Source organism: Sander vitreus, chromosome 12 (genome assembly GCF_031162955.1).
Source record: "Sander vitreus isolate 19-12246 chromosome 12, sanVit1, whole genome shotgun sequence".
Taxonomy (NCBI): Eukaryota; Metazoa; Chordata; class Actinopteri; order Perciformes; family Percidae; genus Sander; species Sander vitreus.
Window position 1 is genome coordinate 4,709,336 of NC_135866.1, and position 144,179 is coordinate 4,853,514.

The window sequence follows — 144,179 nt, forward strand, 5'->3', positions numbered from 1 at the left end:
TCAAAGGTCTCCTGTTTGCTGCCAATAACAGAGCCAGCCTTCCTGATCAGTTTGTTCAGTCTGTTTGTGTCGCTGGCTCCGATACTGCTGCCCCAGCAGATGGCGGAGGAGAAGAAGCTCTGGCCACAACAGACTGGTAGAACATCTCCAACATTCTGCTGCACAAGTCGAAGGATCTCTGCTTCCAGAGTCTGCTCATCCTCTTCTTGTAAACAGCAGTGCTGTTGCTTTTCCAGTTCAGCCTGTTGTCAGTGTTGACACCCAGGTATCTGTACTCCTCAACCATGTCCACATCTCCACTCAGAATGCACAGGGGCTGCGGAGCTGTCCCCTTCCTCCTGAAGTAAAAAAAAACATCCACATTCAGCAGCAGGTGATTCTTACCAGCCCACTCCACAAAGTTGTCCACCAACACTCTGTACTTTCCCTACTGTCCATCGCTTATACACCCAATTAGCTAAGTATTGTTAGGATTCACATTAGTGGCTGTTTGTGTTTCAGCTTTATCCTCAGAATGTCCAGAAAGTGATTGTTGGTGAAGATCATCAGCAGGAGTGGAGCTCCAGTGTGGACCAGGAGGACCCAGAGCACCCACACATTAAAGGGGAACAGGAAGAACTCTGGATCAGTCAGGAGGGAGAACACATTCAAGGGCTGGAGGAGGCTGATATCACCAAGTTCCCATTTACTCTTGTCTCTGTGAAGAGTGAAGATGATGACAAGAAACCTCAGTTCTCACAGCTTCATCAAAAACAATCTGAACAGATGGAAACAGAATCTGATAGAGAGGACAGTGGAGGACCAGAACCAGCCATGAAATTGGATCCAGATACACATTTACAACCAGATACTGATGACAAGACTGGAGACTCTTCTGAACCTGAGACTGATGACAGTGCTGATTGGAAGGAGACCAGAGAAATACAATCAGGTTTAAACTCTCTGAATAAAGATGAAGGTCCTGTCAGTGATTCAAGATGTAGTACTGGTGAGAAACCATTTAGTTGCTCTGAGAGTGGTAAAGGATTTGGCACCAATGGACAACTGAAGAGACACATGATCATACAGAAGAGAAACCATTTAGCTGCTCCGTCTGTACAAAAGCCTTTACAGTGTTTATAGTAGTTTGAGGACTTCATAGCATAGCACAGAGACAGTTGGTTAGGTCGTTTTTTTACCAGTGCCGTCTCTGTGCTATGATGCTTTCTAAATCCTGACTGAAAGTCCTCAAACTATTGCTATGTAGAAAAATCACATAACTGATTAGCGACTACCTTCTCAAGGATCTTGGAGAGAAAGGGAAGGTTAGATATAGGTCTATAGTTGGCTAAGACTTCAGGATCGAGGGTGGGTTTTTCAGAAGAGGTTTTTATCACAGCTACTTTAAATGACTGTGGTACATAACCTGTTAATAAGGACATATTGATCATATCTAGTACTAAAGCGTTAACCACGGGTAATGCTTCTTTAAGTAGCCTCGTTGGGATGGGGTCTAAGAGACAGGTAGATGGCTTAGCTGAAGAGACTTAACATTAATTGTTGACGGTCTATAGGATAAAAGCAGTCCAAGTATATGTCAGGTCTTGTTGTTCTTTCTAGTAGTCCTGCGTTTAAAGGTGAACCGTTAAAAGTTGAGGGCAAAATGTGATGAAATCTAATTGTTTTAATTTTATCATTAAAGAAACTCATGAAGTCGTCACTACTCAGAGCTATAGGAATAGATGGCTCAATAGAGATGTGACTGTCAGCCTGGCTACAGTGCTGAAATGAAACCTTGGGTTGTTCTTATTTTTGTTACACGGAAGGACAGAATGGACCCAAATGCAAAGTTCAAACAACAAAAAGGTTTATTAAACAAAGTGGGGAAGTGTTATTGACGCCAGGAACGGAGACATGTGGTCTAGGGAAGGTTGGCGAGGGATGAGAGGGCAGAGGTAGGATGGCGAGGGATAAGAGGGCAGAGGTAGGATGGCGAGGGATAAGAGGGCAGAGGTAGGATGGCGAGGGATAAGAGGGCAGAGGTAGGATGGCGAGGGATAAGAGGGCAGAGGTAGGATGGCGAGGGATAAGAGGGCAGAGGTAGGATGGCGAGGGATAAGAGGGCAGAGGTAGGATGGCGAGGGATAAGAGGGCAGAGGTAGGATGGTGAGGGAACTGGGAGCAAGGGTAGGATGGCGAAGGCAGTCAATGGCAAGTGTAATCAGGGGATCCGTAACCGGGGAGCCGAGGGAGAGACACTGGGGCTGGGGAAGCGAGGAGAGGCAGGATACTCTGGGGAGCCGTAGCCGAGGGAGACACACTGGGGATAGAGAGCAGAGGAAGTGAAGAGGGGAAGACTGGAGCGGAGGCAAGGTGGAGCAGGGAGCCAGGAGAGGGGAACCGAATGGTGAAGCCAGCTGACTGGAGGCGGGAGCTGATGACTGCGGGGAGAAACAAGGAGAGGTAAGGACAGGTAAGTCTACAACTATTTGAAGAGAGCGCTTGTAACGAATGTCACCAGTATGACGAAGACAACGATCCAGCGACGATAGTGAGTGGAGCCGGGGTTGAAATATTGAGCTTGATTGTAGATGACAGGCAGGTGTGCGTGGCAGGAGAGTGGTGATGTTGGAATGACGAACAGGTGTGCGTAGTCAGCTGGCAGTAGCAGGCAGGAGGAGGGGAAAAACACAGGAGGCACAGAGGCAGGTCCAACAGAAACACACAAAATAACTATAGAGAACTGGAAACAAAAACCCAAAACCACCACAATTTTCTTCTATTAATGATGAGTAATAGTCTGATCTGGCATTTCTGAGGGCCTTCCTATAGGTTTTCAGACTGACTTTAATTTGCAAGTTTTCTTTGCTTCATCATCTTCTTTTTGAGAGGAGCAACAGAGTCTAAAGTCGTCCGTAGGCAGGCCATAGCACCGTCTACAAATGTATCAGTTTGGGAGGGACTAAAGTTAACATAAAAGGTCCTCTGTTATATTAAGGCATGACATTGAGTTAAATGTTGTTGGAATATCTTCCTTAAATTTAGCTATAGTACTGTCAGGCATCTAGTACAGAAGCTTTTGTTCTAATTTCGTATAGTCGGGTAGTAAGAATTCGAAAGTTATTAAAAAATGGTCTGATAATACAGGATTCTGCGGAAATATTATTAAATCCTCAATTTCAATGCCATATGCCAGCACAAGGTCGAGGGTGTGGTTGAAACAGTGCGTGGCCTTATGCACACTGACTGAAACCAATTGAATCTAATAATGAGTTGAAAGCAGTACTAAGGCTATGCTGTCAACGTCCACATGGATATTAAAATCACCTACAATAAGTACTTGTCTGATTTAAGGACTACACATGATAAAAACTCTTAGAATTCAGATAAAAATTCAGAATACGGACCTGGAGCTCGGTAAATAACGAATATAATTGGCTGTAATGTTTTCCGTGTTGGATGTTGAAGATTACGAACAAGGCTTGTAAAACGAGTTATAATTTAGTTTAGGTTTAGGATTAATTAACAGGCTTTAGTCAAATATGGCTGCAACTCCCCCTCCTCGGCCTGAGCCTCTAGGAATTTGAGTATTATGACTGGGAGGAGTGGCTTCATTTAGACTAACATATTCTTCATGGCCCAGCCAGGTTTCGGTAAGACAGAATAGATCAATTTGATTATCTGATATCAAATCATTTACCAATATTGTTTTAGAAGACAGATCTAATATTTAATAGTCCACATCTAATTTTCCTATTCTGTTCTATCATTGCAGTGGTTGTCTTAATTCCAATTAGGTAAACAAAAGAGGGGCTATAATTACAACCTTTCATTTAACCGATCTGAGTCAGGGGACAGACACCGTGGTTATTAGACTATGAGTGGGCAACTGCTCCAACGAAAGCACTGAGGAGCGCATTTCACTGCACCTCTGGTTACTAATATCAAACTTGGGTTGTCATGGTTTATGACTGACAATAGACTCCGAATGAATGAATGCTGTCTCTCTTAATCAGATCAGGCTTTCCCCAGAACGCCCTCCAGTTATTCACATAGCCCACATCATGAGCTGGGCACCATTCCGACAACCAGCGGTTGAAGGATGACATGCGGCTGTACATTTCATCACTGATAAGGTTTGGCAGGGGTCCAGAGAAAACTACTGAGTCCGACATTGTCTTTGCATATGCACAAAGTGACTTAACATTAATTTTTAGTGATCTTCGATTTACGTAATCGGGTATCATTACCACCTACAGTGGGGCAAAAAAGTATTTAGTCAGCCACCAACTGTGCAAGTTCTCCCACTTAAAAAGATGAGAGGCCTGTAATTTTCATCATAGGTACACTTCAACTATGAGAGACAAAATAATAAAAAATAAATAAATAAATAAATAAAAAAAATCCAGAAAATCACATTGTTGGATTTTTAATGAATTTATTTGCAAATTCCTCGGGAAAATAAGTATTTGGTCACCTACAAACAAGCAAGATTTCTGGCTCTCACAGACCTGTAACTTCTTCTTTAAGAGGCTCCTCTGTCCTCCACTCGTTACCTGTATTAATGGCACCTGTTTGAACTTGTTATTAGTATAAAAGACACCTGTCCACAACCTCAAACAGTCACACTCAAAACTCCACTATGGCCAAGACCAAAGAGCTGTCAAAGGACACCAGAAACAAAATTGTAGACCTGCACCAGGCTGGGAAGACTGAATCTTCAATAGTAAGCAGCTCGGTGTGAAGAAATCAACTGTGGGAACAATTATAAGAAAATGGAAGACATACAAGACCACTAATAATCTCCCTCGATCCGGGGCTCCACACAAGATCTCACCCCGTGGGGTCAAAATCATCAGAAGAACGGTGAGCAAAAATCCCAGAACCACACGGGGGGGACCTAGTGAATGACCTGCAGAGAGCTGGGACCAATGTAACAAAGGCTACCATCAGTAACACACTACACCGCCAGGGACTCAAATCCTGTAGTGTCAGACGTGTCCCCCTGCTTAAGCCAGTACATTTTGCCAGCATTTGGATGATCCAGAAGAGGATTGGAAAAATGTCATATGAAACCAAAATAGAACTTTTGGTAAAAACTCAACTCGTCGTGTTTGGAGGGGAAAGAATGCAGAGTTGCATCCAAAGAACACCATACCTACTGTGAAGCATGGGGATGGAAACATCATGCTTTGGGGCTGTTTTTCTGCAAAGGGACCAGGACGACTGATCCGTGTAAAGGAAAGAATGAATGGGGCCATGTATCGTGAGATTTTGAGTGAAAACCTCCTTCCATCAGCAAGGGCATTGAAGATTAAACGTGGCTGGGTCTTTCAGCATGACAATGATCCCAAACACACCGCCCGGGCAACGAAGGAGTGGCTTCGTGAGAAGCATTTCAAGGTCCTGGAGTGGCCTAGCCAGTCTCCAGATCTCAACCCCATAGAAAATCTGTGGAGGGAGTTGAAAGTCCGTGTTGCCCAGCGACAGCCCCAAAACATCACTGCTCTAGAGGAGATCTGCATGGAGGAATGGGCCAAAATACCAGCAACAGTGTGTGAAAACCTTGTGAAGACTTACAGAAAATTTTTGACCTCTGTCATTGCTAACAAAGGGTATATAACAAAGTATTGAGATTAACTTTTGTTATTGACCAAATACTTATTTTCCACCATAATTTGCAAATAAATTCATTAAAAAATCCTACAATGTGATTTTCTGGATTTTATTTTCTCATTTTGTCTATCATACAACTATGATAGACAAAATGAGAAAAAAGAATCCAGAAAATTTGGTTATTGGGAGCTCTATACTACGATATGTGAGGCTGGCGGCTCCAGCAGCTGCAGTCGTGTGCGTCCCTGGGGCCAGAGTGGGCGATATAGAATCCCATCTAAAGCTGCTGGCTAAAAATAACCGTAAATACAGTAAGATCATACTTAAGTATATCACTGAGTAGGGAGAAACTGTTAGAAAGGCGAAGATGCTCCGGTTTAGAGCGACTGCAGCCATGTGCACTCCCTGGTTTAGAACTAAAGCTACGCTTCCCTCGGATAGTCACCCACTTGCCCGGCTGCTTGGGGTCTGCCAGGGGACTGCTAACAGAAGCTACAGTATGTTACAGTATGTTGGCTCGCACCAGCTATGGGGCACTTTTAATGCAATTAAAAGTGCCCCATTTTAATGCAGTTGTTATCTGCATGAATAAACACTTCATAAATAAAACTTATGGTTAGGCAGATTATAAAACGTTTTTCTCAAACATGTCATGTCCTTTTGTCAACGATCCCGTTGATGAAGAAGCTGTATTACTTCACAGAGAGTTTGTCGGGAGATGATATTGAGTCCCGACTAAATGTATTTTCATTTCCACATTTTTTCCACAGTCCATCAGATATGTAGATACCTTATCCGTCCTCATATCACTAACATCCACCATTTAACCTTTAACATCCAAGCAGATTCTTTGTGTCGTATTACGTGTTTTGCAAACAGCAGTTTTCTTATTGGTGATGCAGATCATACTGTAATAGTAAAGCCACTGTAGCCGTCAGAAAAGTGTGACTCGCTCTGAAACGTTTTTTTAAACGTTTTTTGTAGTGTTCCCTGGACACAAACCAGTGAGAGCCATTAAAAAGAAATAAATTATAATTCTGTTATTGATCATGGTGCTGCAGCCTCAGAAGGGGATATAGTAGTAGCTTACTTTTTCGCCCGCAGGATTGCACCTAAATGAAAGTATAGGTGTAATACAATTCCAGTTTTCACCAGTAATATCAGTTAACTGTGATTAAATATGAAATACACTGTTAATGCATTGACTCGAGCAGCAATGTTCTCCCACACCAATTCTCTCTCTGTTGCAGCAGCAACCGCTGTCTTGCTTTTTTAACGAAATACATGTTCAAACTCGTTTGTGCGCATGAGTATTTCCGCCGACCTGTTTGTTTGTGGTTGTTACCATGGTGAATCGTAGTATCATGGCTCCATTCATGCTGCCTTTTTATTGTGGCGGTGCACACGCGTGAACCTACTCTGAGTTGATTGAACCAACTCATATCAGCTGTTCTGGAACCGAAAACTCAGTTTCCATCTCAGGGTAAATCAACTCAGACATCAGGGTCAGACTCAGAATTTGTTAAACCTCCTTCCTAAACGGACCCCAGGAGAGAAATTAGTTATTGCTAATGGCTAAGCTAAAGTATCTAACAGTGTTTTAACAATTGTGAGATCAGCGAGGCAGTCGCTGAAAGAGAAGAGAAGTATAAGTGCTTGAGTATAACTAGTGTAATTTAAATGCAATCCAGGCAAATAGCCGCTAATTTAAACAATAAAGCAGAGTTGAGTAAGTTTTGCTGGAGCAACAAACTAGCGTCTGTAACACGGGAAGTGACAGTATGCTTACCGTAAACGTCAGCACATGAATCAGCATCAGTATTACTACTCCACTGTTTGTTCATTTATTCACAAAGTTTACGAGGATCTCGAGGAAAGCTTGCAGAGTGTTTCACCAGGATGACTGGAGCAACGATCAAGCAAATATGGTCTTTTGAGCCGGTGTTGACATACTGATTTAGATTGTAGATGGAAGGCAGGTGTGCGCGGCAGAAGAAGGTGATGGTGGAATGATAACCAGGTGTGCTCAATCAGCTGGCAGCAGTAGACCAGATGGGAGGAGGAGAACACAGAGGAGGCACAGAGAGAGGCAAGGCCAACAGAAAAAACAGAGAGAAGGCAGGACCAACCAAGAAACTGACAGTGAAAAAAACAAATAGAAAATAGCCACAGCAATGCAAGCTCTTAGCGACCAGGTGAGGTTCGGAGCAGAGGCTGGTTTGAGGCCTAACCTCCTGCAGGCCTCAAACCCAGATCCAATGGCGCTGATACAGGCTGGGGCAGACAAGGAGGATCTGATGCTGGCTGTCCATCTGAGAGGTAGAACTCGAAACAAAAACCTGCAAGGTTGAGCTTATGCATCTCCTCAAGGGCTTTAGAGCTAGACAGACCTCTGCATCAGGCTGCATCCACACCGGTGAGTATGCGCCTTTCCACCACATCCTCTGACTAGTTAGATGTGAGCAGGCATAATGCCTTAGTTCCACCTTTTTAGAGACAGTGAGGTTGATTCATATTTCAATGCATTTGAACACATCACTGTACCATTAAAATGGCCCAGAGATGTGGAGTTTGTTGCTACACTGTAAGCTGGTGGCAAAAGCACAACAAGTTTGTACAAGCTTATCCATTGATGAAAGTTTACATTATAATACTGTGAAAGACATTGTTCTGCATGTTTTTAGTTGGTTCCTGAAGCATACTGCCAGAAATTTCGTACTACATGTAAATGATCTGCCAACCAAACATAAGTTTGCAAGAGATAAAACTATCCTATTAGATAAATACAGCATGTCATGTGACAAATTTTGCTGTTATTGTTTGAGGAATTAAATAAAAATTGCCTTCCCGAGAAGATTGTTTACTTAAATTAGCAAAAGGTTGATTCAGTGTCCAAAGCTGTTGCTCGCAAATTAAGCTTTTCCCTCTGTGTTACGTGAAAATATCCCACCTGTTAGTGTTGGTAAAAGTGAGAAGAGCATTATCCGAGTTTCAGAAGACCTAAAAGTGTGAGTCTTATTTTGTTCATTCCTGTTCCATGTCCTGTCAGCCCAGACAAATCTGAAATAGATGAGGTAGACAAATGTTGTAGTTAAGATCTCTAAAAAATGTATCTTATTTTGCCACCTGCTTTCCTCAACCACCTCACTATACAACTGATTCATTTTCCCTTCCATCCTGTCACCCCTAATTACCTGATTGAGTTCACCTGGTCACTCCTTTAAGACTGCATTCACTCTGTCACTCTCTTTTCTGGTAAGATGAGTTTTTTGCACGTTACTTCTTAGTAACTTCTTAGTTATTTATATAGCTTTATTTATCCTTATTTGTTGAAGACGTGAGAATATTGACTTTGTTGAGTTGTAATTTCTATTTGTTTCTTTCAGATTCTCTGATCCCTGTGTGTCTGTTTTGTTATCATCTGCATTGCCCTTTTGTCAAATAAACTTTGTGCAGATCACGATTCTGCCTGATACCGGATCCACCCAGTCCCTAATGCTGGGGTGTGTTTTTACTTTTTCGAACTGTTCATTCTGCGGTTGTGATGCTCTTGTGTTGGAAGTGAACATGAATACATTAAGAGGAACATTTCATACAGTTTTTCTGTGCTTGTCTCTTATCTCGGGCCCTGTGAACATTGAAGTACACTTTCCCAGTTCAACCCTGGACAAAACTTGACCTGCTTAAAGGATACTGGCAAGTCTTGTTAACCCCTCGCGCCTCTGACATTTCCGTCATGCCCTTAGGCCACCCCTGCCTTGCATCGCTCTTGGCTAGTATAAAGCAATCGCTATGCAGTCAATAATTTGAGGTATTAAGTCAATAATTTGAGAAAGTAAGTAGATATTTTGTGGCCGGGTTAGCTCAGTTGGTAGAGCAGGCGCACATATATAGAGGTTTACTCCTCAACGCAGCAGCCGCAGGTTCACTCTGACCTGTGGCCCTTTGCTGCATGTCATTTCCCCCTCGCACTCCCCTCTCATGTCTTCATCTGTCCTGTGGAAATAAAGGCCTAAAAATGCCCCAAAAAAAAATCTCTTAAAAAAACAATGAAAGTAAGTAGATATTTTGAGATACTAAGTCAATTTTTTGAGATCGTAAGTTATTATTGTGAGATACTTTGTTTTTATTTTGGGATACCAAGTCAATATTTTGAGATACTAATGTAATATTTTGAGATACTAAGTCAATATTTTGAGATGCTAAGTCAATCTTTTCACATGTCAATATTTTCATATACTAACTCATTATTTTGAGATACTAATTCATTATTCTGAGATACTAAGTCAATATTTTGAGATACCAAGTCAATATTTTAAGATACTTTATTATTTTGAGATATTAAGTGGATATTTTGGAATAGTTAGTCCATATTTTGAGGTACTAAGTCAATATTTTTAGATACTTTGTCATTATGTTGAGATATTAAAGGAGAATTCCGGTCGATTTCAACACGTAGCTACACTTCAGACTATGTTGCGGCATGTTTATGTATAAAACCACACACTGCACTGTACATACTTTACATTGATTGTGTCTAGATTGTGATATTCTAATTTCCTTATTGTTGACACAAAGTAAAGACACAAAAGCACAAATGGAATGTGTACTGTTATAAAATCACTGATAAGACAGGTATTTGCAATATATTATAGTACTGTACAATTTACTTATTCTTACAATTTATTTATTCAACTTGTACAATATACATATTCTTAGTATTTTCTAATAGAACTGTGCAATTGCCTTCCTTATTCCAGTAATGACAAAACCACTGATAACAGACAGGTGTTTGCAATATATTATAGAACTGTACAATCAGAATCAGATTTATTGGACAAGGAATTTGACTTTGGTAGGTATTAACTCTATGCATTTAACAAATAGACACGTAGTAGTAACATACTGTACAATAGAGACAACGATATACATATAAGCACATAACATAATATACAAATATACAAATAAGACATATCAAGACAAGAACACATGGAGTGGAATGTAAAGTGCAAAAAGTAATAGTGAAAAGTAGTGTGCAAGATGCATATTCTTACAATTTACTTATTCAACTTGTACAATATACATATTCTTACTTTTTCCTAATAGAACTGTGCAATTTTTTTTTTTTTTTTATTCCTAGTAATGACAATACGAAGTATTACTAGAAATCATATTATTAGACTCAGAAAATGTTCTCTGTCTCTTTGAAGCCTGTGTAACTTCCAGTGGGGGAGGGGTACTATTGTCTGATCATGAATCATGAATGCTGTGTTTGAGCTATGTTACTGGTTTGTTGTTCGACTGGTCATGACTGTTATCCAAAATGGCGGCCGCATGTAAACATTAATGCTACTGTCTTTATAATCTCTCTTTGTAATCAACTGTCTGTACACTTACAAAGTTCTCAATGGTTCGGTTTGCGTGTAGGGACCCTCATTATGCTACTGTTTAAGTGTGGTGCTATTTCGAGCCTTGTTAGTGGTATCAAAAAGTGATTTACCCTGTGCCCCGAAAGCTAGCGTTAGCAGCTAACCCCCGGTTTGCGGTAGCTTGTTTCAAGCTAGCGACACATTCTATTAGCATGAAAACAGATCCCAGAGAACGTTCGACTCGGTACACATGTTATTAACCCCTAGGTTCATTTTGCGCCAGAATTGTCCTTTAAATTAACTCACTTCTCAAGTCTTTTTCCTTCCCCTACTTTACTTTTGTACATTCTGTCTTTGAAACGATGGATGTTACTTTACTGTAGTACACAGCTGCCTCCAATAATGTCACATAAATAATTTGCAATATCATTATATCACTGATGCAATTTTGTGTGAACAAACTGAAGGTTTACATGATGAACATGAACAAAGTATGTTTTCTTGTCTTACATATACATCATACAAAGTTGATAGAGAAAATGTTAAACTGATATGAGAGTATAACTGAGGAACTTTTCCTCCTGAATCACCACAAAGTACAGTGTTCATGTTTAGAGTCAGTCAGTCTCTGTCCTTTCAACTTTCCTCACTAAAACAGCTTTGTCACAGAGAAAGGAGCAGTTTTCACTGGGATTGATTTATATCAACATCAAAAGTAAAGTTACTCTACCTTTTCCAGTACAGAAGAACTTTAGGAGTCATTTTACATCCTGATAATATCCGTATGAAATGCTGCATTCAGTAAATCAGAATCAACATCAGAAGGACCCGACGTCTGAAAGCAGCAGCATGTTCAGTCTCAGTTGAAATCATTATGGTTGCTGGAGATATGAGCTGTAGTCTGTAGTCAGGTCCAGTCTGGAAATCAGGAAATGGATATATGTGAATCTTGAAATGCTGCTTTGGATCACGATGATATTCTGAAAGTGACATTTTTTGTCACAAATGCTTCAAAAGAGATCATTGAAAGTGGGGAAATTTAAGATATGGTAAGATTTACCTTATTGATCCCACACTGGGGAAATCGCCTTGTAACAACAGCTCAAATGTAATACAACAGATAAGAAAATACACATAAATTAGAAAAAGAATAGAAAAATATATGAGAATAGAAAAAAATTAAAAAATAAGTGTAATAATAATAATATATACACTTTAAACACATCTTTTAGATACAGATGAATAGGAAACGGCATATTGCACAGGAGTGCAATATGCCGTTTCCTATTCATCTGTCAGTAAAAGGCGACAGAGTAATACATAAATAAGTATACATAGTGCAGAATACTGTGTAGGTGTTGGCTCATGTTGCAGAACAGCTAGCAGTGCTACATTATGATGTTGTGGTGAAGAGTCTGACGTTGCTGGAATAAAGCAGCTGTGGTAGCACTCCTGCACTGAGGGTGCAGCAGTCAGCTGCTGAAGGAGCTGCTCAGGGAACTCAAGTGAAATGCAAAAACTGATGCACAACACAAGAGGGCGCCATCATCCTGCTAACCAGGGATGTAGCGCAGGTTCAAACACATCAACTCACTTTGTCTGCAGTTTTAGTTAAGAATATGTTTTTAGGCAGATACAATTACATTTATAATGATAACACAAGGTGTAAAAGGTGTGAAACTGCTGCAAGGTATTAAGTAAAGTAATGATTGCTTTTCTCTTGTTTAGTTTTTTTAGGTTTTTTTTGGAAATGTATACTAAGACACTAATTGATTTATGTAGTTTGTGTTTGTTTATTTAGGCTGTTCAGACTGCAGGCAAAAGTTGCCCAAATCAGATTTTTTTGGGGTCAAGTGACCAGGTCAGACTTCAGAAGTAGTGTGAACACTCAAATCTTGCCCAGATCAGATTTTTTTCAAAATCAGATTTAGACCACTTCCATATGTGGTCCTGAATCAGACCGAGGTCTGATTTTTTTTTTTTTCAATGCGGCCGCAACCAAGGCGGATTTGATGCAACTTTTACGTCAATCTACATCAACATAATAACCACATAATTGTATCACAAAGCAGCATTATTTAACTATTAATTTTATAAACCTAAATCAGACTTTTCACTCAAAAAGTAAAGTAAAGAAATTACAGGAGAGATTATTTCATAATTGTAGCAGGCTTACCAGAACTGATGATCTACAACTCCCTGCAGAAGGACCGAATGCCATCCTTTGCGATTGAAGTAGTCAACGTGATGTTCTTCTGGGCCAATGATGGGGATATGACTCCCATCAATTGCTCCAGCGCACTGTAGAAAACCACACCTCATTTGGAAGCCTTGTAGGACCTTCCAGAGGGCATCTCCTTAGGGAAGATTTATGAACTCGGGCATGAGGACTTGGTGCACGGCCTTGCAAAATTTGTGCGCACACAGAGGACTTGGCAATGCCAAACAGGTTAGCCAGCGTGCGGTAACCTACCCCCGTTGCCAGCCAATACAGCCCAACTTTGACGCGTTTCTGCACGGAGATGGGTTGCCTAAATCGAGTGTGCTGCCGTAGGAGTCTTGAGGAGAGGCGCTGACAGAGATAATCAAAAGTTGCCCTCGACATCCAAAAGTTTTGGGACATCTGTGAAGCTATTCACAACGCAGTCCCACCACTCCTGGCTTCGTCTCTGCGTCCACACAGACCTCTATAGTGAATTTGCAGCCATAACCCTGCAAAAGGCCAAAATAACTAATTTGGCTCTCTTTCTCTTCATTCTTCTCAGCACCTGCTCATTAATGTTACGGCTGCCATCACACAAACATTTTGAAATAAAAGTGAAAATGCTTACTTCCTCCACAACCAACCTAAATTTAGTGCAACAGCATGCTGCGTTTGATGTCATTGTTATTGTTCTTTTGGGCATGCGGGTCAGTTCAAAACCGCAAACAGTTCACACTGGAATCTGATATAGCCAAACAAAATATCGGCTCTGAGCAAAAAATCTGAATTAAGCATCAAGATTTGCGGTGTGAACGTAGCCTAGTCTGTATTCAGCCCTTATTATGAGGCTAGTCATCTCCAGTGTTTGACTTTTTTAAATACTGTTTTAAGTCTTCATTAACTTCTTGAGCCTTTACCGGTGTGATGAGAACAGAACTGCTCAACTTGGTAAAGTTGAATCATTGTGACAAAACTGAAAAGATATGTATAATAAATGTTCCATGATTCATTCAGTCTTTACCCAACTATCCAACATTAAAATGCATCTTTTACTCTGAAGTCTGTTCTGGATTTGAACTTCTTTATTAAAAAAATACTTGAAGAAGTTCATCAAATAAGATAAAACTATTTTAGGATTCCCTTACTTTTACAGCAGTGATTTATGTCTCTGGAATGAAACAAAGCTTAATAACCCCTCCTCCTCCTCCTGCTCTCAAACACAGCAAGCTCCGGTCTCTCCATATATGTCCTTGTTCCCTCCCCTTTAGCACATGTTTTGATCAGAGCTCACATTACTTTCAGTTCTGAGGAAGTGAAACTCAGACAGCCGTCACTGAGAGGTGAAATGGCGCAAAAAGGAGTTCAGCTGGACCAGGAAACCTTCTCTTGTTCCATCTGTCTGGATCTACTGAAGGATCCGGTGACTACGGCCTGTGGACACAGCTACTGCATGAACTGTATTAAAAACTTCTGGGATAAAGAGGATGAAAAGAAAATCTACAGCTGCCCTCAGTGCAGGCAGAGCTTCACACCGAGGCCTGTCCTGCTGAAAAACACTGTGTTAGCAGTTGTACTGGAGGAAGTGAAGAAGACTAGACTCCAAGCTGCTCCTGCTGATCACTGCTCTGCTGGACCTGAAGATGTGGCCTGTGATGTCTGCACTGGGAAAAAACTGAAAGCCCTCAAGTCCTGTCTTGTCTGTCTGGCCTCTTATTGTGAGAAACACATTCAGCCTCATTTTGAATTACCTGTATTTGGAAAACACAAGCTGGTGGAGCCCTCCAAGAAGCTCGAGGAGAACGTCTGCTTTCGTCACGTTGAGGTGATGAAGATGTTCTGCCGTACTGATCAGCAGTCTGTCTGTTATCTCTGCTCTGTGGATGAACATGAAGGCCACGACACAGTCTCAGCTGCAGCAGAGAGAGCTGAGAGGCAGAGAGAGCTTGAGGGGAGTCGACTACACATCCAGCAGAGAATCCAGGACAGAGAGAAAGATGTGAAGCTGCTTCAACAGGAGGTGGAGGCTATCAATGGTTCTGCTGATAAAGCAGTGCAGGACAGTGAGAAGATCTTCACTGAGCTGATCCGTCTCATGGAGAAAAGAAGCTTTGATGTGAAGCAGCATGTCAGATCCCAGCAGAAAAGTGAAGAGAGTCGAGTCAAAGAGCTTCAGGACAAGCTGGAGAAGGAGATCACTCAGCTGAAGAGGAAAGACGCTGAGCTGAAGAAGCTCTCACACACAGAGGATCACAACCAGTTTCTACACAACTACCCCTCATTTTCAGCACTCAGTCAATCTATAGTCTCATCCAGCATCAATATCCATCCTTTGCGTTACTTTGAGGATGTGACAGCGGCTGTGTCAGAAGTCCGAGATAAACTACAGGACGTTCTGAGAGAAAGGTGGACAAACGTCTCACTGACTGTGACTGAAGTGGATGTTTTACCGCCAAATTCACAACCAGAGCCCACGACCAGAGCTGAATTCTTGAAATATTCCTGTGAACTCACACTGGATCCAAACACAGCATACACAGGTTTGTTATTATCAGAGGGGAACAGAAAAGCAACAGTAATGACAAAACAACAGTCTCATTCTAGTCACCCAGAAAGATTCACTGGATGGTGGCAGGTCCTGAGTAGAGAGAGTATGTGTGGACGTTGTTACTGGGAGGTGGAGTGGAGCGGGACAGGAGTTTATGTAGCAGTCGCATACAAGAACATCAGCAGAGCAGGGGGCTCAAATAAATGTGGGTTTGGACTTAATGAAAAATCTTGGGCGTTAAATTGTGACAAAAACAGTTATAACTTTTCGGACAACAATATCAACACTCCCGTTTCAGGTCCTCAATCCTCCAGAGTAGGAGTGTACTTGGATCATAGTGCAGGTATTCTGTCCTTCTATAGCGTCTCTGAAACCATGACTCTCCTTCACAGATTTCAGACCACATTCACTCAGCCTCTCTATGCTGGACTTTTGCTATATTATTCTTCTGGAAACACTGCAGAGTTCTGTAAACTCAAATAGACAGAAGTTATTTAAAAGTTCAATATGTAATACTGACAGCTAGCGTGTAAAATCGTTACTGCAGTCCGAATTCAAAAGTTCACGGGGGTTGCCAGGTTGAGAATGCTGAACTCAATGTCCCACAATGTTGATGTTAACTACATGCAAGTCTCGCATTGCCAGACATTACTCCACATAGTAGCTAGATGCTGGCTATGTTGACAATCATAAAATGCTGTGCTCTCACAATGCTCTGTACCAGGTGACACCTTTGTTAGCTAAACGTTACTGCAACAACCGCTTAAAAGACTGCGACCTCACGGTGCTCTGTACCTGACTGACAGCGACCCCTTTCTTGGCTAAATGTTATTGCATCAACCGCTTAAAAGAACGCAACCTCACGGCCATCTGTAACCAGGTCACAGTCATCATTTGTCGGTTAAATGTTACTGCAACAACTCCTGGCTGCAGGTCAGTTATTAACAAAGTGGTAATCATCTTACTGTCCAACATTTCATAACCGTGAAGCTTATATATTCCAATACGTACCATACATTGCAGAGCAGTGGCGGTTCTACATTGAATGGCGCCCTGGGCGAGACCCCCTCCAAAAAAAATTAACTATTGCAATTACAACAGGAAACACACTTTTTAAGGTGCACAATCTCCACCTCCAACATTGCCAAAAGACAATGAACACAATTCTGCACAAAATATGACAGTATAGGTTATGAGAACTTAAAATAAATATACAGTATATACATAAATGTGCCAAAAATATATACAATCATAAAAAATTTAACAAGAGCAGAGAGCAACAATAATATAAAATATTAGGAATAATATACAAATCAAATATAGAAATATTCTAAATAGCACAAATCCTTCATAACACAAATGTGAAGACACACTAAAGAAAATCTAATTATTACACTATAGCACTAAGAACAGAAAACACAAACTAAAACTAAAACCTGACCTCTCTGGCCTTCCTTGACGCAAAATCATCAATGATGTCATCGACAGGGACTGACTGTCTGGGACCAAAAATCGGACCTGGCATTTTGGCCCAGACCGGCCCACCGCATAAGATCACAAATACCACCCGTCCTTGTGCTCCCCTGAATATGTATAGCAACTCCTACTCCTTAAAACTACTAACGCCATGTAATGAGTAAGCAAGAATCAGTGAGAGTTGACACATTAAATACTTCAAAAAGTGCCACTTATTAATACAATAAAACGGTATACTCCTCATGAATCATAAAACAAGCTATATGTATATATATATTAAAGCACAGGACCTTTTGAAATATATATATATTTCAAAAGGTCCTGTGCTTTAATTTGAAGAGGTCTATTATGAGTTTGTCTGCCAATGCTGATAGAAAAGCTACAATTCTCGTTAAGAACGTTTGCATGATGTGCAACGTTTATATAGGCTACTAATGCAATCATACAGTAAAGCATGCCTACGTCTTTTATTGTTGTAGTGTTATCATCAACAGTTTGTCCACCACTCAGTTTTTGGCTCAGTTTTATCAAGGGGCTAAGTGTTTTAAGGGGCGTTGTGCTTACCGCAGGTTGTACCCTCACTCCCTCATCTCTGTCCCCCTCTCCTCCTGCCGCCGACACCACCACCACTATCACCAGCCACGGGAGCTGGTGAAGGTCCTGCTACTGCCGAAAACATGTCTTTTCGCTTTTTTCTTTTATTTGAGCCGCTTGGGTAACTTTGTTTCATTTTCGCGTTTAGACCATTGCCATAAAAGAAAGATTTAGACTCGTCTTGCTCCGTCTCTGTGTACTGCCAGTTCTCCTGTGTGTTTATCTTTCGCGCCCGCCCCACACCGCTACGGACTAGTCCATTTCCTTGTGAAAGTAAGGGGTGCCAGCAGGGCGCCTGCAGCTGCAGGCAGGGGGGGGTGGGGGGCGCTGATTTGCCAATTCCCCACACAGTGAAACAATAGATAACAGAAAACCGCTTTGCGGCGCAGAGGACTTTTTTATTTATTTTTTTTAAGTTCTCGTACCGCCCTACATGTGATATGAAAAAATACCGCCCCGGGCGGCTGCCCGGTTCGCCCGTGCAAAAACCGCCCCTGTTGCAGAGCGACCTGTAGAGAACGTAAGCTCTCCACAGGCCAATTCAATTTAGGCTACACGGTTGTTTTGCCAAAGTTAAAATGCATGTTTCCATATATGAGATAGTCAAACATGCTGTTTCTGTCATACGTCTGTCACAGTGGTTGTGCCGAGATAGTAGCCTGGCCTGGCCAACTCCTTCGGTAATGTTAGTTGGCATGTGTCCACTAAAGATACGTGCCAGGTCTACTTTTACGCGAGCCGCAGGGCGTTCGGACAGCCGGGCAGGAAGTGAAACAGCAAGAGCATCCTGTCAATTTAGCAAAAGACACCTCCCAATATCGTATATGTTTCTTTTACAACACCATAGACAACGAGATATTCATCTTGGAGGTGGAAAAACATAATAGACATTACAGATCTTTTTTATCAGGAGAACGCCAGAAAAGAGAAGGCATGGAGTTAAATTACATGAGGGCTTGGAGTGGAAGGTAGATACTAGCTTAATAAACACGGGATTGTTCTGTTAAGTACTTGTAGAGACAATACAGTATATTCTGCGAGTTGGGCAGCAAGACATTCCGCTTCTGAGACGCTCCCGGTGTGGTATGGCGGAGGACGGAACAAAACCGGAACACAGCCGGACGCCCGCAGTGGAAAATGGGGGTTAGTGTAAGACCAAAATAGTCACTGTGGTACTTATGGATGGAATTATAGTGAGAAGTTTAGTGAAACAATTGCTTGGGATCCCTTGGAACACCCTCAAAGAACCCTGGGGGTCCACAGAGCCTACTTTGGGAACAACTGATTTAAAGGACAGTGTTAAACTTATTTTGTGTCCATTGTTGCTAAGAGCTGATTTTCTTGTAATGTCTTCACTGCACAAAGATCAGCTGCCAATCAAACATTATGGGTGGTAGTTTGAGAACTTGTCATTAGTTGTGTAAATGTTTGACTTTCTTTAGGTGGTGCTCCTTCCTGTGTCTACTTCACTACTCATGATGATGTTTGTTCACTTAAACTGACAGTTCTCTGCATGAAAATAAACTTATCTGTGCTCCAAATGATTATAGTATTGATGCATTTGTATGTTGTTGTTTTTCTTCCACTGCATGAGTCTTAAAGTGCTCTTATTATGCTTTTTGGCTTTTCCCTTTCCTTTATAGTGTTATATATCTTTTTTGTGCATGTTATATGTTTACAAAGTGAAAAAGCCCAAAGTCCACCCCAAAGGGACTTACCATCTCCAACAGAAAATACTGTTCACAAACTGCTCCAAATAGCTCTATTGTAGTCTCTGACCTAGAGATTGGCATGGTTTTATTTCAGTTAGCCTAATAGCTGGTTTGATTTGCATTGAGAGATGATTTTATGGAAAGTACCCCATGCCAATCTCTAGGTGAAGGGTATGTGATGATGTGGGGCTATTTTAATTCCAAAGGCCAAGGGAACTTTATCAGGATGCATAGTATCCTGGATCCATGAAATAACTGGCCTTTAAAAATAAGAATCTACCAGTGTCTTTGGGAATTTAACATAGGGGTGTACTTACTTATGCCCTCTGTATTTTAAGGAAGAACATTTATTTATTTACGATACATTATTCATTCACAAACAAAATTGGTGTCCTTAAAGATTGGATTTTTCCTAATGTTTTTAATTGAGGCATTATGATCAATTTGCAAAAGATGATTTTTTTATTCCTCTTTTTAGTCAACTTTAGCATGGGTGTCCTCATTTTTTGTACTGTAGCTGAGATTCTGGTCAAACAAATTGATTGGGTGGATGGAGTGAATCTGTATATGAACTCATTGAACAAGAGTCATTAACAACAAACTAAAGCTTTACATGATGAAATGATGAAACATGAACAAAGTATTTTGTTGTTGTTCTTATTTCCAGGGTATCATACAAATCACAATATCAATATTCTTCAGGGTCTTTTCTCAATAACATATAATAAGATAATTCTGAAGCACCAAGATAGATCAAAATTATTGTAGAAACTCTAGTATGAGTGCTACAAAACAACAAGCCAAAATGTAAATGACTGTTCCCCACAAACAATAAAATGTGACAGCACTCTGATGAATGAATGATGAATGAGTTGTGTCTTTCCATAACACTGAACTCATTTCAGCCTCTGTCAGCATCAGTGTTGCTAATCAGAGGCCAGTGGCCAGGTTGTGCTTTGATTGACAGGTGTGATGTGATTCTGAGCAACTAATATTGACAAATAGCTCCGTGTGTGCAGCATCATGAAGTGCAGCGGTGCGAAATGAGCTTTAATAACTGCCAGTTATTACAGCACTCAGCACTCAGAAGACACATTAATAATCATGGCTCATAATTCAATACTTTATAATTAGCACTGATTTCTGCTTTCTTAATGCATTGTGTTTTGCAGATTTCAGTTCGTCCTGGTATTGTAAAGGTGTGTTGGGTGGTCTTCTAGCACCACCCGTGGTAAATCTTTATTTTGCTTTAGATGCAAAACATGTCAACAATCAGTATGAACTCTCTTTCTCAGTTCGTGGTTGTCTGAAGTTTTCTGCTCAGCAAAACCTGATTCCACTTTATGTATTTTCATGTCTGAGCAATATACCTTTGTGTACAAAACTATCATTATTATAACATTTATTTAATAACGTAGTCTCAATGAGATCGAGATCTCCTTTGCAAGCAGGACCAGCAGGATACACAGAACACAGATAAGACACAGACAGAAAAAATCACACTTATGTCTAATAGGTCCAAAATTAAGTTTAAATTAATCCAATGGGATGAGATTTTTGAGCTTTAATGTCCATTGCGGTTTGTTCCATTTATATGGTGCAAATTACAGGATGGTAGTCTCTCCAAGATCATGATTTTGTGGGGTATCAAGAGTTAGCAAGTCCTGGGATTTCAACAGTAGTTTTAAAGGGGCGCTATGCAGTTTTGGCCATTTCTTCGCTGTTTTCTCGCTTTTTGCTCGCTTTTTGCTCGCAAGTTTCTCTTTAGAGCTCCCCCTACAGCTTCGGAATTGATATTTGGCAGCTCCTATTACTTGTGTCTGACTCCTCACTCGGTCAGTCTGCCGTTTTACTTTTTCTCTGTTCCTCCGACAATGCTTTCCTAGCTTTCTGCTTCTTTTTTGCCTGCTCAGCCATGACGAAAAACTCCATCGCTACCTTGTTAGCTGGTTCCTGAATGGGCGTATGTGTGGAAGGGGGTAAGTCTCTCTCCACAACGCGTACCTCCTATGGCACCATTTTGAGGCTAACAAGTCATCACCCGCCGTTAACATTCCATTGACTGCCATTCATTTTGATGTCACTTTGACAGCAAATAACTTTACATCTGAAGCGTTTAAAGACTTTATTTGTCCATTGTTTATTTCTAAAGAAACACGACAATGTATAAACGGATCCATTACCTTGTATCTCACATTATGGCTCTGTAGCAGACATTTTTGTAAAAATAGGCTAACGAGTGTGTCATAACCACGCGACTTACTGTTGCATAGTAGAGGAATTACCGTATAGTACAGGAGAAGCTCGCAGGCATTTCGACTTACATTAGCTGTTGAAGTTTAATTACTAATGTTAACCAGCATTTTAGTCAGCAATAATTAGCCTGTGCCTATGTTATCTCCTTACATATACCTATGCTCTCCGTCTCTTGACTGATTGAGATTTCTCTTGGCACAGCGACCAGAAGACTTTCAACTTTCAGACAGGTTGATCATGTCACATCTACGTCTTCAAGCTCAGTTGGAGGCTGCGTAGTAACGCTCAGCCATCACCGGAAAAGTGCTTCTAATAGCCTTCACTGGTCTTCGTCCAGAGCAACGGGATCTGTTGGTCCATTTATTGTATTGTCTATGTATGTGTGCAGTGCCGTGAAGCAATTCGTTACATCGCAATACCTGATATCACGTGTTACTTCATGACCCTTAGGGACCGTTCAGTATTTATGGAATGGACCACTGGAGGAAAATAGGGGAGGGTCATGTCTTTTTATTCTTTGTTGAGGGGAGGGTCATCCAAATTTTTTTAGTCTAGGGGGGAGGGTCACCCAACTTTTGTATTCGTGAGAACAGCAACATTTCAAAGTGGCTTGTTTGGTGCATATTTATCCATGTAGCTCAATGTAGCTCTCTCAGTCCCGGCCCCTATCGCTAGCAGATGGGTCCCTTCCTATTTAGTCAGCCAGACAATTTGAACTGTAGCTTAGAGACCGTGGGATTTCCCAAACTGAATAAATCCCGCTCGCAAAACTAAACACAAAACTGCTTTGCTAGCTCCATCCTGTTGTAACTAAGACATCTGATAAAAAAATAATTGTATTCATTAGCATGATTGCCGTACTGTTTAGTTCAAAAACATCCAAAACACCGTACGAAAACATAACGGACCAGACGCAAGCTTTTATTTTGAAAAGTCAAAGCTTGCAGACTGCACCAAGCCGGGATGGCATGAGACAGGAGGTCTCCAGGCTGCAGCCATACCCAAATCAAAACGACAGCCTTTTCAAGGCATTTGAGAAGGAAGGAGTGGTAGCATGCAAGCTCCCAAATTGACGCTCGTCTTAGAAATGGAGTTTTGGATAATGTTCCGCTTTGGCAGCTTTACCTATATGCTAAAATATACAATGACTGAGGAAGCCTAGTGACGAGTCCATAGCCCAGTGTTGAATTATCCAGTGTCCTTTGCTGAATGGTCTCAATGTTTTATTGTTTCATTTCATGTGAATACTAGTTTACTAGATGAGTAACTTAGTATTTGAAGTAATGCAGTAATGCAGGAAGTGTGATGTGATGTGTAAGATGAGAATGCAGAGGTTTAGTCACTTATGTCATGGACGTAAAAAAAACAATGTCTATCTGTATGTCTATGCCAAGCGCAAACCAGTACAGAAGGCATCAATAACTTGTTGGGGAGGGTCATCCCTTTTTTCCATATCATTTTGGAGGGTCATCCAAAATGTATTGCTGATGAAGGTCTATTTTGACTGAAGGTCCCAAAACTCCTCTGGTGGCCCCTGAAAAAAATAACGAACAGTCCCTTAGGCCGGCGGCTCGCCGGCTGAATGTTGCAAGGGTGGTCTTTCCGCTCACAGGCGCTAAGGGGGAGCGAGACGACCACCATTCAACTCGAAAAAAGTCATATAACCATTCCAATGGCTCCGAAGCTGTTCAGTTAAGTAAATTAAGCAAAAAAAACTGCATAGTTCCCCTTTAAATTTGATAAGCGATGTGATGTACCGATAGCATGTTCTCTTCTTGTTGCTAGTGAGGACAATCCTACTTTCTTATAATGAATATGACTTTCTCTGTTGTATAAAGCAGTTCAGAAGACAAACAGCTGAAACTGAGCAGCATCCAGCCTGTGGTTCACCCTCAGTTCCTTTTGCTTTGAACAGAGCTAACTTATGGTCTTTAATCAAGTCCAAGTCAAGTCTGATCTTCATATGGAAATTGCAAGTGATTACTCCTTCGTCTCTGAATGGTGACCATTCTTTCAATGCATTGGCATTGAATTATGAAATAAACTATGCAAGGCCTGACTTTCACTCTCTTTTTTTATTTCTCCAGGATGTAACTAGGTCAAATACTAGGATGTTTTTGCTTTCAAGTCTTGGTAAATTATCCACCCCCAGTTCTGCTCAGCTCTCTAATATAGGCAAAATGCTCAAAATTAAAAAAGTAAGTCAAAATTAAGTCATATCCAAGTGACTCTGGCTTAGATTTCTAAGTGACTAAATGTCATACTATCCTTACATAAAACATGCAGTCTTTTTCTTATACACAATATTTTTTTTATCCCAGTAGATAGTAATAGTGATAAAGTAGGAGGCTAAGTAGAAGTAAAACAAGCAACTCACAAATGCTTTCTTATATTTTATTGTGATGGGGAGTCATAAAAATGGAGCAAAACTAAAATAAAAACAATACAAAAAGACAGTGGATTTACAAAGGGTGAGGACAGAACAATGTGATATGCAACCTTCGACAGTACAATGGAAGTTGGCACAGAACAGAAAACAGGGTGGCGGGACCATCGGAATTTGGCTTCGAAATAAAAAGGGATCCTTCATTAAAACGCGACGACTCATGCTTTGAAAATCACAGAGTTTTAGAATTCAGTAGCTTCATAACGACGCAAAGAGCGGATGCACATGTAACAAGTTTCTATTTCTCACTTCATTCCTGTCTTTTTTCTTCTTTTTTTAGCTTAAAACAGAAGTCATGTTTACAGAATACATGTTTTATCTTTTTATGTTTTTTTTTTTGTTAAAACAAACTTCAGCTCCCAGAACCACATGTTGGGGTTTTTTGTTCGTCTTGAGGTTATTTTTCATACTAAAATATATTATTGTATCAATTCAAACTACAGTAATGTACGTTACAATGTGTAATAAATAACCATAAAAGAAAATATAAAAATAAGACACATAAATATAAAAAAGTCTTCTAAAAACTAAACAGGTACATTTTTTTTTAATCTGTGAAAAGGGTTCTAATACTGCCATTGTCAAAAAATTATACAGAGGACACACATAAAAAAAAAAAAAAAGAAAACAGACTAATATTATAAACACTGTTCGGTAAAACCAACTGAAAACACATCGACAGAGACCACATTCACTAACGTTTGAAGTGCGGGACAGCTTTTTCTTTTCTTTTTTACTATCCGAAACAAGTGCACAAGTTGGGCTGAATTATTTACTTCAAATTCATCTTGGTTTTGTTAATTTTTTGTATTTCTTTCCGAGCCAACCAGGTGGAGCAGAGTGTCTTAAACTTCAAATATTTCAATCTGCAGAAAATGGAACACTTTCTGTTTTTAAACACTTTTTTTAAACTGACTTGTGACATGCAGTCCAACATATTAAATCACTTCTTCTAAAAACTTTTACCATCAGCAGGAAATGAGTTTACAAGGCATTTCATATCCACAGCTAAGCTCAGTCCGGACTGTATTTCTCAACGGTTCCCACACCTTCCTCTGCTTCAAAAAGTCTTTACTTTTCAACTACAATTTAAATACTTTGGACAACATTGTGTAGCTAGGATTCTCAGTTTATCATTGTAAATTGAATATATTTGGGTTTTAAATTTGTGTTCAGACACAGTAAGACATTTAAAGGCACCATCTTGGCCCCTTTTACACTATTTATTGTTGACTTAACAATTACTCGATTAATCAAAAAAAAAAAAAAAAGAAAAATCAATGACCAAAATCGATAGTTGAAGCCCTAATACTGTGAAGCCCTAACAAGTGGTCCAAATACTTTTATAGGCCTTGCAAATATTTAAATTCATTTCACAGGATGCATCTTTCAGCTATTGTGACAAATTAGCTGTTCTGTGCAAGTCGACAAACATTAGTCAATATGGGTCTCGTGTAGGTAACAGAGGGACATAATACTGGCTACATGTGTAAAGAAGAAATGATAACACTGTTCAATGGCACTTTTAACAGCACACAGGTCTTGCATAAGGCTGGAGGCATTGGGGTGGAGCAGGGAACAGCCCTGGTCCTTCACGTACAGTATGACTTCATTTATAAGATAATAACACTGAAACTTTAAAGTCAACCAAAATAAGGAGAAGCTCGGTAAGAATGGGCGCGTGCGTTTCCCGAACCACAGCGGAGCCAGGTGAGGTGGAGTCTGCATTTCAATCTTCACCTGGAGACTCCACCCGTGTAGGCTACGCAGGGTTGCGAAAACACAGACCCCTGATGCTGGCTTTAAGGTTGTGACTCCACCTTCCCTGATAGGGCAAGTTTGGTTATGGCGTACAGAAGCCGACATCTTATCCCGGACTCCCCATCCCGCCCACAATCCTCCCCAAGAATGCTTTGTTTTCCTTAAGGCTAACAGTCAAACTGAAAACTAAAGTAATGCTAACTAGCCAACACTAACACAAACAACATCTTGCTAGCTAGTGTACGTATATAACACTGAAGGGCATACGATGCATGAGGCATGTATCCGTAGGTAAACCAGGAATACTGTAGTGCAGAGGTTTTTGTTCGTAGAACTCAATAAAATACTGATTTAGGAAACTTCATTGGCAATAAAAAGGTATAGAAATCTCTCATCTTTACAGGTTAAAATGTTTTCAAACAAGATTAGTAACACTGACCAAATGAAAACAGACAAACAAAAACAACCTGGTATGTCTCAGTAACAAGTCTAACACATTGATGGGTGAATTCTGCTTTAAAATCTGGACTTCTATAAACAATTTTAACACTGATATTTCATTTCCACAAGAAAAAAAAGTCATTTTTTTTTTTCCAAGTTCAGGCACACCTGGGTTTTTGTACACAGTAGTGGACCGTTAAGATCAGGCAACCGCTGTGACTTTCTCGACTTTTCTGCGGCTTTGTCTGAATTAACTCGAAATGTCATAACCGAGGCATTTTGAGCTGTCCCGAAGAGATTTTCCATCATTTTATTTTGGCGTTTGTCACCACTTCCTCTGTGGATTCAGCACTGTCTGAGCCCTCCCTGATGCTTTTGTCCGTATTTGCTTCACAGTCTGCCACTTCCTCTGTATCCGTGCTTTCCGCTTCCTCCTTCTCTTCAGTCGTTTCCTCCGTCTCTTTGTCCTCCACGTGACCGTCCTCAAGCTCGACCTCCACCACGTCACAAACAAACTCGTTGTCCACCTTGTCTCCGTCTGCCTCTTCCTCTTCGGCCGTGTCTTCCTCCGCCATCTCCTCGCCGTCCTCGTCCTCCTCAAAGTTGCCCTCGTAGATCTCGCACTCGCCGTCGTCCACCTGCACCACCCGGATGTCGTCCATGCACATGGCCTCGTCGTCCTCGTCCTCGCTCTCCCTCTCGTCTGAGTCCATTTGGGAGGGAGGGGTCGTGGTCCGGCTGTCCGACTGCGGCCCGGCGCCGAGGGGGCTGCCGAGCTCCGACTGAGCCTCGCGTGGCCCGGAGCCGGAGCTCGGCCCGTCCTTCTTGCAGTAGGAGTAGCGGTGGTTCATGTGCTGGGAGTATGAGCCCGAGTGGGAGAAACGCTTGCCGCACTTATCGCACTGGTAGGGTTTCTCACCGGAGTGCAGCCGCGAGTGCTCAATCAGGTGGTGTTTGTGTTTGAAGGCCTTCTTGCAGATGCTGCACTCGTGGGGCCGCTTTCCTGCAGATGACAGAACAGTCAGACAGAAGAAGAACTCAAACAGTCCGATTAAAGTAGTAGAGGAACAGTATTATCAAAGAAATACACAAAGTGAAAAAAACAAAAGTGTGTACTTCACACAAAAGTGAAGTACAAAGTGAAGTGCCAGTACCTAAGTAGTAGTGTTTGTTAGATGTCTTGGAGTGGTTTATGGATTATTATAAGGATCCAGCCCCCTACAAGGTGTCACAAAAACATCTAACGGTGGTTGTGAGTTGTGTTGGGCAAGTTACTTTAAAAAAATAATTAGTTACAGTTACTAGTTAGTTCTTCCAAAAAGTAACTAAATTAGTTATTCAGTTACAAATTATGAAAGTAACTAGTTACTTCAGAAAGTAACTATTGTATTACTTTCAAGTAAATGTTTAAAGGCTCAAATGTGACCACACCTCCACCTACCCGTCTTTAACGGGACTTAAAATACATGTGCATGTTCAATTATTTATGATAAATCTGAATATTATAATGAAATGGACACTTAATACAATACAGTACATTAACAGAAACAATGTACACAAATCTAAACTATTTTAATGTGGCTGTGGGACAAAGTGAGACTAGCCTCCAATCAAATGCCATGTATGTAGATATTATGTTTATATAGTGGATCGATACAAATAACACAACACCTCAACAGGCCACAACTGGGCAAAATTAAATTATGCTTGTTAAGCACTATACCAAAAATAAATAACAAATATATACACTATGTAGTGCAAATAACGTAAGTGGCCTGATGTTTATAGCTGTGCGCTGGTGTGTGCGTCGAGCCAGCATGTGTTTGTGTGTGTGTGGGGAGTAGGTGATAGAGCGAGGGAAAAGTGAGAGAGTGACGACGATTAGCGACTCTAGAGTCATATAGTAAGAGAAACAAAGTGTCTCCCCTGTTCTTTCTGACCACGGTGGAAAATCTGTAGCAGGAAAAGTTAACCCTCTCCTTGATTTCATAACGCCATACCTGACTCGCTTGCTCGCTTGTGTTGTTCGTTGTGTGTCCGACTATGCGTGCTTTCAAACACCCGCCCAACTCTACCTCTGATTGGCTTACCATGAAATTTTACTCAACTTCAGCCAATCGTCAGCATGTATGCGCTTGCGTTGTGCACTGCCCACTAACCAAGGAAGAACAGTAAAAAAAAGTATTTACCTCTCGGCTCAGAGATCTAGTTGGTCTGATGAAAAAAACAGCTTCAAATATAGTAACGCGCTGCATTTTTTTGGCAGTAACGATAACAGCGTTATTAAGATGGAAAGAGTAATCAATTAGATTACTCGTTACTGAAAAAGAGTAACGCCATCATTTATAACGCCGTTATTCCCATCACTGGTTGTGAGATGATTTAATAGGATAAGCTAAAACTGTCTTTATTAAGACTTTCCTCTAGTCTCTCTCCCCCCCCCAAGACATTTTTCAACATCTTCAAAGCTGAAACAATTAGTTGATAAATCGATCAGTTGATTGATTGGAATCAATCAAATTCATTTTTCAAAAACAAAGGTCAAACATTGCCTAGGTCCAGCTTCTAAATTATGAGGAGTTGCTGCTTTTCTTTGTTTAATGTAATAATAAAGTGAAGTCTTTAGGTTTTGGGATGTATGAAAAAATAAACAATTTGATATCATCATCTTAGGTTTTGGAAAACTGAGATTGAGCTTTTTTTTTTTCACTTTTAAGCTCAAACGATTAATTGATCAATCCTGATATTAAGCGTATAAATATGCAGATGACAAAAGGTCAAACGCTTTAAGAGTTCACAGGCCAAAAAGGGTAGGAGCCACTGCTTTAAGGTAAAAAAAAAGCGAGTATGGTCTAGACCAGGGGTCACCAACCTTTTTGAAACTGAGAGCTACTTCATGGGTACTGAGTCATACGAAGGGCTACCAGTTTGATACACTCTTCTGAAATAACAAATTTGCTCAGTTTGCCTTTAGTTATATATGATTATTAATGATTAATGATCTATGTGAAGACACTGATCACGTTAATGATTTGTCATTATCAATAATTATCAACAATGACTTAACAAGGTGGGAAACATGTTGCCGGTTAGCATGTCGTGAGTAAAAGTGAGCCAAAAAAAAATAAAAAAACAACCTAATTACTTCTTGTGGCCTGCGTATTCACAATGAGTACAAATAGCAATGCAGATTAAGACTAGACAATTTCCTAGGCAGATATTGATTTGGGACTATATTGGGTGGAAGCACAGCCGAAGCACTGCTACTTTGGCGCAGAGATATCACGCAACAACTCTGTGTGAGTACGGGTCTAATATGGGTTGATCTATCCCGTAAAATACAATAATAACTTACTCTGTGGACAGCTGTTTTTTTGGGTCCATTTGGCGTTTTTCCCAGTTGACTTTATTGCACCTTAAAAAAAGTCGAGGACTGCAGGATGGATCAACGCCGAGAAATCCTCGGTAGCTGTGACACACCTGCGGGCACGCTCATCTTGATCTGACACGTTGAGCCTGGTCATCAATAACAGTACCTTGTCTCACTCGTCACAGCACAGACACTCTATTTCAGCCGGCATAGGTTGGCATATTCCCCCACACTCACACCACCAGTTCATGTCAGCTCTCATCCTCACGTCCTCAGGCTGTTGAGCGATCGCAACCTACTCCTCCTGTCGTTCTATTTCCAAAGCACACAGCTCCTCTTCTGAAAACTCTGGTTCGTAGAGGTATGGTTCTGGATCTTGACTGTCTTCGTCTCTCACAAAATCCGCCATGTTCATCGCCATTCACTGTCTACTGTAGGCAAAATAGCCAGCTAATATTCACGCCGGTGTGTTGACGGAAGTTGGGGGTTTTCAGGTGCTGCATGATATCTCTAAGTAGCAGTGCTTCGCCTGTGCTTCCACCCAATATAGTCCCAGATCAATATCTGCCACTGCATGAAAAGTGGGATTTTCGTCAGTAAGCAGCACTGTAGATTGTCGTGGAAGTTCAGGTTTACGACTGTAAACGGCAATTTACAGGCAACACCGAAAACTGCCGTTAATTGTCGGAAATTGATGTGGGCCTTGCTTGGCAGTTGTCCCCCCATGACCCCCCCTCCCCTTAATTCTAGGGGAGGAGTTAACATGTAAATGAAAATGCTGTGAGCTATACAAATGCAAATCAGGGTAGCAGCAAGGGGAGTTTTACCCCAGGTGACATTTTTCTAAAAGGTATTAACTTAATTTTAAGAAAATCTCTGGTATAAATAGATCAGGCTCAGTACAGCCTAATTGTAGACTCTTAAATTTTTAGCTTGAATTGATTTATTTAATGAAAGTATGCTAGATTAATTACTGTGTATGTCATTAGCAATGGCCAATGTTATGTAAAAAAGATACACAAAACAATTTATTTCAACAATTAGTTTTTAACAGGCTTTGCCATAAAGGTAAAATGTGCATTCCATGCAAACAACATCATAGTCTCCCAGAGCTCATCCACTGTGTATAGTGGCATGACTACAGTGACCTTTCTTTGGTCTTGCTTAGGCCTGCACGATATTGGAAAAAACTTACATTGCGGTACAAGAGGACATAAATAGCCCTATTTAGAAATACTAAATAATTCTCAACTACTGGGGTGATTTTGTAGGGGAGTACATCTACAAAGAAAATAAAAATGAAAAAGGAAATTTTCTTATGTCTTTGTTGAACAAAAACCAAAGCAAGTAAGCGCTTCTCTGAAGTGATTTTGGAAAGGGAAATTAGGAAGAAATACACTGGTTGACTGACATGACACCATTGTATTCATATAATATCAATCCAGGCTAAAGTGAATGATATTAATAATGCATGCATGTTGCTTCCTCTAAATTTCAGATTGTGGTCGACTAGCGGGGCCTGCTTTGGTTGTTTGATAAATTGATTAAAATTGATCATGACTGTTGGTCTGCTGTGCATGCAGAGCCTGCATGTCACCAAAGAATTTCTAATAAGGGAAGAAGTTCCACTCTCTCGTTACTTCCGGCTTCTGAACTGGTTGCAGTTCCACCAGAGTTCCATATAGGGGGCGCTCACAGGCCAGTGCAGAATGAATGGGACTCTATGGAGCTATACCCCTCAAAATCCACTTTTCTCAGGATATAATTTTTTGTCTAGTAATTTGAATGTTGCATTCGAAAGGGGAGGCTAAGAAAATACACACTGCTGGGTGTTAGATTTTTGTGGCTTTTTTGTTCTAAAAAGCCTTTTAAAATGTCAATGACGTCATACACATATACGGCCAGAGATACTGCTTTACGGCAAGCTCTGAGTCGCTTCCTTTGTTCTCTCGAAGCATCGACAACACAGCTGACAGGTTATGCTCTCCCTGTTAATACACGTGCTAGAAAGAGGTTTGCTAATGTTTTAAAGACCACGCCAAAATATTCACTCAGACATTCTGGTTCTGCTTCGGATGCCGTCAAGCGGGATCTTCGATCGTAATCAGTCCTTCACTGACCAATCAGCATTCATTAGCAGAATGCTAGCGTGTTATGGGCAACAACGACTCAACATGTAAGAAATTGAAAGGACACAAGTCCATTCAACTTTTGACCTATAATCCATGTTGAACTTGCAAAAACTACAATCAAATCTGAGATTCCTCAACGACAATCAGGCGAAAGAGACACATTTAGCCGTCTAGCTCCATAGAGTCCCATTCATTTAGCACTGGACCGCGATCACCCCCAGTGGAACTCTGGTGGAACTGCAACCAAATTCGGTACAATGGGGCTGAATAGGGAGTGGAACGGCTTTCCGTAGACCGGCTTTGATGTCACACTCTTGCAACAAACTGTGTATCCAAGAGCACTTAAATCAGTGTAAATTACGTTATATCAGAAACAGACTGCTGTTGTAGATTAGTGTTATGTTTCCAGCGTCGCTGCTCCGAACCATAACGTTAGTTGGGACAGACGCCTTGTTTCTTTAGGCTAACTATGTTAGCTTTAGCCTGGCTGGTAAAATGGCCGGGATATGTCGTGATTAGGTGATTTAGTCTTTGCAGCGAACATAAAACACTGACTACTGTAGCTTCAATACCCATGGAAAAGCACATGCATCACTGTGTCAGCGGCAGCTGTCGCTTACCGTACTTTTCTACACACGGGAGAGCCTCACTTCCCATAACAACCCCCCCCGTCGGACTAACGTTACGTCACATGACCACCTGTCTTAAAGGGGAAGGGTCGGTAGCAATCATGGAAAAGCACATGCATCACTGTGTCAGCGGCAGCTGCCGCTTACCGTACTTTTCTAGACACGGGAGAGCCTCACTTCCCATAACGACCCCCCCCTGTCGGACAAACGTTACGTCACATGACCACCTGTCTTAAAGGGGAAGGGTCGGTCGGTAACAATCATGTAAAAGGAGAACGGTGAAAGTTTACTTTTTTATCAAGCAGCAAAGAAGTTGTAGCGTCAACATCGCAACGTCCTGCGATGTGACTATCGCGCATGCACACATCGCGATGTAGACGATGAAACAAAATATCGTGCAGCCCTAGTCTTGCTCATCCAAGATTGTCTGGTGGAATGGAGACAGAGGCACCACTGTACAGTTTTCTAAGAGAAGTCTTTCTGCTGACACCAAAACACTAACTCCTCTGAGAGTTAGAGCAAAAGCTTCCAAAGTATGGGAGTATTTCAGGCCAACTGGTAAAAGAATTGTCTGTACAGTCTGTCAAACTTCACTTGCTTATCAAGGAATTACAACCACGCACCTAAAAAGGAAACACACAGGAGTTGTTCAAGATGTGCGGAGCGTTTTAATTTTTTTCCTCCATGTCACCTCGGGGCTCCGTAAAGATGCGCCCACAGGAAACGTAAGTATATGATTATTAATGAAACGGTGAGCTAGTCTGTATTGTTTATTAACTCTTGACAAGTACAATGACTGTCTTTTGATGTTAAACAGGCTACTTAGACTTTGGCAGTAATGTTTTAAACCCCGCCATGCACGCAAGTTTAAACGCAAGCAGCACAGAGCTGTGTGGCTGCTTTCAGTGCGATTCATTATTAAGCAGAGCTAATAAGCGGGACCAGTGTAAGTTGCTTTATAAAAGTGTATTTTTTTGGTCTTGTAACTTACAGGAAGCAGTACGCCGTCTTCACAACTCGGAGACAAATTGTAGGCGCTACGAACCGGAGCAAGGGTAAGATTTAAAGAATATGCTTTCATTCTGCTGTATAAGGAAATAAGATACGTTAATAGACCGATCTTAACCGTACATTTTGTTTTCACAGACTAACCTCGCCTCATAACGAGGCAGTGACCTATTTGCTCGGAGCAAGTCCAAATTTACATGATGTTGACAATGACGGCATTGTGTGTAAGTAACATTTCCTGTTTTCTCATTCCTTGTTTAATTTTACTGTGTCTTATGTTTTTTATTTTTATTCATACCACTCTCATTTAATTGTTTTCCAGCTGCCTGTAATTACGAGACAGTAAGCAGGAGCTTCAGGTAGAAACAACCAGATCTTGCATCGCAGGCGGAAGCTGTGAAGAGTTCAGCTCGGAGTCCAGTGAGAAGAAAGAGGGTACAATTAGATCCGTTTTGGTCAATGTGACTATTTTTAATTAATTAATAGATATGTTGTGTCCATACGCAGTGCATCGCGCAGTACTGATTGCCTTTATTGATTGTTTTTACAGCTGCTGAAAGCGAGACAGAGTGTGCTGGATTGTGTGTCCTTTTCGCACCACAGACGAAAAAACAGACGTGCAAAACGGACCGAATTAAGACAGAATGCTGCCAGTTCCATTTTTTTTTTTTACCAGTTTACAATTTGTTGTGTAGGCTGTGTTTGTTGTGTGCTAATAAAGCTCTCTTTTTGAATAAACATCACGTTCCTGGCCAATTTTCCTTTCCTCAATAAATTCACGTCCATACCGGTGTGTTCATATTTGTGCCTAAGCAGGGAGCTGCCCTTCTGGAAGACTTTGGAGCAAAGGTCACACGGGTAGACGCCGTTTTCCAGCCGCCGCTTTTTCATCAGCACGGCTGAGTCCAAGTCGTTCTGCTCCTCCACCATGGAGACGGCATCAGAGCTGCTCTCCAGCCTCTTCCCCTGCTGTAAACGGAAGAAAATTCACCGTTGTTGCTGTGGTCAAATACTGTAATGGCATGTGTCGGGTGAGGACAATAATCCTAAAAGTAAAGAAAAAGAGCTCAGTGATGGTCACGGTTTCAATCTAGGGCTTCACAATACTGAATACTGAAAGCAACACAACTGAGTACACTTTAATATCTGCTTATATATCGCAAATAATATCGCTATCGCGATGTTAAACAACGTTATCGCATATTTTCCTCATTCTTTGTCTTTGTGAGCTACCTAGATGTTAGCTCTAAACCCATGTGTTATGTAGTTTTATATAGTGTAATGTTATTTTGTTTTTTGAATGACTTTTTCTTGGGTTTTTATGGTTCTTTTCCTTGTTATTTTGTTTATACGTGTTAGTTTATGTTTCCTTTCTCTTCCTATATGTGTCATGAAAAGTTCTAATATTGTCTGATTTCATGTTTTTTTGGACCCCAGGAAGACTAGCTGGTTGTCTAGGCGTCAGCAAATGGGGATCCTTAATACGTAATTCAAATTAATTGCCCACAGAGGAAATGTTGTTTTGTAGAAATAATAATGTTTAATACTACCAACCGTGTGGCCGTTCAGTACGACAGTCTTTGTTCCGGTTGCGCTGCCGGCTGTAGTGGCGTAGGTGTAGGTGAGCTGGGGGATGAGGATGGTGCGTTTGGTCGTGGTGTTGATGGCGCTGAGACAGCCCACCGTGCCCTGACCAGCGATGGCCACTAACGTGGGCAGCTGTGTGGTAGTGACGATGTTGACGGGCCCTCCGGTCTTGTTGACGTAGAAGGTTCGCCCGTCCAGCTGCTCCTTCCTCAGGCAGGTCAGGTTCAGGGGGTGCTCCTGCTGCTTGGCGGGGGGCTGGGCCGTCTCCAATGCTGCTGCGATGTGTTTAGGGAGGGAGAGGTCGAGCGGCTCGGCCTGGGAGTCCGGGGTGTCCGGGTCTTCTGGCTCACTCTTAACGATGACGAGGTCCCCGGCGTTGAGGCTTAGTGGTGAGGAGTCTGACGGAGATGCGCTGCCAGATTCGGATGGGGCTTTGTTGGAGGTTTCTTGGGAGCTGTCCTCCTGTGCCTCACCGTTATGATTCGAGGCGTCCTCCGAGCTGAGACTCGTGGTTTCAGTCTTTTTGGAAACCGCTGTAGCGCCACTGTGATATTTGCCCACATTTTTCCCAGAGTTCATCTTGGCAAACCACTTTCTGACCACATCCACGGGAATCCTGACAGACTCCGAGATCTTTGACAGCTCCTTCTCGCTGGGTTTGGCATTGGAGGCAAAGTAGGTCTTGAGGAGTGAGAGCAGGTCGTCCACAGGCGGCTCCTCCAGCGTCACCCCTGCCTCGCTGAGCAGAGCAGCAAACGAGGGGTCCAACGCGGCTGAGTCAACGGCCTCCCCGTTGGCTGCTTTGCGGTGCTGGAGGAGATGTAGCGCCTCCAGGTTGTCGGGACAGTCATCGCAGAGTAAACACGAACTGGAGCTGTTGACTTTTGGCATATGAGCTGTTTGGGCATATGAAGTCTTGACAGGTTCCATTTCTGTCTGCGGGGCTGTCTCTATGTCTGGGATGGCTACCAATTCGGGCTCGGCCTTTACAATGGAGAGGTCGGCCACCTCTGGTGTCGAGGGTCTGTCTGTCTTGGTGGGGGTGGGGGCTGCAGCAGTGGTGACAGTGGGAGGGGGAGCAGGATTGGTTTTGGCAACAAGCGGTGCAGGCTGGCCCGTGGCAGTGGTAGCGGCTGCGGGGCTGATGCTGTAGTTGATGATGATCTTCGTTGTGCCGTCGTGATCCACAAAGGCCGGCAGGCTGATGATCTGCTGCTGGGGCTGCTGAACTACGATTCCCTGCTTTCCCTGCGTCACCACCCCGTTAGCTGTGCCCAGCACCTGCCTGAGCACGTTTCCATCCATCGCCACTTTGAGCACATTCTGCAAGTCGTTCAAGTGGATGCTGATGGGCGACATGAGGCCGACGGCTGGCACCACCATAGCCATGCCCTGAGGCAAGGTTGCAGCTGGAACCATAGCTGGCTGTGCCGTCCCTCCGTTCACCACTCCGTTGGTACCAGCTGAAGTTGCCGGTGCCGCCATCATGGCCTTGCACTCGTATTCCACAGGTTCTGATTTGATCTGGGTGACGGGGAGCTGCTCCTGGAGGGGCTTGCTGTCAGCTTTCTCTTTGAGAATCATGCGGGCTGGAGCAATTACGACCGGTGTGGTCTGGGTGGTGGGTGGGGGAGTTTTGATCGGCAATCGAGGGACGCCATTGGGGGTTGCTGCACACTTCTTACTGCTGATGTGGGAGCTGTAGGAGCCTGAGTGGGAGAATCGCTTCTTGCAGTTTGAGCATTCATATGGTTTCTCACCTAAGAGTGGCACACAGAGAAATTATAAAAACTGTTAAAAGAAAAGAAGCTCTATCACATGATTAATTCTCATTTAAATTCATCTTTGTATTAATGTTACACAAATGTAATGTTTGGCAGTATGTCTGTGTTTACCATGAATGTGGTAACTACTGGTGTTGTTGCCAACAGGCAGACTGCTTTCCTTTACTTCCGCTATCAACTTCTTTTCTACTTCTTCTTGCTTATTCACCTTTATTTTGCTTCGGAGAGTACTGCAACGAACAGCGCGTGTCTCGGACTCGGAGTCGTGTATGGCTGCAGCCTGGAGACTCATGCCTCCCCTCTCATGCCCTACCGGCTGATGCTGTCCCCGAGCTTTGACTTTTCAAAATAAAAGCTTGCGTCTGGTCCGCTATTTTCGTACTTTTTTACGTTTTTGAACTAAACAGTCATGCTAATGAATACAATTCTTTTTTCAGCAGATGTCTTAGTTTCAACACGATGGAGCTAGCAAAGCAGTTTTGTGTTTACATCTGCGGGCGGGATTTATTCACTTTGGGAAATCCCACGGTCTCTAAAGCTACAGCTCAAATTGTCTGGCTGACTAAATAGGGAGTGACTAGAAATTCTGTCTTTTTTTTGTATTTCAAGAGCGAATTGCACCACAATATGAATACAGATTAATTATCACTTATTTTGTTGGTAACCGTTACCACTTGAGGAGGCCCACACTTCAGTTATGCGCCTTTTGGACCTCGAAATTAAACCCTCTCATGTAATATGGCTTAAACAAATGTCAAGACAAAAATGTGTCACCACATCTCCACCAGCTTATGACTATGAATATAATGCTACTCCATAACTAACACCACTACTGCGTTGTACAAAAAAATTTAAAGTCATCGCAGGTTTCATCAAATAAACAACAAACGTTAACATCATGGAGACAACATTAATTCACAAATCTGCCAAGTATAGGCTATGTATGGCTATCGTTAATTTAAGAGTTTAAACGGCGTTCAATTAATTGCATCATGCTCACTAACCTAACCGTGACTTCATTTAGGAAATAATTCACGATTTCGTATTCTGAACATCTGAATTTACCGTTTGACACGCCCAGGCGTGAGACGGGAGGAGCATGAGACGATAGGCTTGTTCGAGATGAACTGCGCCTCGCCTGTCAAGTGGCTGGGGGCGGTGACAAAAATCCGCTATCAAGTCGGACAGTTTCCAGACGATTCCAGCAGCCTTCAGGCTGAACAGGAGACAGAAACACTGTGGTCCAATTCCGATTTAATAAAATGTTATCAGACCCATATATCAGCTCCTACACAGTCTCCAGTTGTTTTTATTATGACAGAGTAGCTGTCAAAATGCTCTACATCTGTTGATCTGTTGCTGATTTACACTGTAGATGATCCGTAATCTGAACAGATTTAGTCTCTCTGACTTCTAAAGGTAACTATCAGCCACACAACATGTGGTTTGTACATAATATGCCTTTAAATCAGACAAATAGCAGTAAAAGCAGCATGCATTGGTCGCCTGTGATCGATTCTGCGCAGACCTGGCTCGAATGAGCCTACTGACATGAGGTCTCCAGGCTGCAGCCATACACTCTTGCGGACTCGTGCAAAGGCCCAGCCCACACGAGTACCACAAAACTTGTGTGGGCGATTAAAAGCCTGGCGTCTAAGCGACAAAACATGCATTCCTCTGGGATCTTTGTATGCATTGCCAACCCGACTGCCCTAAATTCGCTGGCAACCTTTCGCAACTGTTTCTCCAGCAGTTACAACAGTAACTCTGGGCGGTGTTACCGTCTAACTTAGAGAAAACACCTGGACGAAAATGTGTCACCACACCGCTCTCCACCAGCTTATGACTATGAATATAATGCTACTCCATAACTAACACCACTACTGCTTGTTCATACGGTAGAGCGTAGACCAAATTAGCATGACCCACCACATCTCCCACAGTTAGGGACACCACCTCCATTAGCACACCGGGGCAGGTATGAGCCGCACCCCGTGTTGGGGGGACAGAGACGGCGTTTCAGCGGACGCCACCTTGCCCACCTCGACGCCGCTTAGCAGCTCTGTTTGTAAGTACAACAACCATGAAAAAAAAAAAGAAACTCTTACCTAGCCATATAGAAACAACAGAGCAAGAAAAACGTTTAGAAATATCCACCAGAATGAACAAAGAAACGCGCTATAGCTCCACGCTTCACTCACTCCGCCTTTCACTCAGACTCCCAGCATGCACAAAGAGAGTGAAAAGGTAAGAGTGGTATGACAAGAACTGTCACTGCAAAGAAAAATGAAGACAGTAGTCCAACCTAAAACACAGACCTGAGACAAAATAATGTTGAAATACTGAACTAATACAAACAGATAGGCCTTATAAAACATAAGAAACTTGATTAAAACTAATTTCTAACATACATTGAGAAGTCAAAATCAGTTCTGAGTAAATCATGTCCTGAGTAAAGGGCACATTGTTTTTTTAACTAAATCGCTGCACTACTGACCATGTTTACACTGTAGCCTAGACAATAATTAATCATTGCACACCAAAAAAACCCAGAGTAAACATTGCATGTTTTATTGATTTCAAAAAGTTTCAAAAAAGTTTTTGATTCTATTTGGCAGTGAATACACGAGAAAAAAATCATGAAGAGCATTTTATGCAATTAGACATACCAATTTGAATTTTGACTATTTTTTATTACTTAATTATACTAGTTGACAGCGTAATCTAACACTTTATGGTTGAGACGTTTGGGGTCCACTCAGTTATCGGGACTATAGTAGATGGGACAAGCATCCCATTGAGGCCCTGCATGCAGAATTCTGTCCATATTAAAAATCAAAGGAAAACACCAACCAATCAATGCAGAGCAGAATAAAGCTACTACCCACTGATTATTATTGTAAAAAAAACCTACATGTTGGTTGATTACATCTCAAATTGAGCCTCCAGGACACACTGAGATTTCAGTCACTCCAAACCCAAGAACTGAACCAGAGAGAGAGAGAGAGAGAGAGAGAGAGAGAGAGAGAGAGAGAGAGAGAGAGAGAGAGAGAGAGAGAGAGAGAGAGAGAGAGAGAGAGAGAGAGAGAGAGAGAGAGAGAGAGAGAGAGAGAGAGAGAGAGAGGTGTGTCGGTGAGTGGAGCAGATGAGTAAACCTGCGGTCCATGGTGCCCGGCCTTACCCAGACTTGTGTGCTCTCATTGAAAGTGCCTAAACAAAACTAAATATATATATATCGCTTTGTGCAGCGTTGTCCAATCCAGAAAGAGCGCTGATGTGTAGTTATTTAGAAACCAAATGAAAATGTCTTAATTATTCTATGATGCTCAACCTCAACAAAATATGTAATAAAGGTCTAGTTTTAGTTTTAGACATTCTAACGTGGAAAAGTTACATACTCACCTTGAAATAACTTTTTTATAATGTTTTCATGCACATGTTTTTGTACATTGTAACAGAGCACCTCAGAAAGAGATGAATAAATAACATTGAAATCCACATACCAAAACTAACAGTTATAATGAACTAGTGATGAGTGTGTAGATTTGATAATGACCATCAATCAACCACAAACACAGCTATTACAGATAATGAATAACGGCGCAAGACTTGAGTTCTGAACACTTAGACTGCCAGGCTCTGTGTATGTGTGTGTGTGTGTGTGTGTGTGTGTGTATGTGGTGACTGAGAGTGGGCGGTTTCTGCGGCAACAGCTCACCACTGTGAATGCGCAGGTGCTCCTTCAGGTGGTGCTTGTATTTGAAGGCCTTGGAACATTCGGTACACATGAACTTGCGGGTTCCACCTTTTCCTTCTGATCCACCTGTCGGCCGGTGGGTAACGTGGCGCTGAGACAGACACAAGAAATAGAAATAGACTATGAAATAGAAATAAGTAAGACATCTTTATTTTTCTATTGTATGAGCTGTTTAGTATTCATAAAGGAGAATTATCAAATTTAACAGAGTAAAAGCTTTGGCCTTTTTTTAAAAAAAAAAAAATTTCCTTTTTTTCAGTTTTACTAAAGATCAAAGTTCAAGAGGAACATTGATTATCTATGCAGACTTTTTAGTTTATGACTGGATTTGCAGATTACAAAGTTGCATGTTGATTTTGAATGAATAATGAATCACAGTGCATGAAAGCAGACCCAAAAGTTCATTCATTTGTCAGGTGACCAGCACTTACAACACCAGAATACAATTAAAGAGAAAGCCAAGATATGTTGCTGACAAATATGTGGTCTGTATGTCTAGTAAAGCTGATACAAGTTGTACAAACTAGTTTGTAGTAATCTGAATTAAAATCCAAAACAAAGAAACAAGCCTTAATATAAGACTTCCAAAGACAAATAAACCCAGCACTCAAACCAGATAATATATATATATATATATATATATATATATATATATATATATATATATATATATATATATATATATATATATATATATATATAATATTTGAGACTCTTTCCAGGACCCACAGGTTTTGTAAAACGGGTGACTGATTACCAGGAATGATATGATATGATCCTGTGGTAGACACATGCTACAGCAGCCCGCAATTTAAAACCTGGGACAGAGTGGATGCCTCTGGTGTTACCTGCTCCCTGGTGCCCCTGTGGTGACTCATGTGCCTCTCCAGCTGTGAGCGGTACGTGAATGTGTAGCTGCAGTGCGAGCAGCTGTAGTTGTCCTCGCTGGTCTCGTGGCGATACTTGATGTGCTCCTTCAGCGAGGCGTTGCGCTTGTAGCCCCGCGAGCAGTACGGGCAGGTGTGCAACTGGGAGAAGGAATCTGGTGTGCCTGGGACAGAGACAGCAGGGAGAGGAACATGGAAGGTGATGCTTTCATTTGCCACTGTGCTTCATCAGAAGTGCTCATCAGATGGTCGACCAGCTTCTGAACCCCCCCCGCCCCTCCACTGTCCTCCCTCTCCAGTCCAACATCTGATTAGGTGGGGCTGTGTCCCGCCATTTCTGTAACTTTGTGAAACCGACGATACGACAGTCACGCTCACTTCCCGCTGTGATTGGCCAGCTGTGTATCCTCATGTTAGTCCTTAAAGTCCTTCATTTTCTTTGACCTGGGTCGCCTCGACCTAAGCCTTGGCTTTAATAGCTGCTAGCAGAGCACTTGATACTAAAGTGGAGTGTCTGGACTTTGCTATATGAAGCTGAACGTTTAGCTTTTTTTTATGATCACTTTTCCTTTTCTCTCTTTCTTCACTGTTTATTTTCTCTCTTCATTTAATTGCTCCTTTCTTTTGTCCCTTTTCTATAGACTGCATGCTTTTTTAAATTCTTTTATTTACTGTATGCTACATATTGTTGAATTATTCTAGGGAACCCAACATGCCAAGCCCCTTGAGGGTTTTCTGGCTTTCCTTTGCATGTCCTTTTTACTTAATGTCTCTTAAATGTATCATTGTTTTTTTTAAGTTTTTTTTTTTACAAGTGCTAAATAAATCAAATCAAAACCCTCACAGCAAAATCAATCTAATCAAAAGTCTCTGTGTTCTCTGGTTGCAGTGCCAGACTTTCCCATATAATGATATAAAATATTGATAGTGGTTAAATGGGTGTTTTTGTGTTGTTGCTCCCATTCAAGCCTGGAATCCCTAGTTTTATTACAGGTTCATATCCCTCACAGCATTGCCCAGCACTTCTCCATCTTTGTCCACACAGTCAAAGTTAATGTCGTAATAGTAATCGTTAAGTTTAACAGGAGGAAGTTGACATTTTGTATTATTTAACATAAATTGTGAAATTATAATGCAATTTGAGGGATAAAAAAACATAGTCAAACATATTATTATTCACTAGTTATTTAAATTAGGGCTGCACAATTAATCGCAATTTTTTTGAAAATACAAAATGGACTAGTGCTAGGGGAGCTCCGGCCTACAAATCCTATCCTACAGACTAAAGAAAAAGTCTTTGTTTGGTACAGATCCTCGCAACAATTACACTATAATGATTTTTATTTCATTTTATTTATATATTTTTCAATGAAAATTAAAATAATGATACAAGAACGATCATTCCCTCCAATATCGTGAATCATATCGCAATATCAGTCAAAATAATCACAATTAGATATTTTCCTCATATCTCGCAGCCCTAATTTAAATGTGACGCTTTGCTTAATTGTAAAGTGGACCTGAATTAGTATAAAATATTTTTTTTGAGTTCCAGTTATGTGACCGTTGTTTAATCAAGTTGAAGTATTGCTTAGTGCGGCTTTAACTAGAAATAATGGCTTGTGAGCATCAAACGTTTTTGATTCCAGCATTATGAAGTACAGGATACAAAAATGATCACTGACAGCACAGACACTGAAATGAGTAAGCAGTGGTATATGTCATTGTGTGAATGTTACCGTTTTCATCAGCGCCTCCTGTCTCTGCTGGACTCTGCTCATCCTCAGGGGCTTCAGGATAGATGACGGCTGTGTCTCCCTGCTGGAGGATCTCCTCCACTAGAGGTTCCTTGTCAGCCTCCTCTTCCTCTTCTGACACATACTCCTCCTTCACTGAAAACACACACACACACACACACACACACACACACACACACACACACACACAAGGTTTTAAATCTGAGTAGTGGATTCGTACAGGAGAGCAAGGTGACAGACTTATTGACCAGTGACAAAAAGTCTCCATCCAACTATAGATACTATAAATATTTACAAAACTCTCTCTGCTGCGATCACTGACTCAGCAGCTGAATGTGATGTTGTTTTGCAGCACCACCACTAGAGAGTGCCACAAGGCCTTTAAATAATTCCCTGTGATGAGCATGTTCCTCTCTTGTTATATTTGTAAAATCAATGCCTATAGAGTACAATCTTCCAAAATAGTTAAGAATTTTTTTTGGCCTTTGGTCAATAAACCAAATGGCTTTGAAAACCCTTCTTAAAGGTACATGTCCTGATTTTGTTAATAATCCTGGTGGCTGCCCATTATCTGAATAATCCCACCTATCCCACTGTTGATGTTTTGAAGGTACAAAGCTCAATTTAATATCATCAACAGTGAGAAAATACTGATGAAGTCAACAGGATGGAGTCAAAAGAGGAAAATCAAATCAAGTTTTTGGCAGCTAGACATTGGCCAAACATTTGAAACTCTTCACACCTACAAGAGAGGCTGAAGCCTGTCTAAAGGACGAGATGAGAACGGTGAAAGGAACATCAACTAACACTATGACAAAAAATTACTTAAAATGACACTTCTAAATTTCTGTATAAAACCAAAGTCTAACATTTTCAAAACCACACAAGAAAATATCCCACAGCTTGTGCCACTGACCTTTTTTCAAGTTTAAAATTACTAAATTGGCTAAGGTTAAAAGAAAATAACAAAGCTGCCGTTGTCGATGTTAATAGCTGTACTGTGTAGAAAGCCATGACCTGTGGCACGATATTTGCTAAAAAAAACCTTACTTTCTGCTGATATTGTAATGTTTTCTTTCCAAATAGCATTTCAGGAATGAAACCATCTTTAATGGATTACTTGTATCCAGCTACATCCAGCTTATCTGATCAGCTGAACTGTCCTGATGAAGTGTGTTGATGATGTTTGAGTTAAAGTGGAACAGTTGGTTTGCTGAAAAAGAGACAGAGTGTGTTACCCTGATACTAAAATGAGCCTTACAAGGAATACTTAGACGGCTGGACTTGATGCTATGTGGCACTTTAGAGGAAAGTGACCCTGGGATGTAACAGTGGTATGACACTGTCAGTCTGCTCTTCATCCTGCCTCTCATTAAACACAACACTCAAAATAACCTCAAGTGGGAGACATATCGACATACACTGACATGAATGCATATGCTCACAAACAAACTCATATAAAAAAGTTATTAAAGTGCTTATTATCGTCCACCACAAGCTGAATGTCTGAGCTCTGACACAGTGTGCAATAAGATGTAAACAAGTCTGACATAAAGGCTGGAATTTGCTGTTATAACTTGTCATGACATTACGATAAGATACAACTTTATTGTCAGTTTACACCGAAATTAATTTTGCATTGCCAAGAAGCTCTCCTCAAAAGAAGAAATAAAAAGAACAAGCAGCGTTGGACAGGCCCTCGCACCTCCTTGCACGTCGGGGTTACTGGCGGACGCCGCTCCTTGCGGCCGTGCATTTACACGGCACTCAGACACTGCAAATCGTCACCAATGAAAAGGGAACTGCCTGCTGAGTTCAATGATACCTCACACAAGGGTCTACCTTAAACGGTTCAAATGTTATGAAAGGGGGCGTGGCCTGAATAAGTGGCCGTGGTTAAAGTATAGGGGCGGCTCAGTATCACATGTAGACCACACATTATAAGTTTCATGTAAATCGGATGATGTTTGTCATATAAGGCTTATTTCCTGTTGCCAGCGGGGGGCGCTATGACCAAAAGTCAATTTTGGCTTATATATGTCCTCAGGCCTGGACCCTTGTCAAATGTGAGAAATTTCGGCCAAATTGGACAACGTACGCTCAAGTTACAACAACTTCTTTGTTCATCGATAAATGCTCAAAATGTCCCCCACGCCACGCCCACACAGTTGGACGAAAAGTTTTGCTTTTAATAACTTCTTATCATTAAGGTCTTTAGATGACACAGACTGAATGTTGAAGTTTGTTAAAGTATAGCACCTTGACTTTTAGGCGTACTTCCTGTTGCCACTAGGGGGCGCTATAACTTTGAGTCAAAATCGGCCTTTAGATGTCCTCAGGGTTGGACTCTTAGAATCCTGAAAAGTTTCGAGCCAATTGGACAATGTACACTCAAGTTACACCCACTTCCTGTTTCGATGGCGAAACGCACAAAACGGCCATGCCCTATGACGAAAAGTTTGTCTTTTAATAACTTTTCATCTTTAAAGTCTTAAGATGGCACAGACCAAATTTGAAGTCGATCGGATGAAATCTCTAGGAGGTGTTCGTTAAAGTACGATATGTGAAAATGGCCAAAATCACACTAATTTCGAACTTTCAATTGAAAATGGCGGAATTCCTGTTGCGTTAAGGGTATGGCTCCAATGAGATTTTTTGTACGTCTTGACATGCTAATATGTGTACCACGTTTCATTAGTCTACGTTAAACGTACTGCAGGGGCTCAATTCTTTTAATTTTGTAGGGGGCGCTAGCGAGCCATTTTTGTGCGCCTATTCCCGAAACCATTAAAATACGTAAATTTTGACCATGCCTGATTGGTGACTTTTTGAGTATGTTAAAGCCCCTCAAAAAGGCAATTAATTTGCCGGACGAAGGAAAAAGAATTCCTTCAGTTTCAATAGGGCCTGTCGGCGCTTGGGCCCTAAATAATTCCTTCAGTTTCAATAGGGCCTTCGCCGCTGTCGGTGCTTGCGCCCTAAAAAGTACTCCCCTCCCTAAATTTGGGGTACTCACAGGAGACAGATAAAAAAGGGCTTAATCAAAGCAGCAGAGACTGAGCTATCTTGACTTTTTGTCTGTTATGGACAAAGCTCCAAAAACATGTGATCCTACATTTCCCATAATGCACCTGGATAGCATTTTTTTATTAGATGCCCCACCTCTCAGGGTGCCTCAAGTCAGGCAAAAGCCAAGGCAACATCATTTCATTTATATCGTTAGTTAAATTGTTTGTTTTTTCTTATTTTGTACTTTAGTACCCAGACTTTCTAGTTTGCTGTCTTTACTCTTCTTTCAGACTCAACATGTTTTACTCCTGCTTGGCCTATGTAAAACACCTTATTTTGAAAGGTCCTGTATAAGTAATGGGCATCTGTTACTCATTGGTTAGAACAGTATTTCATCACATATAGTGGATGGTGTCTGCTGCCCTGCTTTGTACTAGTATCTGGGGCAGAGACGTTACCTCACTTTCGGTGTGTAAAAACATTGATAAGAAACAAGCAGTGAGGTGAAACTGCGACCACTGTTGCCATAGAGATCAAGCCTTTTAAATGCAGGCAGGACCGCTGCCAAAGGCCACGCCTCTTCCTGCTGAGACTCATCAGGGATAGGTGCAGTGTGTGTGTGTGTGTTCATAAAGGGGGGCGGGACCAGGCCGAGCAACGTTAAGCCTCATTTTAAGCACACAGATCTGCTTACCATGATCTCATCCACAAGCTTTTCAAGTCTCTCTTTCCCCCTCAGAGACCCACTCATCTAACGTTCATCATGCTCCTTTCTCTCTTTACTCATCCCTCTTTCTCTTACTAACTTTCTTTCTCCCCCTCACCTTACTTATCTATCACTTCCTTTCTCTACTTATCCTCCTCTTGTCCTCCACCTTCCTGCTAACTTCACTTTCCTTCATCACTCTTTCACCCTTTTTGTGACCCACCCTGTATTTCCCTCCATGACTCCCAACCCCACCCCCTCCTCTCGATACACCTCTCTGCATATTTTCCCACCGCACTCTACAATTACACTTAATGCCTCACAAAATGCCACTCAGTAATGACGAACAGGATCCTGCAACACACATGTGGGATATCAGAATGGAATGAAAACAGGAAATCATGTGACACACACACACACTGAATGGGACACATTTGCACAAACAAGCTCACACACTCAGTGTTATTCACAAGCACATTGAAGACACACACATGCACAGAGCACTGCACTGGTGTACCTTGCCAGAACCTGTCACTGTGAGTCCGTGGTGAATTTATAAGGCAGGATGGATTGGAACTGCAGTGCGGGCCAAACTGCAGGGGGAGTAGCAGACACTAATATCTCACCAGAGGACCATTTCAACACCAACTTCTCTCCCTGCTTTCTCCTCTCAGACGGGGAGGAAAGAAAGGGGCGAAAGTCAGACAATCCAAAAATATTATGCAAAGCCTTTGAAGGGTTTCAATGTGGCTCAGCAGCGCTGCAACATTTCATGACTTTTCCATGACTTCCCTCCAACACCGTCACACACACTAAAGACATTACTCCTTCCTGGTTTGTTAATGTTTTTCTAAAAGAGCGAGCAGGCTGGTTTCTACTGCAGGTGCAGCTGTAAAACAACAGGTAATTCCAAGAATGCATGACTCAAGTCAGATACATTATCGTACACTCTTGTACCGATGCTCAATTACTTTAAGGTATACTAAGCAGCATTTTCCTAACAAACTATTTATAGACTCATACAAAAGTAATCCCTCTCAATTATCACTTATGACCCAACAGAAGTGTGTGGTGCTGTCTGTATCTGCAAAGACCCTGCCCTCTGCTGTATTTTCTTATTTCGCTGTTTGGGATGTTTCTGGGTGTCAACCATAGTCTTTGGGCCATACGTGGGTGTGTAACCCCCAGCCAATAACAGCTCACAGGGTTTGTGCTGCTGTGTGCTGTCACACACACACACGCAGCGACAGGATGAAGCTCGACATTCAAAACACAAAATCTGGCAAAGCGGCATCTTCCCACAGGGTTGTGCAGAGGTGTGGATGTGTTTATTTCTGCTTTAGAATGTAACCACCATGAAACAATCAGAAAATAAAGTTGTATTCCTCTGTTTCTCGGCTTTGTTCGGCTGTTTTTCCAAAGGGATAGCTTTGGTGGCCACAATTTTAGATCAAATTGTGGCCACCACTACGTATTTTCTTGTCTTTGTTTTTGGTAGTTGTTGTGTTTGGTGTAGTTTCATTGTCCATACGACTCTGTGATTTACTTTTGTCGGGTCCGCTTCGTGGAACGGATGATTAAGTTAGACTCAATGTTTTCTTTTGAGATGCTGAAGCATTGACGTCGTGCTATTAATGTGGTAAGCTAGTTCGATTTTGCAGTAGACACACTGTACAGAGTTTTCGTTTTAATTACATTTGAACTGATTCCAAACTTTGGACACTTTCTGTTGTTTTCTCCAGCCTGTCTCTTCTCTTAGTCCCTCACTATTTATGCTCTTTCTTCATTTTGTAATCTCCACCGTCAGTCTTCATGGCATGTTTCAACAGCAGCGTCAGACCGGTGTGCGGCAGTAATAATCATCCGTGCGGAAACACTGTGAGTGATACAACGTTGGTAACATTGATTAAACAAAGCTTTAAGTCAAGTAATTTTGCTCAAGGATTTTTAGTAATTATTCGAGTTACTCGCCCAGGGCCCCCGTCTGGAGCCAGGCCCAGATGGAGGGCTCGTCAGCGAGCGTCTGGTGGCCGGGTTTGCCACGGAGCCCGGCCGGGCACAGCCCGTTTGGCTTTGTTATCAATGCCGTTAGCATCGTGGCTAACACTATTGTTATTTAGTTTATGAGAAATTGTTTATGCTGTGCTTTCTAACATCATGTCATTGTGCTAACCTAGCAACATTAGCCTTTACAACAGAGCCACTTCAATGTGTATTGAAGTGGCTCTGTTGTAAAGGCTGTTATATAATGTTATATAATGTTTCATTACAGAGTTCTATGCTGATTTATTTGTCGCTGTTTGCGGTGTGCCAGAAATGCAATGCGCCATGACGTAGATTCCCTTCAAGGCCAGGCTGATGTTGGTAGTCCCTCTAGTGGACAGAACGTGTAACAAAAACCACATGCTTATAGTGGCATTGACAATGCATAAGCCTGAGTAGTGTAGTACATATTTATAACGGGCTGCATTTGAGCATTTAATATTTGAATATTATTCAAATATAAAAAAAAATAACAAATGAAATTCTAATGGTATAATAGAGGAAGACTGACAGCTTTAGTTTACAATATATCAGCCAATATTAATGTTGTTAAGAGGTAAGGTTCCCTTAAATTTGATTTCTATGAATTGTGACTATGATAAGTTCTGAGCGGGACATTTCACAGCTGGAAAAATAAATATATTAGGGAAACTGTTTCTCATGTTACTTCAAACAAATGCATTTCTGTACTATCATTTATAGTTATTATCAACTATAGTCTGCCAGTAATATAGGTCATGCTGATGTCAGGCTCTGATATTCACGGCTGTATGCACTGTCCTACCTGCTCGAGCAAAGAGAGGATGAGGCCTAAAGTTAGTTCGTCCAAAAAAAAGTGATGCTGATGTCGAAGTTTACTGAACAACAATACGCTCAGCATACCCTCTGTGGGACTTAAACAGCGACTTAACGGCTAATAATATCCAAAGTCGGAGTGTCACCGATCACTTCAAACAGTGAGGAGAGGCTTTCATACAATATCTGTAGCTGGATTCGGAGGGGAAGAAGAAAACGAGCAGAAGAGGAGAGGAAAACAGGGGAAACAAAGGCAAAGAAGGCAAGCTGGAAGAACACAAAAAGATGAAAAGAGACCAGGGACTGCAGAAAAATAGCAAGTACACAGAGGAGAAAAGAGAGAGCTGAGGGAGGGAGAGACACAAAGTGAAAGAGAGAGCGAGTAGCACTCATGAACACTGCTCACACCATGTAAGGCTTTATTCAGAAACAATGAAACAAGCCTTGAGAGCAATATCTCTCGGTGTCACATTCTCGCCGTCTCCATGGTTTTAGTATTTCCTGCTTGGCTGACTGAAGGCAGATGCTTGCATAGGGCTGAGCTGTTTTCAGGGAATCAAGGATTAATAGGGCATTGAGAGGCGGCGTTAACACAAGCCAATCAGCCTCTGCTATTGAATGCAAACTTGGTTCTGCCTCTGCTTATTCAATCTTGCGGTAGTTTTGTTGTTTGGTTCGTGTTGTGTGTGTTTGAGATTGTTGCTGAATGATCCTCTCTATAGGTTATCTGGAGGTTTAAATGCAAATGTAAGAGTTTTAAAGAGCCTTCTCAAGCTGTCTGGAAGTGACACAAGATCCAAAAGAGTCTTTCTGTCTGCACTTCCTGCAGCTGGTGAAACTTCTGAAACTATAAATGGGCAGAATAAGAGGAAGGACAGCAGGAAATTGATTGATGAGTTTAAAAGAAGCAGCCGTGTTGCATCCTGCATGAATAAACCTGTACTGTGTTCATCTACAAGTTGACATGCAGTGGAAATAAAACCTGTCTGCACAGACAAACGAGAAGCACTTTAGCTGACTCAACTCCCCACAGTCAAACACAGTCCCAGCAGTGCTAATGAGGAAACCCATTAAAATGTTATTTCACTAGTATATCTCACTTAACATTCCTGTCTTGGAGTAATCATACGAACTCAAAAGTAGAACTGAAATTATGAGTTGTTGTAAACGTTAATCGATTATCTCTCAAAGTAATTTTTCAAGCAACATATGCCAAATATCCTTTTCTTAAAGTTTTGCTGCTTTCCTTTGTGATAGTAAACTGAATATTTGTGGGTTTTAGACAAAACAAGACATCTGAACCCATCACATTGGGCTTAGGAAATTGTGATGGGCATTTTACACATATATACTGAATAATTGATCAATTAATTGAGAAAATAATTAGCAGATTAATCAATCCTTCAAATAATTGTTAGCCGCACTCAAAAGTTGTTGCAATAGATATAAAATTGATTAAAAAGGTATTAGTAGGTATTTCTTTTCCCTCATTAATATGTTAATTTAAGCAGCCAATACATTCTAATAAATATAAGGGGGATATGTGAAGACAACATTACTGAATATGTGGCAAGACATAAACACTATGTTCTCTGCTTTTTTATTATATATTTGTAATACCTTACATTTGGGTGATATGTATGTAATATATCTTCATAGTTAGGCAGGCACTAATTTGGGGAAAACTGAGTCATTCATTTTGAACAGAGACACCAGTCTGAGGACAGAGATGACAAGAAGTGATGATGAAGCTCTTTTTTTTATCAGAGATGGATGGACAGGGGGGTATTCAATTCAGAAGAGTAAGGATGCGTGTGTGTGTGTGTGTGTGTGTGTGTGTGTGTGTGTGTGAGAGTGAGTGAGTGAGTGAGAGAGAGAGAGAGAGAGAGAGAGAGAGAGAGAGTGTGTGTGTGTTGTAGGCCAATTAGCCTTTAGGATGTAGTGTTGTACAGAAAGACAGAGAAGAGATGAGAGCAGAACATCTGGCTGTGCGACAGGCGGAGAGGAGGATTGAAATAATCTGATCAAAGAGGGAGCAGGTCCATGTACACAGACAAATCAATCAGCAACGGCAAAGAATACACCCCTATACGCTGTGTGAAAACAGTGATACTGCAGGTTCACACTGCGAGATGCGTCTAATCAAATCTTGGTTGCAATCTGTGTCAGACTGTGCAATCTCCATTTTTAGGCATTTCAGATTTAGAGATGAATACCTGGTGAATCCTACAGCGATGAATACCTGGTGAATCCTCCAGCAGCCCTAACATGTAAATACTGAACAGGATTAAAAAAAATATACTAGCACTGCTGCATTCAGACCGTGCATTCTGCATCATTTCATGCTGCATTCTGATTGGTTGGTTACTAAACGTTGTGAATTTTGTCTTCAATGTCTGTGATTGTCTGAAATTTGATGCAGGCTTATTTTAAGTAGGGGTGGGAATCACCAGAGTTCCCACGATACGATATCATCACGATACTTATCTCGCGGTACAATATTATTGCGATTTTGAACAGCAATTTATTACCTTTATTCGACTTTCAACAAATGATGTACCCAAAGGAAAACTTTATCAACATCTGTTGAAAAAACTCAATTGCACCATCTAGTGGACTGAAAAATACTGTATACATTTTTTTCCCCACCCCTAATCTTTAGTCACATAAACTCTGAATTGGCAGCTTGGTGGACTCACAGTGCAATCATTGACCGCTGCTTTAGAAAAAAAGTTACCTACAAAGGCTAAAATAATAATAAAAATGATAGAAACATCTTGCAGGTTGCACAATACAAAGTCTGTCCACCATAACAGAAACATCAATACTAATGTACTAAAAATAACTAGTATTCTACATGCTTCACTTCTCTGCTTAAAAGCTCTGACTGGATTACACTTTCATTCTGATTTTCATCACTTTTCATCTGTGGCTCAGTAATCTCATCCAAGCATCTCTTGTATTTGCATTGTGCTGCATGCTGTGTGTAGCAGAGCAGGAACTGGTTGCCTCTTATACCACTGTCATACCAAACAATAAAAACTGGGGAAAAAAAGCAGTTGAGTCTTTCACACAGACAGCTGACTCAGATAACTACTACTACCTCTGCTCGGTTTTTAAACCTGTTGGGTTCATTATTTTCTGTCATGGGTGTAAAAGGTATAACAAAGGGTGTGTTTACAGAGCTTAGACATTGCAGCAGCAGCAAAGAAGTTAAATCAATCTTGATAACAGTTTAAAATCAAAGATTTAAGTCAAACAGTAAAAAGCCTGACCCTTTGCCAGAGCCTTTGGAACAGACAGCAAGAAAAAGATTTTGGTCTCAGGATCTTTTCTTCCAAAGGTCAGAACTGAACTGGGAAAAAAAGGTGTTTAAAGGAGAACTCCGGGCAATTTTTACGTTAATCTTGATTGCTATAAATTTATGAGTACTAGGGCTGCACGATATTCTGTTTCATCGTCTACATTGCGATGTGCGCATGTGCGATAGTCGCATCGCAGGACGTTGCGATGTTGACACTACAACTTCTTTGGTGCTTGATAAAAAAGTAAACTTTCACCGTTCTCCTTTTCCATGATTGTTACCGGCCGACCCTTCCCCTTTAAGACAGGTGGTCATGTGACGTAACGTTAGTCCGACGGGGGAGGGGGGGTTGTTATGGGAAGTGAGGCTCTCCCGTGTGTAGAAAAGTACCGTAAGCGGCAGCTGCCAATGACACAGTGATGCACATGCTTTTCCATGGGTAGTGAAGCTACAGTAGTCAGTGTTTTATGTTTGCTGCAAAGACAAACTAAATCACCTGATTAATGCAACGTAATCACGACATCTCCCGGCCATTTTTTACCGCAGAAAGCTGCTACCAGCCAGGCTAAAGCTAACATAGTTAGCCTAAAGAAACAAGGCGTCTGTCCCAACTAACGTTATGGTTCGGAGCTGCAACGCTGGAAACGTAACACTAGTCTACAACAGCAGTCTGTTTCTGATATAACGTCATTTACACTGATTTAAGTGCTCTTGGATACACAATTTGTTGCAAGAGTGTGACATGCAGGCTCTGCATGCACAGCAAACCAACAATCATGATCAATTTTAATCAGGTTATCAAACAACCAAAGCAGGCCCCGCTAGTCGACCACAACCTGAAATTTAGAGGAAGCAACATGCATTATTAATATCATTCACTTTAGCCTGGATTGATATTATATGAATACAATGGTGTCATGTCAGTCAACCAGTGTATTTCTTCCTAATTTCCCTCTCCAAAATCACTTCAGAAGAGTAATCACACCGCTTACTTGCTTTGGTTTTTGTAAAGCATTAAAGTTCAACAAAGACTGGTTCACATAAGAACATTTCCTTTTTCATTTTTATTTTCTTTGTAGATGCACTCCCCTACAAAATCAACCCCAGTAGTTGAGAATGATTTAGTATTTCTAAATAGGGCTATTTATGTCCTCTTGTAAAAATTTGTCTTTTTTTCATATCGCAATATATATCGCAGGGGGAAAAAATATTGTAATGTAAGTTTTTTACAATATCGTGCAGGCTTAATGAGTACTGTCGATAGCAAAAAAAAACAACAGAATCGGTCCTAGCAAACTGGAGTTGCTGCAGCTAATGCAGCTGAAGTCCTGTGGGAATTCAGTTGTAGCAGGAAAAGGTAAAGAGCAGTGTGCAGATTGGAGCGTAGTGTGTGAAGAGTTAAAAGCAGAGGTGTTCACAAGGGAAGAAGCTTGGAGTAACGTAACTATGGAAAATATAGAAGATATTGAACACATGGAAGAGGATTTTGAGTTTGATGGTCGTCCTTATTTATTCGAACCCGAGTATACAGACGAACAATTAGCCTCACAAGAGTTGGAAAGAACGAGACAGACAGAGGGGCAACAGGCAGATGAAGCAGCTGCTCCAAGCACGAGCTACAGCTAGCCTTCAGTAACGCTATTACTGTGCAAGCCACAGACATCATTTATCGCATTTCCATGTAGTTACATAGTCACTGATATGGTCATAACCACTACAGTGCTCAATTACCTATTTTTGAAGGGGAAATAAATTACAATTTCTCGCCGCAAAGGCATGACCTGTCCTCTGGAGGAGATCCACCAGACAAGCGGGCGCTCGTTGTATTGTTGTCGGCCGCGGCAGGCGAGGAAGGCGGGGAGGAAGGAGAAGCAAGGGTGCCGGTCGGGCCTGCTAGCCCGGCTAAGGAAACTACCACACAAATCGCCACTGCCAAGACTCCTACTCACCAACGCCAGATTGATGTCACACACAGTAGATGAGCTAAAAATACGCATGGAACTGATGCATGATTATTACCACAGAAGCCTGGCTGAACACACTCCCGGATGGCAGCTAGCAGCTGGCAGCTAGCAGGACGAGCTAGCGGCAGGTTGTCTGAGTTGAAAACGCATCTTGTTGTCACGTAAGAGCCCTGTTCATGTTGCACAGACATTATAATTGGATTTTGTGTCTGTTAAGAGGCACAAAGGCACTCTTTAGAATATGCCCCCAAAGCTGCTGTTTTAGCTAACTGGCAGCTATGGGCATTAGTTGCAGCAAATCCAGTTTGCTAGGACCGATTCTGTTCGTTTTCATCTGGCTTTAGATGATTTGCCTGATGTATCTAGGATTGTGGTTGACTTTGGGAACTATTTGCTGCTTTAGTTGTTTTATGTTTTTAATGTTGTTTCTCTGTCTGCATTCCCTCCATCGAATGTTCTAATTTGCTCTAATTCTCGGCCTTGTGATCACTCTTCACTTCTCTGTTGATCGGAAAATATCACGCACCACGCCGAGGCTGTGATCGTGTTCTGCTGACTCGTGCTCCCAGCAGAATGCTTAGTTTACGCCTTTTTAATCCTGGTGGCCTCTTGCCATCACATTACTCAATTAGGAGGCAGGGACTTACAAAAACTGCACTGTAAATGGACTTTAGCTAATGTAGCACCGTTTCTCAATAATGCACACCCACCACAGTGAACATTAAGTGTGCTTCTGTCCGGATTTGGTTCCATTTAACAACAGTTGCGTGGATAACCTGTTCTAATGCATCCACTGAAACACAAGAGTCCACGCATGAGCATATGAAGATGATAGTACTACCATACACTGAGCTGACTCACACCATTATATTAATGTACCTTTAAAGTTTATTTACAGTAGTGATGAAGATAAATTACACATGCAAGCCATATGGACATTTCTGTGCACATTATTGGCTATCACTGTCCGTTTGGATTATTGTCCAGAATGTCACAGAAACAGTGATAAAGGAGTTCAGTACTGTTGATTCAACTCTGCAACATTTTTTTTTACATATTGTTTGAAATGATCTTTACAACTCGACAGCAATAAATTACTTATGGGCTCTGAAAAAGGAGCGAAAAAGATCTGTCATCTGTAGCTGCTGTAATCCTGTAAAAATGCCCACCAATCACTGCCTCGCCGTCCGCTTGGAAAGAACCAATGAAATGCCTGCTTGCCTGCTGCGTGTACTCTACTCTCCTGTCTATGAGCCTGAGCTCAATGCTTATTTTATTTTTTGCATTTTTTTTTAAAACAGTCTTTAGAATAAAAGAAATGTAAATGCATGTATCATGAGCCGGAGTTAGCTTAAAAGCTAGTTTTGATTAGCAGTCCCTTCACCTGTTGTTAATAGGCATCCTAAGTATGGATAATGCGTGTCGCCTCATTATAGGGCTGTACAATTAATCAAATTTGAATTGCTATTTTGGCTCCTAGCGATCACAAAAACAGTGTAATCAAGAAAAACTATTGTTTTGCACATTAGGTTTAGCAAGGAAACTTCTTGTGTTCTGAATGAAAAAAAAAAAGTTCAAACGGGAAAAGTATTAAGGGTAAATTTCACAGTTCAAGGTGTTTTCACTGTTGATTTAACTGTTTCATTGTTAAGTTCAAACTTGCAACATCTTTCCGAAACACAATTGCAATTTGTGATTTCAATATTGACCAAAATAATTTGTGATTATGATTTTTTCCATAATGGAGCAGCCCTACTGCATTGCTAACAGTAGTCATTTTTTTCAAAATTGTGGTCCTTTCTTCGCTCCGAAGCAGCAACGCAGCGATGCTAAAGCATGCCTGTGTGTGGGCGGAGCCCCGAGGGCAGGGGGAGGGGTTAGACAGAGCCCCGAGGAGATGCTACTTTCAAATTTGCTAGCTCTTCAACATTACCAACCCTAACCCTGCCTTTAACGGTATGGAGCTAGAAGAGTGACAGTGACCTGTGGTATTGAAAATAAAAATGGCATTGAAACAACAAATATTGTCACTGAAAAATGTTGAACTGAAATATAAAACACAAACATCAAAAAGTTATAATCTCACAATGCTATTATATTATTTCAATATGAAATTTTTTGGCATTATGATAGGTTGATGTCTGTCTTTTTTCAGTGCCAGTTTTTTTTTTTTTTTTACGCTGTCAGGATTTTTACAATGTCATTGGTTTTCAGTTTCAACTTTCTGTCACCATTTTGGCGTGGAGAGGAGGGGCTTGAAGGGAGGGACAACGAGGGCGGTTTACACGTAATTTGCATATAATTTGCATACTGGCGAGAGACCGCACCTCCACAGGAATCCTCACAGATGTGTTATTACCCATATCTGCAATGGCTTCCACAAGTGCACCTGGAACCTCCAAATCTCAAGTAAGTCTGTTTATCTCTGCAATATTTTTTCGCCGCTAATTAGCTTATAAAGCTAGTCGTCGGAGCACTGGTAAAGTAAAAAGAAATCGCTATTTCTATACCATTAACAAGGCTCAAAATAGCACCACACTTCCACGGTAGCATAATGAGGGTCCCTACATGTAAACCAAAGCATTGAGAACTTTGTAAAGACTGTACCATTCATGCGGGCGCCATCTTGGGAAAACAGTCATGACGCCGTGCAACCAGTAACAAAGCTCAAGCACAGCGTTCGTTGTCGCTATTTTGAGCTTTGTTAGTGGTATAGAAATAGCGATTTCATTTTACTTTACCAGTGCCCCGACGACTAGCTTTATAAGCTTTATAAGCTAATTTGCGCCGGATTTCTCCTTAAACCGATAATTTTTTTGACCCTATCAGTTAAACAGCTAAAAAATATTGTACTTGACTGGTTTACATGATAATGTTAACTGTTATGTTCAGCTAAGGCAGTTTGTCAGTAACTGTGTTTTCCCAGGTTAAGGAGATGTCAGTGAACGCGTTATGCCTGTTATGATTGGTGGTGTGTGATTTGCCTAGAAACCTGTCAGTCAGCAGCTATACTTGTGATTGGAGGAGAGTTATGGGGGAGGGGCGTTAAGGTTCCGTGGCAGTGTTAGCCAGGTAGAGAGAGCCGAGCTTGTTCTCTTAATACATCCATGAATGAGTAAATAAGAAACGCAAGCGAGTCAAGCCTTGTGCACCAGCAATAACACTGGCCTTAGGACTGCCTGCCTTAGGACAGGAATTACTGTTATTACAGTCAGGTCCATAAATATTGGGACATCGACACAATTCTAATCTTTTTGGCTCTATACACCACCACAATGGAGTTGAAATGAAACGAACAAGATGTGCTTTAACTGCAGACTTTCAGCTTTAATTTGAGGGTATTTACATCCAAATCAGGTGAACGGTGTAGGAATTACAACAGTTTGTATATGTGCCTCCCACTTTCTAAGGGACCAAAAGTAATGGGACAATTGGCTGCTCAGCTGTTCCATGGCCAGGTGTGTGTTATTCCCTCATTATCCCATTTACAAGGAGCAGATAAAAGGTCCAGAGTTCATTTCAAGTGTGCTATTTGCATTTGGAATCTGTTGCTGTCAACTCTCAATATGAGATCCAAAGAGCTGTCACTATCAGTGAAGCAAGCCATCATTAGGCTGAAAAATCTAAACAAACCCATCAGAGAGATAGCAAAAACATAAGGTGTGGCCAAATCAACTGTTTGGAACATTCTTAAAAAGAAAGAACGCACCGGTGAGCTCAGCAACACCAAAAGACCCGGAAGACCACGGAAAACAACTGTGGTGGATGACCGAAGAATACTTTCCCTGGTGAAGAAAACACCCTTCACAACAGTTGGCCAGATCAAGAACACTCTCCAGGAGGTAGGTGTATGTGTGTCAAAGTCAACAATCAAGAGAAGACCTCACCAGAGTGAATACAGAGGGTTCACTACAAGATGTAAACCATTGGTGAGCCTCAAAAACAGGAAGGCCAGATTAGAGTTTGCCAAACATCTAAAAAAGCCTTCACATTTCTGGAACAACATCCTATGGACAGATGAGACAAAGTCAACTTGTACCAGAGTGATGGGAAGAGAAGAGTATGGAGAAGGAAAGGAACTGCTCATGATCCAAAGCATACCACCTCATCAGTGAAGTATGGTGGTGGTAGTGTCATGGCGTGGGCATGTATGGCTGCCAATGGAACTGGTTCTCTTGTATTTATTGATGATGTGACTGCTGACAAAAGCAGCAGGATGAATTCTGAAGTGTTTCGGGCAATATTATCTGCTCATATTCAGCCAAATGCTTCAGAACTCATTGGACGGTGCTTCACAGTGCAGATGGACAATGACCCAAAGCATACTGCGAAAGCAACCAAAGAGTTTTTTAAGGGAAAGAAGTGGAATGTTATGCAATGGCCAAGTCAATCACCTGACCTGAATCCGATTGAGCATGCATTTCACTTGCTGAAAACAAAACTGAAGGGAAAATGCCCCAAGAACAAGCAGGAACTGAAGTCAGTTGCAGTAGAGGCCTGGCAGAGCATCACCAGGGATGAAACCCAGCGTCTGGTGATGTCTATGCGTTCCAGACTTCAGGCTGTAATTGAATGCAAAGGATTTGCAACCAAGTATTAAAAAGTGAAAGTTTGATTTATGATTGTTAATCTGTCCCATTACTTTTGGTCCCTTAAAAAGTGGGAGGCACATATACAAACTGTTGTAATTCCTACACCGTTCACCTGATTTAGATGTAAATACCCTCAAGTTAAAGCTGAAAGTCTGCAGTTAAAGCACATGTCCCAATATTTATGGACCTGACTGTATAAATACTAGATTATAGAAGGAAGATTGACATCCCCGGTGGGAGACTTAGCTACAATTAGCCACAAGTTAGCTGACGTGTGCTAACCTCTACCGAAACAGCACAGCTTACGTTAAAAGTTAACACTAAACCAGCTTGCTTCTATACAAAAATAGAACAGATAGATAAACAGACTTACTTGAGATTTGGAGGTTCCAGGTGAACTTGTGGAAGCCATTGCAGATATGGGTAATAACACATCTGTGAGGATTCCTGTGGAGGTACAGTCTCTCGCCAGTATGCAAATTACCCATAAACCGCACCCTCTTTGTCCCTCCCCTCAAGCCCCTTCTCTCTACGCCAAAACGGTGACAGAAAGTTGAAACTGAAAACCAGTGACATTTTAAAAATCCTGACAGCGTAAAAAAAACCTGTCACTGAAAAAAGACAGACATCAAGAAAAAATATCATAATCAATCATAATGCAAACAAATTTCAAAGTGAAAAAATAATAGCATTGTGAGATTATAACTTTCGTGTTTTATATTTCAGTTCAACATTTTTCAGTGCCAATATTTGTTGTTTCAATGCCAATTTTTATTTTCAATACCACAGATTACGGTCACTGTTCTAGCTCCATATTAACATGAACAACACTCCCTGAACTACGACTACCAAGGCGCAGCGGTTGTGTGAAAGTTGAACTTGTCTCTCAAGTGCTGCAGCAGAGCTGTGTGCTGACAGCTTGGGTAAGCCTGTGGGTGTACTGGGCCTCTCCTAGCCGAGAATGTGTGTGAGAGAAAGCAAACATGCTCAGCAACCTTCCCGGGATTAACAGATATAATGAAGAGCAATCTTTAAAGTCCAGTCAGGGGACTGTCTGACCTACATTTACCTTAACAAAAAACATTGCACAGATGGCTGGAATGAAAAACCTCGGTACTGATACTGACAAAAACACAATGGCGTCTTACCTCCATTTAAGGAGCCGTTGTAGGGTAATACTGGGCTTGTTGTGGCGCCATGGCTGTCCTCCATTTTGGTCCCATCGGTGTTGGCGACCTCGGGCTCCTGCAGGCTGTCCTCCTCCACAATGTGTAGCTTGTCCTCGTCGTCTGAGTCTGAACTGGCCTCCAAGCCATTGTTGAAGTCTGTCACTGCAGAGAAAAGACACAGAGATGGAAGATGATCTAACATGTAGCACGGGTGGGACAAAATATCAATATGGCAATATAACGTCCTTCGTGCGGTACGAGAATCGATAAGGTGGCGCCAAATATTGATATTCTAATGAATAAAATAGGGTGCTCTAAATAGATTTCCCTGCTCCCAGTGTGGCTATTTCGTGGCTCCTCAAGCTGGTGCTCAACACATAAATGAGGGAAACTTGAACAGAAGTTAACGATCCGAAGAGGAAGAGGTTTTCAACGGGATGGCAGAAAGCAGTTTGAGGAAAATAACAGATGCTCCAGTCACGTTTAAGTCCAAAGTCTGGCCCCAGAGTTGCTCTATAGTTGTGTCCTTTTAATTTACAGAGTGAAAAACTTAATTGTGCTGTTTTCTAACAGTCTTTGGACTTTCTGTGAAGAAAGGAAACCTTCTCACAGGCATTTTGTATTCATAGTTAGACCAATATCGTGATCTATTATTTTAATATTGACTAGCAATATATTGATAGCAATATACAGAATTGCTGTAGTGTGATATTATCGGTATTGTGAGTCATGTATGGTATTGTGAGGTACCCTGTGATTCCCACCCGTAGCATGTACCTCTTATGGCGCTTACCCACTGCTACTACCAGCTCTACTCTACTCTACTCGGCTCGACCGCGGTTCCCCATCCTCCATTTTCCATTGCAGATTAAGTACCGCCTCACGAGGCGAGCGTGGCTGGTCGTCATAGCGACACCGCAGGAAACTGCTGTGACATCACGCGCCACACACACAGAACGTCGAAGGTGTGTTGTTTTTGACTCACGGCATGTGGCTGTTGCCACAGCCAGAAGACAAATTTTGTTTCAAAAGCAAAAAATACACCGCTGGCTAAACTATTTAAAAATGGCGGGTTTGTTCAGGACACCCCCGTCTGTCACTAGCAATGATGACGCAGTGATTAGTGACGATTCTCTCTGACCAATCTGTAGTCTGCAGGTTTTCACGTCACCTTTTGGTATCGCCTCAGCTCGCTTGGAACCTCGATGGAGGTGATACTAAAAAAAGTACCTATTGGCAGGTACCAAGGTTAGTATAGTTTTGCATTTTTATTTTGTTTTGACTTTTTGTGTTCAAATTCAGTTTAGTTTTAATTAGTTTTTAAAGCGGGTTTGCTAGTTTAGTTTTTATTTTTTGAAAATGCTTAGTTTTAGTTTAGTTTTTATTAGTTTTAGTCTTTTTTGTAATATGGGTATTTGTCGGGGGATTCAAAAAGTATTGTGTAATAATAACTCAACAAAAACATCATACAATTTTAGAAATACGTATTCACAATGTATTGAACAATAACACGAGTACATAAAATGTAGCCTACATATGGTCATACATATGTAAACAGTCTATACAAGACGCCGCATTAAGTGCAAAATGTGTAAGTGACGTGTGACAGGAAAAAACCTAAATAGCCCACAGACTAACAGGTGTTTTGAACTTTGGTTCGAGTAAAGTGGCAAACTTTTTTTAGTCAGTCGACTCACATTGTTGTGTAGACATCCCAGTATCAATCTACGCTTCCTCCCGCTTTTGGTGTTCCTGCGTATTTACTAACCAGCAGCTATCGGGTCGCCGGTGAAAGCCTTCCTGTAGTGTTCTCTGTCCTGCTGTTGTCTCTGTCATGCTGCAGCTGGCCCTGTATCCATACATCCATGCCCGTAACATTACCGGGTTTAGCGTCTGTTTCGGGGAAAGGGGGCTTTGCTTTCTCCTTTACCTTGTTAAGGTAAGCTAGGTTAGCCTTCTAGCTTGTGTGCGCTTCTCAAATGTACTTTCAAATTTGTGGGATTTTTCCCTGTAATAAATTGTCCACATATTTTACCACCTTCCAATGCAAGGCACTTGCTTTTATCTGACACAGTCATAATCAAATAGGTGCCGCTTTCTTCCGACTTTCGGTACCGCTATGATGCCAGGCGAGGGGCATGGACTATGTTGTGTTCAATTTGACGTGGAATGTCGGGATTTCTGTGTTCCCAGTCGGAAACTATACATGTCTACGGGAAATGTCATGGTTGAAAATATATAACGTTATTTGCTCTATGAAAGACATCAACAAAGACAAAAACTAAGGACATTTACTCGATAATTTTATTTTATTTTAGTTAGCAAACAGACATTACAGTTTTAGTTTAGTTATCTTTTTTTTGTAATGCCTCGTTTTTATTTTAATTTCAGTTAACGACAATGTTTTTTCCCACCTAGTTTTCGTTATTTCGTTCGTTTTCGTTAACGATTATAACCTTGGCAGGTACCAGGGACTTATTTTCATAATGGAAAAACAAAAAAGGCGAGTAGAGTCGAGGCGAGTCGAGCAGGTACCACGTAATGGAAAAACGCCATTAGATCGTAAGATTTTAGCAACTACACCTGTGTAGTGTTTAGTGTTCAGTCTGATTCCCAGTGCTGAGGAGCCACCTGCTGCTGTAATCAGTGTCTGATTTACATCTGGGATGCAGAATATAGGCAACTAAACTGCTAACTAATTACTGACTGCCGAACATGACAGCGGTGTGATCAGCATCTGTGCTGCATGGGGAAGAAGCACAGCAATGTGCCTCTGTTGGAAGCAGTTCAGTCTAATTGTCTCTCCTTTATACATTCCTAGCATTTCTGGCACATTTCTGGTAAAATGTGTCAAGGATGCTGTGAGCTTTACGGTAATTTATTAATTTATTTAATTTTTTCAGGCCCCTGTACATGTGCTCTGAGTGTATATAAGCCTGCTAACCAATTAGAGAAAGGTGGATCCATGACATGCAGCACAACACCGCCTCAATTAGCCCACCTCGACCAAGCAGGACTGTAGGCCACCCTCTCTTAGAAAACATAAAAAAGGGAAAGACTGCAGCCAAAGGGAAAAATAATCACTTATATCAGCCTCAGAAAGCAAATCTATTTTACACTGTGCCACAGTCAGTGAGTTTGTCTGTGAGGTACAACTTTTTAATGGGAGCTCAGGATGAAAAATGGACTAACTGGACTGGCCTGAATGAATTTAGTGGGCGAGGTATTTGTGTGTTTGTGTGAGTTTTTGCACAACAGTTGGAGATGATGGAGATATGTGGGTATACAGGGTTGTAAGTGATGATGAGCACTATAGGTATTTAATTGCTTTTTTACTGTCAGCATGTGTGCAATTATAACTGTGTGTGAGTATCTATGTATGTAAGTGTGTGCAAGTGTGTGCATGCTCTCCGCAGGGTAGCTGTACGTCTTGGCAGAGTTGCTGAAGACGCCTAATGAGGAGGAAAGCTTGGGTTGTTTGTTCACAGGTGACAGGTGCACACGCACACACACACAGAGCTCGTTTTGTGGTTTGGGACCTGTGTGTGTGCGTGTGTGTGTGTGTGTGTGTGTGTGTGTATGTGTGTGTGGTCTTGCACCGCTGCATGAAATGGGAAGCTACGTCAGGTAGCGCAGTTAACCGCTTACACAAAAGGCACATTTTGCAGAGACCAGACGACACCCACCTATATCTACCCTGAGCACACACTTTCCACACTACCCTGAGCACACACTTTCCACACTTTCCACACAAACACAAACACACACACACACACACACACACACACACACACACACACACACACACACACAGACCCCTCCAGGAGTGATGCGGGGCTTTCTCGAGACGATGCTGTCACTGCTCCAGACAGACGAGGGGAGCTGTGAATGTAAAAAGTGTGTGTGTGTGTGTGTGTGTGCATGGGTGAGATCGATGCACGTCTGGATTCACAATACCTTAATAAACTAAGATTGATCGCCGTCATGTCCCCTCAGTCTTCCCCCGTATCAGTAGATCAATGACCCAACACGTTGGCCGCATACTGCTTATGTAGAAATACATATCTGATTAAATCACTGTTGTTAGGCTGAGTGTCGTCTTTAATTAATCAACCTGTTATTAATGACCAACTGTTCGATCTATAAGATGAGATTTAGTTGGAGACAACAGTCTGATGCTGCTAAACTGTTAGTAGCCTCCCACTAAAGCTAACATTAGCTATCCATCAGTAGTAACTGTCACCAGCATCATTTACCACACCGACTGAGAATATTCACGTTTCTTACGAGCCTCATATATCAGTGTGAAAATCTTGATTAACCCGCTACACAACAGCTTTTTCAGCATTTTCCTGTTTCTCTCCTGATTTGACAGCATGATTCTTCCCGCTCATAGGGAGCCTCGGCGATGCTGGTCTGAGGCTTGTACTACGAAGCAAGATTTGGCGTTAACAAGGTAACTTCAGGTTCAACCCAGGGTTTTCTGTATCACAACGGTGGATCACTTGTTACCGGGTTAAATCGCCGTGGTTAATTATGCTGAACACCTAACCTGCTCGGGAGCAGGTTATGTTGGAGATTAGAGATCAACCGGTGTAAAAGCACCGCACTGACCAATCAATACTCGATTGATAACGGCGTCACCGTTCTTAGAAGATCAGGTGGAGCTCGGTGCATGGAGAGAGAGAGAGAGGTGCGCTCATAAAAGTTATAACATTTAAAGATCAACAACCCCGTTAACATTCCCTGATGGGTATTTTTATGAAAGATATAGATTTTCAGCGGAGGGAATTACGTATAGGCTTCTTGAGCCGTGTGTTCCCTCAGATGACGTATTGCCGGTAATACATATGTTTTGTCCAACTGAAAGTCCAAAACCCAATCATCAGTAGAACACTCGGTAAAGTATTCACATTTCGAACCAGATTGGAAGCTGCGGCCAGTGATTTTTTCACAATTTTTGCACCAATAGATGCTGATACATGCATTTCGATCGACCTGTCAGCTCTACAGTCACCTAAAATAAAAACATAGCAAGTGCAGCTTCCTCATGATGCACCGCAAGTTGGATTTGTTTTGATGAGGATCAGTTACATTCGGAGATTGGCATGTTTTCAGGAGACAAAATGTTGATGAAAAAAATAAACGGTCAAAGAGTAGTTTTCCTATTTGCTGCAACCTAATCTAACCCTGAGGCACACTACTTGTCACGTATGACCTGTGGCTCAGTTGCCTTCTTGACAACACATTACAATTAGCTGATGGTAAGCTGAGCATCAAAATATGACTAGTACAGTACAGTACAGTCATAACAGAAACCTAAATGGTAATGGTGACCGTCTGTGGTTGGCCACATTTTACAGTTTACTTCACCATAGACAGTACAAACACACAACTACTGCAGGCAGTGACTTCCTAAAAATCAACAAACCGTGCCTCATTCAGACAAAAAAACACATTATTACCCAGACAAGGCTTTGTGGGAATTCCAATAATAGAAAGGTCTATATTTCAGAGAAACAGGCTGTGTCGGCTGCCTGTTGCAGACTGCTGAGTTATTTTAACAATGGTGGCTGGAGGGAACAGCAACCAGAGGCCTGTACTACGAAGCAAGATTTGGCGTTAATGAGCTAACTTCAGGTTCAACCCAGGGTTTTCTGTATCACAACGGTGGATCACTTGTTACCGGGTTAAATCGCCGTGGTTAATTATGCTGAACACCTAACCTGCTCGGGTGCAGGTTATGTTGGAGATTAGAGATCAACCGGTGTAAAAGCACCGCACTGACCAATCAATACTCGATTGATAACGGCGTCACCGTTCTTAGAAGATCAGGTGGAGCTCGGTGCATGGAGAGAGAGAGAGAGGTGCGCTCATAAAAGTTATAACATTTAAAGATCAACAACCCCGTTAACATTCCCTGATGGGTATTTTTATGAAAGATATAGATTTTCAGCAGAGGGAATTACGTATAGGCTTCTTGAGCCGTGTGTTCCCTCGGATGACGTATTGCCGGTAGTACATATGTTTTGTCCAACTGAAAGTCCAAAACCCAATCATCAGTAGAACACTCGGTAAAGTATTCACATTTCGAACCAGATTGGAAGCTGCGGCCAGTGATTTTTTCATAATTTTTGCACCAATAGATGCTGATACATGCATTTCGATCGACCTGTCAGCTCTACAGTCACCTAAAATAAAAACATAGCAAGTGCAGCTTCCTCATGATGCACCGCAAGTTGGATTTGTTTTGATGAGGATCAGTTACATTCGGAGATTGGCATGTTTTCAGGAGACAAAATGTTGCTGAAAAAAATAAACGGTCAAAGAGTAGTTTTCCTATTTGCTGCAACCTAATCTAACCCTGAGGCACACTACTTGTCACGTATGACCTGTGGCTCAGTTGCCTTCTTGACAACACATTACAATTAGCTGATGGTAAGCTGAGCATCAAAATATGACTAGTACAGTACAGTACAGTCATAACAGAAACCTAAATGGTAATGGTGACCGTCTGTGGTTGGCCACATTTTACAGTTTACTTCACCATAGACAGTACAAACACACAACTACTGCAGGCAGTGACTTCCTAAAAATCAACAAACCGTGCCTCATTCAGACAAAAAAACACATTATTACCCAGACAAGGCTTTGTGGGAATTCCAATAATAGAAAGGTCTATATTTCAGAGAAACAGGCTGTGTCAGCTGCCTGTTGCAGACTGCTGAGTTATTTTAACAATGGTGGCTGGAGGGAACAGCAACCAGAGGCCTGTACTACGAAGCAAGATTTGGCATTAATGAGCTAACTTCAGGTTCAACCCAGGGTTTTCTGTATCACGAAGGTGGATCACTTGTTACCGGGTTCAATCGCCGTGGTAACTCATGCTGAACACCTAATCTGGTCGGGAGCAGGTTATGTTGGAGATTAGAGATCAACCGGTGTAAAAGCGCCGCCTAGTGACCAATCAACACTCGATTGATAACAGCGTCACTGCTCATAGAAGATCCGGAGCTCGGTGCATGGGAGATGTAGATGTTTGCAATTGGTCATGCTGCAACACAGGTTATGCAGGACCGCGGTTGTTAGGTTAGGTGAAGCCGGGTAACTGAAAGAAATCCAGGGCATCTTAGGTAGTACAGGCTTCAGCTGAGCTCCAGATAACACAGAATATCTGAGAAGCCATCATACCCTTATTATACATTCTGTATGCTCTCCTTCATTCAATTTGAAGATTTTGGTCAAACTGCTGTACAGCACTAATTTCTTTACTTAAGTCAGAGGTTTTGATTGGATTTCACTCGTAAATTATTATTATTTGTTATTAAACAATTTTTTTCCAGACTTGAAATGCAATTCCTAAACGTTGGAAGGGTTTGATTTAAAGGGTTTTCTCTATTTTACAGACTTGTGCAAAATCCCCTAGGATGGTAAGGAGAAGAAGTCTTTTAAAGTCGCTTTAAATATATAGTGAAGTTCTACTCAGTGTCTACAATATTATGAGTCTCCTTAGTCAGATAATAATCTCATTAATAAATAATCACGTAGGCTGATGGTGCGATATTTGCTTTGTTGTTTTATAGAATCTGAGTAAAAGTGGTGCTTCATAATGTGCATTAAGCACATGAGTAAATCATAGTGTTTCTTTAAACTACTGAGCTAAATTGTAGACATACCAGCCTCAAGTGTCTCATTCCAAGCTGTCAGGTATTCACATCACTCCTACTTGCTAATAGAGAGTGACAAAGCAAAACCAAAGCCAAATAAATGTAAAATCAATGTGAGCATCAAAACTAACTAAATTACTTTTCTCACATCAAATGATTGTAGTTGGTCCCCAGTGACTATTTTTTAGCAAGTTTTGTCTTTAAGCTTTTTGAGTGTTATTTATGTATTATCTGCTGTTCCAATGTTTTGGACACAGATACAGTAATAATAATGGTCCAAAATCATGTGAATTGCATTTTCTTTTATTAAAAAATGTCACATTTTCTTGAGGGAGGACCCCTAAACCCCCCGGCAAATACGTGCACCTACAGTCTTCCACAAACCCATAGAGAAAACACTGGATCATAACAATATGAGAGTGCAACCTGACTACACATAAGCCTGAGGTTACAGTAATGATCAGCATCATGTGCTTTCTGTTCTCTCTTAAGTGCAGTTACCAATAGCAACAGACAGGTGGAACTACTGAGCAGAGCAGGGAAGACAAAAAAACAAGTGCTTCCAAACACGTGATGCAAACATAACTATTGCACACAAACGCAAGCACAAGTCCTACAAAAGCTTTTGTGTGTGTGTGTGTGTGTGTGTGTGTGTGTGTGTGTCACAACAAACACAAGAGTGAATGATCTTTATAATTCACCCTGGTAAGTCACTGAAGCCTGACATTTGTGCGTGTGTGTGTGTGTGTGTGTGTGTGTGTGTGTGTGTGTGTGTGTGTGACAATGCTTCAGATGAACTGTTAATGGTCCATCTGGAGGTCTGTGAAGAGGCGAGGCCAGCTCAGAGAGGAAGAGGGAAGTCTAGACGATAGCATTCCTCTCTTCCCTCCATCCATCTCTCTGATTAAAGAATCTGTTTGATAATAGGCCCCTTTTATTATTACCCCAACCTAATATTTATTCGGATGTCTTTTCTGAATACTCGTTGGCTTTCTGCCACTCTGAGTCACAAAACATGACTTGTTTCTGTGCCTTCTTCTGTTTGTTGAGTGAAAACATGTTTAATTTTTCAATGTGCTAAACTCTTGGCCCTGCATTTCACATCCCTGATAAAAAAACTGAGATAAACATTATGTGTAGTGCACTTCTCAAAACTGAAGCGGCTTACGAGAGAGGCAATAAAACAAGCACAGGAGCTATAAAATACTGAGGAGGGCAAACTGGTTTTACAGCCTGAACTACTAATCCTAACTAAGTGAGTAATGATTCAAATTATCATAATAAAGAAGAAAAATGTATCATCAGGTGTGTCTTTAGTGTTTGTGTTTTAGCAGTAGTTGGTTGGGATGATATGCTTTTGTCTTGATTCCATTCTTTTACGATACATGGGTGCTGATTCGATTTGTATTGCAATTTTCATTTATTGTGAGTGAGTATTATCTCATTATCTCATTATATCTATTGCGATACTAGAAGTATTGCAATAGATAGCATTTGATTATTGCAAGAAAAAAAGTTGAATAATACACTTCTAGAGACAATATATGAGACATTTCTAAATGTCTCATATATATTTTTTGTCTAAAAACTAATTGTTTTCTAAGAAGAATACACATCACATGTCAGTCAGTCAGTCGGTCTGACATTTATTTCATTTGTAAAGAAGCAACATAACATGGATGTTCTGCATTTTCTGCAGCGTCTGTTTGGCTGGAAACTGATATGATGGAGTTGCTGCCAGTGGTACCGTATGAACAGGAAATACTTAGGTAAAAAAAATATATATATATTCTAGGGGGAAAATAAAAAATTGTTGCCAAAAAAATTAATTATATTTATTTTAATTTATTAATTCTATAATAATTTATAATATTAATTATATTAATTAAATTTAGATTTTTTTTTCTCACCCCTAACTGCCAGGGTGAACATGTCTCCTCAATTAAAACATGGGAAACGTTCCAGAGAGACTGAGAGCAAGAAGTCAGAAGATGGAATTCATAATATCCTGTCTGCCTCGTCCCACTTTATTCAATCTGACTTTCATTTAACCAGATAGTCTGACTAAAATTAAAAAAGCTATATATTTGTGATTTCAATAAACATGGTAGAAAATAAAATGTAAACTATTTTAAAGAAACAACTCGCACATCCAAAAATTCTTCTGTGCAGGTGCGTTGGAAAAATGTCATAAACTTGGAACAAAGGAAAGAAAAAAAAAAAGTAAAAATACACCTAAATCACAAGAATCCCTGGTGTAAATAAGCACTCCCACTTAATACCACCTCTGCATCTACTTTGTACACAGTTGTATCCACTGGGCTGCTCTTCATATACAGCTAGTGTCTTCCTTTTACCTTTCACTGAGTAAAAAAGGACACAATAAATAATGACAACAAACAGCTTCTCTTCATATAAAAACAATAGACAGAATTCAGCGGCAGCATTTTAGTGAGTGAGCAGCAAAGCGTCTGACTTCCTTAGTGTCGCCATCATTGAGGCAGACCCACATCAGGACACGTGACCCTGCAGGGGAAATCATGTGTGTGTGACACACCACAACACATCCCTGACTAGACCACATGGCCCGGGATCTGGTTCAAAGGTCGGCTGCTGTGCAGCGGAGGAAAAGACAAGCTAGAAACAGACCACTATCAGTCAGTAGATGAAGTACATCAGGACTGTATTGGCCTTAATAACATGACTAAGAGTGTACAGCCATGCTAGAAGCTCTGTGAGGCTGTGCCACAGCTGTGCTTTGAGCTAAATGCTAACATCGGCATGCTGACATGCTCACAATGACGATGCTAACATGCTGATGTTCAGCAAATATAATGTTTACCACTGTTTACTATCGTAGTTTAGCTTCTCAGCATGCTAACATTTGCTAATTGAAATTGGAATTGTAGGTATTTGGTCAAAGTTTTGGACACATTTTTTGACCTGATGATGGCGCTAGATAAAAAGGTTGAGGCATCACCGAAGTTATTGCAATTCATCCTGAGGGGGACAGGGACTGTGTAAACAAAATGCCATGGCTATCTATACAATATTTCAGTCTGGACCAAAGTGGTGGGTCGGGTGACAAACTGCCATCTCTGGAGCCAACTCACTTGCACGGAGTCTGAACATCAATCAACTAGGCTTTGCATATATTTTAAAGTTGAACAGTACAAGATAACTAATATAGAGTGAATAACTCACGACCATCAGTCATTACCTATGATTACCTCCTACAGCTGAGCAAACACTCGTTGTGCTGTACATGAATGAAAATGAGTCAACTCCTTTATTTATGATGTGTTATCGAAAAGTCGTGACCAAAGAAATACGTGTGAGCAAAACACACACAGCATGAAGAGACCACGGCTAGCATGCCAGTGTGTGTGTGTGTGTGTGTGTGTGTGTGTGTGTGTGTATTGACCCATTGCAGCTGTGCAGCACGGGACCTCTGCCAAGCCCCTAACAGACAATTACCCCTACTGTGTGTGTGTGTGTCACACCAAACACAAGAGTGAACATCACTAAAGGTGTCTGTCTGCTACTAGATGTGACCAAATTTTAACACTGTAAGTAGCTGCAGAGAGAGTCGGCCCACTTAAAGGGACAGTCACACATTTTCTCCTCCTTCATATTACCGGTATTACAACTTATTTGAGAAGCTGCAACCAGCACACATTTGTCATTTCTCCTTGCTCACTTAATCAATTGGCCAATCAATCCAACAATAATATGAACATTAAAATCTGACACCTTCACTTTAAAAAAAAAAAAATGTTTGAGATATGTAGTCTCAGCAGCCAGTGGGGAAGTTTAGAGATGCAATGATTAATCAATTAGTTGATTGATAAAGAATTCATTATCCTATATTTAGACTTTTCTTTGACATATATGACAGTAAACATTTTTAGGTTTCAGACTGTTGTTCGAATACAAGCAATCAAAATAGAGGGACATTTTAACAGGCAGACAACATTTCTCATAAATCCTATTGCTTCCTGCTGTAAAGGGGTTGTTGTCCGAAGAGGATAATCAAGTTTGAGGTGATTTTTCCAGCAGATCTGAACTCTCTCTGCTTTAACTAGTGTTAACAGCGGGAGAGCAGCACTGTCAGCAACCATCAAACTGACCATTGGATGTTAAACGCACCACAAACACCTGAAGAGGCTAACAATTTTCTCTGTACCATGTTACCATTTGTTTGTGTTAATTATATGTACAATACTCCCTGTTGAAATGCTACAGTGCATGACGCCCCTGCCGCTGAGTGCCTTCCAGGTTGCAGGACTGGAAGTTAACTATGAAGCACTAAGTCATATTCCTGAGGCGTCATCTGCACAGACAGGAGAGGAGGGCTGTGGTCACTTATTTCCCTGGCACAGCGCACCTCTGGACAAGCACTCACACTGCACAGCTATACATGCACAATCTACACACACACACACACACACACACACACACACACACACACACACACACACACACACACACAGGAAAGCCCCTCTTGTTGCAGCCAGCAATGTAAGCCAAAGGCCAGGGACTCAGGGACTCCCCCCCCAAAGAGACAGATCATCTGCCACGTCTATGTTATTCATATCTTTCTCTCTCTCTCTCTCTCTCTCTCTCTCTCTCTCTCTCTTTATGAAGGGTTGGCCCTTCAGCTGAGAAGGGCAGGAACTATAGAAAATCTGAAGGGCCTCACCATTGTGCACCGGGGCTACACCTACACTGACAAGAAATACTGGGACTTTAAATTGGATGCAGCGTGGTGGACTACAGAGGAACTACCAGCACTAGCTCTGTAGCTAACAATATTGGTTAGCTCGTTGTACTGTTTTTTTTTTTTTTATCCATACAACACAAAGTGTAACAAGTTCTGGTTTTAGGGTTACGTGCTGGAACTATTTCTTTTTTGGAACACCGACTTCCTGGATGTAAAACTGCAACTTCAATAAACAAAGGAGATATAACCAGTGCTTAATTTGTAAAGTGGGAGGTCCCGGAGCGCAGAGGGGGGGTGGATCCGGCGACTCAAAACGGGGGTTGGAGGTAACCAAAAAAAAATTTACACTGCCTACGTAGCTTCTGACTCTGACTAAAAAAGCCTAAACGACGCTGTGTGTACATCAGGGCAATGTTTATTTTTATTTAAGAACATGCACTGCATCGGTGCGAAATGTAAAAAAAAATAAAATACACTGCAACGATCGTTTTCACAAGCAGCAATTATCTATTGGACAATTAACCAAAAAACCCACCGTGGTCTCCACAATCTTGATCGGCTGAAACGTTTTTTGCTTGTTTGGGATCCGACTGGCCAGCGTATTTGAAAAAGTTAAGCAAACTTTGTTGTCTTTTTGACATTTTTCCACTGAGTGAAATGAGGCACAGCAATCTCAACCAGCACAAGCGCTTGTGTCACTTGAAGTGCAGCGCCGCGCTGTTGAAGTGCCGAGCCCCTCCCTCCATCCCTCTCCGTCTTACCCTGAAAATTCACCTCAAAACGCATCGAAAATGCAAACACAAGATTTTTGTGGAACTTCAATGGGGAATAAAGATTAACAACAGATAACAACATTGAACACTACACAAACAGTAATTTATTTTTTTCATTTAGGCGATTCATTTTTCATAGTAACACAAGAGGTGCCGGATCCAATTAAAAAGGTTCCGGATCCAACGTCGGAGGTGCCGGAACGTGTTCCAGCTCAAATTAAGCTCTGTATATAATGTGGTAACTATTGAGCTTTCAGAGGTGCAGGTAGCAAGGGAAGTTGCATACCGTCTCTATGCTCAGCTAAGCTAATTTCATTAGCTTCATATTTAGCGAATGAGCATTTTTTATTTACCCTCACACTGCAAGGCCAAACAATCTGCAAAATCCATCTTTGGCGCATAAATCAGTTAAAGTCAGAGTGAGCCATTGACTCCACTCTGGAGGGAAAACAAACAAGAGCTACCTGAAATTCACATTTCAGTGCCACAGCAGAGGTCTGAAACTGTTTATTGTTGCTAGATACCCCTTAAAACCAAGCAAGGACGCAAGCATACTTGAAAGCAAGGGATATCTAGATACACTGCACAACAAGGAACAATGGCTGCCAGGTCGACCAGAGAGACCCATAAATATAAGTATTTTCGGCTTATAGAATTGATTAAAAAATTACGACGGTCTTGTTTTGTGCTCTACACAGTCCTGTACATATATATTTGCAACCATATAAAAATTGCTAGCTTGCTATGCTAACGCTAAATTGCTTATTTGCACAACAGTCCCGCATTTCTCTGCCTTGAATGGACTCCATGCATGTCTACAGTGTTAACTAAACTCCATTAGCAGCAAATTTCGTTTGATATCAGTGTATAACACTACTTGCTTTGGAGACATCGATACGTGCTTTACATTTACCGTCCTGTATAACACAGGCTGAGGGAGCCCAGCAGCTGATCCACTTTCGGGCTGAAAACGAGCAGAAGTTTCTGCGTTCATGTTGTAGCCATTCATTATTGTATTGGTATTGTATTATTGTAATCATATGTAATTCATTCCTGTTCATGCATCTGTACATTGTCGTTGGTTATGATACAGGACACTAACGAAAGAAATGGGGGTTGGAGGGAAAGGTTACTGGCCAACATCAGCCTGTGGCCTGGAATTTCAGAATAGCTGTAGTGTTTTGTTTGTTTGTGGTCTTGTGTGTCTTTTTTTAGTTTTATACATTTGAGTCCCTTTTTATATGTGTGTGACATGTAAGTTATGGTTCTAATAGTTGTAATAATGTTTACTTTATTGGGCAATAAAGACAGCTTTTTGTTAACAAAGAAAGTGTTTCTGAACATCAGTGACATTCTGAACATCAATGAATTCAAAACAATAACTGAAACATATACACAACACACCATGCAGTGTGTATACAAATATTTATTGCAAACAGACCTAAGTATGTATGATGATGTAACCAAGTGGCGTCTCATTTCATAGGGGTATGTTTTCACCCCTACCTACCTTACCACTTGGTTTCGAGGGACCAGGGCTAGGGGTAAGACGAAGGGGTAGGGGTAAGACAGAGAAATGGGATTCAGCCTAAGCCACTGGGAATTATTTTGGCGTGTTTATTTAAGTTTCATCTGGTTTTTACAATTACAGTGGGGCTGTTCGGCTAGAAACTTGGATGTAGTCATATTTCCAAATCTTCAGTTAGCTTTAAGCACTAACTTAATGTAGGGCCCTATGGAATCTGTGTTTAGCTTTTTGAAATTCTCAATTTCGCAATTCAGTCCATGATTCTGTTATCACAGAAACTATTGGGCTCTCCATTAATGCTGACGTCAGTCTGTCACTGGCCCCAGCTGGGCCCTCGTCAAAAAGAGACAGTTGCCTAAACTACTTTTCTGGGGGAAACCCTGAATATTTGAAAAAACAAGAACTCGTAACTTAACCACTCAAACTAAATCAAAATGCCATGACTACATCAAACATACAAGAGTCAGAGAGAGACATAGAGGGGGAAATTCCAATATAACAAGGTCCCTTTTAAGATGATTCATAATAGTGACCATAACATGTTATTACTTCAAAGTCCATTTACAGTTTTTCTCGATTGTTTACACACAAATACTGGTACTTGAGACACAATGACCACAACATGTAACTCATGCACCAACCACCTGAACCAATTCTGCTAAACTACAAGCACAATTCCTGCTTTACACTCAAATTGCAGTTCTAAAACACACTTTTTTCAAAACACTACACACAATTCTCTGCATTTGGCACAATTTTCATGAAGAAAATCTCTTGTTTTCACAAGGAACACACTGCCATTCAAATATGCACACTGACTCATCACATGGGCAAACACCTACAGTTTTACAATTAGCAATCAGAGCTTAAGCATAAAAGGGCAATAGGTGAGCTCTTCTGTTTTGGAAATTTTTTTCTGCCTGGAGATGAAAAGTGTATGACCAAAATCCACAAACGCGTATACCCCTTCTCCAAGCTATGGAAGATGCATGTGGAGATATAGCAGTTGATGCTTTTCATGGCTGGATTTGCCATGCTAGGCAATATTTATATATCATATATATATATATATATATATATATATATATCCATTGCTATTACAGCATACATATCCATAACGGAGTGTAATACACCTTTAATAGCTAAGCACGTGGCTCCACAGCGCTAGTCTGTTTACTGGCGATTGCACGTTGCTAGAAAATTGCCCTAACACAACCTGAATATCAACACGTAGCTGCACAAGTAATATTAAACAATCTGAACATCTATCAGCTATGCAATAAGAAACACAGCAACAGAAATATTATCAAGGCGATAATATATCTCTCTCTCTCTCCAAACAAATGTCTTGTCGTAACATGGGCTAAACTTATCCACATTGTAGCAGAACACTTATTGAAATATGAATACACATAGTTTTAACGTTTACACAGATAACGAGGCACCAAAACCCATGACAGTTTAGCAAGCTACAGAATAGTTTTAACTTACGTTCTGGGCTACACACATCACTTCAACAAGTCCGAAAACGGTAAAGGAATGATAAAGAAAAAAGTCAGTTTAGAGCTGAGCTGCTGCGTTCTGTCCCCTTCTCCTGTCTGAGCGCAGTGTGCCTGTGCGTTAAATTCAGGAGACTAGGATGAAGCTGGGAAGGATTAAACACAGTGTTTCCACACCATGGTAATCCACTGTGATAATAATGATATTTTAAATAAAAACGGTAATTGTTATCGTCAACATTTTTACCGTGGTTTACCGTTACACCGGTAATCTTACATCCCTGACGTGAAATGCTGCGAAATATCGCAATAGACACTCAGAGATTATCAGTCATTCTTTTTTTAGTGGTGCCTTTTGTGTTCAATTTAATGTTCAATTTGTTCAATAAAAGAATGTTAGAAATGATTTCCTTTCATTTGTTTTAAATTCAACAATTTGTTTGTTATATTTTAGCAGAATACTGAAAGCAGCAGAAAGGCAGAACTGAGTACACTTTAATCGCATATTTTCCTTAATTCGTGCAGCCCTAGTGTTAATGTATGTTTCTTGAGTTCTTAAACAATGGAAGTAAAAAAAAAATGCCCATAAAGATTTTGCTCTTATAAGTAACTGAATACCTAATTATATAAATCAAGACATGAAATTCAAACTGTGTGTGTGTGTGTGTGTGTGTGTGTGTGTGTGTGTGTGTGTGTTACACCAGGGTGTTACGTAACATTCTCAGTCCTGCTATAGCTGCCTGGAAAAAACAATGATTAGACTGCACCTCTGCACTACTTCATCTTCTGTCTACCCAACCGCAGTTCATCACTGAGTCATATAAACACTAATGAGTGGCATGGATGAAAGTTGCTCCAGGCCACAGTTTTATATAAAAATCCTGCTGTCTCATTACTGTCTCTTTTGAGTTGAAGAGGTAACTAATTGAGATGCTAATTCTTGCCCATTTCTCTGTGAAAAGACGTGAAACAAAAAATATAAAGAATGTTATAAACAGCAGTATGAGAGTGCTCTTTTTAGAGAAACCCGGCTTCACCAACACTAAATCATTTCCTCTCTTGTCCTTTTAATAGAAAATGTCACAGATCAGCCACACTGGGGACCATTATTAAAACCACCAATAACGCAGCTATAATTGAAATATATTCAGCCTTAGATGAGCTACTGTAGATATTTTGAAAATCAAAAAAGAGCATGAAATGTAAAACACAAAGGTAGGAGCACTATGGTAAAGCAGGTGGACAAACTTTGCACAAATGTGCCTCTTTAATGCATGTACAATGCAAAGATAGAAAGTGAAGCGTGGAGTTTAAATGTGAGAAATACTAAATAAAAAAAACAGCAAATTCCGGTTGAACGAACAGGTAAGAATTAAGAACAATTTCTTTCAATTCACCTGAAGTTTTCAGTTTCTATTCAACACAAGAGCGAGTCAAACTGAAACCAGTATATGTTCTTAGTACAACACTTTTCCAGAGCAGTGCTACTTCTCACAAACTCAATGTATCAGCAGCGTTCAGACAGCGGGAATCCAGCCCACAGACAGCACTAAGAATCTGCAGATTTCAGAGAGCCAAGATTTACAGCTTGGATCAGCAGGATTTAACTCTGACAACAACTGGGTCACACGCTAACACGCTGCTGTTAGGATTGTACTCACACACACACACACACACACACACACACACACACACACACACACACACACTCATATATACAGACATACAGTTTAAACACAGCGCTGACCTACATATCAACATATCACAGGCTAATAGTCTAATAAAACACGTCAGATCTCTCTCCGCACCGACACACACACCCCTGCTCCGGGGACAGGAGGAGGGGATTCTCTCTCTCATGGTGATAAATGTAACCTGAGCACTTCTACACAAAGTCCACATACAGGATGTGACATATAGGGAAGTGGGGGGTTGAGGTGTCATGTGGTCACTTCCTGTTTACCTTAACACCTTCCCCCCTCTTGTCTCCCTCTGAACCCTGTCCTCCCCTCTCAGATCTACAGATCATCTGATCGGTTCATAAACCAGTGATGAACTGATGACTCCAAACATCAGTGTTATTATACACAGCGTTGCATTGATGATGGGGATAAAAGGGAAACTGGAAAAAATTGGATACATGTTACATGTATCAAAATGTTCATTTCAGTTACATGTTACTGCAGCCAGCTAGTCTGGCTTTCACCAGACCAAGCTCAATCTTTTAAGATTGAACATTAGTCTGGGGAGTCTGCTCTGTATTTTCTACTGCACAAGAGGCGTGATCTACGGGCATAGTTCAAATGACTCTGTACGCAATTGAATAGTCCTTCAACCAATCAGACCAGGGTGACGTAGCAGCGACAGCGGCATCAACAGGTTGCTGCGCTTCGGTGGCCGCTATGTTGAATGAAGAAGAAGAAGAACAAGAAGCTGCTTGGTCGCTATAGCCCCAGCGTATATCGTTGAACTATTAAAGCCGCACGCTCCTCTGAGGTCATTAAGGTCTGCTGACCAGCTACTCCTTGTTGTCCCTAGAACGTGGCTCAAAAATAGGGGAGATCGAGCATTCTCAGTCGTGGCCCCAAGGCTTTGGAATGAATTGCCTCTGAATGTCAGATTGGCCCCCAGCATCCACATTTTTAAATCACGACTTAAAACTCACTTTTATTCATTGGCCTTCAAACCTGCTTGAGAGTTGTATTCTGTATTCTGCATTTTATTTTTCTAGTCTGTTATTTGTTTTAAATGTTTGTTTTGTTACTTGCGTGTTTATAATCATGTCAATGTCCAGCACTTTGGTCAACCTGGTTGTTTTAAATGTGCTTTACAAATAAAGTTGGATTGGATTGGATTGGAACACTTCTCTCCTTTTATCTTTGGATCTGTGCATCCCTAATGTTTGGATTTCATTTTTTCTTTCCGACATCAATTGAAATTCCTCGACTGAGGGTATCTGTCGATACAGAGCACTGATCCAATACCAGCGCTCTCCATTTCTCAAATTAAAATTTTCTACATGAAGACAAATGAGGTCAGGAATTGTGGTGGCGCTAAAACCTGAGTCAGCATCCGCTGTGACTAAATTAATGTAGATTTATAGCAAAAAAAAACTGAATTTTAATGACTGCAGTTAATATGGATCGGTCACTTCATGGCCAATACCCCAAAATTGTGTGTCAGTATCTGCAACAATACCAATGGTGCATACCTATCAGATATGTGATGTGTTGTAGAGCTATATGTGAACAAGCAAACAAGCTATCAAAAGACAACAATTCACTCAGGGAAAAGCAATAGGATCTTCTGCACACACAAAAAAACAGTAATCACTATGGAGGCTGGGTTTGAACTTCAATTCTTTCATGGTAGGGGCCAAAATGTGTCCATAGCACAAGAGACAACTGTAACAAAAGCTGGCATCAGAAGTAGGGCTGCAGCTATCGATTATTTTAGTAATCGAGTATTCTACCGATTATTCCATTGATTAATTGAGTAATCGGATAAGAAATACTTTTGTTTTATTGAAGAGCAATAATGGTTTAATTTTTAGGTTTAATTTTCGGAAAAAGCTACATTTTTATTGCCTAGATTGCTTACAATATCATCTCTCAAAAAAACTAAACATTAAGTGCATTTCAGTGCCATATTACATTGTTTTTAAAGAAAACATTTTCTGAAATGCAATAACAACCTCAAACTAAGGCATACATTAAACATACATAACTTTCATAACCACAAGTTTCAACCTGAGACTGATCTGTATATAGGCATATATGTAAATATTAGTTACTCAACCTATTTTCATTTATATATTTGATTACAATGTCACACCGCTCTGTTACACTTATGCTAGTAGATCGTTGATCAGCTGTTTCTCCGTGAAGAGAGAGGGTAAGAGAAAATGGTGTGCAACAATCAGCTGTTTTTCCAAAGGGATAGTCAACAAGTCTGCTCTTTCAAATTGTGGTCACCACTACGTATTTTCTTGTCTTTGTTTTTGGTAGTTGTTGTGTTTGGTGTAGTTTCATCGTCCATACGACTCTGACTCTGATTTACATTTGTCCGCTTCGTGGAATGGATGATTAATTTAGACTCAATGTTTTCTGTTGAGATGCTGAAGCATTGACGTTGTGCTATTATTGTGGTAAGCTAGTTCGATTTTGCAGTGGACACACTGTACAGAGTTTTCGTTTTAATTACGTTTGAACTGATTCCAAACTTTGGACACTTTCTGTCGTTTTCTCCAGCGTGTCTCTTCTCTTAGTCCCTCACTATTTACGCTCTTTCTTCATTTTGTAATCTCCGCCGTCTGTCTTCATGGAATGTTTCGACAGCAGTGTCAGACCGGTGTGCGACAGTAATAATCATCCGTGCGGAAACACTTTCACTTTTCCTCAGGTCCTAGTTTGAAAAAACCTTGACCAGACAAATGATGACAGAGAGGAAGACAGACAGAGTCACAGGGCTGTGGCTGTAGGTTTGTTACTGTTTTCTGGCTTAATGGGCTGATTCCTTTCTCATTTTCACCAGCTCACTTCTGATTCACATCTAGGAAACGAGAACAACATTACAAACAGTACCAGGCCGCTGCTGGAAACTCCCTGCTGCCAGTCCACTTCTTTTAAATGCACGGGACAAGAAACGCAGTGTGTGCGTGTGTGTGTGTGTGTGTGTGTGTGTGTGTGATGAAGTAGGCAGGCATTCAATAACACAAACTGCACTGTCATACTCGCTCATAAACTCCCTCCCACTCACACACACACACACACTCTTCTCTTCCTACATACACTCTCACACTCGTCCTCACTCATACAAGCACTCTGGCAGGGCGTCTCCCATCTTCCTTCACAGCGGCGGCTGCAGAGGAGAGCATATACTGTAGCTTTCATTTCATTTCATACTACAATACATGCATGAATCTGCTGCATCGGGACACACACATACTGTATACACACACACACACACACACACACACACACACACACACACACTAATCCCCTTTGCCAAAAGGCCATCCATACCAGCTCTACACCAGGATTAAAGGGCATTAAACAGTAATCTATCATGGCTGATTTATTGTGTACAGTTACTGTTTGGACGCTGAAGTCTCTGGGTTTTACAGAGTGAAGCTGCAGACAGAGGCTGACCAGGGCATAGTTAACAGCGGTGGAAGAAGTATACAGATCCTTTACTTAAGTAAAAGTACTAATACCACACTGTAAAAATACTCTGTTACAAGTAAAAGTCCTGCATTGAAAATACTGCTAAAGTAAAAGTATGGAAGTATCATCAGAAAATGTAAAGTAAAATTACTCAATGCAGAAAAATCCTCACATTTTAGAAACTGTAAACGATCCAAACAGTTGTGTAATGGTCTAATAATTTCAGATGGACTTGTAGGTCTATTGTTGTGTAGTTTAATTTGTAAAGTAACTAGTAACTAAAGCTGTCAGATGAATGTAGTGGAGTAAAAAGTACAATATTTCCCTCTGAAATGTAGCAGAGTAGAAGTAGAAAGTGACAAATAGAAAAGACAAAGTAAAAGTAAGTAAAAAGTAAAAGTACCTCAAATTTGTACTTATGTACAGTACTTGAGTAAATGTACTTAGTTACATTCCACCACTAATAGTTAATAAGACAGCTGCAGACAACATCACATTTTAAAATGTACCTTTGTACACGTAGTCTGTCTGACATTTATTTCATTTGAAAAGAAGAACACAACATGGATCTTTCCCACAAAAAAAGGCAGATACACAGCTCTGATGTTAGACACATAAAGGCTGGGTACATTACTGTGGGCCCCTCCACCACTGCTACTTTATTTAAGTCTCAGGACAGAATACTGTTTAGGACAAACAGTGTAGCTGTGTGTAGCTCAGTCACTCATGAGTAAGAGCCTAGCAGGCTAATCACTGTGATGTAGTCTGCCTGCGGATTGACAAACAGCCGGAGAACAAGAGGCTGGATATGGGGGAAATATCTTTTTTAAGGCCTCAAAGAGTCTGAAAGTTTAGATGGAGAACAGGTTTGAGGGCAGGACCTGTGTGTGTGTGTGTGTGTGTGTGTGTGTGTGTGTGTGTGTGTGTGTGTGTGTGTGTGTGTGTGTGCATGCGTGCGTGTGTGCATGCGTGTGTGCTGCCTCAAGGCTGCCTCGCCAAGTAATAGCGATTAAGAGGAGCTGGACTGACCCCGTTTTTCTACTAGTCCCTGAAGCGAAGTGAGGATAAAAGATGAAGGGAAGTTACATAAGCTCTCCTCCCAGAAGACACTCACATATTCAGTCTAACAGCCACTGTCATAGACAGTGACAGAGAGACGGACAGACTGCTACATGCACTGCTGGTGACAGAGATGAACGGGAGAGCCGAGGTTCCTGTGGCTCCGGCAGCCAGTTAGCGACCTCCCAGGCTTTCAACTCGGCTGGATGCAGTCCACTAGTCAGACCGTCCCTGGAACAGCGGGCTGAACAAGGGGGAAGGCCGACTGCGAGAGAGCAAAAATCAATCTGATAGCTTGAGTTTCTATGCCAGGGGCCACACAAGAGCCCGGCCGACCGACCAGGGAGCCACTGATTCAATTTCCCTAAGAAGCCCAGCTGTTACTCAGAGAGACAGGGGACAGGTGTGTGTGTGTGTGTGTGTGTGTGTGTGTGTGTGTGTGTGTGTGTGTGTGTGTGTGTGTGTGTGTGTGTGTGTGTGTGTGTGTGTGTGCGCACCAAGAGAAACTGCCATACTAGCACTTTCCTTTCTTCTCTCTTTCTTTTTGTAATTCCATTTTTATGTTGGCTTCCACTTTGGCAGACACAAGATTCAAGACTTAGACATTAAATCTTGTTGGCTTGCTAAATGACTGTGTGTACTTTTTTTGTGTGTGTGTGTGTGTGTGTGTGTGTGTGTGTGTGTCTTTCACAGTGCTTAGGCTCATGACAGGCTATATATTATCCATACAGCACCTGCATGTGACTCTTTGATATAATTATGGGCACAAACAGACTGCAGTGCATGCGCAGGGCGACCCACGGTAAACAGGTTCCTTTTTAGAAAGCTAAAACACTCACTTCCCTGTTGCCTGCTTCTTGCTATAACAGTATTACATTCTTTTTTTTGGAGGGATGTCTGTGCTTCTGGCTATAAACTTCCATTGCAGCCATTCGCTCTTTGGCTTTCTGTTCCCTGGAGAGCTGGGAGTCTCTGGCCTCTGTTCTACTCTCTGCTAGGGCTGGGTATCGCCAACCATTTCCCCAATCGGTTCGATTCAATTACATTTCCGATTCAATTCAATATCAACTAGGTTAGGAACATTTTAGTTACAATACCAATGTTGCTTGGATATAAGCGATTCTCAAAGAACTTCTGCTGCAAATTGTACAAGCAAGAAGCAGTCCTCAACAATTTTTATAATGCACCAGGTTAATTACCCAAAAAGGGGGTCCATTTCTCACATGCATGGGAAAAACCAATCAAACCACCAACCTTCTGATTGTCAGGCAACTGCTCTACCACTGAGCCACAGCCACCCAATGCCATACACACAACACAAGCATGGCCAGATTCAAGGACATACACACAGACGAGATGTTGAAATTAATCAAATAATCGATGCATCGTGATGCGGACATGGACAATGCTGCATCGATGCAGTGGCCGACCATAATCGATTATAATATAATGATGTCGCTCGCTAATTTTCGCGGCATAAACATTCAAATGAAAAATAACATTCTCAGTAGCCTAACCCGTTTCACACACAGGCAGGCAGGCAGACAGACACACAAACAAACACACACACACACACACACACACGCAAAACGGCTGAGCGGAGACATGGAGGAGAGTGGAGAGAATCACAAATCGAGAAGAGGAAATAAAACACTGAGAAACAAAGTAGGGTGGTATATGACTAATCCAAAATAGGTAAACCTTCGTGGTAGCTACCTTAAAGAAACAAACCCAAACACCTCATCATTCCAGTCTCAAGTTACTTATTGCAGCTTGGGCATTGCACTTGACAATGCAAGCTTGTCAAGTCAAATATCCTATATGGCTTTAATAGAAAAATGTTTTTGACGCATCGTGATGCATCGAGATATCGAATTGTATTGCTGACTGATAATCGTAATCTAATCGAATCGAATCGGGAGATCAGTGAAGAGTCACACCTCTAACACAGACACAGTTCTCTATATACATCTTGAATCCAGATACACATGTTAACAGTGTGCAGTTCACCTGCAGTTGCCCTACAGTGAAATCGGAGATTCCCCTTCCACACGTTTACTGAAAACACTGTTTAGAAGTAAGGGCTAATTATGCTTCACAAAAGATGAGATGTGGCAGCCGGAGCAGGAGTAGGTCAGGGAATACAGAGTCCTCCCGGCCTTGGAGCGAGACCATGCTGCACCGTGCTGCAGTCCAACATTTGTTTCATGCTGCCTAAACCATTCTGACGGTGCAGAGAAAAAGGCCCGTTTTGATAGCATTAGTGTTAGTAAAGGACATCTGAGAATGGAACTTTTTCTGCAGTGAATCAGCAATCTAAATCCAACCTAGATCTGTGTTTTTCAGTAATAGATTTCCTTGCATATATCATGGTAATACAAGTATCATTAGATCAATACGTGAGGTCCGGCCTGCTGTTTGCTACTCTGCTTGATGCACTCACAAGACTTTCTTTTTAGGTACGTAAGGTAAGTACTTTGCACTCTCCAAAGGTTTAGTCTACAGCAGGACACAGGAATATAAATGTCTACATTTCTTAAAGATGCTGTGTATTAGACAAGATTTCCTAAACTGACTGAGACTGAGATTTCACTTTCAAACCGTGCTATCTGTGCCTTAGTAGTTTCTTCTTGTAATAACGTAATCCATGTAAGTATACATACATCATCCACATTGATTATAGTAAATCTTGGTAGTTCACATTACTTTAGATTATAACAGGAAGTTAACTTTTGTTGCCTACTGGTGCAGTGGCTGGTTAATACTATATATCAAAAGCCATTATTTTAGTCTGATTAGTTTTTGATGCATTGGAACCCAATAATAATAATAATAATAATAATAATAAAGAGCTTAAATGTACCTGGTAGGCAAGTGAATGAGTGTTTGACAAGTGGTAATTACCCACTATAAAAATGTGACTTAAAATTAAGTGCAATTCATGTTCATCCAAACATATTTAGGTAAGAATAGATTAGCATGGAGTGCAGCTGGTGACCACCATGCTGACGGTTACCAAAAGCCTCTGCCCCCGCCACCCCACTGAGCAGCCATGTTTCTGTGTAAGACAGAGGGAAGAGAGGAGAGGGAGTGCAGCCAAGCCAAGAACACGCAGCGCCAATCAGCGGTAAAGAGGCCGCAAAGGTCGCCTCCCGGCCACTGGTGCCCAGTGACTGGGAACGAGCAGAGACTAAGCATGGGGAGGCCACCTCATGATGGGAGGGGGAGGGGGAGGAACTCTGAGCACATGGCCTTTGACCACATGACACACTACAGGAGAGAAGAAAGCAGGGCAGCTATCGTGTGGTTGAAATGCAACCATGCGTAGACTCAGAGCTGCTCCTCAATCCATTCATTTTAACATGAATCAGTTTACACCAGAGATCTTCAACAGGGGGTCCGGGACCCCTAGGGGGTCCTCAGAGTTACTGCAGAGGGGGCCCGCCAAATTATGCTATAATGTATAATAATTTGTATAATGTTTTTAAAAGTTTTGTCATAAATTAAAATGTCCTAACATGAATCCAACATATTATCATCAAATATAAATCGGCCTGTTTGTGAAAAAAAAACACATTGATGATAGGCTTACTGGCCTAAAGGTAGTCTCTAGGGTAGCCATCCAAAGATACAGTTCATCCTAAAAATTAACTGTGCCACATGTATGTTTTAACATTAAAACATGATTTATAAAACCATGCCAACAATTATTTTAAAAGCTTAGTATTCTATATACTAAAAATGCTTTAGGCCGCCCTACACGTTATTGTAGCCCAGTTTAATATGCAAGATCATTTTATACAATATACTATGTAGTAGGGGTTCCATCTCTTTAAGTAAAATGGTACTTGGCTTAAAAAACGTTGAAGACCCCTGGTTTACACAGCAGCAGAGGAATGTTGCCTGGTGGCATCAGCACAGACACAGTTTACACAGCAGCATGAGATGTTGTATTCCAGCCCGAGCAGCCTAGTCGTCTGCCAAATTGTGTTGGAAAACTCCCACACACTGTCTCAAACTATAAATGACACTATTTTTGAGCATGAAATTACAATTTCAAATATTAAACTGGGAACATTGCTTTATTTCACATGGGTAACTAGTACCAAAACAAAAATCTGCAAATAGCACCGGCTGGCAAATACTGTATACCAGGAACGCAACAGTACTAGTGTTAATATACGGACTGCAGCTTTCTAAAGTGTTCCTGGTTTACTACTCCCATTCAGGGCCAAAATTCAGCAGCCAAGTGCTTCAAAACAAAGCAAAATCAACACATGTGACTGTTAGCATGCAATTATATCTTTATTAAAATATTACTTATATGAACGTTAGCCAAATGCTTCAAAATGTCACCGTAAAAACACACATGCACATCTGGAGCAGGAAGTCCTGTAACCAGCTTATTATCCGGCCCCCAGATGCCTATGAAATGCGCCTACGCGACACTTTCCCCGCCGCACACAGACAGACGCTGTGCCGTCCGCCTTCGGATCGACAAAACAAACAACAAACAGGCAGACGTGCAGCGGATGCCATTTTTATAAAGCATCGCAGGTTCTGGGGATTTGTAGTTTGTTTTTTGCAGCCCTTAGCATCCTCTGTTGTTCTGCTGAAGTGACAGCTATTGGTGGGAGCAAATCTAGGTCATGGCTGTGTTTTGGATGCTCACTGTTAGTATTTGACCCAGTGGTTTTACAGCACGGTGCTTTTTTCCTAATTTTTTTGCCACAGACTGGTAAGTCCTCTCCTATGCAGTGGATCCAGTGGATCACTGGGCTGTCAGCAGGCAATCAATCACATTTCACTGCTTCCTTGTTTCGTTCCCAGTGAGTTCAAAAGAAGAATATTCAGAGAGCAGTTTATCATTGTCAAATGTATCAAGTGGATGTGATAAGTCATCAAAACTACGGAGTGAAAAAATGTTGACAGCACTTCCATGCCTTTTTTGAAAACTAATTCAAACTTCTCCATGCCTTCCTTTAGCGGGTAATGCACCTCAAACTTCTCTTAAGTTCTCACCAAGTGGAAGAAAAAGCAGAAGAAGAGTGTGATTACACTGGTCTGTTTCCAGGTAGCTGCTGAGCTTGTGTGCTGAGTAAACCTTCCTTGGATTAAAAAAAAAGGAATCTGACACAATGCCTTGTGGTTGTATGAAAAGAGATGAGAAAATGAAAGCTGAGCCAGAACAGCCGTGTAATTAGATGGTGAGGGCAGGGTTTGAATTTAATAATTGTGATACTTTTGCTGCACTTTTGTACAGTTTGAGCAGAATCTCAGGGGCGAGGCGGATGTGCTGAATAGCAAACAGCATGCATTGCTTTTCCAGAGTCAACCACCCATGCTTTATCTTAAATTACAGTTATTTTCTACTGTCTACCACATATTATTCAGTGTTGCCTGGGTCTGTTTATACTGTTATCTTTGTCCCAGGCTGGTCCGCATGCATCTGTGAAAACACCTCTCCTAGCCAAATATAAATGCAGACCATTTACCAATCAGTCATTCAAGTGATTGTGATTCTGATAATGGTGTTGCTGAAGCATGACAGATGAGCTTATTTTCTGTACTGTCGACTATTAGAAGCAACCACAACACACGTTTTCAGTATAGTTGAAACGATTACTCAATTCATTTCATAGTCGACAACCAGAAATTTCTCTGCAACATGATCTTCATGATCGATTAATCCTTTAAATAAAGTTTTCAAGCAAAAGTGGCAAAACTTCACTGGGCCTCAAATGTTAGGGTTTACTGTTTTTTTGGTAAACTGAATATTTTGGGGTTTTGGAGTGTTGGTCATATAAAACGAGATTTAAATATGTCAACGTTGGATTTTTTTTATTCAATTATTTTCACTATCAATTAATCTGCCGTTCATTTTCCTAAATTAATTGTTTAATCTGTAACATATACGAAAAAGTAGACAATGCCCTTAAACAAGATGATGCTTTTTTGTCCAACCGACTTATTATTACCGAATTATTGAATTTCCTATCATAGAAGACTAAGAAAAGCAACAAATCCTAACAAATGAGAGGCTGGAACTGGTCAAAGATTAGTCAGTTATCCAAATACTTTTCCTTTGGGCCTAATCAATTAATGATTGCAGATCTATTATAGACCAAATAGTTAATGGATTAATCAAGGAAATAATTGCCAAATGTATTAATAATACAGCCTAAGGCTATAATGCAGCCCTAGTTTCAGGATCACTTTGCATGGCCAGCAGGGTTTTGGTGGACTACTCTTAAACCCAAACAGCTGGGTTAAACTCAGCAAGCACCCAGCCTGCTAAAGCGTCCCTACAGTAAACAGTAAATCCCTTTTTGGTTTCAGAGGGGTTGTTATGTAGCTGATCCTGACCTGTGACCTTCATGTACAAGAGGTAGAACTTCTAACGGCCATCCATTTAGTATTGGATTAGATAATATAACAAATCAGAGTGACAGAAAGGATTTGTCCCGGCTGCTCAGAGGACTGGGGCATGTGCCATATGCTCTCCACGTACTGTGGCTGCAGTGCTGCTCCGGGACCTTTAACACAACCCCCGTCCCTGTCACTCTACACTGCCACTGAGGGTTGGGTTGATCTTTCGTGGGTACAACAGGGTTAATATCCTCTCAATCAAGCCTCGCTTCATCACTGGGAACCTATTGATCAAACCAGCAAAGAGCGAGATGCTTAGGAGGAGCTGCCTGGAAATGCACAAGTCGGGCTGGGCATCGCTCAAACATTTTTGATATCGAGACCGATTACCTTGACTTGACTTTGGTACTTTGGACAATACTTTTTTTCGATACCAATTTTAAGAAATTTGTTTTAACAAGATTACATTACACATTTTACATATTTTTTCAGTTTCTTGTAAACTTGCGTTTTTCCTTGATGCCTCGCCACAGCCAGTCACCAGCACTTTTAGATTCAGGCACATCAAGCCTGCTGCATGCTTATTGGCTCACTGACATTGACGAGATTAACCTATTAGATCAAAATTTGGTAGCAAACGACAAGACATTTGTTAATACTCGATGGTATCGAGGCAATTCGGTGGGTGCCTAATATCCCCAGCCCTATGCACAAGGAGAGTTGGACTCTTCACTGAAAGTGAAAACATGGTTCAGAGAAACCCTGGTGCTACTTGACTTCTGCTTGGTTCCTGCTCTGCGTATTGCTATTGTCTAGGGCTGCAACTAATGATTATTTTAATAATCGATTAATCTGTTGATTCTTTTTTTGATTAATCGATGAATCGGATTAAAAAAAAAAGCATTAATTAAATCAACTCAATACGTACTTACAAACATACTTGTTGTTTTAGTTAATAGTTTTGTAAAGGTAAGTAACCCAAAGAGCAGATACAGACAAGCCACACACACACACACACACACACACACACACACACACACACACACACACTTGAAGCTTATTCATTAAATTATTACCATCATTGTAGTAAGTGCAAGTTAAGTTCATTTATACACCACATTTAAACACAGCTTAAGATGACCAAGTGCTATAAAAGAACTTTAAAATGAAATTAAAAAGTACAACACACACACACACACACACATATATTTGTCAACAATAACTGATACGGGACAAAGCACAGAATATATACATGATAACAGATTGAAAAATTAATGGGCCACAAAAGGCGAGTGAATAAAAACATGTCTTTAGTCTTGCCTGCTTTACTACTGTTATTAACGAGCTAACGCTAGCTTGTCATGCTTGTGAAGCTGGATAACGAGTAAACACCACACCAGCACCAGAAGAGCTACTGGAGAGACATTACGTTCCTCACTTCAAAACGGAACAAAAGTAGGATTCTGTAGTGACTTTACCCTGCTGTTGACCTCCCTTCCTCCTCATCAAGGACTCCAACATGTTTACGTTTTAGGTGCTGAATCATCACCGTGGTGTGCCCGTGCCATGCCATGTCGCTTTTGCTTATCTTGCAATTAACACGTTTTCGATTTAGTTAGTGTGAAATGCTCCCACACCTTGGATGACTTAGGTCATACTGATTTCTCTGCCTCCACCGTGTGTTTCAGAACAACGTTACGGGTCTCTCCAGTCTCTCTCCGTATTTCCTCTACCCCCGCTCTGCTCTTTTTTCTTTTCTTTTGCGCTGCGCTGCTCCGCTCCGTGCTCAACTAAACGAAACAACGAATCGATAATGAAATTCGTTGACAACTTTTTTAATAATCAAATTTTATCGATTTTATCGATTCGTTGTTGCAGCCCTACTATTGTCTCCACTGACTTTTCCACTGAAGAGGGTTGGGGTTGTTGCACTGGAGAAGTCATTCCAGGTTCATCTATTAAGTCTTTAATCACACATAACACTCCTGTCTACTCTCGGAGCTTCACCCTGACTGCTAAGGCCTTAAAACCCATTTATAACATAATGATTATCATAAAACATAATGGCAGAGACGGAGCTCCAGAGAGCCGCTCAAATGGCAGCTAAAGTGCAGAGCAGAGGACTCCGTTACCTCCAGTACATCTTGTGTTTCAATCCACACCCAGATTTTCCAGACGTGCTTTAGTTGCAACTCGTGATGCATTTTCAATTTGGACAAGGATTAATTATCCATTAGGTCTTGCTTTCCCTTTTTTTACTGGTGCCAAACATAGGATACCCTATAGGCAATCAGGTAATGTGGAAGCATTCAGCTAATCATACACCCGATCAATAAGCTACCGTATTCACCACCTACTGTGTCCCTGTGGAGAGTACAAGACCGCTTGTTTGAATGGCCAACAGGTCCCTGGCATGCCTGACGTGACCATGCATAGATTTCTAAAAATGATTCCCCTCTCCTTTAGATAAAGCATCTCTCAAATGGTTTGTTTATTCCTCACTAATACACGTTTTCCAAAGAAAGATCAGGGGGTAGCAGAAAACTTAAGCATATTCTGTTACGGGTTGGTGTGTTTTATCTTATTTTGGTAGTCTGTTTCTGTTCTGTATTTTGCTCAGTTTCCTGTTTTATTTTGATAGTTTGGTTTTCTGTCATGTCTAGTCTGGTTTTACTTTATGTCTTGTGTTTTCCCGCCTTTTTTGATTGTTCTGTCCAGCCCTTATGTGTTTCACCTGTTTCCCAGCCCTTGTGTCACCTGTCTTGTGTTACCTCGTTACCCTGTGTATTTAGCTTTTGTGTTCCCCTTGTCCTGTTTCAGATCATTGTGTGTGTCTTGTAGCCAGTTTTGCATTCCCGTGTGTTTTGTCTCCAGTTTGTTTGCCTTCCCTGTTTGTGTTTTAGTTTCTGTTTTACTTGTACTTTATTTTTGGATTCCGTTTTTGCCTGCTAGTTTTCCAGGACTCCTTTGGTTTTGTATACTTTTATTTTTATTAAATCATCTAACGTTCCTCAGTTTCCCACCTCTGCATTTTGGGTCCACATTTTCTCCAGCTTTCCCTAACATATTCAGTAGTTTGTTTTACTTTTAAGCCAACAGTTGTTTCTTTTTCTTTGCCTGAATTAAGCAGCGTGCTTGAAAAAAACGTGGCTCTCTCATTTCTCAAAACCCTGCTCTCATGTCCCACCTGCAGAATGATTCTCTCTCCTCCTTTACAGTGGATGCAGTGAAATTCAACAGGAAGAAAAAAAAGACCAGCCAGAATTATTCCCCAGAAGGCACCACTGCACTGCTGTGGTCATGATGATCTCATTCTCACTTAGGCATGGGCTGGTAGGAGATTCTGACAGTATGATAACCTGGAGCAAAATATCACGGTTTCACGGTATTGCAATGACAGCTATAAATGTATTTTTTTTTAATTTCTGGGTAAAAATCAACTTTTTTTTTCCCCCATTGAACACAATGTAGTTTATTTTTAAACACTGTACACTGGCAGGGAGAAGGATTTCTAAACTGCATTTTCTGTCCTTGAAGACTCCTAAAAAGAGCTCATACCTTAGGAACGGTATGACGGAAAATTTTCACGGTTTTGAAACCGTGACTTTTTCAAAACCCCGTATACCTTGAAACCGGTAACCGGCCCATGCCTATTCTCACTACACTTTCCTCCTGTTCTCACCTGCTCAGTATTCATATCACACACGCTCGTTCTCTCTGGCAGACAACTCCTCGGGAAATAGGTTGGAGAAGTGTAGACTTCCCGTGGTTACAAAGAGCTGCTTATCATCAGTATAAAGCGGAGCATGGTGATGTGCAGAACATGACGTGTGTTTAGCTGTGTCTCTGCAACACGAGCGAGCCTGTGGGGGAAGTGTGTACTGCCGTGAGCGCTTTATGCTTCACTTGGCTAGGCTATGCTAAACTAAGCGCTTAGCACTAGATCAGACAAGCCTGATGTGGATCTGCTCGGAGCTTCAGGGTGAGCATGCAGGAGCTCACGCAGGCTACTGCTGTCATGGCACAAACGCTCTTTGATAAAGCTGCTGACCTCGGTAGTCTGGGCACACCGGGGTCGCCCGTAACCCGAGAGTGTTTGCTTTGAAGATAAAGTACACAGTCACCTTTCACAGTGAAACATAGATTGCAGTTTACCTACTAAAACACCTCATATGGCTTAAGGGCAGGGTAAAATCAAGTGTCAACTATTAAATTAATCGCCAACTATTTTGATAATTGACTAGTCAGTTTAAGTTAAAATTCTCTATTGCAGCTTGTTAAAGGTAAATATTTTCTAGTTTCTTCACTCCACTGTGAAGGTAAACTGAATATCTTTGAGTTGTGGCCAAAACAAGATATTTGAGGACGTCATTTCGGGCTTTGAAAAACAATCGACATTTTTCACCATTTCCTAAATTTCCATTCAGAACTTTTATAAAAAAAAGTTTTATATAACCATTCCAATGACTCCAAAGCTGTTAAGGTAAGTTAAGCAAAAAAAACTGCATAGTTCCCCTTTAAAAAAAAAAAACCACACTTGACCTTGTTAGCTCATTGGCGGCTCGTGGAGTCATATCATTGGAGGTGTGTTTGGATATCAGCAGACAAAACCTTTACTTACATTTCCAAAAGTGTTTGGTGCAGTCTGATTTGTTCATTTGTCTGTCCTGCTTTGCCTCCTGATCCAACAGCTTGTTTGCTAAGTCATGCCCACTTTCAAACAATCAAATCTCAACAATTTGCTCAAATCTATCATGATTATACCCCGATGTTTTTATTTCTCTATTTGTAACATTACAGATCCCAAATATGCTAATTGATTTCACTGCCTTCAAAGCGCCATCAGTTGGGATTGTTTCCTTAAATATGGTCTATTAAATAGCCATGTTTGTACTATAGTAATCCACATTAAAAAAAAACAGACCAGACTTGTACAAATATATACAGAGAAATAAATTCAACTTTTAAATATGCCTTTTTTACTTGAGATAAAAAAAGGCATCATCGGCAACATAACCCTGAACTTCAGACACTTGAAATCCAAATATAAAATAGCGTCCCACTCGTACTGTATTAAGTCCCAACGTCCTCACAGATTAAGCCTTTTATGAATGGGTGTCTCCAGTCAGCAGCCTAATTTCATAATCAGAACACAGATGGAGAGCGGACAGAGCTGCAGCCTCCGCCTCCCTTCCCCTGCTAACGATATCTCCATCTCCAAATCCAGCAGGCTACTTCACACCATCCCACCATCTTACATCATATTACTTAATCAGGCCACTGTATTTTTGGCACTGCAAGCGCAAAAAAAACCCTGCCCGTCTACTGTATGTCAGGGAGTTGGCAGCAGCCGCGGCAGCGAGTTCTGCAGGCAGCTCCCTGTCCTCACTAAATGAAGACCATGCTGCTGCCGTCTGGATGTCTGACGGCTAGCTAGCTCGCTTTGAACGGCTGTCAGTGAGGGGAGCGTCAAGCTGGGAGATGAGTCTGCGCCCGGGTAGCGGAAAGGCTTCATGTCTGAGTGGCACAGAACCAGAGCATCTCCATATGCTTTCAGCTGTTGTATTAAAAGTTCAACTGAACGTCTGGGATGATTGGAGGAGGCACAGCTACAGGCGTGATCTTTTCAAAGAACGTAACCCTCACTACACAACAGCAGTGTGTTTGGTATAAATTCAAAATGTTTGGTCTTCACCGCACTGTGGGAACAAGAGTCTTAGATTATATATTTAGTCAGTTTACATGCAAACTGTACTATTTAGTGCATTTGCACAACTCTTAATGTCAGACGGACAGAATAAGCAGTAGAAAACTGCCATGTGCGGACAGACTGAGAAAATAACGACCTGTTTTGAGAGCATGAGGAGATGCTAACCTACTTTTTCTTTACAGGTGTGTTCGGAGGAAAACATCACAGAAAAACAACTCAAGGCTGTGCTGTAAGCGATAAAGACAAAGGCATCATCCTAAACCTGCAGGCATAAAAAGCAAACTCCCCAGATGTATAGGCAGTCTGAGAAGAGATATGCATGTGTTTGAGTGTGTGCGTGTGCTTGTTTACCCTGTCACACAATGCAGGGAGGAGGGAAAGGAAAACACAGGGACAGGCAGGAACCTTTCCCAACACAGTTTAGCAAAATGTCATGCACGCTCAGACCACCGGTCGACTGAAATGTCATCCAGGCGAGTCAGCAAAGACGCTAAACAGACAAACACTGCACAGTTGTGTATCGGCACAAAGTGAATGCCAAACAAATACCTATAATTCCAACACCTTCAAGCCACAAATGTGCTCAATTTGCCGTGACTGTTGAAGGATACAGAGGGATTAAACTCCAGAACATCTTGGCCTTCATGATGTTTTTTTCCCCACTGAGCACCATTAATTTATTGCTTTTGAAAGTGTGTGTTTACGTGACTGTGTGTATTTTGGCCATGGTTAAAGTCTCAAATGAACATGTTGGACATTATACATTATAGCGTTTGGAGGATCCACTTTTTAAAAAAATAATTAGAAAGAGAGAAAGCTAAGGTCAATGCAGGACAAATGTATTCATTCACAAAAGTGCTTAAAATGCAGAAATGAAAAACTGCTCAAATTTGAAGTCACGAGACACAGCTCGGTCTGTTTGGAGGTACTGGGAAAGGGGCGGAGCTTTCTTCCCCTCCAGTGTGGTAGAATATAATTGTGCTGAAAGGCTGCATGGTCACGCCACGGGAGGAGAGTTTTATATCCAAACCTGCCTGCTGTAACGTTGTCAGGTGGTATTTATGAGATTTGTAATAGGGTTAAAGCCCATGCAGGCACACCTGCTACGCTGGGAAGGATACACACACACACACACAATGCAATAGCAGCAAATCCTTGACGTTGCTTGTTTCTGCTTGTTTTCAGTTGTATTTAAGTGCCGTGTTGATCCACAAATCTGATGAGGGCACCATGCACGTAAATACACTGGACTTGTCTTCACATGGATTGAGTGGGAGAGAAGAGAGGCTGCCAGGGGCTTTAACAGTTTTTCCAAGAACGTTAAAACTCAAGGCAACAAAGGAAGAAAAGCTCAGTCACACAGGCATTAATCAAATTAAGGCTGCAACTAATGATTATTTTCATTATTGATTAATCTGACAAATATTTTCTCAATCATTTGGTCTATAAAATATCAGAAAATAGTGAAAAACATCTTTTATAGTTTCTCGGAGACATAGTACTGTATATAAGGTCTTGTTTTGTCAGGCCAACTTTTTGCCTTTCTTCTTTGCTTAATCAATTAGCCAAATAGTTACTGATTAGTTCCTGTTCATTGACCAATCAATTCATGTACTAATTGTTTCAGCTCTAAGGTTTTTGACATCGGTACATGACATCAAGTTAACTAACAGACTATGGACCCAGTCTACCAGAGTTGGCTGAAGGTGATGGGGTACGAAGATTTCACAAAATACTTCACCTCTGTCTTGCAAAGCTACACATTAACTCATTCAATTCAAACACTTGTCCTATTTGAAGTTGAACTACGAGATTATTCTAGCATGTGTGCACTGCACGCCGTCCGGGTGTACACACAATACATACTGCTGATCTGAGCTGTAAAAATGTCTCTTTTGTTGCATTTTTAGCCTCTGTTCTGTTAGACTGTAAGACACAACGTGACTAATAAGAGGAGAAACTAAATAATGAGCTTTCACACAAGCTTACTACAGGTTGGTAAGATTAACTCCAAGTATCTTTAAACTCGCAAATTGACTGCTGCATGAGACCAGAAGGGAAAGCAACCAGCGGTGATGAAACCCAGTAAGATGTAAAAGCTGCGGTGTCTGAGCTGCACCTGGGCCAATTCTCTTATACAGATAGCTCAAAAAGGAAAAGTGCAGCTCAGCCAGACTCCTGGCTGAGCGTGGCCGTGGACTATGTGTGGTGCTTAGGTTACATACTAGATGAAGGCAGGAAATTAAACTTTTTGCCCATCGACTACACAGGCTGATGGTTTCCAAAAGTCAAAAGCTAATTTATAGTGACACGGCTGAACCTAAACATGTTAACACCAAGGTCAAAATCTTACAATTGTATCAGTTTAATGCTAAAAAAGAAAGGTATTGACTTCAGTAATGTCAGTCCAACACAATATTACACTGGTTACAGAGACTAACCATCCATAGACAGAACTTTCCATTATTTGAATGCTGTCACATTTGTGTCATGACAATAAGCTGCTAAGATTAACTGTCAACTATCACGGCTGGTTATGTGGTTTGACTGTGCAAAGTGAAAATGACAGTTTACCTATGCAGGTGTAAAGATAGCACAGAGACCCCCTGCAGAAACCCCTCCCCCACATGTTTCCCCCAACGAAGGCAGAGGCAAACACAGAAACAAAATGGTGAGAAAGTCCGCAGTGTCGTTTGTTCACATCTCTTGCTGACTGCACAGCCGACACCTCAGCGATCACGCTGCAGTGGCAACACCGATGCCTAAACTGCTTTGATCAACAAAAACCTCCCAAAGTGGATAAGCACGGTGGCAGTAACAGCGGAGATCCTGAACGCTCAGCAGAACAAAGAATAACAATTACACAGGGAAAGCAAATTTGATTTAAAAAAAGCAATGAAAAAGGGGGCAGGGATGCTGTAAGATTTGGTCATGGTTTTTATCCAGAATGCCTTGTAGTTAGTACCATGCACTACCCATGAAACTAGGCTAGAGCTGCAGCTAGTGATCATGTTCATCATCGATTAATCTGCCCATTATTTTCTCAATAAATCTGGTAATCACGTGGTTTATAAAATGTCATAAAATTGTGAAAAACGCCTGTCATTATCTGAAGGTGACGTTTTCAAATTGCTTGTAACCAAAATACCTTAAATTCACTACTGCATGAAACAATGAAAAAAAAACTAATTGAGAAGCCGGATTTGCTATATGTCAAACAACTAACAGATCAATTGTGTCAGTTTGAAACTACACAAGGAAATGAAACCCCAAACCTTCTGGTGCTGTTGCCATTATCTTACCCAAAGATAGACATAAAAAAACACCAGAAATCAAACATCATAACTGAACATCAATTCAAAATCCTGTAAAAACATCAGTGCCAGATAATTTCCCTGGAAAATAATTTTCCTGGAAGGGAAATACTAGATGCAATCCAATATAAAAGAGCTCCATCAACTCACAGTCATGACTCAATAAAAAAAGTATTAACAATAATGTGTGAAAAAAGAGCATGACAAGTTCTGAGAGCCTAAATTTGCATCTTCAATTAGTTTGTTTTGTCCGATATATCTATTCTATACTTAAGTATATTCAGTTTGCAATTGGATGAACAGCAATTCTTTACATATAAGAAGCCAGTATCGGTAAATATTTTGTATTTTTGCTTGATAAATTACCTAAACTATTATTATCATATCATAAATTTAACTGTTACTAGCTACTAGTACTTCTTCTATTTATTCCAAACAAGCACAAACTGCTACAGCAGTAGATATGAAACACTACACTGGATGTTCCCAGAGATCTGATGTCAAGCATCACCTTTTTACAATTTCACGGACTAGATAAAAGACTGTGATAGTAGACCATGTATTCAGATATGACTCTCAGGCTCAACTGCCGCGCTGCCAGGAGCCACGTTGCGCGTGGTGATGCAGTTATTGTCACAGCTACGGTGCAAACGTGTTGCTTCATGCCTACAACTCATCAAAAAGGCGAGCACTCTTCTCGCCCAGCAGCCGCCTCAATTACAGCAGCATCACCCCCCGGCTCCGCCGTCCCTTCATCCATCCATCCCGTCTGGGTGTAATTCATCAGGGCGGAGTGGCTTCCATTAGCGCTCTTCCGCAGGGACAGCGCAGCCTCCGAAGCACAGCACTCAGGGAGCTCACTGGGGCCCCGCACTTTACCCTAACAGCTTCATCAACTCTCCATCCCCTTGAGCCGGACACAAACACTCACACCAAACACAAAAACACACACACAACCTCTGGAGGGCCCAATTAGCAGCCGCCATCACCTGTAATTCAATAACAACACTCCCTTTCTTTCAGCCTCAGAAGCTCTCTCTTTCACCTGACTGTGCACTGTTTAAAAAAAAGGACGACTCCTAATGTTCTCCTACATCAATGAACAAATCTAAATCTACACTGACAGTTTATTAAGGGATCTGAATAGACCTGCATATTATGTTTGCGAGCAAAAAGTGTCTTCCACCTCCTCTGCCTTTTTTACAAGTCTCATGTTTCATCCCTCTTGCTCCACGCACACCCCATCAAGCCAACAGGACACAGGATGGAGAGGAGACACAGAGAGAGAAAATCCACACTGCACATCACTGCTCAGCTTCTAATCAAATCCTCTGTTCCATTTCCGTTACTCACCCTGCATCCTGCATGCTGGGAGAGGAAAAAAACAGAGAGGCAGCCGCTCTGTCTTTGCCCAGCTATGAAATGAATATAACATAACAATAAATCCAGAGAAACCGTAAACAGAACATAAATAGAACCACAGCTAAGTGGTGCGCCGTTTACAGTCCGATCATTATGAGATGGGTCCGCACATTGAGGAAACATTAATTCATAACTGAGCAAATCGAATGATGTTAGCAGCACTGCCCAGGAGCAGATCAATAAGGGCCCTGCAATTAATGATTATTTTATTAAACAGTGAAAAATGTGCATCTAATTTCCCCAAGCCCAAGTTGACATCTTCAAAATGCTTATTTTATTCAACCAAAAATCAGAAAACAATGGGGAAAATATCTAGGGTTTAATTTAGGGTTGGGCCTGTGTATAAAATGTCAAACTAGTTTGATATTAAGCCAAACACTGGACTGGACTGGTATATATAATTTTATGACTAGGTGTCTCACTTGACTCAGCAGCTGCTCATGTCATCTTGAATGAGAGTGTGGCGACTGCAGTCCACTTGCTGGCGGTAATGCACCTCTACACTGGTTTGCCAACCGCCATTAAACACTAAAGAAGAAGAATCAGGAAGTGAAGTAGCACCGTTTTGCTACAGTTTCCTGGTTGAATGACATGTTTCCTCGAAACAGTGTGAAACAGGCTTTGGGTGGGTGTGTTTCTCATTTAATGGCTGTATCACAGGTGATACCAATCAGCAGAGACATGTCTGTAAACTCGTGGCAATGAAAAGGCTCACTTAGTACATTTTTAAACAGACATAATATTTACATAATATATAATCACATTGTCATGCTTATTACTAATGCAAAATAAGTTAGATTCAGAGTAACTGGCACAGGATGCTGATGTAGGATACTATATAGATACTTTTTCATTTGCCAGAACGTGTCATAATGGCAAATGCCAGTTCAGCCAGTTTGCATAAAATCAAACGGCCTGGTTTGGTATGTTTGCTTGAAAATTGACAAATAATCAATTAATTACCAAAATAGTTTCCAATACATTTTCTGTGAATTGACTAATCGATTAAATTACTTTAATTTAATAATTGTTTCAGCTCTAAGTAGTTGTGAAATCACTGGTCAAATATTAAAATGTCGCCAAGCGAGGCGACATGAGGAAGCACAGAAAGATTCAACTTTTGCAGATATATGACACGTGGGAGCAACAAAATGCCAGCAACCCATCACGTTCATTTAATTCCTTTGGGGAAACAGAACCACAAAATAGTTTTCTACTCCAAACTAAAATGCGTGAAAGTAATCAGCTGAACATCATGGTCAACGGCTTTCCAATTCCCCCGAGATATGACTTTAACAAGCTACCAAGACTTGGAAGACAAAGCATGGACACATCCCAACACATCCCAACAGAAATTAACTTGTGTTGTGCACCAGTATAGTGGCAATGGGAGGAAAACCACTGCCCAATCAGAGTTAGGTATGTAGATTACCAGCTCAATGCTAATGCCACGTTCTATTTACCTCGGAACTCGGAAGCCGGAGCTGGGAATGACGTCATACCCGAGTTGAATGCATTCCATTTAAAAGTCGGATTTTCATTGTTTTCATTAGCTCTAGCCCGGTTAGCTATTGTTAGCAATACCAATTGATAACAACGCATTACGCCGTTTTTTGTGCATGCAAACAGTGTAACAACATGTCCGCAGACAGAAGTTGACCATGCCTGTGTGAACGACTGATTTAGTGACACAAATAAGACAGAAGTGCTTATAACTTTATGTTACTGCAGCTTTCAAAACTGTAGATACAGCGGGGAGGCATGTTGGATTTTGAACTCGGGCTACTGCGAGGTTGTCCGAGTTCCGAGCTCGTAAATCCGAGGTCAGGGGGCGTGTTTCCGACTTTGACCTTGTTAAAACCGAGTTCCGAGGTAAATAGAACGCGGCATAAGCATGCTCTTGAGAGGCAAGAGAGAGCCTGTCACTTTGCATCTGTATAGTGTGAACATGTGTTTAGTAAGGACTTTTCCCAAAATGCCTTGCAACAACCCACGAGAAAGGGGGCGTGATTTAATTTCAAGCAAAGGCAGCCAATGGTAGGTATATAAATAAAGCCTTCTAGCCAACAACATTTTTGAACAGTGACATGATTATGCCTCTTTGCTTAGTGTCACATGCTACATATCTTTAGTTATGTCAACTTTAATTTTCTGCTTCAAGCAAGAATATTCCTGAGCGACTCTTTTCCTTTGATACATACCATAATGTTAGACAAGCTACAGTTACAGTGTAAAAGAGGAGACTAATAAACCCCTCTACTAATTCTCTCTTCCCTTCCCACCTGTCCTGCTGCTGTACTCACTCAGGTATGGGGGGGTCCTAAGTGAGTCCTGGCCCCTCCTAACCCACCTGTCCACCGCTCATGATTTGTGTCTCCTGAGACCGCTGAGGCTGTTGGGAGGTCGGTCGCCTCCCCTGCTCCTACTTTAGCTTTATTCAATCATAAATGATTTGGAAGCTTCCAAGAATTATTTGGTTTTATATAGCTTTGGTTCCTCAAAGTAACAAAATGTGAAATCAGAATAAATAGCTCGCTGTGGTTCTTTCGGCTATACTACATCCCTATGAAAATAATCAGGATCCTGTGAACGGGCATTTGAGTGTAAAACGCTTTAAAAGGGATAAGCCATGGTACATGCCTAAAGAAACATTCTACATTACTATATACTGTACAACTTTAGTAAACATGCAGTGCTATTTTAGATTATAATCCTTTTCCAATAGTGTCCTGGTCATGACAACACAGACTGTAGAAATCTAACCAAGTCTTAAAACATCGGTTTCCAATTCATAAGTGACAAGATCACTAATTACAGTGATTTGCACTTACTTTCAACAAATTACTTAACTTGAATTTTCTTCCTAAACCCAAAAATATTCTGTTTTCTATTAGATTAGACAAAAAAGCAGAAAATCCTCACAACTGAGAAGCTGAAACTAGAAAATGTTTACGATTTTTGCTTGAAGGGGAAAGAGAGGGAGAATGACATGCAGCAAAGGCTGTAGGACGGAGTTGAACCCACGGCTGCTGCGTCGAGGAGTATATGGGCGCGCACTCTACCAGGTGAGCAACCCAGGCGCCCTCAGCGCCACATTTCTTTTCGTTTCAGCTTCCCTACACCTGTTTCTTTTTGGTTTACCTTCGAGATGTGTCCCAGTTTTAATTGGAAGCGAATAAAAGCGGGTAGCCTATCACAGGCAAACAGCACAGCACTTCAATGACCAACATGTGTGGGATTACGGCTAGACTTTAGTCTCTTAGTCTCTACTGTACAACATCCGTGGGTGTGGCTTGGTGTAGTGCCTGGAGGCCAGCAGCAGCTTTGGGCTGCGTTTTCACAGATTTCCTCTGAGCTCGAAGGAGCCGGCCGCCTCTGTTCTGCTCCTCAGGCGGCGGGAGAAAAAAGAGAATGGAGGATGGCAGGATATGCAAATTGTAGCACCACCAAAGAAGAGGGAGAGGAGTTTCCCACCGGCTGAGTGTGAAAGAGTGCTTCCCCCCCTCCCATACACACAGGACTTTCAATGGGACTCTTTCTTTGGACACACACTGGCCTGAATGCACACATCACACCCACACAATCCCACCAAACATATAAACACAAAAATTAAATTAAATTAATTAAATACAGGTGCAAATGCGCAAATGCATTAATATATGCATGGTGTGAGTTGGGATGCTGGTCAGCAGCAGAATAAACTGGGTCCCTTCACCACAGGCTGTCTTTCACAGCTCAGCCTTGGTTAGCACCACAGTGTAGATTAAAGTTTTAGTTGTTAGCTGCTCGGGGAGCCTCTTGAATACATGAATATTCAGGTGCTTGAATGGGAACGATGAAAGGCAACGGCAAAGCAGGTTACTTGTGGAAATGGGTTAGGCCACCTTTAAGAAATGTGCTAATACTGTAGGAGTTTTGGCAGTTCCTCTGAGATTTTATGCACCGATGGCCCTGGAGGTGGATTTCAGTTCTGGTTCCACATTTGGCTTTGTTTTGAGCGTAGGTAGCAGTGAGCAAACTCTGTCTTCATGACATCAATTTGAAATGGCATTGTGAGTTCCGAGCAGGATTTGGCTTCACCATAATATTATTTTAATTCAACACGGCAGACTATAAAGGAACTGGATTTTTCTTTCTACCACTCTTTGAGCTCTTCATTCTTAGCATGGCACATATCTGTGACGTGTTACATTTTTGGGGCACAGCAGTTTAAACTGTGAATGTATTTCATTGATTTATAGCGACAAATGGGCAGCAATTTACTCTCAAATCATTCAGAAAGCACGGGCATTAGTACTCTTCTGTGATCTGACATTATGGTGAATATTTATATTGTATTGGGAGTCTTGGATGTGTGACAAGACCCATTTCTGCAGCCTAAACATAGATCAAGTATTGGGTAATAATGCCAGCTAACTTTGTCTTTAAGGTCTACCTGCCTTAAAGTTTTTTTACTGCAATTCTAGTCTTGCACGCTTGACACAATTAAGGTGCCATTTAGCCCTAAATTGATTCAGGTGTGCATGGATTGGTACTTGAGGACTAATGATGAACAAGTGACATTGGCGCATTAGAGACAGTCAGCTTTACTATGACATTTTTTATTTATTTATTTTTTAATAATTTGATGCAAAAAAGCTATCTATGTTATAATTCCCATGTGTACTTTGGGGTAATCTTTACACAGCACACAGAGAAAATATGCCAAGCACTGAAACTGTACTAAGCATCTTCGTGCTGTTCACTGCCACAGTGCTTCTGAGCACATGTGGCTTGTGTGTTTCCTAACACAGCTCCAGGGCTGCTCCATTGACCTCTGACCTCTCTATGAAATGACTGTGAGGGTGGGGTGGGGGGGAGCTATCTTCTAAAACCTGTTTTGTTACCACTGGTGATGCAGACAACTTATAGTGTTGAGTTTCAGAAGCCACATTGCCACGTTTCAGATTTACTTAGCCTCGTCGGTGCAGTGCAACCTGAATGACACAATTTGTTGCTCTCGGTTTCATATCAAATCAGAGGGCAGCACGCCATTTCCCGTCCGCCTCGACTATAAATAGTGCTCATGGGTTGCAGTGGGCTTATCACACCTGCATGACAACAGGCATGTCTGTGCTGGCTAATGTTTGTAGGCATTTCTCGTTGGATTCAGGCAACTTTCTGAATGTGTTTTTTTTTGTAAGCTACTTAGTTATATAATAATAATAAAGGTTGCTGTATAGTGGATGATGACTAAAAATGATCCAGACTCTCTGACTCTTTCTTTAATCTAAGTCAGATGTGGGAGGGTGTATATTATTTAAACCCATTTAAAGATGATGCCTTTTATTAGGCTGCATTGAGTCATCTGCCTCAACTTTCCACGCCTGATCTGTCAAGGTGCCTTTATATTCATCTAATTGAAACGCAACAGCGTCAGCGGGAACTGCTGATTTTCCCTAACAGGCAGCATATTAATGCATGTAAATCCAAACAAGCGGGCCTCTGTTGTTATGCAAAGCCTGGAGGAAAGTAGCAGTTTCCCACCTTGATGTTAACACAACACACATACTCTCGCCTGTGCGCGCGCACACACACACACACACACACACACACACACACACACACACACACACACACACACACACACACACACACACACACACACACACACACACACACACACACACTACTCAATTAGTCACAGCAGCAGCATCAGTAGCCCTGACGCACCTCCCCCTCTGGACCATAAAAGGCGATGGGAGGGGTAATGCTGACACGCTAAAGACATCCTGTAGTGCTTTGTCATTCCACAGGCCTTTACTGCAAGGGAAACAGCACACACACACACACACACACACACACACAAACACAGAGCCCCAGGCTCTTTAGCACAAGGAGAAAGTAACATGAATGGCCGATGTTCATGGATCAATTAGCAGCTTACTGTTGACCACCGCCACCTCTAATAGCACTCAGGACCATTTCCATCTGACTCCTTAAAACACAACAAAGGCTCACATGTGCATAAATATTCACATTACACAAATATATAAGATAAAATAAATAAAAATAAATAAAAAAAACTACAAATGCCTAGTCCTTCGTATAAAAAAATAGCTTTTGGTATGCATAATAGCATGTTGGATAATTACATCTATTATATGTTATCAGACTAAAGGCCGTTTTATAGTCATTCGTAGAATCAACGGCGTACCCCCGCAGAGAGGGTTAACTTTTCCTGCTACAGATTTCCCACCGTGGTCAGAAAGCACAGGGGAGACACATTGTTTCTCTCACTATGCCTCTAGAGTAACAACTTGCTCCGAAGACAATTGCCGTCACTCTCTCATTTTCTCCCTCGCTCTATCACCCACTCCCCCCACACACACACATGCCGGCTCGAGGCACACACCAACGCACAAGAAACAAAGAGTTTCGCGATTGACCCTCCGGAAACCACACACCCCCTATCGTTCTGGCGGTGAAATGCACCCGTTCAACCCCAACGCAAAACTCCGAAAGAGTCACAACACCGTAGGAGCGACGCCGTAGCTACGGCGTGGAGTTTACGCACAACCGTAAAACGGCCTTAAGAGTGTAGCAGGCAGGAGCCAGTCTACGGCCAGGCCTGTTAGTTCCACATAAATGCTAAATAATATCTTAGGGGCAGGACACTCCCATGAGTCCTCTGCTCTGTAGACAGCTGTTACTAGGGCACCTATAGGGTGAGCTGGAGGAAATGGTTCATTCACACAAAGACAGTCCTTTACTGGTATGTGATTGTACGAAGCCACGATGTGCCAAGGTCTATAAGCTCAGCTGAAGGGCCATACAGTAGTTCTTATTAGGGCTGCACGATATGAGGAAAATATGCTATATGTGAGAACATTGTTGAATATCGCGATAACAATATTGCTTGCAGTAAATAAACAGATATTAAAATGTACTCAGTTCTACCTTTCTGCTGCTTTCAGTATTCTAAAATACAACAAACTGCTTGATGGATTCAAAACAAATCATTTCCAACATTCTTTTATTGAACAAATTGAACACTGAATTGAATATAAAAGGCACCACTTAAAAAAGAATGACAGTTACATTTTAATGTGCAGTTGTATACTGATTTCTACTCTATTTTCTTTCAACTTACACAATAAATCTTTTTTGTGTCTACTGCGATATGTTGCAGCATTTCACAATGTGTATATTGCGCCAGTTAATATTGCGATGATGATTAAAAAACAATATATTGTGCAGCCCTAGTTCTTGTTAGATGATGCAAAGCTTGCTTGCACAACATGCAAGGCATTACAGAGCATTACAGCCTCAGCATTACAGCCTCAGCATCTACAGAGGAGCGCTGAATAAATACCAGACACACACGCAGATAAAATGCTACTCATCTCAGCGCATCAAACAACAGCCAGCTGATCAAAGAGCCTATCACCAAAGAGACCAGAGTATTCCCTTAAAATAGTCATCCACCACACGTTCATATCAACAAAACTCTGTTTCCCTGACCTGATATAACGTACAATCCGTCAGTCAACAAAGTCAGTGAAAGCTCTGATAAACACTACACGTGTCTGTTGGTGCACCACTATCACTGCTAGTGAAAATGCTCCATATATCATTTAACCAAACGTACTGTACATCTGCAATTTAAACAAGCGACTGGCTTGAGGATTATTATGAAGTATTAAAAACATTTGTAGCACAGCATCGGCTCCAGAACCATCACTGGCACTAAAACAGGAAAGCTGAAAGCTTCACTGTGGAGTTTTTGGCCTCTCGTAGTGCTATGGAGCTATGTGGATCGCCGTTTTGTCTATGCACACACACCACACACACACACACACACACACACACACACACACACACACACACACACACACACACGGATGACGTGATGCACATTCCTGCCAAGTGTTTCACACTATTCCACTGATCTACAGGTGGCATTGACACACCAAGATGTGCAGCAAAGCGCCCCACAAAGGCAGAGAAGAAGAAGACTGCTAGCAAGTTTACACTGGATGCAAACAATGCTGGATTCAAAATCCTTAAAAAGAATCAACTTTGCAAGTAGTTCATGAGAAAGGACATGCGTTCATCACGTGTTGGACCTTAAGGATACACATAACGCACAATTTGGTGTGACTGAATGTCTACCGGTAAAGGCCCGGGCCCTGGCAGGCTCGGAGGTATGAGCAGTCCCAAGCCTGGGAGTAGGCCGCTGTGTTTATCCTGTCAAGGTATGTTAACACCAGGCTGCATTCCTCTAGTCCCTAAATTGCTGTGTTAGATTACAGCCCAGCTGAGAGCGCACACACACACAAACACGGAGCACTTTGAGGTAAGAGGAAAGGCGTTGGATGACCAAGCTGGGACCAAAATGGCAGCAGCAACATGGAGGGCCAACACCTGCCATTTACAGAAGAACTGCAGACCATCAACATGCGGTGGCGCTAAAGACAAGTTCACCGCGGATCTAAAATAAAAACAACTTCACCATTTTTCCTCCGCTTTTTTCTTTACAAGGATGTCCTTATATAATGACTCTAAAACACAGGGATGTTATTTGTACTGTGCATGCTGTTACAACTCCCTCAAATCTACAGTCTAATGTGTGCAGCATTTTCCCTGGCTCAGAATGGGCCTTTGGGGGGGACACATGAAGTGTGTGGTCTGGGGGGGGATTTTGAGCATTAAAAACTTCATTTCCTGCAGTCCGATACATTTTAGGCACCAATTTCTTGTCAAAAAATGTATTTCTTTATCTAAAGGAATACACCAAATTCTGTTGGCAGGAAACAAAAAATATAATGAAATATAATGCATGTAAGGGGGCTTTCGTATCCGGGACCTGGGTCCGGATTTGACTACACTTGACCTCAAAGTCCAGTTTGTTTAATTACTATGCTATATGTTATAGTTTAGCTGGCTTGTCAGCGCAGATCGGTATGTCTGGCTCCTGAAAATCAGACGCTTTGGCACTCATTATTTTCCTTTGGCGCTGGCTAAAACCTCTTTCTTTATCATACCCGCAAACTCAGAAGGGCTGAAAAAGATGACACATTTTACATTTTATATACATAAATAAATGTACAATATATTTATAAATATAAAATAAAGGAGCACAAAACGACAGCGACATTAAAGAACGGCTTGTTTATTGCTAAGGCCACAGGGTAAAATTAAATGATTTATTAAAAACATAATAACAATAACTTATAACAATAACTTATTTCACCAGTAAATTCCTGTTAAACAACAAAAACAACCACTGGATAGGAAAAGGGTATTTTACAATAACTTTGAATGCAGCATGAGGCTGGCGAGGCGAGTTTCAAGTGAACGCAACATCTGTGTTGTTTTTCAGACAACAGCAGCTACAGACTGTTGTTGGAATCCTCTACTGTGAAATACAAACACACTTTTACACCGTTTAGCTGTCAGCATTTTAACCGTGTTTACTCCAGCTGTTAGCTAACGGTAGGCTAACGTTACCTGCTGTCGAGTGTAGTGTTAACTAGCGTGACATGCGGCGATGTTTCAGTTCCCTCTAACAGCATCAAAGAGAAGTGCAGGCATTTACGTGGCACCTAAATAAGGCACCGAAATCCGCGTTGCTATTCGGTCTGGTAGATAACGGTCGTTAAGGCACCGGTGCCGTATTAGCACCGGGTCTCGGTACCCAACCCTACTCATTAACGTTAAACCAGACACCAATGGGTCTTGTTTCATTACGTGTTCGTTTTCATTTCGCTCATATCTTACGACAAGATATACATTAAAAATCAGATAACAATACTAATGCAGTGGAGGAGATAGCCTTGCCAAAATCCTTCACATAGAACAAAAATTGTAGGCTAACAACACAATTCGCTGATCTTACGTTAGCTGACAAGCCGACTAGCCGACAAGTTTGCTTTCCATTATAACGTTAACGTTAAACATGTTAACAACAACGTTAGAGAAAACAATTATATTGTTGGCAGATAACAGCACTTACCTCAAAACTAATGTCAGTGATTGGCCAAATGACTCGCGTGACGTATCACCAAAGATGTTTTATTGTGAAGAAGACCGCAGTAGGTTTTTGAAACTCCCGTTTTTGGGAAATTGGATCTACACGATTCACGTAGTGACATTTTCCCATTCAAAACGGCGATTTTCGCCAAAAAGCGACTAGTTTGCAGGTATGCTTCATGCAGGAAAAAACCTTGTGTGTGCTAAGTGTTTAATTTAGGCATAAACTAGTACAGTAAGAGAACAGTGGAAGTTGCTGAGGCTCTCTGCAGGCCTGTAGCCCAATGACACTCATCATTTACTGGCTTTTATAGCAGCAGGTTTACAGTGGCGTCCTGGTGGGAAATCTTCTGTTAAGACATAGTCACGTAGAGCAAGGCCAAGTGACTGTCAGCTAGCATTAACAGCAGGCAGGCTAGGGTAAGATGTTTAGATAGGGGAGAACAATGCCATATGAACTTGGGTGGCACACAAAAACAGCACAGACACCTGAATATGAGTCCCCTCTCAAGAAAACTGGCTCATTATGAATGAGATCATATCTACATGAAATGACAAAAAAAAAGGTTTTATAGGTATGAAGAGATGGATGTTAACACCTGATTGCCAGCATTCATGCATTAAAAACATTGAACTACTGCGGCAAAGAGAACAGACAACGTTTATCTTAAATGACTGGAAAAAATTAACTGGAAGTAGATTTATTTTCTGCCTCTAACGAGCAGGAATTGGCAATTGTCTCATCTGTCTGATAACAATCTGCTAAGGATTTTGTTAACGGTTCTGGTTCACTAAAACATAAGTGTGCAATGTGAAACTAAAACCACTAAATAAAATCCAATGCCAACTCTGACACTGTGGTTTGGACCCAAGAGAACCAGTGGTAGGTCTGAGTGTGCCCTTCACACATATTGTTTACGACGCTCAACTGGTACTAACCATTTACACTACAGCTGTCAGTCTTTCGTAATATAAATCACTGTGTCCAATGTGCTGTCATTTGGGGGCAACTGTACAAATCAATGTAATGTTTTGCCTTATAATCTTCTCACACCCTTATCCATAATAATAAACAAGATTCTGCAAAACTCTCAAGTGAGGAGAAGAGATGCTGACATTAGGAGAAACTCATAAGAGGTAAAAACAGGAGGGTATACATCAAAAGGGCAACACATCGGTGGTAGAAAGGTTTAAGAACGGGATCGAGAGCGGCTGTGTGAGGTGTTAAAGCAGTTACACACCGGGCCGATTACACCGGGCCAGCAGAAAAGGCAGTCGGACTGATCAGTCGGGTCCCCGAGGTCCAAATAAATTCCTCAAAACACAGTGAGACAACGCCGACTTGAGCACACGCTCTGCGCGTGCGCGAAACGTAATACGTCTCCATAGCAGCAGGCGGCGCTTCTCTGTATTGTTTCCCAGAAAATGAAAACCGGCAGCTGATAGGACGAACGCATCATGTGGGTCTTTTTTCTCCGGAAATTCACAGCCAGACTGTCATGGCGGCTTGTTCAGAATCCGATCTCATATTGTACTAAAACAGTTCACCGAAACGTGTTTCTGAAAACATTTTAAGCGAGAAATAGGCCATACAGCTGCTGAATCTGTCTTCATTTCAGATCGACAAAGGTCAGTTTAAAAGATTTTCGTCAGATTTTGAGAGGCTCATCCGCTCGCCATTTCCAGGTGAGTCCCGACTGCCCTGTCTCCGACTGAGCATGTCGGGTCTGCCAAAATAAAGGCCGACAGCTCCTCCGACAGACGACGGCACGGAACACACCGAACAGACTTGAGTCACTGACCTCGCCAGACTGTCCAACGGCCGATAAATGGGTTGGTGTGTCAGGGCCCTTAGGAGAGCTTAAACTTAATCCATTAGTCAATTATTGTAGGATATAAATTGGCTATTTTGATAATCAATAAATCGTTTGTCATTTTCTATGCAAAAATGCAAAACATTCTCTGGTTCCTGCTTCTCAAATGGGAGGATTTTCTGCTTTCAGACTATTGGTCTTGGAATTTATATAAGGCATTTTTAACTAATTGGTTAAAAAAGCATTAAAATGTGTACAGTGAAATTGACAGTTTTATTATAGCCCAATATCACAAATCACAAATTTGCCTCAGAGGGCTGAAATGTGTCTAACGTCACCTGAGGAATAACAGTTATTATCAGAGAAGGCCCATCTACAGTCTGCTTACTCACTTTATAATATATGTGTCCACTGTAAGATTGGCATATCTGTGTTAATGTCGAGTCATGTGAGCATACTGTTAAAGCACAAATGAAAGCTTTTTGTGAACAGTGTAGTGTAGTTGATGTACCAGCAGCTGTTTGCCACATCATGTTGATGACACACTGAGGTCATGGCACGTTAGCACAGGCTAATGTTCAGAAGGAAAAATCCAGAGCAGTGAGCAGTCTGTGTCATGTGGGATGAACTAATACAAAATGCACTGTTTGAATTTAGGCTGGTGGGGAAATAAAAGGGAACAGCAGCAGATGAGTTCTACTTGCAGCAGATGGAAGCGGTGCGCACTAAATCACACCACATTTTGCCATCTTGATTGTGGGCCCCGTTACACGGACGCGCTTCTTTCACATTCTAATCCCATTTAATGTTATATAATTAAAAGGAAACGAGACGCTCAGGGATATTCCCATCAAGTATCATGAGCTTTATACTGCATAGATATCACGGGGGGAAATCTGTTAAAATACACCTTTATAAGGTGTTGCATCACCTTGCGTATACCTGGCTGTCTCCGGTCCAGGAAAAAAAAGCAGCAACCCCGCCTTCACTGCAGTAATGGTACTGAGTGACCGCCATTCCCTTCCGCACAGCGCTCAGGAAATTGTATAACGAATTACCGCAACACAATAGATGGAAACGAGAGGTTTGACGGTGAGCCCTGTAAAGCGCTGTTACTGCACACAGTTTGGGGGAATAACAGAGCAATGACCACCTTATGCACCGCTCGTCTGCCGTGCACACTCACACAAAGCTGCACTCGACCAAACAGGGCGACCAATCCACACACACAGAAAAAACACACATATAAAAAGGTTGAGATAAAACATGCACAAGTAGGTCAGAAATGCTTGTCGGTGAGATAAATCCCGCGAGAATGAAAGGCAGGCGAGCATTCATGCCGCCGAGCTGGCCCGGCACACGGTTAAAAAAAAAAACTACACAAAAATCATCTCTACCTGCACAAGTTGACATTTGGAGCGGTTTTTCCTGGCTCCTCACGAGACACAGAGCCTTTAGGAAACGGCGAGCAGATCCTGTTCTGTGAACGGTCGCGAGCCGCAGGTGTTATTTCTGTTTATTTCTAGGCCATTTGTCAGCCCCGTTATCCGCGTTCAGGTAAACATGATGATGATGGTGGTGGTGGTGGTGGTGGTGATGATGATGGCTCCTGTACGGACGCACAGAGTCACCGTCGTGTCGTCAGCAGGAGAAAAAAAAGGTGCTTTCCGGCCCCTCGGCTCACACACATTAAATGCCTCATAACGGTGTCTAAAAAATATATAAATAAATGGGTTTACTTTTGTTATTGGCTGATACGATGTAAGAGGGGGAGTACAGGTGAGAAACTGTCCAATTAAGTTGTGTCAATTTAAAGTTATTACAACAGCCCACACCTAAAATCTATTTCGATATCCTTTACTTCATAACGGGTGGACTCATAAATACTCTCACTGCGTGGAAAAACACAGCCCACAAACATATTATTCACATACTATTCTATTCTGAGATAATTTTTATGATATCATAGAGATAAACTCCCTGCAGGTGATAATAGAGAGGTATTACAACTATATCACAGCAGATACCACTAAGTAAGATCAAGTAAATATAATGTCAACACTGACAATCAAATACACAGTACTACAAATCCATGTAATGAAGTGACTCGAAACCTATGCTTAGAAGCTAAAAAATACATTCCCTTATAATGCCCAAAATGCAGCCAAAAATAACATGTGTTTTCAGCATGTTTTACGGTTCACAACACCGAATTTACAGGTGCAAAAAGCAACAGTCGAAAACAAGGGGCAATTTGCAACACAGTCAACATAAAACTCACGCCGAATAACAAAAAATGCTATATAAATCAAGCTAAACTAGTGCAGGCAATGAGGAAATGCATGCATGAAGATACATTTGCCAAATTCTACTTCAGGAGGATTAAAAATACAGTTTCCACTCTTACCTTAACTGAGGGGACATGTGGTGTTGCAGTTGTGGCAGGGAGGGTTGAACTGAAGATAAAATAAACATCCCATCTCTTTTGCCGTCACCGGAGCAGAAGTGAACCAGACCAAACCCCATGCAAAAAAACAACATGCATTCAACTCAACAGCACGGTTTCCCATCCGGACATCAAAACATTCAGATAAAGTTGAATTATTTTGAACGAGAGGGAAAAACTGCACCGTCCGGGGCCAAGCGAGTAGCAAGTTAGCATGAAACTAACCCCGCAACAACCTCGCCCTAAAATCATACATAAACTGCGCTGAACGGGCCACGTTGTTATGTGAAAGCCCCGCAACCTGCCGCCAAGTCCTGCAGTGGGTGGAAAAGTGGCCGAAAAGTGCAGAAACAAAGAGAGGAAAAGTAAAGAAAACTAATAATACAGCCGAGCCAACTATCAAGCGCTCCTCGGGTTATTATAGCCTAAGTGACGGATAACGGTTCACTGTCAGGCGGCCCCATGTACCGCTAGGCGGAGAGAGAAGCAAACCAGGTATAACGGTACACCACCACACTGGGATATGAACACCCTAAAACTCTCCGAAACGTGGTCCAACTCACTCCAAACAAGTCTTCCAAAGGAGTTTACCGAGTGAAAAGCTCGTCGGCAGCCGGCCCGGTTCGCCCAGTCGGTTACGGAGGAGTTTGGACTTACCGCTGCTCCTCTTCGGGTTCGCCTGTTTTCTGCGCTTACACCTGGGGCCATCCGCCATGATCCTCTCGCTGAGTCTGAAGCGCAGCCGCTCGCCAGTCACCTCCTCCCTCCTCCCTCCTCCTGTCTCCCCCTCCTCTTCCTCACCCCTCCCTTCTCCTGTCCGCTTTACGACGTCACCTTCCCCCTGCAAAACACCTGGTTTGCGACACTGGCCCGCTTTTACGGCATCACCTTCTCAAACACCTCAGCACATGGCCCCTCCTACTGGCCGCACATGGTTGTGTGTGTGTTCTCTGATAGTCGTTTCCAAACGGTGGTCCTACCGCTTTAACAGGGTCGTCCCGGGACTCTCACTCGCGCTGCTGTTCCTGACTGCTGGAGAAATGAAAAATATAACAGTGAGGTGTTTCTGGATCTCGAGAGAGAAGGGAAATTAAAGTATTCACAGAATATGCTTAAGTAGCTAAAAGCAGCAATTCTGCAGTGTAACCTACCGGTTAGAAGTTAAAGTCCTGAAATTAAAGTATTATAAGCAAAATGTAGGCCATTTCAATATAGAAAAACATTCCCTGTGAGTGTGACTATTGGATTTTTATGGCTGATGCATTAATTTGCAAGTAGCATTTTATCGTTGTAGTTGTTTAAGATGATCAAATTATTATGAGCTTATGTGAAATATAAAGTTCAATATTTCCTTCTGAAATGTAGTATAAAGAAGTCTGTAATAGAAATAGTTTAATGCAAGTACACCAAAATGTGCTACGGTAATTGAGTAAATTGAGTGATATATTTTTAACACTTTCTAAGCTTACCTAAACCCTAAACCTTAGAAACTGAAGCTCAAAGTAAACTGTAACTAACAAATTGGCAGTGATAGAAGAAGTATTCTGATCTTTTATCTAACTAAAAAGTACAGTAGTATACACTTTGTAACTACACTATCAAAAGTGAAATGAGTCAATATGCAGAATGCCCCTTTTAAGAGAACATATATTGGATTATTATTACAGATATTTCAACTACTTCATACAATGCTGTGTTGTGTAAACTATGCATCATATTTTAGAAACTGATTATATCTGATGTTTTGTCAGAATCCAAAAATGGTTTATTGCCACAATAAGTTACACTCATGTGGAATTTGCCTTGGTGAATGGTGCATGCATAAATAAACAAACCACAGATTAAAAATTAATATATAATAAACAATAAATACAGAAACAAATATATAGATACAAACTAACTGTTGCATAAGAACAAAGAGGCTGAATGGGTTGAGTGCAGAATGTGCAAATAATATATATAGCAATATAGTATATGCGTGCGTAAAACCGTATATGGATTTTCATACATTGAGGATAAAAAGGTATAGAAATGACAGGTTAGGTGAAAACATCTCATTATGTGGGCCTTTTTTTTCTTCTTTTTTTTTTGTACAGTTTTAATATTTATTTTTCACTTTTATATATGCATTGTCATGGTCCTCAGTTTCTTACTAATGTTCTCTGAATGCAAAGATATGCATAGAAGTTAAATATCTAATTTTCTGGCCTTATTTATTTTGTGCAGTTTTGATATTTAATTTATTTTAGTGCCTTTTGTTAATGCAGTTGTCATGTTCTTCCACAGTTTCTTATTAATGTGCTCTGAAATGCTAGCCTGACAAGCCAGACCCACATCAAGATCTTGGGTCTGGGAACTCACCACTGGCAGGGCTCAATCCGAGGGGCGGGATAAACGGTTGTCTTTCAAATTCCCTCTGCACTCATAGCCAACCAGAGCAACGCTAGTTGAGGGATTAAACCTTTGCTGTATCCGGTCGGCAAAACTCTGAACACATCTTCCTTTTTTAAGAATGACTTCAGTGCTTAACTCCAAGTCTTCCAGAGTCGTGGCCAAAGCCGATTCCAAAGACTGCTGTTCGCCAGCAGCAGCAGCCATCTTCTTTGTTTTCAAGTAGCAGGGAATTCATGCGTAACCGTCGCAACTCTGCCGTCCTTATGTTAAGCCCGCCCACCGACTCTATACACGATGTGATTGACCTGACCAGAATTTGGTTTTTCCCGCTCGCAAGCCAACGGAGAGTTGCTAGACTGACCCTGGCTGCAAATTACATTTGCTGCTGCTAGGGTGCGTCTAGATTTTTAGGCTACTGACATGCACTTTGCACATGTAAATTTGTGTATCTATGTTAAAAAAAAAAGCTGGCATATATGTGTGATTTATGTGAGGGTATTTTTGAAAACTCAAAAACTTAATGAGCATGGGAAAATGTGGGTCACAGGGTGAGAACAGTTGAGAACCCCTGGTTTAGATGATAACCTGCCACCTCTTTAAATTACCAAACCTTGTGTATAACTAAGTATGATTCTGTAGATTTATCCATTTTCATCCATGATCGTGCCAGCAAAGGTTGTGGTGTTGCCAGTGTAGTTTTCCTCAAAATGAAGACATTTCTATCTGGTTACTTTACACACACACACACACACACACACACACACACACACACACACACACACACACACACACACAAATAATTCTCAAAGATTAATTCCCATTTGCCCTGGAAGAAAAAGTCTCCTCTTCCTGTTTTACGCCAAATCAAAGTTTAGCATATTTTCTGCCGAGGCGGCTTAGCTTCTCAGTGGTGGCCTTGTTTGTTTACCGTAAAAATACTGTATCTCTAAATTAACGTGTGGATGATTTATTGATGCTAAAATTAGGGCTGCACAATTAATCGCAATTTTATCAAAATCACAAAATGGACTAGTGCAAACTCCAAATCACAGGGGGGCGTAATATTTGCTTAAGGCAAAATATGTGTCAAACCATTCTGAATGAAGTATTGTGGTGCTGCTGAGACGGCCCCGGCCTACAAATCATATCCTACAGACTAAAGAGGTTTTGGTACAGATCTTCGCAAAAATCACACTAATCATTTTAATTTATTTTAATGTTCAATGAAAATGAGAATAATGATGGAAAAACTATTATTCCCTCCAATATCGTGAATTATATCACAATCGCAATATCAGTTAAAATAATTGCAATTAGATATTTTCCTCATATCGTGCAGCCCTAGCTCAAATGCAACATGTTACACTTCCAAAGGAAAACAACCAGAAATGACAAAAGCCTTTGAGCAGCAAGTAAAAAAGAACCCCAAGCCCAAAGATATGTGGCCACACAAACACCGAGCAGGGTTTTGTCCTCAGCAGGGACAGAAGTTCAATGCCAGTTCACAGCAGGTCAGGGGAGTGGCCTATAACGGTCCCTCCGAGCTATTCTTGTACCTGCCGATGATCAGGTTTCCTTTTCAGACACACTAGGTGCTGCTGCGAGCCTCTCACAGCCAACAGGACTCCTCTGGATATCCTGACACTATGTGGATAACGGGGGATGGAATTAAACTGCAGAGGCTCAACAGAACGGGGACAGAAAGCTGAACATTATATGTATTTTTATTCAAAAGGTGCTTCATTTTTGTCAGCTTCTTGAATCAACAGCGACAACATGATTAAATAGCCCCACATCATCACATACCCTTCACCATACCTAGAGATTGGCATGGTTTTATTTCAGTTAGCCTAATAGCTGGTTTGATTTGAATTGAAAGGGGGAAGACTCTGGACAGACCTGGTAAGCCCAAACGGGTAGTGCGGGTAAATTGGGAACGTCTGGAAGAGGCCCCTGTCTGACAGACTTTCAACTCACACCTCTGGCGGAGCTTTTCGTGCATCCCTGTGGAGGCTGTGGGCATTGCACCTGAACGGACAATGTTCAAAGTTTCCATTGCTGAAGCTGCGGTGGGGAGCTGTGGTCTTAGGGTCTTAGGTGCCTCAAGGGGCGGTAACCCTTGAACACCGTGGTGGACACCGGTGGTCAGGGAAGCCGCCCGACTTAAGAAGGAGTCTTTCCGGGATATGTTATCCCGGAGGACTCCGGAGGCAGTTGCAAGCTACCGAAGGGCCCAAAGGGCTGCAACCTCTGCCGTGAAAGAAGCAAAGCAGCAGGTGTGGGAGAAGTTCGGAGAAGACAAGGAGAAGGACTTTTGGTCGGCACCAAGGTGCTTCTGGAAAACCGTTCGCCACCTCAGGAGGGGGAAGCGGGGAACCATCCAAGCTGTGTACAGTAAGGATGGGACGCTGTTGACCTCAACTGAGGAGGCAATAGGGTGGTGGAAGGAGCACTTTGAGGAACTCCTAAATCCGACTAATACGCCCTCTATGGTAGAGGCAGAGCTGGAGGATGATGGGAGATTGTTGTCAATTTCCCTGGTGGAAGTCGCTGAGGTAGTTAAACAACTCCACAGTGGCAAAGCCCCAGGAATTGATGAGATCCGTCCAGAAATGCTTAAAGCTCTGGGTGTGGAGGGTTTGTCTTGGTTGACACGCCTCTTCAACATTGCGTGGAAGTCTGGGACAGTGCCTAAGGAGTGGCAGACCGGGGTGGTGGTTCCCCTGTTTAAAAAGGGGGACCAGAGGGTGTGTGCCAATTACAGGGGTATCACACTTCTCAGCCTCCCCGGTAAAGTCTACTCCAAGGTGCTGGAAAGGAGGGTTGGGCTAATAGTCGAACCTCGGGTTGAAGAGGAACAATGCGGATTTCGTCCTGGTCGTGGAACAACGGACCAGATCTTTACTCTCGCAAGGATCCTGGAGGGAGCCTGGGAGTATGCCCAACCGGTCTACATGTGCTTTGTGGATCTGGAGAAGGCGTATGACCAGGTCCCCCAGGAGATACTGTGGGAGGTGCTGTGGGAGTATGGGTTGAGGGGGTCCTTTCTCAGGGCCATCCAATCTCTGTATGACCAAAGCGAGAGCTGTGTCCGGGTTCTCGGCAGTAAGTCGGACTCGTTTCTGTGCTGTGCTTTGTCACCAATCCTGTTTGTAGTATTTATGGACAGGATATCGAGGCATAGTCGGGGTGGAGAGGGGTTGCAGTTCGGTGGGCTGGGGATCTCATCGCTGCTTTTTGCAGATGATGTGGTCCTGATGGCATCATCGGCCTGTGACCTTCAGCAGTCACTGGATCGGTTCACAGCCGAGTGTGAAGCGGCTGGGATGAGGATCAGCACCTCTAAATCGGAGGCCATGGTTCTCAGCAGGAAACCGATGGAGTGCCTTCTCCAGGTAGGGAATGAGTCCTTACCCCAAGTGAAGGAGTTCAAGGCCCTTGGGGTCTTGTTCGCGAGTGAGGGGACAATGGAGCGGGAGATTGGTCGGAGAAACGGCGCAGCGGGTGCGGTATTACATTCAATTTATCGCACCGTTGTGACGAAAATAGAGCTGAGCCAGAAGGCAAAGCTCTCAATCTACCGGTCAGTTTTCGTTCCTATCCTCACCTATGGACATGAAGGCTGGGTCATGACTGAAAGAACAAGATCCAGGGTACAAGCGGCCGAAATGGGTTTCCTCAGGAGGGTGGCTGGCGTCTCCCTTAGAGATAGGGTGAGAAGCTCAGTCATCCGTGAGGAGCTCGGAGTAGAGCCCCTGCTTCTTCGCGTCGAAAGGAGCCAGTTGAGGTGGTTCGGACATCTGGTAAGAATGCCACCTGGGCGCTTCCCTAGGGAGGTGTTCCAGGCATGTCCAGCTGGGAGGAGGCCTCGGGGAAGACCCAGGACTAGGTGGAGGGATTATATCTCCAACCTGGCATGGGAACGCCTCGGGATCCCCCAGTCGGAGCTGGTTAATGTGGCTCGAGAAAGGGAAGCTTGGGGTCCCCTGCTGTAGCTGCTACCCCCGCGACCTGATACCGGATAAGCGGACGAAGATGGATGGATGGATGGATTTGCATTGAGAGATGATCTTATGGAAAGTACCCCATGCCAATCTCTAGGTATGGTGAAGGGTATGCGATGATGTGGGGCTATTTTAATTCCAAAGGCCAAGGGAACTTTATCAGGATGCATAGTATCCTGGATCCATGAAATAACTGGTCTTTAAAAATAAAAATCTGCCTGCCTCTATGGGAATTTAACATAGGGGTGTCTATACTTATGCCCCCTGTATTTTAAGGAAGAACATTTATTTATTTACGATACATTATTCATTCACAAAGAAAATTGGTATTCTCAAAGGTTGGATTTTTCCTATTTTTTTTCAATTAAGGCATTAAGATCAATTTCCAAAAGATGATTTTTTTAATTCCTCTTTTTAGTCAACTTTTGCAGGAGTTCCAATACTCATGAGCAGCGCTGTATTACACGTTACACACAGGCCCAAAATACACTAATGGAGAGATGTCAGAGTGAGGGGGGCTGCCCATTAAAGGCAGCCCAGGCAGTTGGGGATTTGGTGCCTTGCTCAAGGGCATCTCAGCAGCGCCCAGGAGGTGAACTGGCACCTCTCCAGCCGTACGGGGACTTGAACAGGCCAAGTCCCTACGGACTATTCTACTGTTGCCCCACTTACTCTGTAAATGCTTGTTTAATGATGATTTAAAAGTAGCAGCATGCTTATCTTGAGTTAAAACCAAGGTGGCACGTGTTATTAGTTCACCATTAAATGGAAAATGTGTGATGCCTTGCAGGTCACTTTCAGCATATTTCTCTGTAATTCAGCATGAAATATTTGAAACCTAGCCTACTAATCTTGACCAGAATATAAAATGAGGATATGTGTATGACATGGCTGTGTAAAAAAATAAGATAATTCTTTATCAGTCCCACGACGGGGACCTTTGCAATAATGACAGGTGAGTGAGATACATGCAGTGTGCTTTTCTCACCGTGACATGTTAAAATTTCTTCTGTGAAATTTTCGGTGGCAGCACACAGTTTGGGGCTCAGCTTACAGATTTCCAACGGCGCCGATACTAGAAAATACTGAGCACCCAGTGCCAGACTGCCAGTAGGCTACATTCATTTAAAATTAAATATTGCAGTTGCTAAGTGGAGCGTCTGTCATAGTGTGCCTATAGGCTACTAGACAGGTGGAATTGATTCTTAATTTCCCACGAAGCTGATCGCGGTTACATGTTCATCTCCAATCCTATCTGTATTTGTGAGAAGTGGCGTTGTCCTGAGGTGAAAGATAGTCTACTTTACGGCTTTATTATCGAGTCAATAGGCGTGTGTGTTCGTGTCGGCCGCTGTCCATTTCCTAAGGTTCTGAAATGCAAACACTTTTTGACTACTTTTTTTTTTAAAGGGCGGTTGTGTGTCATAGCATAAAGGCTTTAGTGTAGTGCATGTGCAGCTAATTAATCAAGCATGTTCTATACACTGTTATCTAGAGAAAAATATGAATCTGTGGAGTTAAGGCATGTGCATTCTCTCTCTCTCTCTCTCTCTCGCCCCCTCAACCGGTTGAGGCAGATGGCCGCCCACCAAGTCAGGTTCTGTCCGAGGTTTCTGCCTGTTAAAAGAAAGTTTTTCCTCGCTACTGTTGCACCAAATACTTACTCCTGTAAATTATAAAGTGTGGTCTAGACCTACTCTATCTGTGAAATGTCCTGAGAAAACTCCTGTTATGATTTGACACTGTAAATACAATTGAATTGAATTCTTACTGATGCTCCACAGCAGTCACTCTCTGATCACTCTAAACCAGCTGTCCCAGAAAAGATATAAGCCTGAGAAACTGAGAAACTGATCATTATAATTATTGTTTGTTGCAGCAATAATATGAATATATTTGAACATGGCTTGAAGGTTGTCAGTGGCAAAGCAGCCAAAGTCTCTTCCCTCAGCACTTTCATTTTGGTAGGAAAATTATCTGCCCATCGGTTTGAACTAACCCACCAAACTACAACCAACCCCCTCACCCCCACATCAGTAATGCTTTAATCAAATCTCCCACCGGCAGGATATGAAGGGCTGGAGAGTCCTCTCCTATCTGGGGAGTCCTGCCCGCTGCATCACATCAGCTCTACAGGCGACTGCTGTCCTGCTGCCTGCTAGTGAAAGAGGAAATGGAGGCCATTATCCAATGCTAATTTGGCATTGACATGAATATTGGGCTCACAGGGCTTTCAGGATGTTTCCCCTCTTTTAGTAAATTCATTTGTATTTCAGCTGGAATATTCTACTCAGTGAGTAGCCAGCCAAAAGACTATGAGTATTGTTCTTTAAAGAAGAGATGAACCCTCGAGCTAAATGCCTCTTTATTCCTCCCTCAGCTATTGCCTTTGTCATGCGTCAGGTAGGGGTTCTACCTAAAGACTGAAGCTATGGATCTGACTGAGATATACAGGGAATGTAACCCCTAAACCTGTCAGTACCTTGCTCTATTTACACACGGTGAGAGTAGAAGCAGTGAGGTATACAATAAAGTTTGTTATGATCATTTTTTGGGGGGTATTTTCACCTTTATTTGACAGATGACTGTATGATGAGTAGAGGCAGACTGGAAATCCGGGGGATAAAGAGGGGTATGACCATAGATATAAAAACAGTACTCAGGTAAGATGGCGGACGGTTATCCCATAAGTTATGGCGTCATGTCACATCTATTGTTCTATATCTATGGGTATGACATGCAACCAAGGCGCTCCAATATAGTTTACAAACAAAGAATGGATGCCTTTCTCACGGAAGCTATTTTGAAATCATGGTGGGAAACTATACATGTGTAACGTGAGGGTTTGATATCTGGTGGTTGTATCACTCCAAATAAGAAGAATCAGCTGGATGGAGACAGATAACTTTGTTAAGCAGCACTTTACTGTTCTTTACACTTCATCAGTTCCACAACAACAACACTTCCTCATTTTACTTAATCACATGTAACTGAGCTAACCAATCAGAACTGAGACTCAGGTAAATGTGAGGAAAACCACAGAGGTTGATTCTTAACTGCTGATGTAAATAATTAAACAGGTGAATATGCAAATACTGTGTGCTTAAACACAAATATGTAAACAGTTAACTGTATAAACATTGTGAATACATTTTTAGTAAATTTACTCAAATATAAGAATTAACTTGTAAATATTACAACATGTAAAATGAACATACTTTGCAGGTCTGACTGAATTTGTTAAGATGGCTGGGTTGCTGTGGCTCAGAGGTAGAGCAGGCTGGCCTTCAACCACAAGATTGAACATGTCAAAGTGTCCTTTAGCAAGACACTAACCCCAAGTTGCTCCCCGGACGCTGTATGCGTATGTAGCTGTCCACTGCTCCTAATGCTTAGCATGGGTTAAATGCAATTGATTGAATTTCACTGCATTTTACTGTATGATTTTATGTGACGAATACTAAAGTTTCTTCTTCTTTAAATTGTTGACAATATATGTCCTTCCAAAGTGGTTGACCAACTGTCCCAGATAGACATCTATGGAGCCACACTGCTAAAAATGAATCAATGTGAGGACTCCACAGTTAAAATAGACAGATAGAAGGTCGACTAACAAATCTTTTTATTTCTTTCTGGGTTACATTTGAACTCAGAAAGTCTTGTTTCTTTGGGAAATGCTTGTTAAGCCTTGTTTAATTTCTTTTACTGTAATTGTTTACATTTCTGTCCCATGCTGTGTGTTTATGGTCTTCTCTTGAGGACTAGGCTAGTAACTGTATTAAGCTAATGAGGATCCAATAAATAAACAATGATGATAACAACCGAAAAACGGAATATTCAAGCAGCTGTTGCCATAGTTATTCTCAAAACTTTCCAGCCATACCCAACTAGGCTGATTATCACAACACAGTTTTCAGGTAATGCTGTGTACACAATATGCCAATTTCAGCTAAGAGTTTATTAACCAAAATATATGTTCAGGTAAATAGTTGAATAAGGACAAGAGATCAGATTGGGCCAAAGTTGAGGAGCACTTTTTAAATGCTATTATGATGCTCAATGCTAATACTAACAAACCAGAGTTCAAACTTAAATACATTTACCTTGGTGCCTTTGATGCTACAACTTACATAGATCTTTTTTACTGTTGGTTCCCTCCTTAGAGTTTTGCTTTAGTGTTTGTCAAGTGGTAGGTTAGCGTGAAGCTTTTGAGTGAAAAGTAAAGTACAAAGGTAAAGTATAGCTTGGTCTCTGATATGTTAATCTGCCCAAACATGTAACATTTTCTCTTTTCAAGCAAATCAATTAACTTCAACTCTACTGTTCTCGAGTTCAGCACCATAGAGGGGCTCTGTGACCGACAGATGAATAATGTAATTTTGTGTCAGGATGAGTAATGTGGGCACAAATCACTTGTCTGGGTGAGTGGCTGGGGAGTTGATAATGGCGAGTCCTAACGTTGGCTTTATAAGGCAGAAGGAGAGAGGGAGATCACTCATCCTCCCTCTCTGTCACTCTCTCCATTAATGATTTGCTGTGAAGACTGGGAAGCTGCATGGCATTAGGAATAAAGAGAAGGGCATGAACCTGGAACGTAGGATACTGTCTGCTGGGAAATGTTTAACTTTATGACCAAGTTAATCAAAGGGTTCGTTTTAAAATCCCAGTTCAGTTTGAACCTGGCATGTAAATGTCTTCACACACTGATATGGCTATAATTATTCTTTAAGGGGACTCATGAATCTGTCTACAGAAAAAAAAAAACTCAGGTTTTGACCAAAACATGTTTATTCAATCATGCAAAGTACAGTTTTATTGATTACTCATTGATTGAGACGGTTCGACCTGAGCTTCAGATTTTCATTTTGTCCTGTTACATGAGATAAGAGCTTTGTTTGACGGGACAAAGTCTGGAGGGGTGTTTTGTTTTGTTTATTTTTGTAGACAGGTAAACCAGGGTTCACTCTCACAGGTGTGTGTGTGTGTGTGTGTGTGTGTGTGTGTGTGTGTGTGTGTAAGTGAAGAGTAGCGGCAGCAGCAGAGAAGTGTGCAGGAGTGTGGTGTAGTCAAAGGTGTTGGAGAGGAACAATGGCTACACAATTCAATGTCTCAATTATCACAACAGTTTAAATTTCTGCTGGAAAAAAATTAACGACTAATTACTAACTACTTGAAAATTATGAGATTTTGACTTACTATGGCTGCAGCTATCTATCTACTGATCACTTAAAGGTGCAATATGTAATAATGACAGCTAGTGTTTAAAATAGTTACTGCAGTACAAATTCATAATACTGGAGAGAGTCGTCTCCCCCGCCCCCTCCTCCACAGACTCAAAGTTCACGGAGGTTGCCAGGCTGAGACCGCAACATACACAACAATGTTGCTAGACGCTTGTCTCACATAGCCAGACATTACTTCACAGCAAAGTGGAGTAGCTAACGTTAGATGCTGGCTATTGACTGATTGACAGTCATAAAAGCCTGTGCTCACGCGGAGCTCTGTACCCAACTGACCAACTTGAGTACTCTAGCTATTAGTGGTGACACGGTTCACAAAACCCACGGTTCGGTTCGTATCACGGTTTTAGGGACACGGTGTAACTTCAGTGTAGCTCTTACAAAAATTGTATCCTTTAAAAGAAAAAGAGAGGAACTCTTAAAGCTCCGTCTTTTGAATTAGTCAGAATTCGTTAAACATAAAAAAAGTTGTGATTTTCTTTTGTGTAGTTCTTTAAAAATAAAAAGGAAACTTGTTTTGGGGAGAATGAAATTACTCTAGGCTGAGTTTTCCTAGTAACCTTACCAAAAAGGCTCAGGATGCTGCAAATGTTGGTATAATATGAAAATGGCTGGTGGAGAATACATTTTTAAATAATAATTTATGAATGAATCAAATTTGAACATGTCTGTCAGTGGCTTGTTGATCTTTTCATTGTTAGTTAATTTCCTATCCTGTTTTTTCATGAACCGTGCCACCCCTATTAGCTATATAATTCAATGTGAGTACACAAATGTTGAAATGACGTAAAATGCCCGTCCCTTGTAGCTGTGATAAATAAGCCTGAAGCTAATGCTTACCTTTTCAGGAGGAAATTAGCCAACTCTGCGTCCTTTTCGGCTCTAAGCTGTCTCTATCTTTCAAATACATCTCCAATATTTACCCGGGGTTTGTAACGTCTCTGGTCACGTTGAAACATGTAGTTTTCTTTAGGTCGGGTATAATCTATCTCCGTTGATTCTGTTCGTTTGTTTTCTGCTTTCTTGGCTGTACTAACGTTACAGCTGTAGCGCGCTGGTTCTGCGTGTTTACAGGTATATCTGGCAACCAGAGGCCTGTACTACGAAGCAAGATTTGGCGTTAACGAGGTAACTTCAGGTTCAACCCAGGGTTGTCTGTACCACGACGGTGGATTACTTGTTACCAGGTTCAATCGCTGTAAGTTGGAGATTAGAGATCAACTGTGTAAAAGTACTGCCTACTGACCAATCAATACTCGATAACGGCGTCACTGTTCTTTGAAGATCAGGCGGAGCTCGGTGCGCTGAGGGGGAGAGCGAGGGGGGGAGAGAGGGGGAGAGAGGGATGCGCTCATAAACGTTAAAACATTTAGAGACCGACAACCCCGTTAACATTCCCTGATGGGTATCTTTATGAAATATATAGATTTTAATGGGAGGGAATTACATATAGGCTACCGGCATCTTGAGCCGTGTGTTGCCAATGCGCACATTGGTGTGAATTATGTTTTTATATATTGTATTTGCTCTTATGATCGCTTCCACTGCCAGGGTTGCAACTGAAATAATAGGCCAACGGCAGTTTATGGAAAGCACAAGTGTAATTATGGTCAGATCTAGTGCCTGACTGATGGGGAAGATATTGATAAGCGTTGTGATTTACGTATTTACAGCGTTGGCTTTGCCACCTTTCCTCCTGTTTTAGGAAGCAGCGACTGTATTGCGTTTTGCCTGCAAAACCGTGTCTATGTTCTTCATATTTATGTAGAATTATAATTTGCTCTTCTTATATAAAATATGCGGCTCTGGTAGATGTTTGCGATTGGTTGTGCTGTGCAAACACCGCCTCTTTTATGTGAATGCTGGATTGAGAAACCCTGGGTTGATTGAACTAGTTGTTAATCACCGTCGTGACACAGGTTATGCGGGACCGCGGTTGTTAGGGTTAGTGACTGAAATAAATCCAGGGCACGTTGAGTTTGATTCGTAGTACAGGCCTCAGGCCTGGCTGTCAAACTGAAACAAAGACCAAAACACAAACAGAATGTCACGATTGTGGGTTTCTGTTGTAGTTTTTTCCTTTTTATTGTGATTATTTGTTCTGTTTCCTTGTTGTTTCACATCTCATGTTTTCTGTCTTCTGTTTTTCCTTGTGTGTTTGTTTCACTCGATGGTGTTTTTTGCCCCTAACTGCTCCTTCCAGGCAGCGCTGCCTCCAAGGCACTTAACTCTAACCTTAACCGTAACCATAACCAGTGCCTAATCCTAGTGCCTTCCAGGGAGCCGTTGGGTGCAAAAAACACAGATAAACCTAAGTTGCTCGATGGTGTTTTTTGCCCCATGATCTGTGCACTGCACGCTGATTATCACAGACAACTAATGTGATTTAGAATAAGTAGTGACCACTAAAAAGTTTAATTACAACTAAATCTGGGTTTACAGTGTAGAGCCGTCATTAGGACACATTTTTAGTTTGCTCCGTATAATACATAAAACATTATGAGTGAATTGTAAAACCAATGTCATTATAATATACTTGTGTTCGGTGCTAATTAGCTAAACTAAGATGGTGAACATGCTAAACATTATTCCTGCTAAACAGCAGCGTGTTAGCATTATTATTGTGGGCATGTTACATAATGCCGACATCAGCATTTAACAGTAATTAGCATGTCTGTGGACTATTAGCGTTGTTTGCAAATAAGCACCGTTTTTGTGTTGCAGGAGCTGAATTATATTTCTGTAAATAAAATAGGTTAATTGTCATGTCATGTTAATTGTCATGTTTCCTGATATTCAGACTGAATGGTCATTTGGTTCTAACTTTGAAAAATCTTTGCAGTCATTCAAAACTCTCACTTTCTCCTGGTCAACAACGGTTTGTTTCTACATACAGTAAAGCACTTTGTTGCTGAAATATGCTTCAGTCTTCAGATGTTGATGGTTATTAGAATTTCCAGACTTATAAAGTCCAGCTGCCAGATGAACAGGAGTTTGCATAAATTTGGCCTGGGCCTTCCAACATTTGGAAGAGAGAGGCAGTTTAATAATTTCAAAGACAGTATCACTAGAATGAAGCAATAGTGTTAACATTCAAATATAAGTGCAGATATGTTCATATTATATACTGTATATCTGTGCAGAAAAGGCTGTGTGTTTTATGTCTGAGACTGAGCTTTTAATGCATGTTATCCTCCTTTTTGTCTTGACATATTATTCCAATTGAGTGGGTGGAATAAAGTGAAGCAAACTGTAGCTTCGTCTCATACACAGCATGAGACAAAACGTTACTGATAGAGCTGTGTGTGTGTGTGTGTGTGTGTGTGTGTGTGTGTGTGTGTGTGTGTGTGTAATATAAAGAAGCCTCAAATGAAATGAACCTCTGGCCTCATTTTAAGAGCTTGTGACAGCTAAGAGACAAGAGTTTAAAAAAAGAGGGAGTAAGGCAGTTATATAATGAATCATATAACAATAAACGGAAGACAGACTAGGAGGTGTCGAGTGGAAAAAACATTTCATTATATAATATGATCATAAGGGATGACAATGGCAAATTACACTTTTAAAAATGACTCTCACAGCTTGAAGATAAAGCCCGTAAGTTATTTGCATGGCACTTGTGGGATTATGTGTTCTTGAACAAATTAGGTGAAGATAAAATCATCAAGGGCAGAGAATGCATTTCAAAGTGCATTTCTTTTTTCCCCCTCTCTACTGCAAGTGCTGTTGTTGTGCCCCTGAACAAGGCACTCTTCTACAGGTTGTTGATTCCCAGGTGCGACTGTGTATCAATGTATAAAAGTGAAAGAGGAAAAAATGAAGGTTAGTTGAAATGAGTCTCCCTGGAGCCCCGTCCCCATTATACATTCCAGTTTCTTCTCCAAATTATGAGATTTTAAAGGAACACGCCGACTTATTGAGACTTTATCTTTACATACCCTTCTCATCTCCGTGTGTGTCGTAACCGCTAGCTTAGCTTAGCACAGATCCTGAAGGTAACCGGCTCCATCTAACCTACTGCTCCCAATAAGTGACAAAATAACGCCAACATTTTCCTATTTACATGTTGTGATTTGTATAGTCACAGTGTGTACAAATAACAAGGTCACATGAGACACAGCCATCTTCTAACCGTATACATACTGGGAACTATTCTCAGAAGGCGAAGCACTGCTACTTGGGCGGTGTGATTAGCGCAACACCTGAAAAGCACCGTTGTTACTCTCTGCTCCTTACCACACGGCTTCTCAGGTGCTGCGAGCAAATCACTCTGCCCAAGTAGCAGAAGTAGCAGTGCTTCGCCTTCTGTGGAGAATAGTTCCCAGTATGTATATGGTTAGAAGATGGCTGTGTCTCATGTGACCTTGTTATTTGTATACGCTGTGACTATACAAATCACAACATGTAAATAGAAAAATGTTGGTGTTATTTTGTCACTTATTGGGAGCAGTAGACTAGTTGGAGCCGGTTACCTCCAGGATCTGTGCTAAGTTAGGCTAGCGGTGGTTGCGTCAGACAGAGTTACGACACGCATGGAGATGAGAAGGGTATGGACTTATCTAACTCTGGGGGATATGGTGAATAAGCTAAAGTCTCAAGTCGGTGTGTTCCTTTAATACCATGTCTTTCTGATTTAGACCACTGGGATCCCAGTCAACAACATTTCATTTCCGGGATTGTTTCGTTGCCACCGGAAATTTCGCCAGATGTCCCTCATTTCGGCTGCATGTCCATCACCTTCCGCTTTCTTTGTGTTGGCATTCTAAACTCCGGTGGATTTATGAGGACTATGGTTAACTGTTCCTCAGATCTCTGCAGGGTGTATGGGTGGCAGTGAAGGTCAGGGGCCGACGGACCAGACCTGGGCAGCAGACGCTGGCTCTGGGGACGTGGAATGTCACCTCTCTGTGGGGGAAGGAGCCGGAACTTGTGCGGGAGGTGGAGCGCTACCGGTTAGATCTGGTGGGGCTTACCTCTACGCACAGTCTCGGTTCTGGAACCATACTCCTGGATAGGGGTTGGACTCTTTTCTTCTCCGGAGTTGCGCCGGGCGGGTGTGGGGATACTCACAAGCCCCCGGCTGAGCCCCGCTACGTTGGAGTTTAACCTGGTGGACGAGAGGGTCGCCTCCCTACGCCTGCGGGTTGTGGGGAGGAAAACTCTGACTGTTGTTTGTGCATATGCACCAAACAACTTGAGTGGAGTCCTGCATGGGGCTCCAGTCGGGGACTCCATAGTTCTGCTGCGGGACTTCAACGCGCACGTGGGCAATGATGGAGACACATGGAGAGGCGTGATTGGGAGGAACGGCCTCCCTGATCTAAACCAGAGTGGTTGTTTGTTGTTGGACTTCTGTGGGGTGGGGGAAGACTCTGGACAGACCTGGTAATCCCAAACGGGTAGTGCGGGTAAATTGGGAACGTCTGGAGGAGGCCCCTGTCCGACAGACTTTCAACTCACACCTCCGGCGGAGCTTTTCGTGCATCCCTGTGGAGGCTGTGGGCATTGAACCCGAGTGGACAATGTTCAAAGTTTCCATTGCTGAAGCTGCGGTGGGGAGCTGTGGTCTTAGGGTCTTAGGTGCCTCAAGGGGCGGTAACCCACGAACACCGTGGTGGACACCGGTGGTCAGGGAAGCCTTCCGACTGAAGGAGGAGTCTTTCTGGGATATGTTATCCCAGAGGACTCCAGAGGCAGTTGCAATGTACTGAAGGGCCCGAAGGGCTGCAGCCTCTACCGTGAAAGAGGCAAAGCAGCGGGTGTGGGAGAAGTTCGGAGAAGACATGGAGAAGGACTTTCGGTCGGCACCAAGGTGCTTCTGGAAAACCGTTCGCCACCTCAGGAGGGGGAAGCGGGGAACCATCCAAGCTGTGTACAGTAAGGATGGGACACTGTTGACCTCAACTGAGGAGGTAATAGGGCGGTGGAAGGAGCACTTTGAGGAACTCCTAAATCCGACTAATATGCCCTCTATGGTAGAGGCAGAGCTGGAGGATGATGGGGGATTGTCGTCAATTTCCCTGGTGGAGGTTGCTGAGGTAGTTAAACAACTCCACAGTGGCAAAGCCCCAGGGATTGATGAGATCCATCCAGAAATGCTTAAAGCTCTGGGTGTGGAGGGTTTGTCTTGGTTGACACGCCTCTTCAACATTGCGTGGAAGTCTGGGACGGTGCCTAAGGAGTGGCAGACCAGGGGTGGTGGTTCCCCTTTTTTAAAAAAGGGGGGACCAGAGGGTGTGTGCCAATTACAGGGGTATCACACTTCTCAGCCTCCCCGGGAAAGTCTACTCCAAGGTGCTGGAAAGGAGGGTTCGGTCAATAGTCGAACCTCGGGTTGAAGAGGAACAATGCGGATTCCGTCCTGGTCGTGGAACAACGTACCAGATCTTTACTCTCGCAAGGATCCTGGAGGGAGCCTGGGAGTATGCCCAACCGGTCTACATGTGTTTTGTGGATCTGGAGAAGGCATACTGTGGGAGGTGCTGCGGGAGTACGGGGTGAGGGGGTCCCTTCTCAGGGCCATCCAATACGACCAAAGCGAGAGCTGTGTCCGGGTTCTCGGCAGTAAGTCGGACTCGTTTCAGGTGAGAGTTGGCCTATGCCAGGGCTGCGCTTTGTCACCAATCCTGTTTGTAGTATTTATGGACAGGATATCGAGGCGTAGTCGGGGTGGAGAGGGGTTGCAGTTCGGTGGGCTGGGGATCTCATCGCTGCTTTTTGCAGATGATGTGGTCCTGATGGCATCATCGGCCTGTGACCTTCAGCACTCACTGGATCGGTTCGCAGCCGAGTGTGAAGCGGCTGGTATGAGGGATGATCAGCACCTCTAAATCGGAGGCCATGGTTCTCAGCAGGAAACCGATGGAGTGCCTTCTCCAGGTAGGGAATGAGTCCTTACCCCAAGTGAAGGAGTTCAAGTACCTTGGGGTCTTGTTCGCGAGTGAGGGGACAATGTTATCCGTGAAGAGCTCGGAGTAGAGCCGCTGCTCCTTCGCGTCGAAAGGAGCCAGTTGAGGTGGTTCGGGCATCTGGTAAGGATGCCCCCTGGGCGCCTCCCTAGGGAGGTGTTCCAGGCACGTCCAGCTGGGAGGAGGCCCCGGGGAAGACCCAGGACTAGGTGGAGGGATTATATCTCCAACCTGGCCTGGGAACGCCTCGGGATCCCCCAGTCGGAGCTGGTTAATGTGGCTCGGGAAAGGGAAGTTTGGGGTCCCCTGCTGGAGCTGCTACCCCCGCGACCCGACCCCGGATAAGCGGACGAAGATGGATGGAAGATGGATGGATGTTCCACCAAAACAAGTTCCTTCCAGAGGTTATTTTGCAGAGGCACCGTTGCTCCATCTGGCGTTTAGCCCCGCCCAAGACAATTGTGATTGGTTTCAAGAAATGCCAATAAACCAGAGCACGTTTTTCTCCCATCCAGGAATGCTGTGTGGACTAGCCAGACCCTCCGTCTGTGGAGGATGGTCTGGCTATGATACATCCATTCAGACGTTCAGGCTTCCTTTTTCCCTTCATCACCACCACCAGTGTCTAGACTCTGTCAGGGGATATTCCTTTATATCCATGGCCTGTATAACCCTTATAAAAGACTCCAACATATTAACCTAGTATGTATCATGTTAAATAAACTTATTTCACTCTTTAGTGAAGTCTCTCCTGATTGAACTGATGTTAGTTGCCGTTTTGCACAACCAATCAAAGACTCAAATCATACAAATTTGTTTTAATCTCAGTTGCTTTCTTACATCTCCTTTACAAGATTTTATAGACATGTTAGGAAATATATTAGGTAACAGCTTTTTTAACCTCTATTCATTATTGAGCTTTATAAAAAAGGACCACTCATATGTTCATTTACAATGACAAAGACATACTAATTATTGAATGTGTTTGACATTTAATTTTTGTTTTCTGAAAGCACCGCTAATAATAGCTGAATGAAATGATGAATTATTGATGGGTGGATATTCATGCTATTAGGGAATTTGTCTTGATATGACGCGTCTGAGTAAGAAAGATAATAAGCCTGCTGTGTTTTCCTGCCGAGGTTCTCACAGGTAACAGTTCTTTGAAAGCCATTTAACATATTTTTTGTCATGTTATGTTTATAAAAGCTAAATTTTCTGTTTTTGGGTGTCATTTCATTCTTTGCTGCTGCTGCAACCCAATTTCCCCACTGAGAGTCATCTAACGTTATTGCTTGAATTGAAGACACACAGACATGAGTGGGGCTGATAATAGCTATTCAAATGCATTTTTATAATTTAAAAAATCGACAGGTATTCAGAAACTATAAGTAGACAATTAAATGAAATTGCGTCCCTGAGTATGCGCCCCTGCTGCTGGAAGGCACTTTGGTTGAAGGCCATATTGTAGACACAGGCTTTGGACCCAGCAGCAGACATGACTCTGCACGCTAATATTTGTGTGAGCGTGCTGGAGTGTTTCCTCAGGTGTTTGGGGAGAGTCAGATTTGGTAAGCGGATCTCACAGCTTATTGCTCAGAGCTCTCTGGGCCGGGGGATGGACATAATCTAATCACTGCTAACACACACACGTCCATCTCCACACACTCCCTGGTTACCCTGGAGGAAAGCTCTCAGGCAACAAACAAAATCAAGTTAAGCTAGGCCGATGGCTATCGGGCATCTAGCAGCAGGTCCGCACCTTAACTCAACCAACTTCAACTCCAACAGTATAGGCTCGTTGGAGATGAGCTGCGCCTTGCCTGTAAAGTGGAGGGTTAGCATGCATTGGGCAGCGGTCGCCGGGGATCGATTTGGCACTAGAGGATGGATACCTGAACCGAGCCCGTCAGGACCCGGCGGGACCCGGCGGGCCGGGTTCGGACAGATATTTAGAAATGATGTTCGGTTCGGATCGGGCTCGGTCACATCAGTGCGATAAGGCATTGAACATTTTAAATTTAAAACTTATTATGTAGGTGCGCGCCTGTGCGCTTGTAGCCCCGTATGCACTGATGCGCTCATCTGTTGACATTTCTGAATGCCTTCCTACAGTTGCTTAATAAAAGCGGGCTTTCCACACAAACAACCGTACATGTGTCATTAGTATGAGAAAGAAAATGAGATTTTAACTGTGTCGGACGCGGGCCGAGCTCGGACAGAAAAATCCGCAATCTATTCTGCACAGACCTTGCTCATCTCCAACGAGCCTAATGAACAACGCCTGAGGAGCTTCTACTTCTGGCTTTTAAACAGGAAGCTCCTCCTACAGACAAAGCAAATGTAATTAATTAAAATGATAAAATAACATGTATCTATAAAAACAACAAAACATTTTCTAAATCATTATTCTAATTGTCCTAACACAGAAATATTAACAATATATGTTGTTTAGGGTACTTAAAAAGACTATTCCCTGAAACCCTGAAAACCCCTACCCCTGCACTCTACTCAACATGGTACAGTCTGACTTCCCCCTACTATAAACAAAGATCCTCTATTCTAAAGATAGTGCCTTTCAAGCAGCGGCAATTGTATGAAATGCTACACACTTCCCGTCTCCTGAAGGGGCGTGGCCTCGTTTGAACGTGTAGTGACCATTGTGTGGATAGATGAAAAGTTATATTTAAATAATTTATTAATACGTTATTTTGCTAAAGTTAGATATTTACACAGCTAAAAGACATATTTAGCATCACAGAGATTAGTTTTGTTAGGGCGTTCACGAACGTTAGCTGACGTTAGCTTCTCTGAGTTGCCAGATCTCGAGAGAGTTTGGTCCTGAGACAGAAACAGCTCTCAAACAAAAAAGTTAAAAACAAAGTTAATTTTCTCCTGATGTGACCGTCTGAAAAATGCCATTTTAGTGGCAGAATGTTCTGGAGATATGTGGCTTGTGAAAAATGGATCCAGTATTTACTTTGGGGCAAAAGGATCACGCTCAAAATCTGTGTTTCTGTTCCCTCTCCCATTGGAATCAATACACTCAGGACCTGCCACTAGTCTCCTGAAGAGGTGTGGCGGTGGCGGAACCCACGTGACACAGATACAGGAAACTACTCTGAGTTGGGGTGTCTCTGCTATAAACCCCATTGGAAGCTCTTACTTCCTCTTTGGCAGTGTTGGACCCATGACAAGCAGTTAGTTAACATGGATGGGAGCTCATGAACAAAGATTTTGCTCACTCAAATTCAAATATATATAGCCAATACATGAACTTGAATGGAATGTATTAATAAATTAATTCAGTTGTCATTTAATTACTGAAATGACAAGAAATTACTTATGTTAGCAGGTTAGCATGCTATACCCACATGTGCCTGCTATGCTAACAAAACTCAGCACAGAGGCTACACAATTTCACAATACACCCAGAATTACAGATCTATTGTTCTGGCAAGATGGAATAAATAATAGAACTGCAGAAACTAGGGCTGGGTACCCAATTCAATACTTTTAAGCACTTACTGAATTTCCTCCTTAGTATCGAGAATCGAAAAAATGCCTCGTCATTCAACACCCAATTTCAATACCTAAGGTCCGGAGTAAATCTCACCAGGGTCAGTGAGCCAATAAACATGCAGCATGCGTCTACCAAGATCTAATAATGTTTGTGATTGGCTGTCTAACGTTACACGTCGTAGGTCTCTACTGCGTGTGTACGCAGGAAAAACTCTACATTAAAGGAGCTGAAAAAGAAATAAAGGATTTGTGCCTTAATGTTGTAATTTCTTTTTGTTACAATATCCATCCATCCATCCATCTTCATCCGCTTATCCGGGTCGGGTCGCGGGGTAGCAGCTCCAGCAGGGGACCCCAAACTTCCTTTCCCGGGCCACATTAACCAGCTCCGACTGGGGGATCCCGAGCGTTCCCAGGCCAGGTTAGAGATATAATCCCTCCACCTAGTCCTGGGTCTCCCCCGAGGCCTCCTCCCAGCTGGGACGTGCCTGGAACACCTCCCTAGGGAGGCGCCCAGGGGGCATCCTTACCAGATGCCCGAACCACCTCAACTGGCTCCTTTCGGCGCAAAGGAGCAGCGGCTCTACTCCGAGCTCCTCACGGATAACTGAGCTTCTCACCCTATCTCTAAGGGAGGCGCCAGCTACCCTCCTGAGGAAACCCATTTCGGCCGCTTGTACCCTGGATCTTGTTCTTTCGGTCATGACCCAGCCTTCATGACCATAGGTGAGGGTAGGAACAAAACTGACCGGTAGATCGAGAGCTTTGCCTTCTGGCTCAGCTCTCTTTTTCGTCATAACGGTGCGATAAATTGAATGTAATACCGCACCTGCTGTGCCGATTCTCCGACCAATCTCCCGCTCCATTGTCCCCTCACTCGCGAACAAGACCCCAAGGTACTTGAACTCCTTCACTTGGGGTAAGGACTCATTCCCTACCTACCTACCTTTTTGTTACAATAGATTTTTGAAATTAGTTAAAATTGGTGTCGAAAAAAATATCCTTCAGGATCCGGTATCAAAGTCATGGTATTGGTATCAGAATTATAATTTTTTTATCAATACCCAGCCCTAGCAGAAACTAAGGCTAAAACTAATTTTATCGGATGTGCCTTTTGTTTATACGGTGATGGCATTTTTGGGGCTTAAAATCGCAAAAAACTGAAACCACCCTCCAGAGTGGAAATCTTAAAAACGCTCCACCGTCGCGTTACCGTCTAAAGGGTAAAAATGCAAAAATCTGAAGACAGCGGTGTGGAGAGAGACGAGAAAAAGGCGTCCAGGTAGTCTGTTGTTACGGAGTAGGCTACAGAAATTAAAGGCTCCTGTCATCTAAAAGATTGTCAATGTAATGGCTCAATATTTAAATGATTTTGACAATGTGGATAAGGTTGTTATAGTTCGATGGGCTGCGAGGCTCAGGATATTGGTAGTGCTCCCGTGGGTGCTGTGCTGTCACTTATCATGGTCGACTGTGCCGGTCATCATCAGACAAACATGCAACTCCACCTCCTCGTCTTTCCAGACAAGCTTTTGTTGTTCGCTTGGACATGTTTTGGTTTTGCGCTACTAAGGAGAGAAGTAGAATGAAGTTTCTACATAGGCGCACGGCCTTGGTGGTGTTGTGTGGCAATGCCACCTATCCGCCTGGTGTGCATACTACATCGAATTTCACACACTTTTGCGTCACCATATACACACAGATTTCCCCCCCAAAACTCTTGTCTAAACGCGGAATAAAAAGTGAGAACGCAACGCCACTTTTGCGTTTTCTCTTCAGATCGTTTCCGTCTAAACATAGCCTAAGATGTGTCTGACCAGTGTGCAACTTATTGTTTAAGGGCACAACTTGACTTTTTCTATCACAATGAACCTAAAGTCCACTTCAACCTCTTAACATGCACTTTTCCTCTAACTTGCTTTAAGATTAAACTGTGCATTATGTACATTCCATGCCAGCTCTTCAGTGCAACTCTATGATGTTTACAATGAGTGGAGAGAGAGAAGTGAGTTTACCAGACCTGTGTAGCCCGCTCCTCTTCTCTGCTAAAGGTGGCCAACGGCAAGAAAATGAATCCCTGATGTAAAACTGACAAGCTGACAGGAAAATGTTATGTTCTTTTGTGTTGTAGTTAAAGAAAGTTAAAAATCTCTCATTTTCTCATGCTTCTCTTTTGTGATTGGTGACGATGAGAAAGGGAATTTTGCTTAAAGTTTTTTTATATTCCTCATTTGTATGTACATACATGTTCATTGCAACAAATGCCCATTCATAAGCTTACAGAAAACATACACGCACACACACACGCACATGCACACCACACACACACACACACACACACACACACACACACACACACACACACACAAACACACAATCACGCCCTCTTCTGACTTTAACATCAGCAGGAAGGCCTGTAAACACAACACTGGTATTTTTTATCAGCTGTGTGTGTGTGTGTGTGTGTGTGTGTGTGTGTGTGTGTGTGGGGCGTTTAAAAGGTCTGGAAATGATTAAGATAAGGGCTTAAGGGGACGGTGAAGGGGAAGGGGAGGGGGAGGGGAGGCTGACAGACAGACATGCATCTCCCGGCTATATTTAGCTGAGTGAGGTATTCAGAGGCAGGACCAATCCCCTGTTGCAGCAGAGATTTGTTTTCCCCCTGTGTGCATATAACAACTGTACCTGAGATTCTTTGATATATTTTCCACAAAAGTAAATGTAGAAAACAGATTGTACGGAGAAGCAGGGAACAGGGAAAATCCTCGCCAACCTCTTGGCTTTGATGATAGACCATCAGAGAGCAGCAGTGTTGGAACCTTTGCACTCGATTTGTGTTACTGTTGCAAGTAGTAGTAATGGCAGAGGTAGCCATACATAATCATAGTAGTAGAAGATGTAGTAATACAAGCAGTAGTATCCAACCAGTGTTGTAGTCAAGACCACCTTAGTCTCGCATTGCCAGACCCTCCTCCCTGCGGAGGAGGGTCTGGCTAGTCAACACAGCATTCCAGGATGGGAGAAAAACATACTCTGGTTTATTTCTTTAAACCAATCACAATCGTCTTGGGCAGTGCTAAGCGCCGGATGGAGCAACGGTGCCGCTGCAAAATAGCCTCGGGAAGGAACATGTTTTGGTGGAACATGTGTACGTTCAAAGGTTGTTTTAGTCGTGCAACAGAAAACTCAGATTGGACAGAGGGTCTATGTAGCTATCTGGATTTACCCTGCAGAGATCTGAAGAGCAGTTAACCATAGTCCTCATAAATCCACCCGAGTTTAAAATGCCAACACAAAGAAAGAGTGAGGTGACGGACATCCGGCTGAAAAGAGGGACATCCGGCGGAATTTCCGTCAGCACCGGAGCAATCCTGGAAATGAAATGTCGTGGATATAGACTAAGACCACGTTAACCGAGACCAAGTCATTACCAAGACCAGAGTGTATCGAGACAGAGACGAGACCAAGACTTTGATGGGTTGAGATCAAGCAAGACCAAGACCAAGACCAAGGCAGGGCGAGACCGAGTCAAGACCAAGAAGCACAAGTCCCACACTGCAAGACACTATAAAATGTGGAAAATGCTAAACATAGTAACTCCTAAAATTGATCTGAAAGTTCCACATTCCCCTAAAAAACACCCACCGAAAACAAATTAAGATTTTTCTTCATTCACCTCCCTTATTGCCATAAGTGTTACACTTAGCTTACCTTTATGCTTCCTTTCTAAGTGCCGATTCAAATGTGAGGTGGTCCAAGCTGTCTCTGTCAGCGTTAAATGGCAGAATTTACACACTTCTGTGGGTTTTCTTTTAGATGTTGTTTTGCAAATAAACTCCTTATGGTTTAGGTAGCTTGATGGTGTTTTAAGCCCCCAACGTCTCCTTCCAAGCAGCGCTGCGACCGTTGACTTCAAGGCACCTAACCCTAACCTTTTTTTAAGCAGGTTTTAAAGTGTTTTAATCACACCAGGGGTCCCCTTGTGCTCATGCTCCTTGCAGCGCCCATCCTGGGCGTTGTGTTTTAACCCTAACCAAAACCATTGCCTAATCCTAGTGCCTTCCAGGCAGCGCTGCCTGGAAGGAGACATTGGGGGTTTAAAACACCGATAAACGTTCAGGTAGCCACATTTTATTACAGAGGATTCGGCTGACATCTCCCAGACAGCCAGAGCTTCTTCTCTCATCTCCTGCATTCACTTCGTTGGGAGTGCGTGTTAAGGGAGGCGGGAAGAGGGGGTTAACAGTGACGTATACAGTGAAGTTGTGGTCATGACTGGTGTTGAAATAAAATCCTCTTTATCTGAGACCAAGACTCACTGACTCACATATCAGTATTGACAGAAGTAGTAGCTGTAGTGGCAGTTGTGGCAGAAGAAATACTGGTAACAGTATTCAGTGTATACACTGAATACAGTTACTTACTTCTAATGGACACACGCTTATAATAATATAATACTTTCATAATTACTGTCTTCACTCAGGGGGCATAATATCCTCATTTCCAATTAGAAAGCATAATATTGAATGGTGCCAGTGTTGCCCCAGTGAGTCTATTCTCGCACACATTAAACCTTTCGAAAATAATCTGAAAGCCTGAAGCTGCTACATTGAATATCGACATGGCTACTGCCAAATGTTTTGTTTCATCCCATGTGAATCAGCGAATAAAAAGTTTAGTTAATTCATTTCCAGTCTGTTCATCCTCCAAGTAGTTGGCTGCAGGCATCTTACATTCACTCCAGAGTCTCTGTTACACTAACACTATTTCTTTTTGAGATCATCCTACATGTTGATGTGTTTTGAATCAAATTGCAGGTATTGTAATGCAGCACTGCCATTAAATATTGTGCTCAGCAAAGCATGTCTGCGTCTGTTTTGAGGAGAGGATAAACATTGAGACGGTGTGCGCCCCGAGGCATTGTAACCAGCACATCGTAAAGACAGATGACTCCACCTCAGCAGCATTAAAACTACGAGAGAGGAGTGCATTTAAAAAAACAGAAAGACGGAGGAGGAGATGGAGGGAAAAGAGAGGCTACAGTTCCAGCTAGGACTGAGAGAGACAGAGATAAAGGAAGCTTTAGAGGTAAGACCTTCAGACAAACTGCAGCTCCAGGCCTGATCCATGTACAGTATGCACTTAGTCTGATGTTCTGTGAGTGTTTTCCAGCCTGACAATAGTTTCCATTTCAGTAGGTATGAAAATCAATATGTATTCACTTAAAAACAATGCATACTTTTATTTTTGACATAGTCGCATTATTGGTCAGTGCAGTTCAGACTTCAAATCACACAATGCTTGAAAATGAATTCCTTTTTTTTTAAAGACTATATTTTGGGAATTTTAGGCTTTTATTTTTATAGAACAGCTGAAGACATGAAAAGGGAGAGAGGTCAGAGACGAACCCTGGGCTGCTGCGTTGAGGAGTGAACCTCTATATATAGGCACACACTCTACCAGGTGAGCTACCCAGGCACCCTTAAAATGAATTCCTGTTCAAAGAAAATGAAACTTTTGATTTAATGAAATAAAGATTACCTAAAAAAAGTTACGTTTTTCCACACGTTTTCAAACTGTAGCCCTACTGACATGATAGGCCCAAACTGAAATTCCTCAGTCTATGTAATATACATGCATATCTACTATTTCACCTATTTTTTAATAGTTGTTGATATTTAGAATTTCTAGTCAAGCTGTAGACCTTAGTGCAGATCTAGCCTACAGTAGGACAAACATTTCATTCATATAGCTTTTGCTAAATTTGAATAATATCATACAATCTGAAGAGTACCTCATGAATGCATTGCGCTTTGTGCTTTTACATGCTTAAATAATTTAATAATTTTACCCTAGACATTTTATTAACATGAAGAGTCAAACAGGTGTGTTTGCAGTAACGTGTAATTGATTGCTGTCACTTAAGAGAGTGAGGTAGAGATAAAAACAATGAACAAAATGACTATTAGAAAAGGAGGCGAAAATAGGAGATTTCTGATTTCCCAGGAAAAGCTTTGCAGCCACACACTCACCTGGAAGCTGCAGGAAACTGGGGACGGTTCACATCAAGACTTCAGCCAACAGCCTGGGGAACACAGCAGAGGAAGCATGAAACCCAACCCCTTCCTGTCCAACTCTGTGTCAAAGAGTGTGTGTGTGTGTGTGTGTGTGTGTGTGTGTGTGTGTGTGTGTGTGTGTGTGAGAGAGATTGTATCACATCACGTTTGTATGATGTGTGTGTGTGAATATATATTACTGTACTCTGCTGGTATAGGCTGTTCATGCTCAAACCCTTACTGTGAAAATAAGGACTGGGTCTTGCTCTTGTACAGAGAAAATATATATATATATATATATATATACACACACACACACACACACACACACACGTCATATAATTAGAATATCATGAAAAAGTTGATTTATTTCAGTAATTCCATTCAAAAAGTGAAACTTGTATAATGTATACATTCATTCCACACAGACTGATATATTTCAAGTGTTTATTTCTTTTAATTTTGATGATTATAACTGACAACTAATGAAAACCCCAAATTCAGTATCTCAGAAAATTAGAATGTTACTTAAGACCAATACAAAAAGGATTTTTTAGAAATGTTGGCCAACTGAAAAGTATGAACATGAAAAGTATGAGCATGTACAGCATGTAAAAGTACTCCTTTTGCCTGAATTACTGCAGCAATGCGGTGTGGCATGGAGTCAATCAGTCTGTGGCACTGCTCAGGTGTTAGGAGAGCCCAGGTTGCTCTGATAGTGGCCTTGAGCTCTTCTGCATTGTTGGGTCTTGCGTATCGCATCTTCCTCTTCACAATACTCCATAGATTTTCTATAGGGTTAAGGTCAGGTGAGTTTGCTGGCCAATTAAGAACAGGGATACCATAGTCCTTAAACCAGGTACTGGTAGCTTTGGCAATGTGTGCAGGTGCCAATTCCTGTTGGAAAATGAAATCTGCATCTCCATAAAGTTGGTCAGCAGCAGGAAGCATGAAGTGCTCTAAAACTTCCTGGTAGACGGCTGCGTTGACCTTGGACCTCAGAAAACACAGTGGACCAACACCAGCAGATGACATGGCACCCCAAACCATCACTAACTGTGGAAACTTTACACTGGACTTCAAGCAACGTGGATTCTGTGCCTCTCCTCTCTTCTCTTCTCTTCCTCCAGACTCTGGGACCTTGATTTCCAAAGGAAATGCAAAATTTACTTTCATTAAAGAACATAACTTTGGACCACTCAGCAGCAGTCCAGTCCTTTTTGTCTTTAGCCCAGGCGAGACACTTCTGACGCTGTGTCTTGTTCAGGAGTGGCTTGACACAAGGAATGCGACAGCTGAAACCCATGTCTTGCATACGTCTGTGCATGGTGGTTCTTGAAGCGCTGACTCCAGCTGCAGTCCACTCTTTGTGAATCTCCCCCACATTTTTGAATGGGTTTTGTTTCACAATCCTCTCCAGGGTGCGGTTATCCCTATTGCTTGTACACTTTTTTCTACCACATCTTTTCCTTCCCTTCGCCTCTCTATTAATGTGCTTGGACACAGAGCTCTGTGAACAGCCAGCCTCTTTAGCAATGACCTTTTGTGTCTTGCCCTCCTTGTGCAAGGTGTCAATGGTCATCTTTTGGACAGCTGTCAAGTCAGCAGTCTTCCCCATGGTTGTGTAGCCTACAGAACTAGACTGAGGGACCATTTAAAGG

The 144,179-nt window shown here is 41.8% G+C and overlaps 2 protein-coding genes across 4 annotated transcripts; one reads left to right on the plus strand and one right to left on the minus strand.

Annotated features, from left to right (window-relative positions):
- Positions 1-14,464: 14,464 nt before the first annotated feature.
- Positions 14,465-16,961, plus strand: LOC144526224 (tripartite motif-containing protein 16-like). Its single transcript, XM_078263530.1, has one exon. It carries the CDS (start codon positions 14,513-14,515, stop codon positions 16,193-16,195), a length of 1,683 nt encoding a protein of 560 aa, XP_078119656.1. The 5' UTR covers positions 14,465-14,512; the 3' UTR covers positions 16,196-16,961.
- Positions 16,962-24,130: 7,169 nt separating this feature from the next.
- zeb1a (zinc finger E-box binding homeobox 1a) lies at positions 24,131-115,160 on the minus strand. Of its 3 annotated transcripts, XM_078263512.1 has the most exons (10): positions 115,052-115,114; positions 114,356-114,430; positions 113,346-113,557; positions 60,871-61,053; positions 43,292-43,444; positions 41,514-41,716; positions 40,627-40,756; positions 35,092-36,884; positions 34,326-34,506; positions 24,131-27,401 (listed from the first exon to the last, which is right to left on the minus strand). In XM_078263512.1, exons 3-10 carry the CDS (start codon positions 113,359-113,361, stop codon positions 26,704-26,706), a joined length of 3,357 nt encoding a protein of 1,118 aa, XP_078119638.1. In that variant the 5' UTR covers positions 113,362-113,557; positions 114,356-114,430; positions 115,052-115,114; the 3' UTR covers positions 24,131-26,703. The 3 variants fall into 3 exon arrangements, with proteins under 3 accessions (XP_078119638.1, XP_078119639.1, XP_078119636.1); XM_078263513.1 differs by lacking the exon at positions 113,346-113,557; XM_078263510.1 differs by lacking the exons at positions 113,346-113,557; positions 114,356-114,430 and having other exon boundaries at positions 115,052-115,160.
- Between the last annotated feature and the right edge of the window lie 29,019 nt (positions 115,161-144,179).

What these genes read in the sequence shown, in the direction of transcription:
- LOC144526224 (XM_078263530.1), top strand. Translation starts at nt 14,513, where the DNA reads ATGGCGCAAAAAGGAGTTCAGCTGGACCAGGAAACCTTCTCTTGTTCC.
- zeb1a (XM_078263510.1), bottom strand. Translation starts at nt 115,109, where the DNA reads ATGGCGGATGGCCCCAGGTGTAAGCGCAGAAAACAGGCGAACCCGAAG. An exon ending in TCGTACTGAACGGCCACACG is followed by an intron (nt 34,507 to 35,091) that starts GTTGGTAGTATT and finishes TTCCGTTTACAG; the next exon opens with CAGGGGAAGAGGCTGGAGAG. An exon ending in GCACAAATATGAACACACCG is followed by an intron (nt 27,402 to 34,325) that starts GTATGGACGTGA and finishes TGTCATCTGCAG; the next exon opens with GAAAGCGGCCCCACGAGTGC.